Source organism: Symsagittifera roscoffensis, chromosome 2 (genome assembly GCF_963678635.1).
Source record: "Symsagittifera roscoffensis chromosome 2, txSymRosc1.1, whole genome shotgun sequence".
Classification (NCBI taxonomy): domain Eukaryota; kingdom Metazoa; phylum Xenacoelomorpha; order Acoela; family Convolutidae; genus Symsagittifera; species Symsagittifera roscoffensis.
In genome coordinates this window covers 19,901,048-20,045,226 of record NC_087063.1, presented here as the reverse complement: position 1 = coordinate 20,045,226, position 144,179 = coordinate 19,901,048, and the positions used below count along the sequence as shown (strand labels likewise).

At 38.0% G+C, this 144,179-nt stretch overlaps 3 protein-coding genes across 3 annotated transcripts; all 3 read left to right on the top strand.

Moving 5' to 3' along the window:
• The first annotated feature begins 34,561 nt into the window (after positions 1–34,561).
• On the top strand, positions 34,562–106,019 carry LOC134839094 (dynein axonemal heavy chain 3-like). The gene is made up of 66 exons (XM_063854522.1): positions 34,562–34,897; positions 41,626–41,857; positions 42,117–42,247; positions 42,470–42,603; positions 43,157–43,344; positions 43,617–43,938; positions 44,322–44,517; positions 44,935–45,082; positions 46,343–46,511; positions 48,082–48,366; positions 50,752–50,887; positions 51,217–51,456; positions 53,004–53,102; positions 54,251–54,383; positions 54,546–54,754; positions 54,883–54,974; positions 57,173–57,287; positions 60,845–61,015; positions 61,090–61,207; positions 61,622–61,766; positions 63,111–63,414; positions 63,654–63,873; positions 64,102–64,409; positions 64,737–64,913; positions 65,432–65,637; positions 65,871–65,980; positions 66,296–66,540; positions 68,908–69,042; positions 69,338–69,688; positions 70,509–70,626; positions 71,001–71,185; positions 71,627–71,788; positions 71,970–72,253; positions 72,361–72,478; positions 72,793–72,939; positions 73,144–73,329; positions 74,096–74,532; positions 75,048–75,175; positions 75,437–75,561; positions 75,868–76,053; positions 78,182–78,349; positions 81,507–81,640; positions 81,981–82,248; positions 82,578–82,700; positions 82,957–83,087; positions 83,310–83,667; positions 83,847–84,025; positions 86,195–86,276; positions 86,650–86,851; positions 88,083–88,199; positions 88,845–89,035; positions 89,371–89,556; positions 89,761–89,888; positions 89,967–90,081; positions 92,125–92,285; positions 92,977–93,289; positions 93,478–93,684; positions 94,187–94,394; positions 94,780–95,030; positions 95,473–95,636; positions 96,014–96,167; positions 99,550–99,678; positions 100,321–100,586; positions 100,976–101,201; positions 101,578–101,770; positions 105,716–106,019. Exons 1-66 carry the CDS (start codon positions 34,781–34,783, stop codon positions 105,817–105,819), a joined length of 12,270 nt encoding a protein of 4,089 aa, XP_063710592.1. The 5' UTR covers positions 34,562–34,780; the 3' UTR covers positions 105,820–106,019.
• Positions 102,326–105,384, top strand: LOC134839095 (transient-receptor-potential-like protein). The gene has a single exon (XM_063854523.1). The coding sequence runs from the start codon at positions 102,665–102,667 to the stop codon at positions 105,251–105,253; it is 2,589 nt and encodes an 862-aa protein (XP_063710593.1). The 5' UTR covers positions 102,326–102,664; the 3' UTR covers positions 105,254–105,384.
• A 3,808-nt stretch (positions 106,020–109,827) lies between the features above and the next one.
• On the top strand, positions 109,828–115,309 carry LOC134839132 (calphotin-like). The gene is made up of 2 exons (XM_063854575.1): positions 109,828–110,096; positions 111,058–115,309. The coding sequence occupies exons 1-2, from the start codon at positions 110,040–110,042 to the stop codon at positions 114,901–114,903; spliced, it is 3,903 nt and encodes a 1,300-aa protein (XP_063710645.1). The 5' UTR covers positions 109,828–110,039; the 3' UTR covers positions 114,904–115,309.
• Positions 115,310–144,179: the final 28,870 nt, after the last annotated feature.

Genomic DNA, 144,179 nt, shown 5'->3' with positions numbered 1-144,179 from the left:
CATGTAGATAAATGTCCTTTTTTGAACTGCTGACCACAGTTGCGGCATTTGTTATTTTCGACGATGTTTAAGGTTGGTTCATTCTTTATGTATTGTGGTCTCGGTACCGTATTATACGTTGGGAATTTTAGGTACTATTGATGGATTTTAGTGCCTTTCTCGTGAACTATCACATAGGATAGTACGTTTTCTGGGGTCAAGTATTTTATACATAGTTTCCTCTGGATTTCGACGTTTCTCATATTTGTGATGAAAATGTCTCTCATATTTGTGATGACTATTTCTGACTCGAGTTCCCCCAGTTTACAATTTTTTGCCAGTTCAGAAAGTGTTTCGTGGAATTTTTCTAAAAACTCGTGTTCTTTCTGTCTTCGACCAAAAAATTTAAATCTTTCGTATTTTAAGTTTGTAGTGATCGTAAAGGTAGTTTTTAGTAATTCCCAGAATTCTGCGAAATTAATATCCAGAATTTTTTTCCCAGGATTTTTATGTGAGAAATTTGCTTTAACTTCAGAATCAAAAATAAACGAAATCAAGAACAACAATAATCAAAGTTACGTAATCTTCAAGAGTTTTGTTTTTTCCAAAATAGCTCTTAAAAAGAGCAAACTAAGAAGCACAAAAAACTTGCAAGGAAAAAGAATTTTCAATATTTCATCGCAACGTAAAATTTTGCTGACTTGTCAAATAGGATTTTTGTTGAAAGTTAAAAATTTATATTTACTGTTTTTGTTCATATTCGGATTTCGAAAATATATTTTGGCGTCAACCTCCGTAAAGTATTAGCATTCAAGCACTTGGAATAACCAGCTCAATTTCTAATAAATAAATAAACAAATAAAATTTTTAATATGTCAATTTTTTTATCCGAAAATAATTCTCGGGTAAAATAACGGAGGGGTGTGTGAGTTGAAACAAATAGGAAGCTCGCTGGGGACCAGTGCTTGTCTTTGATAAAAATTTTACGATTGACGACCAGACTTAGGGAACTCTTATTCTATTGAGCATAAAATAGCGTCCCAAAAACAATCAAATAGGGTTAATTTTCCCCCAATACAATCGAAGTCTGGAACATTCTTGACAAGCCATCGAAGAATTTTTTGTTTCTTGAAAAAACTAGATGGAGAAAATCGAATCCAAATCGAATCCTTTTTGGTTGAGTAACTGACAGGAGACGGCTTATGTTGAGTTACCTTTCTTATGTCTTTATGCTTGAGTTTACATTTTCAGTTTGATGTAGATAATACTCCGCCCTTAAGCACGGAAGATTTGGAACATATTAAACGGGGCGATCATGCTTTACTCTTAGCTGCCCAACAAGGCTGATAATTGCACAATTTTTTTTCCGTAGTTAAAATTAACGATACGGGTGAGATGGTAAAATACTCGCATACAATTGGGCTTAATCTGTTAAAAAGTGAGGATAACACTCGTAGTTGATTAAGAGTGGGTAACTTAAACTAAGACTAGATTAAGACTAAGGTTGAATAAGATTCCTACAAGTAATTGTAGGCTTTTATCTACGACTAAATAAAAGACGGTGGTATCTATCTAAGGTAAATGAAGTTAAAAAGGTTGAATTAGTTTTCTGTTGATTTGTTGCATATCACAAAAGATAGTGAACAAATTCCAAATCTACCAAAAGCCGTTGCGCTTTTGGCAGGTGTATTTAAATTAATATGCTAGAGGTCATCGATCAGTATAGCTCAGAGGTTAAACGGTCAAACAGTAATAATACATTTTACATAATCACATAAATGTTATTGGCTCTTTATCTTTTATTATGATGGAATTAGTTGCCAGAAAGCCGCTCTTTTGTGTGATTGGCTGAGCAGAGCATGCAAAACTTTTTTTAAAATCTTTGCTGTCGTGGCGTCTCTCGACAGGCGAAAACGCCTTCGACGTTCTCCCAATTGTTTTTATTTTCAACATATACTTGAAAACTAGGCTCTTTTTCCTTCCCCCCCCCCCCCCCCCACCTCACTTGAGCATCAACTTTATGGTGTAACGTGTGGTTTTACAAAGTTGATTATGAAGACCAAATATGTTTGTCATGGCCTAATTAGTCTGCGTGTAAATTTTCATGACAATCGGATAAAATGAACTGTAACTTCAAATAAATAAATCTGCAGGTGGGGGGGGGGGGGGGGGGAGGAAAAAGAGCCGAAAACTAGTATATGTATTATTACTATATCGTAGAGACCCACTCTAAACACGACTCACGAGGCACTCTCAAGAACCATGCCGAACCACTCCACATCTTCGGGGGAACACAACAATGTAACATTCGCCCGGAAGATACATATCGACGGAGAACAAAACTAAGTCCTAAGACGACTGGCTAACGTCTAAACAGAGCTTTGCATGCTTTTCACCGTCTCTATCAAGCCAGTACTTTCGGTGGTCTTTCCAACATCGGGTCACGAAAAAAACGTTACTGCTTTTGGCTTCGGTCAAAACACTCAAATTAACTTAATTACTTGCAAAAATAGTGAGCTCATGGCTAGGTCTCAGTATCCCCAGAGCACGAGGTCACTCCTAAAAACAGGGCTACTACTACTTATTGAATTATTATTGTTTTTGTTCAGTAGATAAAAATCATCATCTCCATCGAAAATGGATCAACCCTTTCCCCCAACTCCTAGCTTCTCATCTTAGTAGAATGAATTCAGATGTTAATTAAATTCAAATCAGGGCATGACAGGGAAGCTAAAAGTTCATATAAAATGATAAAAGTTTCAGTCCCGAAACCCTTCCTGATTCTCGAATCCACTGAATCAAGCACGTTAAGCTTGATTTCTCTGTAACCCGGAAGGCTGGTTTCCACCCCTCACTGTTGTTAGCAACTGCCTTGCAACTATTATAGCGACACAATAGTTGCAACTTGGAGCGGTCTCTGCTACTTCTGCTTTTTTCTGATTCCGATTCTCAATTTTCTCGTTGTTGTCGTCGTCGCAACTATCGTTGTTGTGTTTTGTTTCGGTTTTTTCTCCAAAATGGCCGTTTTTGACGTTTCTTAGAATTGTTACGTAATCAATTCGAATTTTTAAAATTTAGGAATTCCCAAATCCTTCGGCCTTCCCGATTTGTGCAATCGTTCGAACAACACTCATATTCCTTCAAAATCGCCAATTCAGAAGGTTCACTGCTAAAATTTCGAATATGCTGAATCTGCATTTTGATCCATTCTGGTCGAATGTCACATACTCCCCAGACAGTCCGGTCAATGTCCTCATTGAATCTCGCAATGTTCGTAAAATAGGTACAGTGTCATCGAACAGAATTTATGAAATGCACGAAATTACTTTTATCCACGTCACATCGACTCACTGCAGAATACAAATGGCATCATACTAGATCATTATAGGATCACATTGAGGATATGACCTAAGCTAAAAACATCTTTTCTGACTTTCAATGTCAATGTCCTGATTAAAAACTTTTTCTCCTAGATTTAAAAGGTGTTGGTTTGCAGGACGGTCCTTCCAACCAACAAGCTAAAATTATCCTACTATGCTTCTTCCCTTCGGAAATCTTGCTTATTATTGTCCTGGATATTAAAACTAGGAAACTCTGTGGTTAGAAAGAACAATGAAACAATCTCCCTCTTCGAGAGATTACCCAAGCCTTTCATGTCACCACAAAGTGATCAGTTCTCCTAGCTGATTAAAAACAATCATACAGGCTGGAATATTTAAATATACTCTTTCACTCAAGCCCTTCTAAATAAATAGTAAGTAAGTGTCTCTAAAGCCACTTAACTAAAATCAAAATGCAAATTAATAAATGCAACAACTTCAAAACTCAACTAAATGTTTCAGTTTTCAATTACAACTTGGTTGCTTAGTTTCTCACTTGAGTTTTTTCACACACATAAAACAATTCTGAGTTTTAACTTTTTCTTCACCACACCTTTGTTTTCTTCTTTTTTCGTCGTTTAGAAGTTCTAAAACTTCTAAATTCCTCTTATTTCGTCTCTTTTTGCATCTCGTTTTTCGGCCATTCGTCAATGTTCCATTTCCTCCTCCTGTGACACTGACTCTGCACTCTCAGTTTCTGTATCCTGCAACACGTCATTAGCTATTCTGACGCTGTTGGAAGCAGTCCTCCAACACTTCTGCTCTTCTACCCTCTGTTTGCAACAAGGTAGGGGATCTACGTTAGATTCTCTGTTCCTGCAGAAGCTGTTGTGGAAACACAACGTCACATTTCTCTCCAAATCTTCCTTTAACATCTCTGCCATCTCCTTTCCACTACGTTCACTTGTCCTGGAAATCCTTTTCACAGCGGTGGGCACTGCTTTCCGATGAGTCACGAGAGCTCGCTTGAAAGCTCCTGCTCCAATGTCCAGCTGATATTCACTGTACACTCTGCCGTGCTTCGACATATGCTTCTTAGCATATTCGTACAACCATGCAGTCATGTTAGCTCTGAACCATGGCATCAATCGTTTTCTTGCCCATATCTTCTTCACCTCCATCGGAATGTTTAGAATTTTGCACATTGTCTCAAAAAGATCTAAATCTTTTAGACAATCCAATTTCCGCAACTGTTCTCTCGTTGGCGCTTCCTGTCTATTGTTCTCTCTTACATGAGCTTCCAGCCATCGTATCGCCATCATAACCCCCACTATCACTATCATTATGGGCTGTGATGAATCTGGTAAACCCATGGAGAGCAGCTCTCCAGAGTCCCAGATCAACACCAGATTACTACGCTTGGGATACCACCAGGTCTGCAGCAAGCAGTGGCAGGGAAACTCGTCATGTGTCAACATGATGCTCCTCCAATTACGTTTTCCCGAAGTTTCCAGTAATGGTTCCACTTCCATCATCACTCGGTGGACTTCATCATTCTCGTCTACTGTATTGTAAGCTGTGACAGTTGATCCTCTCTGTTTCTGTCTCTCAAAGTCACTGAAGTTCCCGCTCACGTATCCCATGAACTTTTTTCCTAGTATTGATTCCAACTCTTCCTTGGTTCTCTCTGGAACTGCTGAGAACATCTTACATAGCAACTCGTAAAATTTCTCGGACATTCTCGCCAGTCTCACACACTTCGGCACTGAGAAGGCTTGATCCACGATCGTTCTCGTACTCTTTACATCCACGGCTACGAAGTGTACCGGGTATCTGCTCTTGCACATTGGAACCAATGTCGAACCCACCAAATATCGTGCTCTTGATGGTTTACAATAAGTCTCACTGTATCTGATGTTCATTTCCGTCTCGATCGCTTCCCTCCATTTTCCTATGTACTTCTGCAGAACTCCTTGGAATACTTCTACACTGATGGCTGTGACCATCTCATGTCTCTGTTCTAGATTCAATAGTGACTCTCGAGAACCAAACATGCTGTGGAATCCCAGTGCAGTCACTAGATTCACCTCGGTTCCTACATGGCAATCTGCTATCAGTTCCGTTTCTGTTCTTGTTTTCATCACGACGTTCCCAAACAATACCGTCAATTGCTTGTGTTGTTTCTCTAGGGTCTTTACACAGTCCAGACCTCCACAAACGTGACCCTCCAGTCCACAGACTTCCGCCAGACAGCTGCTACCAGGTTTGACCCAGTCTTCTGGTCCCCAGCCAGGCAACTCCACTCTCTCTTCTCCGTTGCTCCTAGAGGCCGTTATCATCACGTTATATATGATGTTCAGGTCACGCAGGTTACAGTCTGCATTCAGCTTCCTCTGCACATCTTGTGTCGCCCCTAATATCGAGTCAGCATTGGGACTAGGACACCATGATGGCCTCATCAACTCCCACACTGCCATCAAGCTCGTTCTCAGTAATTCATCTGAGAATCCCAACCCAAACTCCACTCTTTTGTCGGATTTTGGTACGGAGGGTGCAGTCACCTCTTCTTCCAATACCAATCCCAATTTGGCCTGTGGATTGTAAACGCTCTTAATCGTTACAATTCTGGACGTCCAGAATCTTAGTAACACCGCCTGCTCGTAATCGAAGAAGCAATCGCGTATGTCTTCACTCAGGAAAGGGTTGTACGCTATCCCTATGATTCCGGATACGTAGCTATACGATTTCTTCTTGATCGGTCCACAGTATTCACTGGACTTCGGCAGTGCCCCCATAGATTCTTTAGTGAGTCTCAGCTCCTTGTTTGAGAATCTCCTGATTTCGTCTATCTTTCTCATGGGTTCTAACTCCTCTGGTTCTTTCATGTTCACCCTCATCGGTTTGCTTTGCTGCATATCTAGCAGTGCTAGCAAAAGTAAGGCTTTCGCTCGCTCATCGCCTTCCCTCAGCATCTTAACACAAGTGTTCAATGCAGGTACTGAAATGTGCTCTATCATGAATCGAATGAAACAGAGAGCGTCTCTCCGCTTCGCACACGCTTCTGCTGCTCCCTCTTGGACTATCAGATCCCTCAGGTTCGTCACAAGGAAAACCTTCTCTTTTTTTGACCTCTTCCTCTCTTCTGAATCATACTCTTCGCGAGTTAGTCCCATCATGCACCAGGCAAACCTCAGTTGTAACTCTGTTCTTATGTAAGGTACTGCCACGAGAGCGTGTATTCAAGGCGTAGTCCTCATCTCTTCTTCGAAATACCTTAATACCACTGCTTTCCATGGAAGGCTCACCAACTGCTCCATCGTTTCTGCCTGTATCTCAGACGATGCTAAAGTCCCGTACGCCTTCTGCTTGAGGGTGGTGCCCTGCAACATTGTCTCCAGATAACCCTCCATGGCATCCTTGTCTTCCAGAGCCATCACGTACCCTCTAGCCGAGTTTCGGTATTCCAACATTTCCATGTATCCACCGGCCGGTTCATCTATCGACACAGCCTCCGATACCGTCAGTCGGTTATACTCCACTGGTACTAGTTGTCCTGCGACATTTCCCTTTCCATGATTCATAGGAGATGGCTTAAAGTCTTTCATTTTGCTCTCTCCACATTGGCTGAGTATTTCCATTTCCAAGGTTGCTCCAGTCAGAGTGCGGTCACTCCTTTTGGATTTATAACCTGTTGACTTTATTCCCGCCATGAGAATGGGTGGCACCATCGCTATATCAGTCAACATTTTGTCGGTGCCAGGCAATTGATAATCACCTTGTCCCAAATCCATGACCTCTTCGACTCGTTTCCTTTTCGCTGAGTTAACAGCTTTCATCGATATCTCCGAATCCACCTTCGTTTTTCCGACTCTCCTCGGTATCACTCTGCTGCCTAACTTCATTTTCATCGCATTGATCTTATCAATCACCAATTTTGATCTCATCGTCCCTCTCCTGGTTCTTGACAGATACACCACCTCTCCTTTATCGTCCTGCGGTGTCATCTTGATGGGAGAATTCGCTTCACTTTCATCAGTGGCCGAGTCGATCAACAACTCACTCAGTCTCACTTCACACTCATCAAGCTTGTCAAGGACTTCCCTCATCAAGGGTTGATTGAGACCTGTCTTGAGGATGTACTGGGTCCCATAGCTCTGAACCACTGTCCAGACTTCTTCCATGAACGCCACTCTGTTCAATTTGCATCCCGTCCTACTCTCGTGGTCTCGATGATGTACTTCTCATTCTTCTTCGGGCAGCGTTCCCAAGAAAGGTACTCTGGCTGAGGCCTCTACCCTTCTCCTTTTAGGTGATTCCATGAGGATTCTTTGGTCGTTATTCCTTTAATTGCCAGGAGAGCTGCTCTCCGGCAAATTCCGTTTCATTTCCATAAAGGCTGACGGAGGCTCCAGTGTCGAGATGCCTCCATCCGCTGGCTCAGTCGTCTCCAACGTATCTGCGTTGTTCTCAAGATCACTGAAGATATTGAAATCCAGGCTGGATGCTCCTCCTGTCGATGCCCTGTCGTCTTCCCCACCAGCTTGACTTGCATCTTGTTGCATGGGTTCTTCAGTTTGACGGCTTCCTCCCTGTCCGTCATCTCCTTCTGACTTATCCTTCTTTGAGCTCGATGGTCCTTGCTTATCTTTGTCGGTTCCTTCCGGAAACTTCGGTATTATCAATATACCGGCTGATCTGTCTTCCTCTTCTCCATGGACCACTTTGATTTCCTCGCAGCCGAAGGGTGCTAGGAAGGTTCTCGCCTGCAGTGTTCCTCCCACTTTCAATTCCGGTTTCACACTAGTCAGGATCAAGGAGGCTTCAGGCAGTTCGGTCCTGCCTCTCATCTTCATCTTCCAGGCTTGGGAGTCGCGGCGTTGCTTATTCGCATTCTCGTCGCTTGATCCGTATATGTAAATCGTGGGTATTGTAACACGGCGGCATTTCTCCCTACAAAGTATGGATCCATCGTTCCCACGAAATTCTCTACTCTCCTTTCATTTGTTTCGAATGCTCTCAACCTAGGAGTTTGTACCACGGAGACTGCTCCGAGCAACATCCTCCTTATCAGAGGGAATTCAGGGATTGCCTCCGGCAGCTTCTCGTAATCACCCCAGTCCTTCGTCTCTTCTCTCACTTTATGATATGCTGCAGTGAGACGAGGCACTCTGGTTATTTCACCATTCGTTTTATCATAGGGTCTCAGATTCCAAAGCTTCGGAAACACTTCGATGTGTCCTCATTCTACTTCTCCCATGCGATCACGGAAGTGATCGTCAAAATTGATGACTGTCATCTCTGGCTCTGATATTTTCGTAAATACAGATCTTCACTCATGAGCTCCCGCAATGTAAGCTTTTCACACCAGTTCAGAGTACTACCGTCCACTGCTGATATGAGGTTCAGGTGTAGCACCGACCTCCTATATACATCCACCTTAACGTCAGGGAACGCAAACGTGACTGCTGGTCCATCGATCACTGTCACAAAATCCGTGACTCCTCTGATCAGCGCTAAGGGATCGGTTCTCATAGCCAAGCTCAGATCGGTTAGCAGGGGCATGCCTCCAACATGTCGCCTAACATCTTCCTCTCTTTCAATAGTCTCGTCTTCTCCCGTTCCAAAGCGATTTTGTTGTAAGAGATATTGGATAAGAGTGTGTCTCAGGTCTCTTATCTTATTCCACGAGTCAGTGGATTTCTTCATGTCTAAGTTCCTGCTCTGGACAACGTGTCAATTTTATCAGTCCTCCCAAGTTTCCGTGGGTAATCGCAATCAATGTCAGAAGTCCATCTAACCGCAGGTTCTGGATTCCTTCGGTGAGCAGCATCGCCGGTCCTTTCACGAAACTCTCTGCTCCAGATGTCACGAACAAGGCCATTAGTTCCACTATTGACACTTCCACTACTGCTTTGAGGAATTCTTTTATCAAGTAATGCGAGACTTTCGGGTAGACTTTTGCCAAGAAGGACGCGGTCCATCCGGCTCCCAACCCTTCCAGCATGCTGTCCGTCCGTTCAAAGCCCTCCTGTCCCTTCACTTCCTGGGTCCAGAAGGTTTCCAGAGTAATCAGACACATTCTGTTCACAAATTCAGCGGTTTTTCTCCGGCATTTTGCGCCAGGTTCACCTCCTTCAACAAGTAGGCATAGATCTTTGTGATCATCACAGGGCCTTGCTCAAAAGCATCTGCACCCAATGCCGCTACTCTAGGATTCAGGTGTAGCCACTGGTTGGCTTCCGGCTTGGTTCTCAAAACCAACGCTTCCAAATGAGCTCTCGTCTCATTTGAATTTTTCCTCCTCGTGTTTTCACCTGTGACTTCCATTGCTCGGAACCATAAGTCGTTGGAAATCGCCGCGATCACTCGATGGTCGTCGTCTATTCCCGGTTTCAGTTTGAGCTGTCGACTGAAAGTGGACAGTTACAACCCCAGCACCTCGTCCAACACTAACATGTGTAGCGCATGGTCCTTGAATCCTCTCATCGCGTTTGAGATATCTGACCACACTGCAGGTAGTTCAGCTTGAGTGGCCTCAGGTTCTCCATCTCTATCATGCGATTCGGGGCTGATATGATCACATCATATTTTTTTTCCGAAAGCAAGGTCACAATCGCATACACGAATTTTAGTCCATCCGGGAGATGTGCATACCCCGGAGACAACGCGAATACTATTCTCGGTGTCACTTTGGTGAACGACCCCTCCTTCGTCGCATCCACCACTTCACCCATCGACTCAAGGATATCTTTTATCGCTGGCCACACAGCGTTCTCTGCCGTTGTAGGATCTCTGAGTCTGCTCAGAAAACCTCTACCGTGTAGATGGTCATTGATGCCAGCAAACACGATCGTAATTGGGTTCATGTCCGTCTGTCTTTGTACCCCTATAGCCAGAGATATCGATTGCAGTAGGTCCAGATCGACCGCTGCCAACATTATGACGTCCGGCCAAAACAGAAACTTGGAGGTGTACACGAACTCTGAATTCGCTACTATCATAATCTTGGCCTTCCTCATTTCTGCTTTGTCATAGGCGGCGAAGATGGTCTCATCTTTCTTTATCGCTTTCAATCCGCCGTATCTTTGGACATCACCATCTTGATTCACTAGTTTTGGGTATATTCTCTCCTTCACATGACCAGGGGGTGAGCTTACTTGCCTGAACATCTTCACATGTGGTCCGATCGGCGCCCTTGTCGCTAGAAATCATCCAGGTATCTCTTCTCGCTTCCCTTCATCATGATTCAACCTCACCTCTTGCAATGGTCTCGCGTTCACTGGTCCCATTGTGTTGTTAGAGGGCAGTCCCTCTAGTTCAGCAAATCTCAAGGCCGTCGTGGAGCTGAAATTTATGCTAGCGGCTATCAACCAGTCTACGCCGGTTATCGAGTACAATCTGCTGACGGACAGCGTCGCTCCATTCAGCATCCTCCTTGCATCTTCGATGAAGCTTACCCTCTGGAGATCCAGCTTCATTGGCTCGTCTTTGTATACATGCCAGGGAGACGGTATGGGTCTTGACCACATCAACGAACCTCTGCCCGGGCGTCTCTCCTCTCGACTGGTACTTGTCGTCTCCGATCTCGTGTCCGATCTAGACGTGCCGGCTGCCTCTTCGATTGGGTTGACAGGTCCTATTCTTCTCCTAGGATGGATGGTCCTCCTCATCGGCGCTTCTTCCAATCGATCCTGTACGTCTGTCCTTCGACCTGGTTCGCTGGAGCTCTGTTGTTTGTAGTTCGTGACGGCCGGAACCGTCCCCAAGCGTGTTTCCAGGCTAGGAGGCACAAAGGTAGTAATCACAGCGTCACTCGCTGTTCCTTCTTCCTTCAGCACTCCTGTGTCAAAGATTTCCGCCTCTAGTTCGTCCAACCGCTCTTGGAAGACTCGATTCAACCAAGCTTGTCCTTCGATACTGTCGAAGTGGATGCCGTCCGTGGTCAGTCTGGCCTGATCCATAGCTCTCAACTCATGTTCGATGTCCATGAGGATCATTTTTCCGGCGTTCCGACTTGCGAGGTTCCTCAAGATGTTATTCCACCTGACGACTCCCTCGTTGTGCCTTCTTCCTGCTGCTGTCAAGCTTCTCGTGTTCATTGGCACAGTGAAAACGGTCAGTACCGCGCAATTGAATTTTTTCCAGAGGGTAGTAAACAAACACACCATCATTGACTCCCATAGTGCTTCCTGCTCATTTGAACCTCTGGAGATGTCATTCGTCCCAACCAAGATAATCAAATTGGGGATCCTCCCTGGATTCATCAGTTCCACCATTCGATATAACTGGGCTATCGTCGCGCCTCCAAAGGCCATCACCGTGGTGACCCACGAGGTCCTCGAATTCGATAGTACTCTGACCAAGCTGTCTCCCAGTATCAGATGAGATGTCCCCAGTGGTGGTTGCTGCAGGTTTACTGCAGGGCTCCAAGTCGCTCGATTGAAGCAAGCTCTCGGATCTGTCTCCGGAACTCCCGTGAAATTATATTTCAATTGATTGTTCTTTTGTATGTCTATTATGCGAGACACTTTCTTCGCTGGCATCTTCTGTATTCTTCTCTCCGGGGCATTCGAGCTCCCCATGAGTGGCGTGACGTCACTTATCCCCTGCCTGATCACGGTCTGGGAGAGTCGTACTCTGCCCGCGTCGTCGATCGTTCCATAGGGTGCAGTCACCCCGGAATCTGGCGCATTCTTGTTGGCGACCAGTTGTCCAGCTGTCTCTATCAGCTTCCTCACCGTTTGTTCCACGACGGGGTCACCCAAGGTGTCACTAGGGTCCGGGATCGTTACTCGATTTGTCTCTGTCGGGAGCCGTGTCTCCGTTGTTTGACTCATTTCTCGAGGCGTCAAGAGCTCCATCGGGGACTGCCCACGAGGAATATTCCTTGCCGGTATCACTTTCTCCACGGCCGTTGTCAACGCCATCTGTTCCGATTGCTCTTTGTAGTCCTGCCTCAAGCGCTCAATTTCTTGACCCTGCTTTTTGTTGCAGTCTTCGAACAATCTTCTCCACATGTCCCGATCGTCCTCCATCTTGAGCATGCTTTTGGTCATCTCGTCCAGCTCCTTCTTCGTACTTTCCAGTTCATCCTTCATCTCATCCAGATCTTGCATGGTTTGGTTCGTCTGAACCTTCTGTCCTACTTTCGCCCTCTTTGGTGGCACAGCTGCTCTCAGTGGTGAACCAGACGAGGCAGCCTCGCTGTTCATCTCCTGATGCATTCTCGTCAGCCCAGGTTTGGGCTTGGAGGGCATAAACTTCCCAATCCGGGCTCATTCGCCAAGTCACTCCCTGAGAGAGCCCCGTTTCTCCACCTCATCACTCTCATGTTCGGGCGGTCTAGTACTCCCCTCTCTCCATATGCTGCCATCAACAGGACTTCCGTGGGGTGGTCCCCACGGTTGTCATGCCCCAAGATGTTGATCAGGGCGGTCAGCAACATGACTACCTCTGGGTCCTTAAGAGCAAAGTCTCGATCGATCAGCCGACGATAGATCGCATCTATCATCGGTCCTACATATGCCTCTGCCAGGTCCATCAATTCATCCAAGTTGAAATTGTCCAGACTGTTCTTCAGATTTGATTTGATTCGATTCGATTCCAAGGTTTTGACTCAAGTGATTAATTAAATGATCAATCAGGATCTAAAAAAGAAGTCACAAATATCACACTTGTCAGTCTCACCTTAACATATATCGTTAAATTTTGCTTAAAAACAGTCTAGATAAAAAGATATTTATCCTAAAATTTATTAAAATCAATCGGTCTCTAAAATTTTGGAATTCGACCTAAGATTGGACAGTCCAAACTTTGGATCTATTCCTAAGATCGTCATTCAGTTGTTCATGGTCACTAACCCCTTCTTACCCACGATCTTAATAACATAACACATAACATAACATAGCACACATATCACACATTACATACAACTTAGTCTTTAGCCTAACACCCTCTCGCACGTCACTCAGCCTATACTTAAGTAATATTTCTTATGTAAATATATTTGTATATTAGTATCAGAGAATATCACGTGTACAAGCGCGTACAATTCCCGAGGATGCAGTCGTCCTCTGTTTGGATCGTACACTGTAAGCGAGAGTTCCTTCACGTCCATTTCCACGAGGAAATCCCTCAGCCTCGTCAACGACAAGACTAGGTTCTCTGGGTCCACGTGCTGCTTCTCCGTCGCCCTCGTTACCAAGAAGCATAGGTATTTTCCCGGTATCTGTGACGCCGCCAGAGGTAAGGCTGCTACGCCTCCTACTCCTGGTCGTTGCCTCCAAAGGAATTCTATGTTTTTATATTCTCTCTTAAAATCTGCCGCTAACGCTGTCCTAAAACTCATGTCTGCCGTGATTGCTATCGCACATGTTCTATTTGTGAGTATAAAATCACTGTCTGTTATCATTATGTTACTTGAGCATTCATTTGGTAAGTTAAAATATGACTCAAGTACCCTCCCTATGTCAGGTTTCTTAGGTTCTTCGCCTGTCTCTGCTTCTAAGTCTCCTGTTTCTCTTGCTACTCTTAATTTTTTTATTATCAAGTTTTCAGTGTGGGTAAGTCCTACCCCCACTCCCCGGACAAAAATATCCGTCGACGTCCCCGTCGATCGCATACCGGGTATCAAGTCAAGGTTAGAAGCTGGAATGAGTAGTTGTCCTTCCTGGGCAGCCCAGGAAGAATCATCTCGTTCGGTCTTGATGTATTTCATGCTTTCACGATCTACGTCTTGAATCGTGACGCTGGTCTCCTCAGGATCTGAGGTCATTTCGTTCAGCCACTCTAAGACACGCAGGTTCGTCAAGTCTTGTTCATATGACTGCTGTTGCTCGTCGTCGAATTCTACCTCGGGTTTCGACCGGTCTTCGACCCACTCATTGTCTTGTCAGTTATTTCTTCTAGACCCACTACTTCTTCCACTATCTTCTTCAGATCTATCCTATCCACTACAAAATCGTCACCGTAAGGATTATATTTCTTTCTTGGTCTTGTCCCGTCCTTCTGACGAGTCTGTTTCGTGAACGGAAGATCCGGTTCCAAGTTCTGGGGAACCTCTATCTGTTCGGGGTCCTGCCAATCCTCCTCTGCGTAGGGTAAGGTTTCATCGTCCGCTCCGATCACCTCGTTTGGATCCAGGTCCAGCGGTGTATCCGTTCCTTCCTCCACGACTTCGTTTCCATCGTTCTTCTCCCTGATGCCCTTTTCGTTGACCTCACAAGCAGGATCCATAATTAGATAATCCCCTTCTTCCATGTCTGCAGGTATACACCAGTCTTCTGTCGATGGATTGTGTGGCTTAATGTTCTCGTAGTGGGCGGCTCGGCCAGTGCTCAGTCTATAAAAGCGTCCCTCCTGATGCACTTCTGTAATCATGAAGGGTCCCCTCCACTTTTTTAGGAGCTTTTTCCTTCCTTTCGGTGGTATAACGTTCTGAAATACCCATACGTAATCTCCCACCTTGTAAGCTTTTGCACCAGCTGCTTTCTTGTCGAAATTTTTCCTCTGCCTTGCCTGTGCTTGCTGAGTATTTCGTCTGCATAAATCGTTCAACTCCTGTTGACGTCTGATCACATCCCTCACGTAGACTTGTGGAGACGTTTTCTTTCCCTCATATTCTGGGTAGAAAAAGGTTAAGGGTAAAGACTTCTCGTGACCAGTTAGCATCATATGTGGACTAACTCCAGTGGTGGAGTGTTGCGTGCTATTATAGGCTCCCATCACCCGTGGAAGGTATCTGTCCCAATCGGTCATGTACCTGGAACAATATACTCTCAGCATCGACACTAACGTCCTATTCTGCCTTTCCACTAAGCCATTCGTCTGGGGGTGGTATGTCGTGGAGTGAGCCTGATCAACCTGCGAGCGTCTCATAAGCTCTTTCGTAAGCTCTCCTACGAAAGCTGTTCCATTATCTGATTGAAACGTCATCGGACAACCATGTCTCGCTATCCACGTATTGATCAGGTGGTCGCATGTCTCCTCCGCCGAGGCAGTTATGCAGGGCACGGCCTCTGCATTCTTCGTGAAATGATCTATCATGACCAGGACTTGGTTATAACCGCTGTCTGTCATGCATATCTTTTGGTGATCTATCTGCACCACCTCGTTGAATTCAGACGACTCGATCGATTGTAAAGGAAATTGCAATTTCCTTGGATCCTTGACCTGTTGGCATGACAGGCACGCTGTCACCCACTTCTCATTCCAGGCCACTCGAAGCGCTTCAGGATCCTCTGATATACCTTGTCGATCCCCTGATGGCCCATCTGATCATGCGACCTGAATAGTAGTTCTGTCTGATAGAGTTGCGGCAACACTATCGCGTTATATTTGTATAGGACTTTGTCTTCTTCTCTTCTCTTGCATGCCACAATCCCGTCCTTGTTCAAATACAACCTCCCTTCCTTCTGCATGAAGTACTGTCTCAGGATACGATAACTGTCTTCCTCGAGGTCCCCTTTATCCGGAGCACCATTCTCGATCCACCTTTTCAGGTTGCTTGTCATGCGATCATTTCTCTGCGCCCTTAGAAGATCCGAGAGTCTGTATCTTGCCTTTAAGTACGTCTTCATGACCCTCATCTGACTATTCAGCTCGTTGGGCTGGTGTGTGTCATCTTCCATCTTAACGCACCAAATCTTCGCCAACGGCTGTGTTTCTTGTTTAAACGGCTGAAGGTCAGTCCTGACTACCTCTTTCTGCGGCAACAGACTTATCGAACGTTTCGATACCGCTATTGTCTCCAAATAACCCGCTGCGTTGTCAAAGACTCTTTCGCTTGGTATAAGGTAGCGATCGCTGTCAGGATCCTGGTGCACCTCTCTGTCCAGATCTCTTGCCCGAGTTTCCACTAGTAGTGTGTGGATCGCTAGTTCGGACAGTTCTGATCCCGAGCTCGAGTTCCTGTCTGAATAGGTGTTCATTCCTGAATTTCGGGAATTGTCATCCGTTGAAGAGGTTGTACTGGAGACTGCACGCTCCTCCAGATCATGTGTGTGCCTTCTTCGCATCCATTTGAACTCCCCGGACAAAACCCTGTTCTCTAGGTCCTTTTTCTCGTCAGGAATTTTCTCGTCTTTCTCAGACTCCCCGGACAAACTTTCTTGTCCCGGGTGTTGATCTTGTGATCGCTGGTTCTTCTCATCATTCGTCTCCCCGGACAAATAGTCTTGCAGCAGACTTTGTTCTACCTTTTCACCTTCCTTATCCTGGTCCACAAAGGTGACGGTTTTCTTTCGCTTGCTGCTCCCCTGCCCTTTCTGTCCGTAAGAATTACTGTTTAAAATCTCGTGGGGTATTGAGGATACTAGTTGCTGAACTATTGTCCTACAATCCCTCTCGTTCTCTGCGTGCTGTCGTCTGCACGGCATGATCTTCACCTTCTCACTGACTGTTAACGATGCCACTGCTGCTGTCCACTCGGGGTCATCTCTGGTCACTTCTTTTTCTAACAATCCACCCAGCATCCGCATCACTTGCGGTGTGACCTGCACCGTTTTATCCAATAATGAGAGGCTGTTTATGTTCATGCGAGAGAGTTCTTGTTGGACCAGATTCGAGGGCAGCAACAGATCCAAGGGGACCGGGTCCTCCTTGGATAGAAACTTTATCTCGGCTGCTTTCTCTACAGGTAACTCAGGATGCCCTGGATTTGGATGTTCAGACTTATCCAACCATCTCGTTAAGGGAAGCGCTTCATAAGTTTCTTTGTCCAGAAACGAGAATCCTTCCTTTATTTCCGCTTGATTGGCCTGCTTCTGCTCCAATCTTTCATAGAACTCAGTTTTCCTACTGAGGCTGTCAGCATTCTGGTGCTTGTCACGCATCCTGTGCTCGATTATCATGTGGTATCCATCCAATCTTACTATCCATCTACCAATGTAACTCTGATCCATCGAGTAGGTCTTCAACCAGGATAACGCTCTGTTGTCTACGCGTATTAAGTATGCGCGGTATTTTTCCACAAATGTGACTACTGCAAACATTTCTGCTTTTGGTGCGCCATATTTTATCTCAGTGTCACTCAAGACCTTGCTGCCGTATGCAATGGGACGGAGAACCGTTCTTCCGTTCCATTCTTGCTCTTGATGCAATATTCCTGAGATGGCTACTACCGATGCGTCTGTGTCGAGAACATACATGCCCTTTTCTGTAGGCATGCCTAGCACTGGCGCTTCGCACAGTTACCGCTTTATGTTCTCGAAGGCAAGTTCTGCTTCATCGTTCCATTCGAACTTTTTCCCTTTGTTGCGCATCAGCTTCTGCATCGGATACACCTTGTCCGCATATCCTTTAATGAACTCCCGGTAATAATTGTCAAACCCTAGGAAGCTCATTAGCTGTGTGTCCGTTCTCGGAGCCTTCCATGTCAACACAGCCTCTACTGCTTCCGGATCTGGCCTCACACCATGCCTGTCCACCATTCTTCCCAGGTACTTGATCGAATCCCTAAGGATTTCACATTTTGATGGTTTGCATTTCAAGCCTGCTCTTTTCATACATCCAAAGACCTCATCGAGCCGATCAATGTGGTCTTCCAGGGTCGGTGTCGCTATGACTACGTCATCCACGTAACACATCACGAGATTCCCGTACTTCTTGGTCACTCTGGTCAAAGCCTGAGCCATCAGTCTTTGAAAAGTGGCCGTTGCATTGCACAAGCCGAAGGACATCCTCTTCCACTGGTAAAATCCCAATTCGCACGCGAATCCGGTTTTCTCTCTATCCTTCTTCCGCAGAGGGAGCTGCCAGAAAGCAGAACCCAAGTTCAATGTGATGAAGAACTTGGCATCACCAAGCTTAGAGAGGCTCTCGTCTATCCGCGGTATCGGGTACGCATCTTTAATTGTTACCGCGTTCAAGTAACGAAAGTCGCAACAAAATCTAAGCCCCCCCTTTCTTTTTCGCCATTACCACCCCGCAAGCCCACGGCGATTTCGAGGGTTCTATCATGTCGTATTCAAGCAGCATTTCGATTTCCGCTCGGCACGCTTCCGACTTGTGTGGCGTCATCCGTCTCGCGCCTTCTCGGTGCGGAACGGCACCTTCCTCTAGTTCAATTTCGTGTTCGACGAAGTTACAGCAACCGATATCCGCCTTATGTTTTGAAAATACATCTGCGTTCCGATTTAAGAGGTCCCGCAATTTTTCGAAATCTCCCTCACCTATTTTCCCTTTTAAATGTTCTATCTCTGGCAAAACTGGTTTGTCAGATTCTAGTTCGTATGACGAGGGGCGTTCCGGAAAATTCGAGCAGCTCGATAAGCCGTCGTCCGTTTCGGATTTCATTGAAAACAATTTATGAATAGATTTTAATTCATTAATCCTCTTTAAAATTTTATCTTTATTTGCATGAAAAGGACAGTCTTTTACACTGTGTTCCTTCAAGTTTTGTGTCTCCTCATAGTCGGTCCTCATCGGCAAAGCGTAACCAAGCTTCTTTCCACGCTGAATGGAAACCGTGGTGTCCAGTGTGTTCAATATCACACTGACACACAGTCCGTTTCGCGTTACCGAGAAGCTCCGGCATAAAATCACCGAACTCTGACTATTTGGATTCGGTACTAAACAAACCTGTTTACTATCGCTTAACGAATTTAAATTTCTCATTCTAAAAATTGCCACCACAGCTTGTCCTGGCTGTAGCTTCATTTTCCTATCTAAATAAATTGGTACCTTGTTTTCGTCTGTTATTATCCTATTAATTGGTTTCTTAACATACTTCCGGTCCGGGTTTCTAATCCGTATCAGACCCTTGTTCAAGTCAATCATCACGTGAAAATTCCTGACAAAATCTCTGCCCAAGATGAATTGGTCGGCGTCGTCCAAGTTGTCTACCACCAGGAAGCTCATCCAAAGATCCCGTCCTCCCATGTGGAGGACCGTTATTGGTGTTCTTCCGGCTACGTAAATAGCTCCTCGATTGGCGGCGGCCAGTCGGAGATTCGTTGGAATTAGATCTTCCCTCGTAAAGCCCATTCTTTCCCAAGTTTTTATTGGCATCAAACTCACTACTGCTCCTGTGTCCAGAAGCCCTGTGACACCGATTTTTGTTCCGTTGGTGTCGAGCAGATGTGCAGTCACATCTGCTTCATACCCAATGTGTACTGCATCTTGTTCCATCATGGCGTCATGGCCTATCCTACGGACTTTGAGTTCCTCCTCACCCAAATAGATCTGCCCCATTTGGTCATCATCTGTTGTCACATAAGTCCTGGTGTAGATACTGATTCCATCCACGTTCAGCATCACTTGATACAGCCCATAGACCTCTAGGTAGCGTCCATGAAGTTTCTTCATGCGAGGGCCACCCGTTGTTAGTAGTGCTCGCACAGCTCTCGACTCAGTGCGTGGCTCCACCTGCCTCAGATAATCTGCATATGTGTCCAAATGCATCAAAGTGAACTCGGATGGTTCACTCAGATTTCTGATTACCTGGTGTCCAGCCACTGAAATTATCGACTGTATCTTGCTTCCTTGTGGCATCATGCTGAACCTCTGACCGGAGATCACATTAAGTTTCATGCTCAAACTGCTTGGTGCTTTAGTCTCTTCGACCTCCGTTGCTTCGAAGGTATTCAGTTGTTCCTGAAGTTTCTCATTCTCCAGTTCGAGTTTCACTTTTTGTTCGATCTCTTTCGTCACCAGTTCCTGCTGCACTCTATTTAGAGCATCCCTCGCGGCTGCCCTATAATCAATCTTGAAGTCATCGGCCGCAGTCACTGGTTCTGGTTCACATGTCTCTTCAGTTACCGCTTGCATTTTCTTCGTCGCCAGCTCTTGCGGTTTGTCTTTTCTGCGCGCCTCCGCTTCACTCAACAGGCGAGCCTTGCTGGCTTTCACTCCTGATAAAGCTTCCTCATGCCTTGGATGCTTGATGTCTGCAACTGCATCCCAGAATTGTGGACAATCTGATTTAAAATGACCTTCCAAGTTGCAAAAGAAACACCTCGGGCCGAATTTCGCAATTACTCCTCTCATGAAATCCTTCTGACGCATCTTCGTCTTCGAGGCTAAAACCTATTGCTTTCATGCCCTGTTTGTAAGTTGGGCATGCTGACACATGATGGTCCGTTGAACTGCAATTGGCACAAGAGCGTCTCTTGTCCATGTCATCCCTCGGTTTGTACCAGTTGTTCCCTTGGTTTGCTGGTCCGTTGTTAAAATTGCCATAATTGTTCTTATAACATCCAGATCTCGAAGGAAGTTTCAAGAAAAGATTTTCTTTTGACTTGAGCCTCAACTCCTCCGGTGTTGGCGCATTGGTTGATAGTGGTGTGTAATGCGTTGCTAGCGTTGTTCGAAGTTCATCATTCTTCACACCATCAATGAATTTCGAGGCTACTGCCAGGTTCATCCTTCTGTTTGACTCATCCAGTTGGCTGCGTCTTCTCATCATTTTCAAATCGTCTAGGAACCTGTATATCGTTTCATCTTCTCGTTGCCTCCGTTTCTTGATGCGCATCATTGCCTGGTGCCCCTGCACCCTTGATCCAAACCGGTTTAACAAGATTTCGAAGATTTTCTCGGCTGTGTCACGCTGATATTGCTTCTTGGCCATGACACAGTTCAGGGCTGTCCCTTCCAAGTTTTTGGTGAGCGCACTGCATTCCTGTCTCTCCGACAAGTCCTCTTCCTCGAAATGCAGTTTCATTACCTCTATCCAGGTATCAATACAGCCATCAGATTCGTCTTTATAGCATCTTGGTTTCTTAAAGACTCTTCTGGACTTCTCACTGCGTTCATTGGTTCTGGATAAACTTGTAAGGAATGTCTCCAAAGACCTGTTTAGAGGTTCAAAGGCTGTGGCCATTGCCGTAACATCTCTCGAGTGCCCCGCCTGAGTATCATCGCGCCTTGTTAATGTCTCTGTATTCTGTGCATTCCTGCAATCCGAATCGCCGTAAGAGTTTCCGCCTTGGCCCACATGACTCCTCCCTGGGCTCGCATGTCTCCTGTTACCGGAATCACTTCTCCCAGTCGCATGTGTGCCTTGCGTCGGTCGTTTGTTAGAGGTCTGTCTGTTCCCCGATGAACTTGCTCTACTGTTCGGGCCCCATGTTCTATTATCCCTTGTCGCATAGCCTGATGAACTGCCCCTGCCTCTAGTGGATCCATATGTCCTCCTCTTTTGATGTTCATTGAAGTTCACCTTCGGCTCCCTGCTGGGACCTCCCGAGTTCGGTTCCCCTTCTTTTGGTCGACTCTTGCTGCTTAGTAGCCCGTCCAACCTGTCCATGATAGCCTGAGTTCGCCTCTCCATCATCGCGTCTATCTTTGTGTCAAGAGTCCCAAAAGACTGCTCTTGCTGAATTCTCAACTGCTCCATGTCGTCTCTTAAGCTTAACTCTCTCTGTTCCGCTTCTCTTGTCATTCGCGACAATTTCCTTGCCATATGCTCGTCCGTTCTTTCTTTCAAGCGTTTTTCGCTCCTACCAACTTCTTGTCTATTGCGGTTTATTTCTTCCCGCAGACTTTCTCTTTCAATGTGAACTGCCCTTTCTAGTTCACTTATTCTTATGGATATCTGTTCATTTCGTTCTCCTAAACTGTCCACTCTGTTGTTTATGGCTTCTTCTAGTGCTGCCCCGTTATCCACGAGTGGCGTCACTAGTGGCGGTGTAACCCTGTCGGTCCCAGGTAGCTTCGTGCTGGTCGAGATCCGGGCCTTGACTCTCTGCCTCGACATCTTTTCATTATCCACCTCAGGATCGCCAATGCGTTGCCTAGCCCTCTGTTTCTACTCTCCCCAGTTTGTTGCTCTGAATTTGTCATAATCGCGAAGTCTCTTGACTGGCCAGGTGTGTTTACCTCTTTGCTTATCGTTCTCACTACACCAAATTTGTCCATGGCTCCAGTCTCTCTTCCAACGTATGCCTCATTCTCCTGGGTCGAACTATTGAGGCTGACTTGAGACCCAAAGTCCACTTGCTCTTCTTCGTCCTCCTCCTCCTGGGATTCACCTTCATTTCCTGCGCCTCCTCCCATGGTGAATGGAAAGATGTTTCCTAAGGTGTTCCTCATTCTTTCTGAGAACGATGATGACGTTGTTTGTTTCTCAGTTCCGCCTGCCATCATAGTGTTGTCTGTTGGAGATTTTCTAGTTGCCGCTATTTCAGTTGAGATGTCGGACAGTTCCGACATCTCCTCTCGATCCAATGTCCCGGTGGAAGTGGCAAAATCTTGGCCTTGTTTTACCGGAGTAGATTCACTCGCCAGCCTTCTGCCTCTCCCTTCCAGTCCATGTACTTCCTGGTTGTCGATCATGTCATGGTCCGTATTGACCTCCACTTCTAACAGTTCTTTTCGCTCTTCTGAGGTCTTCTGACTCCTTGTTTCAACCATTCTGCCTGAAACCGTCTCCCCTTTGTCGGTCCGGGCTCGTTTGATCCAATCCACAAAAGGATCGGTCATTGTTCTTCTTTGCTTTTTAGGTATGAATTTCCTAGAGCTATTACCTCGTTTAGGTATCCTTGACTTGTCTAGACTCATTCTCAATTTGTCACTTGTTAATGCCTATACACTTAATTCGATTGCTAGTGACCTTATAGTTTGACTACCAATAATAAAGACACAACACAATAAATTTCACAAGATTCTATTAAATGGTGACCACGAATCCCTGTATGTTATCAGAGTACAGTTTTGTATATAATTTATTCACGCTAACCAATTATCGGTCGTAAGATTTGAGAACTAGCACAATATGATGTTATCAGTCAATTTAAAAGATAGTGTACTCACTACCCAATCAAGCACAAATTATGTTGATTTAAAATCAAAAACAAAAAAATATATAATGACAGAATATGAATATCTCTATAAAAAACGTATGTGTATTGTACTTTTAGTCGGTCGCAGTACAATAGTCGAACTTATATTTTAAAGAAAAAGCTTTCCCTGCTTGGTGCTGCACCAAACAGACAAAACTTTGAAGGCAGTAATTTTCTCAAGTGGGCGTCTATTGCACCCACCAAGTACTGTGTTACCTATCTGTCTTCGGACTGCCCGAGCTAGACCTACTAAAATCCTCAGGGCATTCTCTTTTCAAAAAAACGTATTGGGTGTCAATCCACACCAATGAATTACGCTCTCTTTATGTTAGACTTAGCGTCGCGAATATCCGAGTTCGGACCTGTTTTGTTTTGGTCTGGTTTTTATTGAAAGGCGAGTTACCAGTGCAGTCACTGATTTCTAGCCTGTCTGCTAATAACCTAATACCTCTCACTTTAGTCTTTCTTCCGTTTATCTAGGTCCTTTAATAAAATAATACCCCTCCGGATTGGGAAAGAGAAAAAATATATATAGGACCCTTCCGGACTAACAAAATTTAGAGCCCTCCGGATTTGGACCCCTCTGAGTTAGTAGATATAAGACCCCTCCGGATTGGGACCCCTCCGAATTAGCAAATATAAGACCCCTCCGGATTGGGACCTCCTGTTTGTAATAGAAGCTTTTCGGAGATTTCCTTCTTTCAACCAATACCCCTCCGGATACGTTCTCCGATGCGATTTTGCTTTTTAATTTTACTAGGAAGGGTATGTGATCCTTTCCTAGACCCTTCCGGATTGAAGTTAAGCCCCTTATTTGACAATTCACGCTAACGGTGAAGGGTATTATCGCTAGCCTAACTTCGGCTCGATTAAGGTTTTCCTGTGCCTTTAGCCTTCCCTTTTTGTCTAGAACGGCCTAAAGTTACTCTATTCAACCGCTGTTACCTTTTGGGAGGGGTGTAAGGGCTTTCCTAAAAAAAATTTATAAAACGTGAAGGGTCTACCCCTCCCAAATTGGTGAATTTGCCAAAAACAATCTCAAAAACTTTTCACGCTTACTTTTTCAAAAAACTTTTGCCCTATCAGTAAGTTCAGCTATTTTCTGATCTATTGAAATCAAGATCAACTCAATATGCCCAGTAGTTCCAAAGTTATTAACCAAAACGACCTTTTTTCTGAAGTCAAAAAGTGTGTCTCTTAGAGGTTCCGCCTAACTTTTTCCGCAATTCTGTTCCTTTCGACCTAAAAATTATTGATCCGAGCTCAGAAGGTCTATACTCTTCTAGTTCAATGCAAAAGACCCGATCTAAAACGCTTTAGTTGAAAAAATTTGCGAAAAACTATGCTACCTGTACCCCTCCGGATTGATGAATCCACCAAATCAAACACGTTAAGTTCGATTTCTCTGCAACCCGGAAGGCTTTCGGGTAGCGGGTTTTAAAACTCGTAGATTCACTAGTGGAAGTTGTCCGAACAACTATTTTTACTGTTCTAACTCAAAAATTTCAAAAAATTTTCTGAATTTATAGTGTTTCGTTTTCTCAAAAATCACGAAAATTTGGTTTTTTGTTCCAAAATAGTTCCAACCACTTCCGAACTAAACTTAACCGTTTCTATCTATTATAGTAGTGCAGTTACGATGAAACACACTACTCTAGCGCTTTTTTCCGTTCAAAAAAATATCGATATCTCAAAAATCGCGATTTGTGGGGGAATCAAAATCTCGCTATTTTGACCCTAAAAACCGGTCTGCTTTCTGTGTTTTTCACTGAAAAACGGTATAGGAGTATTAATATAGGCTATATAAGTAATAATATTAGTTATACTATACCCCTCCGGGTTTGTTTAATATCCGAATTAAGTAGTAACTCGGATATTCGCAGTTCGGTGAAGGGTCACTACAGTGCAGCACTGTCGAGCCCCCCACAGATTACTATCTTACTTTTTGTACCAAAAGGGATACAAAACTTGTTAAGGATACCCAACAGTCGATTGTTGTTGTTCTTGAGCCCCTTCTTGTTGCTCCTTGTACTGCTTGCCGGATCAGTCTTCTCCCAAGACCCTTCCGAATTGAGCGCAAATCAGCTGACCCTTCCGGATTTGGCGCAATTTATCATTAACGTTCTTAAATGCTCGAATAACCCTACAGTACAAGCCTCACAAACGGGCTACAAAATTGATCGTAACAATCCTGATTGATATAAATGCCTGTAACAACAATACATCTATCAACAACAAACGGGAGGGTCGGATCACATCTTGTCTGGGGGGATGATTTCTAATGATTTTTTACTTTTTTACTGTTTTTGGTTTTTTTTCGGTTATTTTTTTATGTTTTTTGTTTTTCTTGGGTACTATACTACTTTTTGTTTGTATTTATATATATCTTTAAGTTTTTTTGGTCACGGACCATTCGGGAAATGACGGGACCGCGAATCCCCCCACCCTTCCTGGTTCGTGAATTTACGGTCTTAACTAGGTTAAAAAGCTAATCACGGTAATCCGGGGGGCTTCCGCGTTCCGAATTACCCTTCCGCCGCGGCGGTTTAGGCCTATTAAGGGCGTTAATGTGAGCATCCACTCGGCGCGGAGTGCTCGTTAACGGTTCTGCCGGTCATGATGTTAAAAAAGAATAACACCCACGAGCGCCATAAAAACATGTATGTAACATTCGCCCGGAAGATACATATCGACGGAGAACAAAACTAAGTCCTAAGACGACTGGCTAACGTCTAAACAGAGCTTTGCATGCTTTTCACCGTCTCTACCAAGCCAGTACTTTCGGTGGTCGACAAAACGTTACTGCTTTCGGCTTCGGTCAAAACACTCAAATTAACTTAATTACATGCAGAAATAGTGAGCTCATGGCTGGGTCTCAGTATCCCCAGACCACGAGGTCACTCCTAAAAACAGGGCTACTACTACTAATTGAATTATTATTGTTTTTGTTCAGTAGATAAAAATCATCATCTCCATCGAAGATGGATCAACCCTTTCCCCCAACTCCTAGCTTCTCATCTTAGTAGAATGAATTCAGATGTTAATTAAATTCAAATCAGGACATGACAGGGAAGCTAAAAGTTCATATAAAATGATAAAAGTTGCAGTCCTGAAACCCTTCCTGATTCTCGAATCCACTGAATCAAGCACGTTAAGCTTGATTTCTCTGTAACCCGGAAGGCTGGTTTCCACCCCTCACTATTGTTAGCAACTGCCTTGCAACTATTGTAGCGACACAATAGTTGCAACTTGGAGCGGTCTCTGCTACTTCTGCTTTTTTCTGATTCCGATTCTCAATTTTCTCGTTGTTGTCGTCGTCGCAACTATCGTTGTTGTGTTTTGTTTCGGTTTTTTCTCCAAAATGGCCGTTTTTGACGTTTCTTAGAATTGTTACGTCGTCAATTCGAATTTTTAAAATTTAGGAATTCCCAAATCCTTCGGCCTTCCCGATTTGTCCAATCGTTCGAACAACACTCTTATTCCTTCAAAATCGCCAATTCGGAAGGTTCACTGCTAAAATTTCGATTATGCTGAATCTGCATTTTGATCCATTCTGGTCGAATGTCACACAATAGGGTAATTGAAACTGATTGCGAATCGCATGTTATTCAAACTTCAATGAAAATTTGGAGTTTCGGAGTCAACAAACTAATTCATGGGAGAAAAGCGTCGATTCTTATTGGAGGCTTTGTATCCAACTTCAATCATTTTAACAACGAATGCGGCTGGCGGCCCGAATGGCTCAACTGGACCCGAGTACAGAAATACGAACCAGTCTTACTTAAGCTTTTAATAGTCAACGAAAGTATTTTTTAGCTCAACCATGATTGGGACAGTGTGATAAAGACGTAATAAACTCTTTTTTTAATAATCCAACTCATGAGAACGCAGTAAGCTTATGAGACCGCAGTAAATTCAACACAAAAGCCACAGTCGATTTCTCCAAATTGATTGCCTGAAAATTCAGCGACGAAAGTGGTTAACGCCTCCAAGCAATTTTTGACATCAGAAAAGGTGTCCTTTGAACCAGGGGCCAGATTTAGGATTTTCTCAAGGGGGCGGATTTTTTTTAAAAAAGGAGGATTTCGGCGTTTCAATGACCGACAAAAACAGGCGATTGATCATAAGATAGGACATATGAACTATGCAATCGGTCTGCTTTTAGGAAGCAGTTCCTCTATCAGTAAGTGTTTGCTTCAGCTGAAAGATAGATTCCGCTTTCATCGTTGCAACACCCGCTTTGCCGAATACACAACAAACGCTAAATTGTGTGCGTAGTCGTGAGTCGTTTATGCAAAACACCAACATTTTTGAAAACATCGTGTGACTATCATCGAACATTTGCAGCTCAACTTTATCAACAATTTCGGATAAATGTTCTATCAATTGTTCTATCAATGTTCTATCAATGTTCTATCAATGTTCTATCAATGTTCTTTCAATGTTCTATCAATGTTCTATCAATGTTCTAATGTTCTATCAATGTTCTATCAATGTTCTATCAATTTCTATCCCATTTTGGAACATTATTGTTTCGACTTTCAAAAAAACGAATTTTATGCTTTATGTGGTTTTTTTAATCAGTCAATTTTTGGCATTCAAAATGGTAAATTTACCCGGGTTGACCTCCATAGACCGAAAATGCTAATCATACAATTTCATACACTTAGTCTATGGAAAAATGCTAGTCATACAAATTTCATACATTTTTGCAAAATGAGTTTAATCGAATTTCAAAGGTATTTTATAGTTGTTTTGGTATCGAAATTGGTATCTCTTCATTAAAAAAAGGAAAAAAAATGGTATGAAAAAAAATGCTAACCATACAATTTCCATATATGGAAATTGTATGATTAGAATTTTTTTTTAAATTTTTTTTTGTGAAAAAAAGCTTAAAACAATCAATTCAACTGCTGGCAAACATTTAAGCGTTTTTTGGGCTGCTACGACTGAAAACTTTGACTTTTTTTTATTTTTGTTTTCTGAAAAAAAAACCACTAGTCATACAATTTCCATATATGGAAATTGTATGACTAGCATTTTTTTGATGGCGACGACAAAAATTTTTCTAAGTATTTTTGAAATTGCCCCCAAAAATTTTTTGTGTTTTTTTCAACCGCAAATTGATTTTCGTATTCAAACAAACATTTTTTGAAAAAAAAAAATGTGCATGCAAAATTTAATTTTTTGTGTGTATAACGTAGTCCTGGATATAATCATATTGGATTTTTTTTCCTTTTCTCTTCATAACTTTTTTCAAAAACGCTTAAAACTCCTCTTTCTTTTGTATGACATGTTTTTGTATGCCTTGATCAATGTCTGGTAAATTAAAAACTCAAATTTTGGAAATAATCATCTTTGAAAATTATTGCCAAAACTTAAAAGTTCATTACTTTCGTTATATTATTTGTCTGAGACAGAAGTAACACATATCAGGCTGTTTCCAATGCATTTTTAATGCGAGACGGCCAAACCGTTGGTTACTACGTTTGAGTAATCAAGGTTTATGTCATGTGTGTTCGGTTACGAACACAACCAAAAAGTTTTGAGAAATTAAAATGTAAAAAATCAATATTTTTGGTTTATGGAAAAATGCTAGTCATACAATTTCCATATATGAAAAAAATACTAATCATAGACCTTTCATGCAATTTTCTGTACGTATGGAATTGTATGGAAAGTGTATGACTAGCATTTTTCCATATATGGAAATTGTATGACTAGTATTTTTGGTCATCCCGGGTAAAAAAAGTAAAAAGATATTCTTACTTCCAATCATTTTTTGCACAGTTCTAGGAGTTTGGAAAATATGCCAATTTGGTCGTGCTTTGGACTAACTTATGCGCATTTTGAAGATTTTGTACATAATGCTGAAAGCGTAACGCGAGTTCCTTATGCGTGGTGAATTATCCAGCGCGACAAAATTGGTTCAAATTGATTTGATGCTACCAAATTGGTCGTAAAAATTTAGTACAAAAAGCGTCGAAGAATATTCAGATTTTGCTGACTGCTTTAGTCAGAGGAACGCGTCGAAATTTCACAGAAACTTTCTTACGATTCTATTTGAGGCACAGCTAAGGCTGGAGATATCTGTTTGGTTTATGAAAGACTATTTTTTGTACTGATGCGGAGTGAAGTGCGGAGTTTTCAAAATTCCACAGACCGGATAGATAATTTTGAAGGTTTTTAAACTAAAATATGGGATTAGTCATTATGTAGGGGAGATTTTAGTAACCTGTTCTTTCAATTTATCTCAATTTAACTTCGATTTGGCAGAGTAGTTTTTGAGAAACATGTTTTTTTTTTCAAAAAAAAAACAACAAAACTGCTTGTATATGAGTACACAGTACTAGTACTGAATGTGCCGGCTGCCCCTTAACCCGTGTCGAATAGTTTATGGGGAAACAATTGATAAACTACAATTGTTGGACAAAATCAAAGATCAAGTGTACAAGTTTGAGTCATGCAAAACAATACAACCAAATAGCTGGCCTCAGTTCAACTTGGAACGATTTTATTGTGCGGGATAGATCGCCTCGCATAAGCAGTTTGGGTTACGCATTCATATCATAAAAAAATCTTAAAAACTCGCACAAAGTAGTCCAGAGCATAGCCAAATCGGCAACTTTCAAACTCCCAGAACTTTGCAACTTTGTGCAGGTAAAATCTCTTTTTTTTAAAATTTCATTTCAGAAAGTCAATTTCAGAGTCAGAACAAAAACTAGTACTGATCCAGCTAAAACTGGAGTTGCCCATTTGATATGCTTTAGAATATGTTAGAATATGTTAAACTAATGCGGGATGAAGTGAAAATTTTTCAGAATTTCCAAAGTTGGCCTTTGGAAAAACTTAGTAAGTGTGCAGTTTTGTCGTAAGGTTATTTATTTTTATGCCATTCACCGTTCTCTCCTCGCATACTACAAAAGTACAATTTTGATATGGATATGGATATAATATGTTGAAAAGAAAAGGAATAACACTGAAAGAACTTGGCGTCAAAAAATCGAACTTACAGCAAGGAAAGCCTGTTACTGTGCAACTAGCACAGAATATTCAGACCATAGTCTAAAAACACAAAAAGAGTTTTTTCAAATTAATGTCATTTTTTCTGCTTGGTGTGATAAAAGGGTTTGATCGAAAGCTGGAATTTATGAAATCTCGAGATTCATAGTAAAGTTGGCAAATTGAACAATATATTTGTGAAAAAATTACTAAAAAAAAAACAAACAAAAAAAAGAATTCAAAAATCGAAAGAAAACTTTCCATTTTTTTACCGACACTTTTTAAGTTTTGAACTTTTCAATCCCAAATGGCACAAAAAAAGCAACTATTTTAGAGTAAAATCAAGTTTTCACGGCCTAAATTAAGCAAAAATAAGCTACTGTAAGCCTGTTCGTTTGCATTATTTGCTTGAATTTAGTTAAATTTTTAACTTGTTGTTCTCAAAATGGAGAGCTTTTTGGAAATCTTTATTGTCGTTCGAACCACGACTGAAAGGGCTTTAAAACGATAAATCACTCGATCCATTCTAACAATTATTTTTGATGCCTGATTTAGCGTGGAAAATTAAAAAAAAGGAAAAACAAGAAACCTAAAACACACCCGAATGCAAAATTTCTTTTCATGTTTCAAATAGTCGGAACAAAAAGCAATAATTTGTCGCAAGGACTTAGTCTCAGGAGTGTTTGCTTCGCAGCTCTCTGAAAAATTCTGTTATGAGACCGCAGATGTTAGGCATGGCTTTTAGTTTATGATTTTTCACATTCAATTAATTCGAGATAGGTATTCTTTTTTGTGGCATCGTGCACTGCCACACATTTCTCTCCCTGGGCATGTATTTTCAGTTTTGCTAGAAAAAATCATTTTCAAAATAAAAGTTTTATTTTTTACTGAAAAACCGATCAAAACAATCAGCTTCAATTTTGCCTTCATATGTGTAAGATAATAAAGTTAATATGGTCACCCGGCTCTTTTTCTTTTTATCCGTACCTTCACAGTTTTAGAACAAAATTTGCTGACTATTTTTGTACAAAATGTTAGAGCTTTTGTGCTCGGGGTGAGTTCTTCTCCACACAAACTTTTATTAGCAAATTTTGATGGAAGTTTTCATGGAACGGTATTGCTGTCCTCAGCTCGAATGTAAATAAATTATCTTCACCTATGATTATTTTTTTTCAAAAAATATGAGGGTTTAAAGATTACCCAGTTGGGCAAGTTGGGACCAATTAACTCGAGATACAGTGCTAATTTTAATTATCGTGACAAAACGCATTTATCTTGAAGTTTAAAACGCAGTTTAATCAAACTGAGCTGACGTTAGAAAAAAAGCGAAAAAAAACCTGCTAAGAGTTTCAGCACATTTAATATGGTGCAATTTGGTCTGCAAAAATCGGACTGAACTACCGGACCAAAGTTTGCCTGAACTACCGGACCTGCACTAATTTGCCTGAACTACCGGACCAATTGCTTTCAAAGTTTCATAAAAATGAGCTTCGTATGTACTTCAGCAAAGTTTAAGAAGAGTACGATTTTTCTATTTTTTTTGTAAATAAATTTAATTTTGTCTGATAGCTAAAACGTGTCGTTTTTACAATTGCTTTTTTATATTTGAAAGTTATTTTGAGACATTTTGCTCAATTTTTTGAATTTTATTGGACTACTATGTAAGAAGCTTATTTTGATGTATTCTTGACAGCAACTCATTCGGTAGTTCCGGCACAATTTTTCATTAATTAAAAAACTCAAAACTGATTACTTTTTAGATATTTTTGGTTGGCCCGATTTTTGCAAAACAAATTGCACCATTAAAATAGGGATAAAAGTAAAAAACAATTTTTTCCTCATTGGTTTTGCTTAGAGTCAACTCATTTTGAGAAAAACTAAATTAAACTTGAAGCCTTATTTGTTTTGCCCAATTTATTTAAATCAGCACTCCTTTTTCGTATTATTAACGCTTAAGCTGATGATTAATCTGTCTTAGAATTAGTTTCAAATTGAATTGAGGTGTGCTTTTAGGTCTGTTCCATACTTTCCTATATGCAAAAAATATCGTGTTGTACTTTACATAGCGTGTGACCGGATGATTCTCAATAAAAGCATCAACATTTTTTTTCATTTTTTTTTTCAATTTCATTATTTATTTCAATTTAAATGAACCGATAGAAAACAAACAGCTGTCGAAACATTCAAGACAAGAGCAAACTTGTTTCGGTTTATATTGTCTCGTTGTTGAAAAAACTCGCGTGTAGATCAATGAGGCTATTACATCTTCGGGCATAATTTTGTAAAAACCGTTAGTTACACCATGAACTATGATATTGAGCTTCTCATCGAAACACCACAAAAAATTCTGGATAAGAATGTTTCCTTGAATCATGTTCCGTGCTTTTCAAAATTAGCTATGACAGCAACTAACTGAACCAGAAAATTCTCATGTCCTATAAAAAAATTCTGCTCATACATCAAGGCGAAGCCCTGATTGTTCGGTATGCATTCACGGTTAATAAATTGTTTGATTCGTTTGGTTGAATAGTTGACAGAAAAACAGCAATTGTTGTGTATTCTTAATCCCCATATTCTATGTAAAATACAACGGGTGTGTTAAGCGTCTCGCATTGTGTTAATAGGAGGATTAAAATGCTGGCCTCAATTCAATGTGGAACGCATTCATTCGCTTCTTTCGCATTTGAAAAGAACGCAAAATATAGCAAATTAAATATTCAAAATTGGCCAAATTAGCATTTTTTCAATGCCCGTAACTGTACGGAAAATGATGAAAGTTAAAATATTCTTTTAAATTTAAGCTCAAGGAACCAATATCTTTCAAATGGTAAAAAAAATTGCACTTACTCAAATTTAAGCTCAAGGAACCAATATCTTTCATATGGTAAAAAAAATTGCACTTACTCGAATGTCAAATGGTAAAAAAAATTGCACTTAATCAACTTGGAAAGATATAATTTGCCGCTAACAAGTGTTAAAAGTTGCGCGTTTATTGCGCATTTATTAAGCGTTAAAAATTTCAAAATGGTCGAAGTATTATGTTTCAAACCTCAAAGTGCTATGTTTCAAAGTACTAGGTTTCAAATTTACAAAAAAAATACCAAATAATTTTTTTTCAGACTCAAGCTCAGGACAACAAAATCTTTCAGACGATGTAACCCGTGTCAAAAAGCTCTTTATATGTTTCAACCGTCTCGATTAAATTTTGGTCGAGGCGTTTCAAACCTCATACAAGGGCTGATATTCGTCAGAAAATTTTTAAATTAATTTTCATTAAATTTTATTATTCGTCAGACGATCGAGCTCGAGCTATGTTTCGAATGCCCTCGAGGTATATTTTGACCCTGCTCAAGATATGTTTCATCAAGCTCGACCTAATTCGATATGTTTCAATCATGCTCGAGGTTTTTTATGACCGTGCTCGACTAATTTTGATGTACTGATGTTTTGACTGTGCTCGAGTTTCGAGATATTTATTTAGATTTTGTAATTGACCCAAAAGCCTCTCTCAACTTTGCTTTTTTGATCGAAATCGGACATTTTGCTTGACTTTGAAGATCAAAACAAGGTGAGCCCCTCGACCCGGTAAAATTTGGTCGAAAACGTTTAGTTAAAAAGTCGCAATTTCAATGAATAAAAATCAGCCCAAAGCATAAACATCCCGTAATTTTCTTCAAAAGTCGAAACAATTATGGGTTTGAACTAAAGAGAAAATTGAGATGTCATTTCTTGTTCTAGATTTGAGCCAAAATCAAACAAGACTGCTCGTTTCAGGGCGAAGCTCTGAATGTTCCGACTGCCTTTTAAGGTTAATGGAGCAGCAGTAATAACATAAAAAAATTAAATGAAATAAAATAAAATGAAAATTTTTTATTCTAAAATTTGAAATTTTTTATGAAAATCATCACCCTTCACGCCATATAAAGTACAAAAAGAGAGATTTCGTTCCTTGTAACAAATCAATTATGGCAAATAAGCTTCATTCAACCAACTTGGAACGATTTATAGGACGGTTTAAATATCCGCTTACGCGTTAATAGCGCGAATTATATCGCGCGTTAATTGTCCCAAATTGGTCAAAATGGCCGAAATGGCAATCTTTCAACCCTCATAACTCTACGAAAAATGATCACAGGTGAAATATCTGTTCAAATTTAAGCTCAGGACAACAATACCTTTTGAATGATATAAAAAAAGTTCCGTCAAAAATGGCTAGATAAAAAGTCGAAATTTGTCTGAAGAAAAAAAACCCACCCCGATCACAAATATTCCGTTACTTTCGTATCGAAAGTCGGAACAAAAATGGACGACCACAGCTTACATACACTCTAAGAGTAGGTGAAAAGCGTGAAAGAATTAGTATTACTTTGCTCTCAAAATAAGCTGTTTATAACAAAAAAAAGCATTTTAAAACAGCGAAAAATATGTGAAAAGAAGTAAATACCATCAGATGTTTAAAGTTGTGTGAGCCAAAAACTCGTTCGTCCAAACACTTTGCATGGTTGTAGCTGGTTTTGGTTAATATTTGTAAATCTGGCTTCAATTTGATAACGTGCGCGTTTATGGCGTTCTAAAAAAAGTATTTTAATTTTTTCGTTGTTGCTATTAACTTTAATCTGGGATTTAATTTGCTGCTTTAAAAAGGATAACACACGCAGCAGCGATTAAACTGAGGTTTGATTGGCCATTATTGTTATCAAAATGGCGGCCGCCTCCAAAAATGCCAACAACAGGAACAAGCACACAGCCTCCTCAACTGATAGTTACAGTTTGGACGAGGACAGGAAAATGAGGAACTCCATTCTTCAGAGAAACACCGTAAGTAGTTTTAGTTCTCGGACTTTTTTTCGCTCTTTTCCAGTTTCCCACCCCCTCTCGTGAAATAACCTTTCACGCGTTTTTTTTCAGTTTCGGAAATTCTCAAAATAAGGAAAGGGGTGGAAAAGAGCCCTTTTTTCACCCCTGGTCCTCATTTAATTGGCTATCAATCTTTCAAAATTAAAAGAGTAAGGGATTTTGTCTTCCACCGGGCCAAAATAAAAATGACGGGCTCTTTTTCCTTTTTCCCCCCCACCTCACATAAGCGTCAATTTTACGGTGTAACGAGGGGTTTTACAAGGTTAATTATGAAAATCAAAAATGTCTGTCATGGCCTAATTAGCTCGCATGCCAATTTTTGTTGACGTTTTCAAAAGAGCTTGTTTTTATGGAAATTCAAGATTTTTGAAAAAGCAAGTCCGAGCGAACTTTGATCCAATCAAAAATAGTTGGCTCTTTTCCACTCCCCGGCTCACATAAGCATCTATTTTATGGTGTATCGAGAGATTCAACAGGGATAAGTATGAGATTTGAACATGTTTGTCAATGCCTAATTATTTCGCATGTCAATTTTCATGACAATCGGATAATGAGAACAATCACTTCAATTAAAACAAATTGCAGGATGGGGATACAGAAAAAAAACCCGGGCTCTTTTTCCTTTTCCCCCCCACCTCACGCCAGTTTCAACTTATATGTGTAACGAGTGGTTTTACGAGGTTGAGTATGAAGACAAAATATGTTTGCCGTGGCCCTATTAGTCTGTATGTAAAATTTCATAACAATCGGACAATGTGGTCAACAAATTTACATGTAAAAGTTTGCAGGTGGGGGGGGGAAGGAAAAAGAGCCAAAACCCGTCCCCCCACCTTTGAATTTCAATTTTATTAAGTTACTTTAAGGTTGACATAAAGCAAAGAAACTGGGCATGGTGCAGAAAGCTACAATTGAGAACAGATTTTTGTTCTTCATACCTTTACATCGAAGCGTTACGCTTTTTCGTATAATTACGCATAGCCACAATTACGCATAAACAACAATAAAACAGAAAATTGGACGAAGGGTGGGGGAAAGTCGAAAAGAGCAAAATATTTCATAAATAACAAATCAGTCATATTAAAAATTACAGCTCCATTCCTTTTCCCCACATCTTTCAAAATTTTTCTCCGAATTTCGGAGAAAGTTCGGATTAATAACGCTTTGGTTTTTTATTCAGTCAATTTTCGAATTTCAAATAATCATTTTATTTTTTTAAATCACTGAAAACGTTTTGTTGTCTTGATTTCACAATTTAAAAGATATTTCATCTGTGATTTTTTATGGGGGTTTAAAATTGCCATTTTGGCTAACTTGGTACCATCAACGCGCGATATAATTCGCGCTATTAACGCATACACAAAGATTTAATCCGTTTTAGAAATTGCTTCAAATTGGTTGAAGGAAACTTTTTTGCCACAACTGATTAGTTACTAGGGGCGAAATCTATTATTTTGTGGCGGTTTGTGGGATGATTCTTACGAAAATCTCAAATTAAAAAAAATTCATTTTGTCTTTTTACATTGAATTTTTTCTTGTTATTACTGCTCCATAGACCTTAAAAAGCAGTCGGAACATTCAGCGTATTGCCTTGGTGCGAGCGGTCTTGTTTTTTTTTCAAGATACATACGAAACGCTTAAAACATCCTCGTTTCCTTTGATTTTTTCTTGATTTTTCTAAATCAAATTTACAGCCACAAACTGTTGAATTGGCCTCGAAAATTAGTTAGAACGCGCTGTGCCTCGTACTTATATACAAGCAGTATTTTTTGTTATTAGATTTTTTTTACGTGTTACTATGGTGGAATGCGTGCTTTTACATTGTATAGTAGGAAGAACAAAGGTGTTAATAATTGTTGGTTTATTAAACATGCCTTTTCTTAACAAGCTGGTTTTTTGCCATGCATTGATTATGCTGTTTGCCTTATAAAAACCGTAAGGTAGTTTTTCAAAATAGGAGGAAAAAATTGGGAAGAAAATGGACAAGATTCAAACCAAGACAATTTATGACCGTAAAGCTGATAACTGATAACTGATTTTTGATAGCCTAATTTAGCTGGTGAAAACACCAACAATTGTCAACCGTTTATTTTCATATTTTTCCATACATCGTAAAATGACGCTTTAGCCATGATTAAAAATGAAAAAAAAAAGTTTAAAAGTTGCAATTAGAAAAGAGCCAGTTTTTGGTTTTCAGAATGAAAAAATGCAGGGTTGAAAAAAAAACAATTTGAGCGAGGAGGAAGTTAGAGCAGAAACTCCGAACGCGGAATAGTCTAACAGCAAAAAACTAAAACAACCCAACGAGAATGGTTATGATTATAAAAAAATATATAAAAAACTATTTTTGAAGCCTTTTGAATTGCATTTCATGCTATAACTTGACTAACTAATCGAACAAGTTTGCATTTCATTTTGAACTTTATCATGATTTTATAACCAATAAAATCGTTTTAGTGTTGTCATATCTAATTAATATTGCATGGCAAAAAAAGTAGTTCTGAAACATTGCTTTTCTGTAATTTATTTTTAAAAATGTCTCGCTATAGCATGCATAAGTATTGTGATAATGGAATTTTTACAAAATGGGGGAAATACAAAGAGCCGCACAAAAAACCACCGTCAACTTTTCATCCCTGAATTTTAGCGTCCTATATCCGTTAAAAAACTGCAAGAAGAATGTCTTTAAAAAGCTCAAGCACGGAAGGTATTGACGTAACTTTAATGCCCTTTACACATAGAGATATTACAATTTTTCGAAAAGCTAGTTTGTCATAATCAGGGCAGTCGAAACAGTTTAAGCTCCTCAAATACTTTTTCGGTTCCTTTTTTAGTCACTTCAAAACGTTCCAATTCTCTCAACTTTTTGCTTTTTTCAGCAACTATTACCATTGCACATTGATTCTCCTTGAAATTGATTCGTATTTTTACAAGGCACAGGATTCTAAACTTGATGGCTTCAGTTGCCAAAATTAGAATTTCACTCATTTTCTAATGTGAATTGCCATTTTGCCGCAATTTGTTTTCAGTTTGAGTCTCATACAAAAACATTCAGAACAACAAAAATTTGCTAAAGAGGTTGAAGTCGGGTTAAAAGCTCCGACTCAAATGCTTAAATCTTTGCAGTTGTTTTTGGTTCAAAAGTGATGAAGTTTTTGAAATAATTTTTTTTCTTTTGATCATTTTGTACCCACAACACAAGCTTTTATAAAAAAAATTTCAAGTAAAGTTTTATGAAACTAATTAGCTATTATTTTAAGTCTTACAAATGCTTATAAATGACCTAATCCAGGTGATAATTTGATGGAATTTGACATGTTGAAAAACTAGCAAAATGAACTTCATTCTTTAAATCGTAACATCACTAATTATAAGCCATAATACTACGTTGCCATAATACCGATTTTGAAATATGTCTGAAGCTGAATATTTTGCTGCGTACCCGTTAAAAAACGCAAATATTGTGCGTTGATTATATCAAATTGGAACACTTCAAATCCCGATGACTTTACAAAAAATGATCGCGACTGAAATTTTCTTAATTTTGAGCTTCGGAAAAGAAGCTGGTGGTTTTCTAGATGGTTTTTAAAAGTTCAGTCAAAAACGCGTAGTTAAAATTTGAAAAATGACTGAACTGAATGTTCCGACTGCCCCTTAATCTGTAGCGATTTTATATAGATTTTTGGGAAAAGAAAGTACTGGCAAACTTTGGTAAACATCAAAGATCAAGTGTGAAAATTTGAGTCGTAAACAAGTAAAACGATCGGCTAGTAAAAATTAATTCGTGTTTCCTTTTCATCATTATGGATGAAATCTTCAAAAGGTGCTTAAATTAGTCCAGAGCATGGCCAAATTAAGTTTTTTTAAACTTCCAGAACTTGGCAAAAAAATGACCGGAGGTAAAAGATGTTTTTAAATTTGATTTCAGGGGTATGTCTTTAATGGGGTATAAAATTATTTCGTTAAAAACTATTATTTCGATCGCCAAAGATTGACTGAATAATAAGAAAAACATAAAACATAAATATTCCGTTTTCTTTGAAAGTCGGATTAAAAACATAATCGCCCCAAGCATAAATATTCCGCACTTTCTTCGACTAATTGAACTCCCATATTTTTCCTAAAATGATTACAAATATGATAATTTTCATTGATCAAAAGAAATAATCGTGCTCGGTATGGTTGTTATATATATAGATTTTTGATTTTCAATTTGTTTTTAGAGAAATTTTTTGCACCGACTGAGACATATTTGTGCTTAAAGCTGGAACGTAAGTAGCAATGTAATATGAATTAGAAGTTGAACCAAGTTATTTGATGTATGCTAATTGTTTCTAATATTCCGTTAAAAAACGCAAAAGATATTAGTTGTGCTAAACCAATAGCAAACCGATAGCGAACCAATAGCAAACCGTTACGAACACAACCAAAAAATTTTGAAAAATTAAAATGTAAAAAATCAATATTTTTGGTTTATGGAAAAATGCTAGTCATACAATTTCCATATATGAAAACATACTAATCATAGAACTTTCATGCAATTTTCTGTACGTATGGAATTGTATGGAAAGTGTATGACTAGCATTTTTCCATATATGGAAATTGTATGACTAGTATTTTTGGTCATCCCGGGACAGTGTAGTTTTTAACAGTGTAGTGGGACCTTTTTTGAGATCGACCAAACTGATCTTCCGAGCCGTCGAAAAATATTTTTTTTTGGGTTGGTTGACCAAAAATGAATGACGTAAAATAGTGCCAAAGTAGTTCTTTTGGGCGGTGAGAGGATCAAATACCTGAAAAGAAAGGGGCCTAAGCTCAGCTTCGGTATGTTTTTCTCTCAAAGATTACATCAGACCTACTATAGGGCAATTGGTTAATAGTTTTGTCGACTTATTTTTTTTACGCGCGAAAATGAAAACCCACTTAACTGTTGATATTTTTGAAATGCATATTTTATACAGAAACTGTTGTCAAAAATAATACATGCATAGGGAGGGGGGGGGGGGGATAGTTAACAAGGTCGAAAAGGGGGGACTAGTAAACAAGGTCGAAAAGGGGGAATAGTTACCAAGATCCAAATTGGTTCTCCGAGCGCTCTTAGGTTACTACAAGAAAGCTAGTCAAATGGGCCATTTTTCGGCACTTTATGCAAGTTTTTTCACCAAGATAACGCCTTTTTGAGGCGCGCGTTCCCCTTTAAAAAAGGGAAGACCCTTTGGTTGGTGAAGGGGTCGAAACACTGAGATGGGAGGCGTTCAGCCCATAATCCGACCCTGCTTTTTTGGCTCAAAATCTTAAAGTTTGATAAGAAAACGTGCGTTAAAAACCATTAACTCAATTATGGAAAAAAATTGCCCATAAGTACTATGGTCAAAGTTCTAAACAATACCCCGAAAATTTTCAACAAAAAACTGAAAATACTTTAAGATTATCAAGCTCATGTACTGACATTTTTTGAGACCCTCATTGAAAACAATAATTTTTACAGATTCAAGTTATCTAACTCATTTAGAATTTTTTTTTAAAAAAGGATATAATTATACCTCGAAAATTGGAGGTTGTTAGGGGATCTTAAACTCCTAATGTTATTGTCTTTTTTATATCTCTGTGCTGACTGTTGAAAAGTTTTAAAATTTCCGCCCAAAAAATTTACAGAAAGGAAAAATAATTCTACACTGATTGAACCTAGTAACGAATTTCTCTCATTGAGGATTCTTAAAGACGAGGATTCTTGAAGACATTCCAAATTGGGCGGTTTGTTCATGAGTTCCGAATAGTCGCACCATTTTACTTTGCTATATAAACAAACTCAAATGAAGTCTTCTCTGGTGCTTTTTACGATTCCTTGTTTTTATTGTTTTGATGTTTTATTTTTGTCTGACCTTTTCTCTTACTAAGATAAATGAGCTGCAGTGATAGTTGTAAAAATCAATCATCCGTCCAGTCATACAACTGGTTCAAAAACACCATTTCAAAACCAATCCCCTAGATCGATCCAGTCTTAAGACATTGTGGAGTCTTCTGGACTCTCATTAATGTTTCATGTCATGCTTACAAAATCAGAGTCATAAACGCCGCATTTTGTCTATCGTATTTAGTCTGCTTTTATACAGTTTTGTCACTGATGAAAAGGATAGCTTCAAATTTTCAAGTGTTTCCATTTTTAAATTTTAGATTTCAATTTATTTTCATTGAATGCGAGTTTGAATACTACGATACTTTAATTTTGGTTATTAACTAAAAGCTAAATGGCGACATCTAAACGAAAGCTCAAACGCCCCTTCACTTCTGGCATAACCGCAAGCAGAAAGGTATTTGTTATTCGGAGATATTAAAGTAGGGATATAACTATTGCAAAGCATCTTTAAGCCTCAGGTCATCGCCACATTTTTTTGTAAAAATTATTTCAATTTAGCTTACTGCTATAAAAATAGATCGCCTAGATTTTTTGAAATTTGGGTCAATTTTTGTAATTTGTTTTACTTTAATTAATTTTTTTTAGATCTTTAATTAAGTATCTTTTTTTTAAATTTTAGATTACTCTATTAAAAACAATCAAACTATAGTTTATTTATTCTTTTATTATGTTATCTGTTAAAAGCTGTATTCCAGTTCCATCCTTCTTTGATATCTTTGAATTTTTTTTGAAAATATTGGTTGATTTAGCAGCATATTTTAGTCTGTCGTTTTAGTTCAACCAGTCGCCCTTCACCCAGACTAGCAGACCGAAGGGACTCCCGGGACTGCCCCCTCTGCCCCCGGATGAGAGCCGACAGCCGAGTGAGTTGTACGAGGCAGTTCTGAAGTACTCCGAACATCCCCCTCTCATGGACATGACGTCATGGACACTGGCATCTCCTTATAAAGAGATAGGCAAACACAGGGGACCCAGTGACGCCATTGCCAACAACTTCACCCCACAAGGTTCAAATAAGTTCACATTTTCAATGCCAGTTGTATAAAATTGGTCTATTTTTACAATGATGTCGTGGTACCAAAGAACTAGTTTTCGCTGTAATTGTTTTTAAAAAACTCAAAGCAATAATTAATACTTATTCGAAACTCATTTGCAACACTATGTCTATTTCGTTAAGAGTTTTTGTGTTGTAATTTTGAGGCTTCAATTGCAACTGGAGTTTCAATTGTCTATCAAATGTTAAGCAAAAATGTATGAGTGTTTTAGCATCGGACTTCCAACTGAAGCGAATGAGCAAAAGTGCTAAAATCGCCAAGAATGGAGGACTGAAACCACCCAATGGGAAAGCACAACTACCCCCCGTCCAGAAGAAGTCGCCCAGGGATACTAAAGTCGTGGTCAGTCGCATTACACACAAGCACTAAATCAAACGCGTTTAAAATTTACATGCTAAACAAAATATCAGTTCAATAAAAAAAATAAAAATATACCGCTGAAAAAATTATGCTGGAAACATTATGACTCAAAAAGTGATCAAATTTGGCTGTATCCCGTTTTAACAATAAAAAAGTGAAAACGGGTTTCAACGTTAATTAACAAATGACAGCAGTTGTTAACAGGACTACCCTCCGAGTTATGCGTTTCAAGAAGAGGACAGACCCCTGTCGCCAGTTGGACAGCTGGACCTGATACAAGAGAAGGAGGGGAGAGAGGACAAACTGCACCCTAAGCCACTAGCCCAGGACCTCCAGAGGTATAATAATCGCACTCAAAAGGAGAATTTGGACCAAATTACAATTCTCCTCACCCTGATTTCCAGAGCGATGTAAAAGGGGGGGGGGTGTGGATTGTTATGTTACCAGCAAAAGAGAAAGATCTAATCTTTAACTTTTAACCAAATAGAATCGAATATTTAACTCAAACTGCCATAATTAAACGCAGAAGATATTTTGGTTAATTTAGTAGGTCAGATTTCAACATTCTCCAAAAATTTCACTGATTGCTGAAGAACGTGGTTGAAATCTGTCAGTGGAAAGGACCTAGCTTTACTTGTTTGCATGTTAATTGAAGTGATGCTCTCTACTGTACATTGGATATCCATTGAAACTCTTTATAATTTTAGCTTGGTAGTTATCAATTTCAATAAAAAAAGGTAAATATCAATAAAAAAGTAAACTTCTTGTGCTGTGTTGTTTTATTACAATTATTAGGATTATGACGTAGCAACCACTTCAAACCTTTTTTTAAAGACTTTGCCTGTTCCGTTTTATTTTTCAGTTTTTTCAGTTCAACGTTTTTTTTTTCAGATACGAGTACTACGTGAAGAATGGTATCAGGTCGGACATGGTAGCCCCCCGAGCAGGAGGGGAGTGGGAGCAGATCGAGAGCCTCATCCCAGAGGCATTCCTTATAGCCCCCCATCTGCAGGACCTGAATGGGGAACTACATGACGAAGTGGACCACGACTACCAGATGAGCATCAGAACCGCCATTGGTCAGCATTATTTTTTGCTTTTTTTCTGTATTTATAACATCAACTATAGAATTAGTGTGCTCATGAAAAATTAGAAGCCTCTTGACACTTATATTTTCTTCGTTTTTGTCGTTTGAAAAAATGTTTTCGTCGTATGAAAAATTAATAATTAACCATTTCATTCCATGAGCTCTCTCAGAGCTTTCTGGATGGCTTTAAAACTGATGTGATAAAAATATAAGTTAAAACGTTTTATCCTAACTTTCGAACTTAAATGGCTTTTTTGATTTCAGTCGACTATATTTTGCTCGACCAATCAGAGCGGACCCGCCTCAACATCAAAGCCACCCAAAGACCCTTCCCAAAACGCACATACAGAGCTCCTGTTCCGTGGCACGATACCTTCGCATACCAGAAGGAATTCTGCGACGAACATGTTCATAGCATCAACGAAATGATGCTCATGGTTCAGAATCTCTGGGAAATGAAGTATAACAAAGTGAGGTTTGTCCGAGTGCCGGACATCAGAGCTGGTGGTTTGCCTATCGTGCCAGAGGAACTGGCAAATTTGATCCAGCAGCACTGCGATGATGCTCAGAATTTATTATCCAAACGGTGAATTATATTTTGTTGTTTAATCAAAAATTACCGGGAAATAACAAATTGAGTATTCAATCTAAAGTAAAAGTTTACTTTTGAATGAAATCTTCTACTTTGAATGTATATGAGCACCGCTTTTGGTAGTTATTTTTTTAGATTTGTTTTTCAAAATATCTTATTAGAGACAAAATGAAAAATATTTTTTTTGTCCAAAAAATCACCGAAAGTATTAAATCCTTGTTTACGTTGTCCCTCAATGTCGGTACTGTCCCACTATTGCGGGTCTCTTACCTATTAATTTGAGAGCTTTCTAACCCACAAAAAACTCACTTCGTTACCAGATCACCCCGATTTTCAACCAATATTAGTGGAATAACTTGTAACATCATGCTTTATAGGTGGCTACCGGAGCTAGCAGAGTTGTTTCTGAAGAACAAATCCAAGTGGGTCCACCTGGCTCCAGCTAGAGAGTCCGACTCACGACAACTCATCCGAGAGTTCTTCGACACAGTGGGAACTCTAATGAGTCGCCAGCTGCGTGAATGCGTCACCAACTCCCTTTCGGATTTCGTCCAGTTTATGGAAGAACACAAAGTACAGTTTGAATACTTAGTTTGAAGTACTTTCAAATTTTTTTATTTACAATTATAGCGCACAGTTTATACCTTTTTTCTTTAACCCCCCATATTTGCTTTTCAAATTAGAAAAGTTAGTTTAACATTGTCATAATGCAAGGAAATTAATCACGTAGAACAAATTAACTTATTAACTAATGTGGAATTATTCTTCATACTCAACATCTTCTCTGAAGACTTATTCTTCATACGTAACACCACGCATTTAGCCATAATAAAACACGTTAAACAAATATGATAACTATTAAAAATGAAATGTGGCAGAGGGATTGGAAAAAAGGCCATTCTATAATCTTGATAGAACCGTCTTATAATCTTGATCTTATTGGACCGAAGTTTTACAAGATTTAGGGACAAAATTATGATGGAATTTTAGGCTGGAAATCAGTACGAGGGCGAGTACCCTGAGCTGCGCTTCAATTTGATTCCCGTGATGAAGGTGAAATTGCTGATAGATGAGCCCAAAATAGTGATCGAGCCCACATTCAGAGACGTCAAAGAACTTATTCATCAGAGCATCATTGGTGCGTCAGGGGTTCCCTTTACTAGCCCTTTACTAAGCATTATCCAGCCGAAATCATTATGATTGCGTTATAAAACTGAAGTATAGGCGTTTTTCCGGAATTTTTATCAGAATTTATTTATATCGACGTGTGTTATGATAAACATCTTTTAAAGCAAAATTTGACACCACCGCAAATAATCATCAACTGGAGTCGATGATTAATCAAATTTAAATATTTTCAAGAATAATGCATTCAGAATGTAGAAGTTTCAAAAAATTGTCTAGAAAACAGAAAAGCCGAAATAAAATTTTAGTTTTTAGACGAAACATAGATGGAGGTCACTCTTCATATTGATTAATTTTTAAAGGTTGTTGAGATTTCTTATTATATTTTAATGCAGCAACTGGTAGTCTGTTCTGAGGCAGCTTTTAGTCCCTCCCAAAAAAGGTAAAAACAAAAAAAGTCAAAATTAGGCCACAGTTTTGATTAAAAAAGTGTACATTTTATCAGAAACCGTATGTGATTACTTACGTCATTCCATTGCTACATACAAAATACACGTAACATCATTCGAACAGCAAATCAACGGTAAAATAGTGACCGCTGCAGTCGCGCCAACGTGTTGCGAGCTTGCCGACAGAGGGTAGGACTCTTTATGAAAATTAGAGCCAGTTATCGCCGCGAAGCGGCGATATGTACGTAGCGCTCACCGGCGACCTTGAGACGACAAACGGATCTGTAGTGTTTAACCGCTTCTTATCAATTTCGTCTGGAAAATTAGGGGGATTTCTGCTAAAATATACACTTCTATTATCAAAATTTTCGCCTAAATTTAACACTTCTATTTTCGCCTAATATAATTTTCGCCTTGTGTATACAGCCCCATCAAAAAATAACTAGATAATGAAGTTCTGCTCATACGAATTGCGTGCTTGCTATTCTTGAGACCCGAACATTTTATGAGACCGCCGGGGTGCTATACCCGCCAACTTTGGGTGGTCAGGGGGTCGAATTCTTGGAGGAGATTAGGAGGGGGGCTAAATCCGCTTCTGCTCGATAATGCGAAACCGAATAGTTAACAATATCCATTTTCAAATTAACACAAAAACTGCGGGATCCCTGTCTCAAATTTAATGTTACAAGGGAACAACTATCACTTGCACTCTTCGAGAAACCGAGTTCTAACATCTTGCGCGTCGCGTTTCAAAGATCTATTTTTTTCAAGGTTGAATTTTATCGAGACTGTTTGCGTGTAGCATGAGGGGGGTGTTGTTTCAGAAATCCTACACAAGGGTGACTCCATTCCGCGGCTGGAGTGTGAGCTGTTTCCGGATGTGAAGGGAAAGCCGTTCTTCCTCCGTCCAGTCAGGCTAGAGGAGGCACTGGTGGGCGAGTATGTTGAGAGGGCATTTGAAGTACTCCGAATCAACACACCCGGACCACAGAGGTAATCACACAGCCACCAGAAAAAACTAAATCATACTCAAGGGGGACACCCTCACCGCTAATGTTAGGATTAGGGTCGGTCAATCGACAGTGGATGTAAAATAAAGCCAAAGGGGGACCAAGTTAACACCCCCCCCCCCCTAAATCCATTTAGGGGGGAGGATGTTAACTTGGTTCTGAGTTCAAATTTTCGGCCAATCAGAATAGAGCATTTTACATGCAGCGCTAGGTAGATTTAAATTAAAATGAACGCTGGGGTGGAGGATCTTAACTTGGTCTATTTGGGGGGAGGATGTTAACTTGATCCAATATTAGTTTTCAGGTAAAGGAGAGCCGAGGGCGCGTTGAAAAGGTGCTCTTTTATGACAATCCCACCTACAAGTGGCATTCAAAAAATTGTCACACAATATGCCGATAACTTCCGACTCTGCTAACCAATTTTTCTGCTCATTGCTTGTTCTGGTGAATTCCCATAGGTTCCAAGATTCATAGGTTCCAAAATAAAAAATCAGTCGCATAAGTTCCAAAATTTATCTTCTTGAATTCTGATTGGTTGAAATTTGAGCCAACGAATTTATGGATTGATTGTTTACTGTTCAACCAGCATAAACTCAAGCTGCACAATAGTGACCTCCGCAGCCGCGCCAACGTGTTGCGAGCTTGCCACCAAAGGGTAGGACTCTATACGAAATTTAGAGCCGGTTATCGCCGCAAAGCGGCGACGCGCGCCTAGCGCGCCCACCGGCGACCTTAAACCGAGACTCGGCTAATGTAGTTTTTTGACCAATTGGAAAGATTTGGAACTTATGCGACTGCTTTTTTATTTTGGAACCTATGGGACTGATTTTTCATTTTGGAACCTATGAATACGCACCGCTTGTTCTACATATTTGAGCCAATCAGAATAAAGCATTATCGTTTCATAGTCGAGATTTCATAGTCGAGATTTCGCACGCTAAGACGAAATAAAATATTTCGAACTAAATTTATTTTTGACTAATGAAAAGATCTTATGAAACTCCGAAAACTAGTTAAAATTACCGGGTGCCGGACATCAAGCCGACGGGACTTCAAGCCGAATGGTAAAATTAGGGACTTCAAGCCGAATAATTCCTTATGAAGTCGTGAAATATGAACAATTTGAAAACTTTTTTGAAGAATTTTTGAATTTCATGATCTTTCTTCACTAGTTATTGGCGTTTGCATATAATTTAAGCCTCCAAATGATGTTCCGGAAAGTTGAAAAGTAAAACATGGTTGAAGGCATTTTTCATTGTTATAATTTATGCATTTCAAAAACCGACTGATATTATTAACGGATGCGAATCACAAGTGGTGCATTGTCATGAATAACGCTTATTATGCATTAACTTGCCAAAATTTTAGAAAAGCAACATTTTGCAGATGATAAAAAAGCGTTTTGGGGTGCTTGTAAAGTTTTAATTTCGGCTTGAAGTCTCTTCGGCTTGAAGTCCCGTCGGCTTGTTGTCCTAGACCCAAAATTACCTTCTATATTGATTACAAGTTATACAGTAAACTAATTTTCATACAAGCCTATCTTTTATTTCAAGTTATCTGACCTGGTGCAAGAAGTATCAGGATCTGCTAAATGGAAAATCGGACAGCGAAGTAGTCAGCTTCTTGAAAACGAGACACGACATAGACGACTACGAGCGCAAATTGCGAGAGATACAGGCCCTCAAAGACGAAATAGCTCTTCTGAGGATCACAGCCGACTTCTCACTGTACCAGCTGGATCTGAAGCAGTTGAATCAGGACTTGCAGAACAGAGTGCAAGCCTTGAAGGACAAAATTGTCACGAATGAAGTGAAACACAACAGGAATTTGAACAGAGAGTGAGTTCATTCGTCTTTTGAATTAGATAGACGAGATTTTTTTGATGTCAAGAATCGTATTTTTTTCGAGCGACAACATATTTCGTTTTTGATGTCGATATCAAAAATCAGTTGTTTTAAACAGCAAAACAAACTTTTTTGATGCCATAATCATGTTTTAACTTAACAGCAAGACAAACACTTATTCTGATGTCTACAAGCGGATCTCTTTGACTATATCCCCCCTTTTGCAAAAGAGTGGATATTGGTTGCTAGGTACCAGAGGGGGATATAGCTAAAGAAATCCCTACAATCAGGGGCGGATCTAGTATTTTCTCGAGGGAGGGATTTTCAAAAATTGTTCGAAAAATTTGTCGACCTTTTTTTATATCGACCAAATTGATTTTTCGAGCTCTCCCCCAAAGCACTAAAAAGTCCCTGATTTGGCCGAACTTTTTGCACCGCAGGCAAAATTTTGTAAAAACATTTTAAAAAATGCGTTTTTGGCACTTTTTGGAAAGATTTGACCAAAAAATTGCGTTTTTTCGGCGCGAACACCCCCCTCAAAATTAGTATGTATTGGCGCCGAAGACGTCTGTAGAAAACTTTTAGGGTCCGTCACCAAAAATGGATATTTCAAAATATTACATAGTACAAAGGGGGATCCTTTGGGTCAGCAGTGGGTCGAATCCCTGAGGAGAAGATGGGGAAGGTCCACCCCCCCCCCCTAAATCCGCCCCTGCCTACAATCCTGTTTTATTTTTACGTAAAAGACAAAACAAACTATTTTTTATAAAGTTAAAAATCGTGCTTTTTACTTACACCCAAGGGCGGATCTAAGATTTTCTCGAGGGGGGGGGGGATTTTCAAAATTTTGCCGACCTTTTTTTTAGGTCGACCGAATTGATTTTCCGAGCTCTCCCAAAGTACTGTTTTGATCAAATTTTCTGCGCTGCAGGCAAAGTTTTGAAAAACAGGCCAATAAAGGCGTTTTTAGGCACTTTTAAGAAAATTTTGAACAAAAAAAATTGCGTTTTTTTGGCGCGAGCTCCCCGTTTAAAGTAAGTATATATTGGCGCCAAAGGCGCCTTTAGAAAACTTTTAGGATCCGTTACCAAATATGGATATCTCAAAATAGTATAAAGGGGGGACCCTTTGGGTCGGCAGGGCGTCGAATCCCTGAAACGGGAGCGTCCGCAACCCCCCCCCCTAAATCCGCCCCTGCTTACACCAAACAAAATTCATAATGGCTGTGAATCATGAATCATCAAGAATCATGCTTTTTTGATCTAGCGACAAAACAATTTTCATGGGTCTGCTCAACAATCTCCTCCGTTCTCCTCTCAAGAAAGGGGGAAGATTGTTAAGTAGATTGAGTTAGTCAAATTTTTGACCAATACAAAACTCTAGTGCCAATTAACTGTTTTTAATTATAGAGACGTAGACTGTTAACTAGATTCAATTTCTCTTTGTCCTCTCCGTGATTATTTGCCCATTGCGAAGGTTAGAATAGATTCAATACAGGGGCGCATTTCGGGGAGAGGGGGGGGGGGGAAGGCGTATGCACACCCCCCCCCCCCCTCAGGGATTCGACCCCATGCCGACCCACAGGGTCTCCGCTTTGTACTTTTTTGAAGCATCCAATTTTGGCTGACTGACCTTGAAATTTTTCTAAAGTCGTCTTCGGCGCCAATTATACTATTTTTAAAGTCAAAATTGAGTTTTTGGTCAACTTTTTCCAAAAAGTGCTTAAAAACACCTTCGGATCTCTTTAATTATATCCTTTTTTTTGCAAAAGGGGGATATCCGTTACTAGGTACCAGAGGGGGGATATAGCTAAAGAAATGCCCAGAATCATGTTTTAGTTTTACTTAAAAGACAACTTTAGAGACAACTTTAGTTTTACTTACTGAAAATCAAAAATCGTGCTTTTTTACTTACACCAAACAAAATTCATATTGGCTGTCAATTATGAATCATCTAGAATCATGCTTTATTAATTTAGCAACAACACAAATTTCATGGGTCTACTCAACAATATCCTCCCTCCACCTCTCAAGAAAGGGGGGGGGGGAGATTGTTAAGTAGATTAATTTAGTCAAATATTTGGCCAATACAAAGCTCTAGTGCCAAATAACTGTTATTTTTTTATTATAGAGAGGGAATCTGTTAAGTAGATCCAATTTCTCTTTGTCCTGTTCGTGATTGTTTGCACATTGCGAAAGTTAGAATAGATATAAAAACAGGGGTTGGTTTCGGAGGTGGGCGGGGGCATCTTTTATCTTTTCCGAATCTTTGTTCGAAAAAGATAAAAGTATGCAAATTGAGAAAAAAAATTGCGTTTAAATCTTGGAAAGAGAGTTGTTTAATGAGTTTTAATCAAGTGCTTTATGAATTCTTTTCCAGTCTTTGCCAGAGGTATGGGCAGATCCAGTCCAAGTTGAATGAGATCCCGGAGTCAGTTGAGCACTTGGTGGAGCTGACCACTTTCACTCTAGAGACCAACGACAAGACTGTGTTTGCACTCCTACGAGAAGTTCAAGTCAGTGCCTATTTTTATCAATGAAATTATTACCAGCTGGTTGAAATTTTAAGAGCTGAGGTCTCTAGTTAGGTTCTTTTAGAAAGCATCGACATTTAAACTCTTCAACCTTTTGTATGCGAAAAACAACTGTAGTATCTCTGGTTACAATTTATAAGAAATTTTTTATAATAAAAGATGTACCCTGCCAAAATAACCCTGTCATATACCTTAAAAAGCAGTTTTAAGACATTTGGTCGTTGTTCTTGGCTTTTGGTACATAGCATGAGTTTAATAAATCCATCAAATGTCAAGTTGGCGTGTTCGTTGTCAATGTGATTGTTGTATAGGACGCTCAAGACCGTCTCATGTTCCTGCTGGACTACGCCGCCTTCGCCCAGGAAGACCTGGACAAGAATGCAGAGGTGTTCAGCTGGCCGGCCAAGATCAACGATGACCTGAAGTTGAACCAGGAGAGGTTTGAGGAGTTGAGGGAGACAGGGGAGGATAAGTTGAGAAAGAGAAGGAGTAACTTCGAGAAGAGACTGGATAGTATTTACAAGGAGGTCGAGTTGTTCAAGAAGAAAGATGTAAGTTCACTTTCTTTTATGTCGACAAATCAAATTTGGGGACCGACCGGCCTATTAGCATATGCGTCGATTAGCATGCCCATATAAAAGAATGTAGTTTGAAGATTCGCCATTTCTCGTTATGCTTTTTCAAATTTGCAATTTTCAACAGCGTGAGCTTAGCCGAATGCACACATGCTAATCGCTACACCCCCATCAAATTTAAATTAATCAAACATCAAAGAGCTTTTTTTGGCTTCCCGCGCCAAATTTGTTCACACCAGTTTTGATTGTTCGCCGCGGTTTGATTTTTGATTTCTTTTTAGGTTCATTTCAAATTTATTTGCTAAAAGAAGGCAAATTACGCTTTCAATAGCGAAAACGGAAATGGCCGAAAAACGTGAACCTCTCGAAAATGGATTTCATTTTTTTTGAAATTTACCAGCAGATTAGAAGATTCAACTTTTGATCCTGTTTCTCAAATAATTTATCAAAGAAAAGTTTCATTTATATTTTGTTTGAAACTTAAGTAGCTTTAAGTTCATCTAATCTTTTGAAATTCGAAGAAGTTGAAGTTTCTTCAAAAAACATTCAATCATTTTTTCCCGGTTTTCGTGCGTTCATTGACACTTTTCCAAGTGTCTGTTGCTGTATTTCCTTTTTCAACGATTAATGGTAGCCAGAACGTCTGTGTTAACGCTTCTCTTATTGTTCAGACTGACTTTTCTTACAAAGTGAAGTAACAACTATCACTAGAGAGTAAAAGCGGAGAAAACTGTTGTCCATCTTTTTTCAAGTGTTCCTCTGATTATTGAATGTGGTTCTAACATTATGTGCTACTTGCACAACAACCGCCGGCTTTTCAAAATAATTAGTACCAGTTTGAAGACCTCTCGCTATCATTTGATGTCTGTTTTTTAAAAACAGCTGGTGTGTTCTAAATATTTTGGTTTAATTAATATTCAATTTAGGGAATGAGAAACGGGGTAAGATCACAAGTGTTATGCAGATATGTCTTCGCACTTTGTTCCTTACTTTGTTCACGCTCAATATATTGTCACAACGATGAATCTCTGTAACTGTTTCCCCCCATGGGGGCGAAAATTGTTAACTATCTTCCCCCGCCTACTGCAAAAGAGGAGAACTCGTTACCAGGTCCAACATTAGGATATGCTTAACCACTGAATTAGTCATTCATAGAGGTGGGGTGTTGGTTTCTAGTTTACCATCGGGGGAAACGTTATAGAGGTCCACACCGAGTAGTCACCCCATATTTGTGATATGTTGATACTAGTTTGCGATATTCTCTATTGTAGTTGACAAATTTTTGTCTCGCGTTCGGTGAGCTTAAACATTTTTTTTCAGAAAAAATTTGTCTGATAATTGTAGCAAAATTATGAATTGTGAAAGCAAATTGAATTTCGATTTTTCGATAATCAATTTTTAAGTGGTTTCAAGACCTCTGTTTTTGTAGGGTCGTATCGTGTAATGTTTGATAGTTTTAAGAATATATTGTTCACATTTTTGTGTTTTTCGTTCATTGACTGACATCTGACCCCATGTTTTAGATTCTGAGTCAGGACGAGATGGAGGTGAATGTAAGCAAACTGGGTGAGCTGGAGAAACAGATCGAGGCATGCAGAGACGAAGCAGAGCAGATTAACGATGCAAGTCACTTTTTTAATATTTCTTTTAAAGTCTCCTTTCAATTTTGGTGTTCCAATTTGCTTCACAGTTAGGGTCACATTGTTCGGTCGGGAAATGGTGGGTACATTTTAGTCTTGTTGTTCCGACTTTCGATACGAAAGTAACGGAATATTTGTGCTCGGGGTGGGTTTTTTTTTCTTCAGACAAAGTTCGACTTTTTAACTAGCCATTTTTGACGGAATTTTTTATATCATTCGAAAGGTATTGTTGTCCTGAGCTCAAATTTGAAAAGATATTTCACCTGTTATGGGGGTTTAAAGATTGCCATTTTGGCCAATTTGGGACAATTAACGCGCGATATACCTCGCGCTACTAACGCGTAAGCGGAGAGTTAATCCGTCTTAGAAATCGTTCCAAATTGGCTGAAAGAAGCTTATTTGCCATAATTGATTTGTTACAATGAGCGAAATCTATCCTTTTGTACTTTGTATGGCGTGTGGGGTGATGATTTTCATAAAAAATTTCAAATTTTAGAAAAAAATTTTTCATTTTATTTTTTGTTACATTTAATTTTTTAATGCTATTACTCTCCATAAACCTTAAAAGGCAGTCGGAACATTCAGGGCTTCGCCCTGATACGAACAGTCTTGTTATATTTAAGTCTTCTGCTTTTGATACTATTTGCTACTTCTTTGAGGCTATTTTTCTTCAAACGTTTTACGCGCGACTCCGAAATTTGATAGATGTTATAATTTTACTGAGCAACCTAAGAGCAGTTTAAGAAAAATTAAATGATTGTTCCGACTTTCGATACGAAAGTAACGGAATATTTGTGCTCGGGGTGGGTTTTTTTTTCTTCAGACAAATTTCGACTTTTTAACTATTTTTGACGGAATTTTTTTATACCATTCGAAAGCTATTGTTGTCCTGAGCTTGAATTTGAAAAAAATATTTCATCTGTGATCATTTTTCGTAAATTATGAGGGTTTAAAGATTGCCATTTTGGCCAATTTGGGACAATTAACGCAGTCTTGTTGGTTTTTATTACGTAAAACAATGCCCGGCTTTGTTTGGCTGGACAGCAAGTTAGTTTTTTGAATAAATAAACACATCATCCATGAATTCAAGAACAATACTCTAATTAATGAGTTGTCTTGTTTATTGATAGGAGGAGAAATTGTTCGAGTGGGAGACTACTGCGTTCCCGGTGATCAACGAGATCGTGGCTCTCAAAGATCCCTTCGAAAAACTATGGACAAACAGTCTCAACTTCCATAACTCACACGAGAAATGGATGAACGGTACCATATACTCTTATACTCTTTGTTCAATTTGAAAATCCGACTCCTCCTAAGAAAGTCATTACTGAGCCCAAAAGTGACATAGTGACGTTGCTGTGTAATGTGAAAAAACAGATTCCCTGGTCTTTTTCGATTGCGAATTCCAATGCCAAAGTGTTTCAGGAGCCTTCCTTGGTCTGGACTCGGAGGTGATCACTGAGGAAGTAGGGAACATGTGGAGGACTCTCTACAAACTGAGCAAGAGTCTCCAGGACCAGGGACCCCAGAGAGTGGCAGTGCAGCAGAAGACTAAAGTGGACAAGTTCAAACAGTACCTGCCCATCCTCACTGTCATCTGCAATCCAGGTCTCAGAGACAGACACTGGAAGGCCGTAAGTTGAATTAGTTTTTTGATCAGCCATTGTGCTAGCGATGTACAATGCTTGTAGTTTTTATAACAAACTTTCTGCAGAATCCAGTTTTGTTTTCTTCAGAATACTATAGCAGCTGCTTTTTTCAGATGAGTGACATCGTTGGCTACAACATCAAGCCAGAGTCCGACTCTACTTTGTACCAGATGATCGAAACTGGAATCGGAAAGTCAATTGAGAAGTGAGTGCATGTTTCAATTTTTAAGCTGCGTATCGAAGCTCGTAAATGTGCTTGGGTATCAGTAAGTTCTTAAAATGGGGCTCCAATTGTCAAAATCAGTGTGTAAAAGGAAACCGACATATGAATCAGTTGAAAATGAGCAAAGTAATTCTTGCTTAATAAAAACAGGAATTCTGAAAATGTATGGGGTTTGATTTTGTATTTTTTTCTAAAAGCTTTGGAAAACGTTTTCACTTTTCCAAAAATTTAAGTTTTCTCAGACTAATTTACCAATTTTTCAAAAAATTGGTCCCAAGAGACGGACCGCCTACTCACTTTTGCGCCTGCTTCCCTACTCTCTTTTCACCTTACCCCACTTTTTACAGCCTTCAAAAACTCATTGGTGGTATGTTTGAGCCATATTTTTGGATTTGTTTTTTCACTTTCTCACAAACTAAACAGAAAAGTGTGAATTTTTAGATTCAGTCGAAACAACGGGATGGGGGAATTTCTTCTGCATAAACGGCTAAGCCCAATTTTTTACAGAAATTTTAATGACTCCCGGAAAAGTCAAAGTTTTGTTTTTTACCGTTTTTTGAAACTTTTTTACTCTTCCCAAAAACTACCGTCACAAATCTCTGAGATTTTGGAATCAATCGAAGTAATTGGTTGAGTGAAGTTCCCCTGAATAAACTGCTATGCCCAAATTGTTTTTACACAAAAGGTTAAAGCTCTAAGAAAAGTCAATTATTGACTTTTGATCTTTTTTGAATTTTTTAAAAAACTATTTTTCTTGAAATTACCTCCCAAATCTTAAATTTTGGACTATATCGAAAGAATAAGCTGTGGAATTTTCCTCCGCATAAACAATTTATCCCAATTTTTCTACATAAAAAGTTATGGCCCTTTTGAAAAGTCAGTTTTTTTGATTTTTTGACCGTTTTTTGAGGTTCAATCGAGAAACTGTCTTGGGTATTCTAACGGTGTGAGAGAAGTTTGCCCGAATTTTTTTAGAAAAAAAAAGTTCTGTCATTCAAAAAATTCAAGTCCGTTTTTCGAAACTTTTTGACTTTTCTCGAAACCACCCTGCATTTCTTAAGTTATGTGTTCAATCGAGAAACTTCCTGTGAGAATTTTCTCGACATGAACGGGTGAGACTCAATTTTGTTGAGAAAAAATCAAAGTTTTTGGTAAGGTCAAATTTGTTGTTCTAGGAAAAACTCAGTAAACAAGCAAGCCTTATTGTTCCAACTTTCCAAGAAAGTTACAAATTTTTTGTGCTCGGAGTGGTTTCGACTATTTAACTAGCAAATTTTGACAGATTTTCAAAAACAACCGAAAATTACTGTTGTCTTGAGCTCAAATTTGCAATGATATTTCACCTGTGATCTTTTTTCGTAAAGTTATGGGGGCTTAAAGATTGCCAATTTGGGACGATTAACGTGCGATTTATTTCGTATTATTAACGCATAAGCGGAGATTTAATCCGTAATAGAAATAGTTCCGAATTGCGGCATGCGTTTTGGTCTAGTTAATACTTTGGATTATGCAAAATGTATTATTTTATACTTTACATAGCGTGTGGGAGGATGATTTTCAAAAAAAAAGATATCGAATCAAATTTTACATTTTTAAATCAAATTTCATCAATTATTTCATTTTGAATTTTCTCATAGAAATTACAACGCAGTCGAAACATTCAGGTTTTCGCCCTGATACGACTAGTTTTGTTAACTTTTGTGTCTGTTTTTTGGAAACTTTTTGACTTATCTCAAAAACTAATCCACGGAACATATTGCGAGTTTTTTTCCTGAAGAAGTGGCGACTTCTTTTTTTTGCAAACGGTCTAATCTTATATTTTAGTAGAGAAACAACTAAGCTTTAGGGTAAAATCCAATGTTTGAAATTTGAAAGCTACGCATTTTATCTCACATCATTACAAAATATTTATAAAAATATCAAGCATGTACGTCCGGCTTTAGCTGGACCCCTGGTTAAGCCATTCGAAAATGCTTCATTTTTATATAATTCTGCATTTTATTAGACAGAATGATTACATAAATCTTCTGGATAAATAATTGGCAACTTCTTACCTTTTTGGCTGGCTTATACACAAATTAGATGCACTCTAGATTGAAAAAAGCACTCATTTGCTGATAAAAGAAGCTAGTGTACCTTTTTTGAGTCGTGATATTGACTAAACGTATTGTATGTTATAGACTGGAGGAGATCAGTGGGGGTGCTTCGAAGGAGTACTCTCTAGAGAAGGCCCTGGAGAAGATGAAGAACGAGTGGAAGGAGATGCAGTTCGAAATGATACCTTACAGAGAGACTGTTAGTATAAATCACCCACGCCGTGGTTCCGAGAAAAGAGAGATGATAATCAGTTCATTTCCCAAATGCATTTTTATAGATAAAAAATTCCAAATTTTGTCACAAAATTGACTTTTAATGAGAGTAAAAAGAGAACACTTTTGATGCTATTCAACCTTGCGATAAGCAATGGGGCTCTTTTTCCTTTTACCCCACCTGCAAATTTTTATATGTAAAATTACTGTTTCCATGTATTAATTTTTTTTTCCGTAAAAAACTTTGATCACAAGATTTTACTTGTGAAAATTACACGTGTTTCAATTTAGTTCATAATAAAATCAAAATCAGTTTTTATCCAGTGCATCTGGCGCTGTACCTGTTTTTTCCAAACAAGGAGTTTTCTGCCTTTTCTGTTTATCATCCGTGTTTCTTTTTGTCGGCTTAGTTCCCGTAGCACGGACTATTTTTGAAGGTTCAGCAAATTTAAAAAAAAAAACTTTTAATAATATTAAATAAAATTTAAAAACATTTTTTTTTTGTTTGAACATAGTGATTGCTCTTATTTAAGTGATTTGTTTTTTTTAAAGGAAAAAGCCTAAAATTTTGTTTACTCTCTAATTTGATTTTTCGCGGCTTGACTAATTTTTATTTAAATTCAGTTCATTTCTTTTGTTAAGAGGAAGGCAAACTCCACTGAACAGCAAAAGTGTATGCTAACAAAAAACGTGATCGACTTCTCGACTTATTGCGTTTGTGAGTTTTATCTTTTAGATTTGCCCGGAGGAACAAAATAATTACCTAATCAACCAGTTTTCTCAAATTGTGTTAGTTTTAGTAATAGGTGAACCAGTTTTCCTAATGAACGAGTTTTGTCAAATTACCTATTGAACCAGTTTTTTCAACCAAGGTTAGTTTTAGTACAAGGTGTACTACAAACTTGTGTTCTCTTACTGACACTGTTGAATTTTTTTATGAGCTTTATACCAAACCCACGCGAGAACGTCAAGCTGGTTTTCTGTTCTGATGACCAAAAACTTTTACACTTGGTCCACATCTGATTGAATTACAGACACCAGTGCATTTTACCTCAAACAGCTAAGAATGACTTACAAATGGGCGTACATATCTCTCTTGTAAACCAATCAATAATGATTCGAACACACGGTCCACATCATTAAAATTACCCACTAATTCATTTTGCTTCAATGCATTAAATGAATAACTTAGGCACGCACAGCTCTTCCTTGAAGACCGATCTATACCAATTACTCCGTTGAAGTGAGTTTTCGAAAGTAAAGTCGGTATTGGAGTGTATCGACTTGACACATCGAAGAATACAAAAGATCTAAGTCTGACCTAAGACTACTTGTTCACGTTTGATACAAATACTTAAAAAAAGTTTGTGCACAAATTCAGATCAGAATTAACATCTCTAAACACATGAAAATACGAAATGTAGTTGCCAAAACAAAATACTACCCCTTCGCCATCAACCAACATTTGCGCGTTGAAATACAAATCATTGCCCCTATTGCTATAACTGGTCGTGTTAAATTTACCAATTTTGATCATTCACACGATGAATAGAAAGATAGCCGTTTTCAAGATAGTAAGGAAAAGTTAACTGAACCGTTTTAACCTGGAAGCTTTTTTCAGAAGGTCTGGCCACCTAGGAACAAAAAGCGTTCGAAATTTGAAATCAGCATTGAAATCCGATTACGAAAAAATTAGTCCAAACTTATGTCAGCCAGTTCAGTTTTGAACCTATATCAATTCCTAGGATTTTAAACCAGAGTGTTGTTGAATGTCCTCAAACACCTGTATAACTGCATAGTTTTGAGAAGTTACCCTTAAAGCCACCCCGGTATTTTTTTGGAATAACTAATCCTAGAATGAATATCGAAGAAGAGAAGAAGTCTCACTTGAGGCCAGTTTCTCACTCCCACAGATCCACTCCGGCTTTTCTCCCAAGCTGAATTATTTTTTAAACAAGATCGATCCAAAAGTGGGAATTACATGCGTTGTTATTTTTTGAATTTTTATGAGCTGTTGATTGGTCTCTGTTCATGGACTAAGCCCTTTAACTTAGCTCACATAGCATTTAGTGCGCGTGAATTTAGCTCCCTCTAAGATTTATTTAGCATAAAAGAAAATGCTTTGACCTCATAAAGGCATAAAGAGCGCAAGAACAATTTAGATAAAGCACAGCGTTAAAATGATATGTATGTACCCGAGATCAGTGGCTCACCTAACCGATCCCATCGGATGCCAATAATACTGAAATAAAACGTGACACACTGCAAAACTTATTCGATAATAAAATGAACAAATGGTCGTCAAGAGAGCCCATGAGGCTACAACAACATTGATAAGTGAGTCCGTATAATTTGTTAAGTTAGTATATATTAGCTATATAGAAGCGCTGAGAAAAAACTCAGAGCTCGTTGGCCTAGAATATATATATATATATATATATATATTCTAGGCCAACGAGCTCTGAGTTTTTTCTCAGCGCTTCTATATAGCTAATATATACTAACTATGGTGTTGTTTTACATTTTTAGAAAAACGCAGAAATCTAAGTTAATCAACTTAATAGAAAAAAGTTAACAAATTTTTTTCAAAGCCTTGCCAAAATCCTAGATCCACACTTGAATTTACTATCAGGATACAAAATCGGAAAAAAACAATGAGTTAATTGCTGTTCTCTTTTTAGACGAAAACAAATTATAAGGACTCACTTATCAATGTTGTTGTAGCCTCATGGGCTCTCTTGACGACCATTTGTTCATTTTATTATCGAATAAGTTTTGCAGTGTGTCACGTTTTATTTCAGTATATATATTTTATGAAATAAAACGTGACACACTGCAAATCTATATATATAGAAAAGTGAAAAAGGTACCCTTTGGACCACAATGGTGTCGAATGTCTGTCTCTCCCCCAATAATTGTTCCCTTGGAAATATCCATGTTTCAGCGTTGCTTTTACGCAGTTTCTTTGAAACGGATGTTAATACTTTGAGTCAAGCTGATTTTTCAAGTTTTTATTACGGTTGTTTCCAATACTATCATTAACCATTTATAAGAGTGCGACCTTCCTTCCCACTCCGTCTTTGCTATGTGCAACATTGGCGTAAGATTTTACTCTATATTAATTATTAAAGAAAGAAGAATGAAGAAATGAGAGTAAATTATTGATTCTGCGTGCCTTTGTACCTGCGTAGGTCATATACCTTTCTGTTTTTTGTTTATGCGACTTGGAAAGAAAAGATTGATTGGATACGCTCTGTTATTCCATGGTCTCCAAAAACTCTTCAAACTAAAATTGTATTCAAATCGCAGTTGCCATGATTGTAAAAGGAGATATTCTGTTTAGAAAATAAATGTTTCAGTCCAATTTAAGCTTAATTTTTTTTTCAAAATTGACCCATGTTTAAATTATCTTTTTCAACGTGAGAAAATTCACAACCCAAAACCAATTTCATGGAACAATGGAGCAAAAAAATGGATTTCTTTGCAAAAAATATTTGAGAAAACATCTCATTAAATTGAAAAATAAAAGCTAATTTTGATTAGGGCGTGTCCATTTTGTCTGCAATTGACGACATCCAGATGTTGCTGGACGACCATATAGTCAAGGCCCAGACTATGTGTGGATCTCCCTTCGTCAAGTTCATGGAGGACGAAATGAAGGCGTGGGCAGACAGATTAGTCCTCATACAGGACATCTTGGATCAGTGGCTGAAGGTGGGTCTGATTTGTAGTTTTTGTTATTGCTGGAAAACACTACATTTATGTCGGTTAATGTACAGTGGTTTCAGTGCCAGGCAACTTGGTTGTACCTGGAGCCTATCTTCTCCTCCGAAGACATCATCGCTCAAATGCCCGAAGAGGGACGCAAATTTGGAATCGTCGACACTTACTGGAAAGATATTCAAAGTAAAAATGACGTCATTGAGCATTACTCGGCACTTTATCACTTACATTTATCACTACCAACTTTTCCGAGTGGCCGTTGTCTATGTTTCCTCATTCAGTTTTCAACTTTAGTTTTCTTGAAATTTCTGAACATTTAGTTTTGTCAATCGGCACTTTTGATTAACCACATTGTATAATCGTCATAAATGTAAAAGAAAATTAACTGACAAAATTGTTTTTCATACCTTGCATCGTATTATCATTTATCATGCATTCAGTAATTTTGCACGTAAAACTATTTTAACTTTTTTTTTGGCCCGCGAAAATAGAAAGTTTTTGTGACAGGAGAAGTAAAAAAAAATAGTTCGTTAAATTCATTGTTTTGAGAACATTTTAGAATGATGAAAAATTAGTTTCGTCTTGTTTTGATTTTAGGCGAATCGGTGAAGGACACTCATGTGTTGGCGGCCACAAGTCAGTCTAACATGTTGGGCAGACTGACGGAAGCAAACAAACTGCTGGACGAGATCCAAAAAGGACTAAATGACTATCTGGAAAAGAAGCGACTATTCTTCCCGAGGTGAGCAATTCTGATCCGCACGCTTTCAATTTGAACCAATTTTTTTTTGTATAATCCACTCGGCTCCAAACATTTGAAATATGTTTCTAGCTCAAATTTGAAAAATATTCAACCCTGATTTTTGACCTGATGTATTTAGAACGATTTTTCATCAGTTTGAAGGTTGTCAATTTGGGATAAATTTAGGAAGATCAAATTTAGCCCAATTTTAGAAAGGTTTTTCATCAATTAAGAGTGTTTGAAGATTGTCAATTTGGGATAAGCTCGGGCAAAATTTATACTTTTTGAAAACCCTTGGGTGAGAATTAATCGACCTCAGAAATTTTAACTGATCACAATAATGCGTTGATAGATGCAACATTTATCGTTTTGAACTTCAGATTACGTGTGATATAATTTTCAGAAAACCATTCTTTGCCAAAACCATTCTTTGCCAAAACTAGATTATTAAAGTTAAATGGCAGTCGAAAAAATCAGGAGTTCCCCTGATAGCTGCGGTCTTTTTGTTTCGACTTTTCGCGCGAAGCGAAGGGAGTGTTTGTGCTCGATGTGTTTTTTCTTCTTGAAGTCTTTTGAACCTTTTTTTTTGGTTTTCTGCTCAGGTTTTTTGGTTTTGTTACTGCTCTGTAATTTTGTACTGTCTTGGCATATATTTTTTTTGCCTCAAACCAGTTTTTTTATATAGATCTAATTTTTTTTACTTTTTATCCATATTTAAATTTTTTTTTTCGATTTAGCGACTTTTTGTATTGTATCGCAAGTAGTGCGAAGCTCTGCTTTGCCTCAGTGTCGTGGCTCAGCTCAAATTTATAAAAGTATTTCTACTGATTTATTTGTTTTGGGAAGTTATGGTGGTTTGAAAAAAGCGAATTTGGGACAAATAACGCGATATATATCGTACTATTAAAGCGATAGATTTCGTACTAATAAAGTGTAAGCGGTGATTTGATTCGGCTCAAAAATTGTTCCAACTTGATTTGAGTTCAGCGATTTAAATTTATTCGTACATTGATAGACGCGAATAACATAACTTTGTACTTTGTTTTCAAAAACGGTGGGAAAATTTTCAAAAAAAAGTCCGCAATTTTTATATATTTAGTTTTGAAATTTCACCAATTTTTGAATTTCTCATAACAATGACTCCTTCCTTAGACCTTAATAGCTTGTTGGAACATTCAGGGCTTTGCCCCGATTCGTGCTGTCTTTTTTCTCCAAAATTCAAAAGTTGACAAATTATTTTGAAAAAATCGTCTTTTTTTTCTGCTTTCTTGAGTTCATTAGTTTTTCAAACAGCATTTCAGCTATGTTATAGAGCAGTAAAATTTTTCTTGTTTGTTGTTTCAGGTTCTTCTTCCTCTCAAACGATGAGCTCCTCGAGATTCTTTCCGAGACCAAAGACCCTCTTAGAGTGCAACCACATCTCAAAAAGTGCTTCGAAGGTATCGCCAAACTGGACTTCACTGACGACCAGGAGATCCTCGGAATGATCTCATCTGAGAAAGAAAACGTGCCCTTTGTCGGAACAATTGTTCCTGCTAAATCAAAAGGCATGGTTGAAAAGTGGCTGATTCAAGTTCAGGAAATGATGTTGAAAAGTATTAAAAAGATAATTGGTGATGCGATGGAAGCGTATGCCAACACTGCACGAGTAAGTGTCGGATAAACTTCATTTCGTTTATTTTTTATTGCTTCAAATTGTTGTCAATAGTTTTAAAATATGTCATCGTTTAAAGAGAGCCAAAACTTCAGTTGTTTAAATGAGCGGTAAATCTTTACCAAGGTGCACTCTATATATGCGTTTTGGCATGGATCCGATTAGCTTGATAGGTTGACCAAATATCAAAAATATAAAATTTTTCTGAGATCTCAGTTTGCAACTGTTTTTAGGTAGAGTGGGTTAAGCAATGGGCAGGTCAAGTTGTCCTCTGTGTGAGTCAAACTTACTGGACTATGGAAGTAGAAGAGGCTTTGAAGAAACCGAAGGGGCTGGAGGAATACTACGAGAAGTGCAACCAGCAGATCAATGACATTGTCAGACTGGTCAGGAGTCCCCTGGAACCCGGCACCAGGATATCACTGGGAGCACTGATCGTCATTGATGTACACGGTATGTTCTGACTCGAGCTAATTTTTGGTCAGAAGACATTCAGAAGTCATTTTTAGTTTATTGATGAAATTATCAACGATAAATGCATTGATTTAGTTATTTCTCAGAATGTTCAGCGTGAACTTATTTTAAAAATCCGATGAGACAATCGAACACATCTTGAGGTCTTTCAACTTGATTTTGCTTGAAAACCAATTGTAACTCTGAGGTAATGAAGTTTTTATTTAGCACGTGACGTGGTTGGCGAACTGGTCCAAGCCAAACTGTCTTCCCCCCTTGACTTCAAATGGATCTCACAGTTGCGTTACTTCTACCAAGGAGACGCACTTCACGTGTGCATGATAACGACTGACTTGTTCTACGGCTGCGAGTACCTCGGAAACTCAGCGCGTCTTGTCATCACACCATTGACAGACAGGTGTTATCGGACTCTGATGGGAGCGCTGAAGTTGAATCTAGGAGGCGCGCCCGAAGGACCCGCGGGTACTGGAAAGACGGAAACATCGAAAGATTTGGCCAAAGCGGTGGCAAAACAGGTAGCTAAAGATTCTGTTAAACCTAAAGGTTAATCCATTTTTGTGAAAATGTGAGTAGGTCTAGATTGTCTGTGGCGACCTCAAGAGACGAATTTATTGTGGTTTAATTTTTACTTTTATAACGTTAAGGTTTACCGATTTTTCATAAAATCAAAAATTTTTGAAACTAAGTTCAAGTTTTCTTGAAGGTAGGTGTGGTTAAACGTTGGAAACAAGGAGTGAATAAACGATTAAATTTAAAGGCGATTACTTGGCAATTTTCATATGGTTTTGAAAAAAAAATTACATATTTTTTGAAGGTCAAAACTAATGCTTTTTTGTGTCCAGTGCGTGGTGTTCAACTGTTCGGATGGTCTGGACTACAAGGCGATGGGAAAGTTCTTCAAGGGACTCGCTCAGGCAGGAGCATGGGCTTGTTTCGACGAGTTCAATAGAATTGAGCTGGAGGTGCTGTCAGTGGTGGCACAGCAGATCCTCACCATCCAGAGAGCAATCGCTAGCGGGGTAAAAACTTTTAAGCTTCTGTTTCGCCATGATAAAACTTTTAACCGCCAAGATTGCAGAATCTCATTCATTGATTGAAATTACTCAAAATTCAGCACAATCTGAAAAATTGATTTTTTTGTTTCGTTCAAAATAATATATTGACACAAAAAATACTGAAAAAGTACATATATTTGAGCTATTTTTATCAATCAATATCTTCTTGTATAGAGTTCTGCGCGGTTTCATTCGAGACAATCAAAAGTAAAGCTACTTTTTGAATAAATTTAGCGAGATTTGCCGCAAGATTTTATCTGTCATAAAGTTAACGTAGTGCGATAAACCCATTGGTTTATATATTCAGAATCTTGCTTCCTCTTAGGACCCCTATCAACCATTGATAATTCTTGCAACTCGTGTTCGGTGATGTGTTTAACATTTATCATTAATCTGAACAAACCTCAAAACGACCTAAATGAAATTGCTGGCGGGCACAAATTTCTAGGTCAAGAATAAAATTTGACCTCGTTTTTTGACAGGTGGAGCTATTTGAGTTCGAGGGTACTGAGTTGACCCTGGACCCTACTTGCACTATCTTCATCACTATGAACCCTGGCTACGCCGGTAGGAGTGAGTTGCCGGATAATCTGAAGGTGCTGTTCCGCACAGTGGCCATGATGGTGCCAGACTATGCCATGATTGGCGAAATATCTCTCTACTCTTTCGGCTTCATCGACTCAAAGAGGTACCTCAAGTTTTCAATTCTGACGACGTAACTTTTGACAAAACTTAACCACTCAGTTTAGTTGAGTTGTTTGTTTTGGGAATTAAAAAAGACAAGATTTGAAGATGTTAGTTAACATAATTGTTCAAGAACTAAGTGCTTTCAAAATTCGATTTAAAAATGAGGCCGATGAGACAACTCATGCATATTATTGATGTCCAATTTCCGCGAATGGTGAAAAATGTATGTTTCAGTTTGTCGAACAAGATCGTGGCGACGTACCGACTGTGTTCGGAACAGCTGTCCACTCAATCTCATTACGACTACGGAATGCGAGCAGTCAAATCTGTCCTCACAGCCGCAGGTGGGCCATTGATTGTCGAAACTCGTACAAGATCTTCTTGCGGAATGTTTTGAATTGCGTTTCTATACATTATTCAATTTAATTAGCAAATTTTGATCCTGTGTATTTTGGCCGATTTTTGGTCTCTACTTAACTTAACTGAAGTCTCAAGATTTTTGTTGAGTTAAAATCAAGCAACTTGATATGCTTATTTTGAGTTTTTTAATCAGAAATTACTCACAAAAATGTTAGAATATTATTAGCGAAGTATAAAGTCAACATTGAAATAAAATATATTTTATGAAACAAAACACTTCAGCAATTGTTTGCTTCCAGGAAACCTCAAGCTAAAAGATCCCGAAGGAGACGAAACCATAATGTTGCTGAGAGCCATCAAAGACGTCAACTTGGCCAAGTTCCTCTCCCAGGATGTCCCCCTGTTCAACGGAATCATCAGCGACTTGTTCCCTGGAGTGGAACTGCCCCTGCCAGACTACCAGTTGTTGCTGGATGCTCTCAAGGATAACATTGCTCAGATGGAGCTGCAGGCCACGCCCTGGTTCCTGGAGAAAATCATCCAGGTGAGAGATTTCCCAAATTTTCTAATCTTAGTTTTTACGAAATGAAATAACTGGCTGCTTGTTGTTCCAACCATTGGGTTTTTGTTTTGTTTTCCACGCAAAATCAGGCACCTCAAATAATCATCGAAATGAGTCGAGTGAAATACCATATTCAGTCTCTACAGTCGTTGCTTAAGCGACATAAAAAATTTCCAAAAAGATGTCCCAGTGTTGATAAAAGTCTGTTGCTTGGAAAATTTGATTTGCTTAAAATAAAACTTGTTTTAAGAGCTTCATTTACCTTTCTTTTGCAAAGATTGATTTTTTTTTGAATTTTTGTTCCATGTTTTCCTTATTTTTTTGTTCCGACTTTCGATACGAAAGTAACGGAATATTTGTGCTCGGGGAATATTTGTGCTTTTTTTCTTCAGACAAATTTCGACTTTTTAATTAACCATTTTTGACGGAATTTTTTAATGTCATTCGAAAGGTAGTGTTGTCCTGAGTATAAACTTGATAAGATATTTCACCTGTGATCAATTTTCACAAAGTTATGAGGGTTTAAAAATTGCCATTTTGGCCAATTTGGGACAATTAACCCGCCATATATTTCGCGCTATTCACGTGTAAGCGGAGATTTAATCCGTCTCAGTAATTGTTCCAAATTGGTTGAAAGAAGCTTATTTGCCGTAATTGATTTGTTACAAGGAGTGAAATCTATCCCTTTGTATTTTATATGGCGTGTGGGGGGATGATTTTCATAAAAAATTTTCAAATTTTAGAATTTTTTTTTATTTATTACATTTAATTTTTATAGGTTAATACTGCTCCATAGACCTTCAAAAGCAGTCGGAACATTCAGGGTTTCGCTCTGATTCGAGCAGGTTTGTTTGTTTTTAAAGACAACTGTTGTCGATTGATTTATTAATTTTAGACGCGTTCGTATAGTATAGTTTTTTTGTCGCACCACGCAACAAAACGATACTAATTGGAAAAAAATGTCTTGTTGTTTGAGTCAATAAACGTAGTTCAGACTCTTATATCGGTCGCGATGATTTTTTCCCCTTTTTTCAAGAAAAGTTTGAAAATTTGTTCAGGCTTAATTTCACTTTTTTGCAGTTTGAATTAAAATTTTTTGTGTAAGTTCAGTTTTTTTCTATGTTAAAATGAAGGCAAACTCCATTATTGAACAGCAAAATTTTATAGTTCACAAAAAACGTGATTGACTACTTGTTTGAAAATTGGATGCTAATTTTCAGATTTCCCAGCAAATTTAAAAAAATCACTATTGATCCAGTTTTTTTTTCAAAATGGAATATTTTATTGATAAAAGTTTCAAGCTTAAATTGTTCTAGAAATTAAAAAAGCTTTCAGAGTATCTAGATTTTTCTTTGAAATTCGAAAGTTTAGATTTTATCCAAAAATTAAGTCCGTATTTTTTTTCTGTTTCCTTTCCTTCATCGACTCTTTTCCAACTGTCTGTTGGCTATGTTTTATTAATGTTATCGGAACCTTCTTTGCTACTTCTGTGATAGATCAGCTTTCCTTGTTTTATTTTTCATAAGGTATTTTTTTTCAATTTGCGAAAAAAGAGGTTTTTTAATACTTTCAATTTTAGGGTCAAAAATTTTGTACAAAATGTCAACTTAGAATATGATTTGATTGAAAACTATAATGTCTATAAGTATATGTTATTGAAAAAGAAAATGATAATAGTTTTAATAATAACAAAGTTGCTCGGAATGTTCCGACTGCCCTCCAATGTGTCTCGAATAGTTTTTTTGTAAATAAAATGTTGAATCTAAACTATGAATCTTAGGCTGATAAAATCAAATTTTAACTGTCGAAATTTGAGACGTGCATCAAATGAACAAGAACAATTAGCTGTCTCAATATAATTAAGAACGAGTTTGTAGTGCGGGATAATTCGCCTCGTGTAAAGTATAGAACGAGCAGTTTAGACAAACTTGTGGCAGGTTACTAAGTGGTGTGCACACCCGGTTGGGCCCTTGCAAATCAGAGAATGGATCCTCCGAGGGAGCAAAGAGTTTTGTGAAATTGGTCTGATTAAAAAGAATCACGCCGAGCTTATATATTCCTAAGCGTAGACCGTTTCTCTTATAAAAAAAGGACGCGTTGTGGCGCATTCGGTATTGATGGTGCCGAGTAATAATGCAATTACGGATTCATGTCGCGTTTGCGCTGCTATTTGTAAGTTGAGCGGTTGCAAGATAGCCATAGCTTACGTTTAATTGAACTCTATTTCAACCTTAAATAATTAACCTACCGGTTTGGTCTTTGGCTGGTTGACTTAAAACAACAAAAAAATGGTATTTGCCGTTCTGTACAACCCAAACGCATGTATTGTATGTGTGTATTTGTATATAGATCTTCGAGATGATGTTGGTGCGTCATGGCTTCATGGTGGTGGGGGATGCTATGGGTGGGAAGACCAGTGCCATCATGTCCCTCAAGGCCGCCCTCACTGACCTCGCAAATGCCAGTCTCATGGATGCTACCAAGGTAATAGCAAACAGTAGCAATTGTTGTGTCAAAAACAAATCCACTGTGTCAAAAACAAATGTTTCGACGCATTGAAAGTAGATGCATAGCGTTCAATTGATTGATTTATTCCGACGGTTTTTTCAAACCTACAGCAAAACTATTGGAGGTTCTTTGAAATCTTAATTAAAAAAAACATTTTCAGCGACTTTTTTTTGCTGAAAAGTAGAAAATACATTGACTATTTTTTAAACGAGACAGAATTCCATCGCAGAATTCCAACCATACTACAGAATTACATCGCATAACATTGTAGGTCCAAACCAAAATCTTGAACCCGAAAGCGGTCACGATGGGTCAACTGTACGGACAATTCGACCCCGTATCACACGAGTGGACAGACGGAGTGTTGGCAGTCTCCTTCCGAGACTTCGCCTCCTCCCCCACCCCAGACAGGAAGTGGCTCATTTTCGATGGACCCATAGACGCCGTGTGGATTGAGAACATGAACACTGTGTTAGATGATAATAAGAAACTGTGTCTGATGAGTGGCGAGATTATCCAGATGAGTCCTCAGATGAGCATGATGTTTGAGCCGGCGGATCTGGAGCAGGCCAGTCCGGCTACCGTGTCCAGGTGTGGCATGATCTACATGGAACCCATGGAGGTCAGTATAGGGAAATTTTTCGTGTTAGTCACCCTCCTTTAAAAACCCGCAAAAAATATCATTTGGTATATACAAAACCCTAAACGAAACCAAATTTGTTTCAAAGGAAAGACAGCCTTTTCTACTTTTGTTTCCGGAGAGTGCGTGTAAAGCTTTAGAATATCAGAATTTTATAGCTCAAAATTTTTAGATTTCGCGTCGTTTGCAGGTTTTAATATGTTTGTGTTTCCCGCCGAAGGGGGAGGGGGTTGGAATAAAAAGGACGTCTGAAGGGCGTTTAAGGGCGTCTGAAGTTTTAGAAAATCAGAGTTTAATAGCTCAAAATTTTTTGTTTTTGGCTCAACGGAGGTTTACTCAATTTTTGTCGGCTTATTTGCCGCTCGGTTATTGTTTTTTGATACTTTTTAAAACCGGCGATTGTGTTGCTGAACATGCTTTCCTCAAATTGAGCATCTACGAGACAAGCACTTGGATTTTTTTATAGAAGTGGTTTTTTCGATATTGATTCAATGGATTTTGTTTCATTTTCTGTATGCTTTCTTGCAATGTGTCGCAAGTCGTGCGAAGCTCCGCGTCGAATCTGTGCTATAATTTTAATTAATTTGGTAATTTAAAAAAATGAAATTTCTTCAAGTTATTTTACTTTTTATACAAGCGCTTAAAGCAAATATGAGCCCTTCAAGAAGAGAAAAAGAAAAATTAACAATGAAATTTTCGGGAACGTCATGCACATTTGGTTAAGTTTTGTTTTTGCTTTTTGTTCGGACCCAAATATGATACTACTGAAGGAGCTTAATTATGTACCATTTTCTCTTTGCAGCTTGGTTGGCAACCAATCAAGAGGTCCTTCATGGAACATGATCTGCCACGAAACTTGACAGATGAGCACAAGAAGATGGTCGACGATCTGTTCGAGTGGCTCATTCCACCAACATTCGGTAATTTTCAAACTCATTGCAGCGTACTTCGGTGTAAAGTGCTTTCAATTTGTTCTCTTATTTTGCATGCCATCATTGATCATGTTTTGCTTCAGCGTTTCTTGCAATAAACAAATATTGGCCAAAAATCATAGATGGTCGCATGCAAAAATAGTATTCGATTCAGTAAAATTGGGTGTCGAACACTCTAAAATTCAAACCTCGTGCATAAATTGTGCAAGAACTACAGGTCAAAGCAGTTTGTTAAAACTTCGAATGCAATTTCTCAGGCTATGGCATTAAAAAGGTATTTTGCCCATTTCTGACCTCAAGTGACTGTTAATTATTACATTAGCTAGTTTTTAGTTATAAAGGGGTTTAAATTTTGTTTTCAGAATTTATTGATTCTAACTGCAAACTGTTCGTGAGTACTGGTCGAATCCACTTGTGCAGGACCATGCAGAAGTTGTACGTCTCTCTCATGGACGAGATCTTCGAGGCCGCAGAGGCAGCCGACAAAGAGGTGCTGGAGGATGAGTCATCAGGAACCACATCTGCCAAAAAGATGACAGAACAGCAGGTGGGTTCAAATAAAACTATGCAGATAAAGTTCATCTATTGGAATAAATTACACAGAGATGTTGGGTGCGACAGTTTTAACTTGAAAAGCTGTTTAGAAAAGATGCTTAAGAGTAGGCCAATGAAGTTCAAACAGTTGCACCCAATATGCCGGGGTTTTCTTATGCCTGGAAATTTTCTCTTGGCCACAGAGTCTCAGACAAAAAATGATTTTGATTTGGAGCAGAATATTTTTGGGCAGTCAAGTTTTACTCAATGGTTTTATTTTCATTTTTCATTTGCAGTTTTCAAAATAGTTATTTATCCGATACGTTATTTAAGAGAACATATCTTACTGACAGCAGTGTCTTTAAACCCCATTGGTCGTCTCATAAGTTCATAAATGAACGGAGCGGTATATTGAAAATGGTATCTGTCGATATAACTTCTAAAACTAATTTAGATCACAATGCACTTGCAAAACCTGTTCACGTTCTCTCTCGTCTGGACTCTGGGAGGAGCGATGACTGGGGATTCGAGGGCCAAATTTGACGCCTTCTTCCGAGAACTCACCAACGGAATGAATGACGACCACCCCAAACCAAAATCTGTCAAAATCAACAAAGTAACAATTACTTAATCCTTAGAGCGCAAATTCCTGAATGATTTATTTTTTTAAACCTATAAGTCCTTATACAATACGTTTCGCTTTAAACGCAATGCAGCATCAATACAGGTTTCAGTGCCTGCCGAAACTATAGAGTTATCAAAGAATCTGGGAAAAAATTGTCTTCTTTTCTTTTTAGAACAACAACTTCCCTGAGCGCTCCTCTGTATTCGAGTTTTACTTTCACAAAGGAGGATCTGGATCATGGGGCAACTGGATTGACTATTTGGATAAATCCAAGCTGCAATTGGCACCAGACGCCAAAGTATCTGACTTGACTATCCACACGAACGATACCGCCAGACAAATTTTTTTCCTGGATACTTACACTGGTCATAAGATCCCTCTGCTGTTTGTGGGACCTACAGGAACTGGAAAGTCTGTTATTGTGAATCAGTACCTGATAAAATTGCCGAAAGACAAGTGAGTCGAATTAAAATCAAATTTATAATTAATCTTGTCTTGTTCTATAGCTCAAATCATAAGATAAGAGCTGACATTTTAAAAACTAATCATTCAACCTTTCTTAGGTATCTGCCGAACATAGTAAACTTCTCGGCGCGCACTTCAGCCAATCAGACGCAAGACATCATCATGTCCAAGTTAGACAGGAGACGAAAGGGAGTCTATGGACCATCCATGAACAAGGTAACTTTTAACAGAAAGAAACTAATACTGGTTTCCTTGAAAAGAACTGATTGTATAACTTCAGAAAATAAAAAACCAGGTACAATTTCTCTTGGTGGCTTCTTTTCGTTCGATACATGAAAAATTGTCCCTAAGTTATATCGTGCATGGTTGTTTCAATCGAAGACGGCTCTTTCGAAAAATTATGAACTATTTTTTTTTAATCGAGGACAGTTCTCTTTCGAAAAAATGCGGCACTGACATAATTTAACTAATTTAGTTCGTGTTCTCAAAAAAATCTCAATCAATTTTTTTCACCGTTGAGTCGTTTGCAGGAGTGTGTGTTGTTTGTGGATGACCTGAACATGCCCATGTTGGAGAAGTATGGGGCACAGCCTCCTATTGAGTTACTGAGACAGTGGGTGGATCACGGAAACTGGTACGACCGGAAAGACACTTCCCGATTGGACATCGTCGACGTCGTGAGTATTGTTTTTAAATCATCACTAAATTTTGAGGCTTTGGTAAGGTAATTAAGTCAAGTCTTTTTTGAATACAAGTCTTTTGTCAAGTCTTTTTTGAATACAGTTTTTCAGGATTAATTATTTGAAGAAAAAGATTTTTTTCAGAAAGTACTCTGGCATGGAAACATTGAATTTTGTCTTAACGTGGCTTTAAATTTGCAGCTGTTGGTGTCTGCTATGGGACCCCCTGGTGGCGGTAGGAACAATATCACGGGGAGGATGATGCGCCACATGAACATAGTGGGAATAGACTCCTTCGACGACGACACTCTCCAGAAGATATTCACCACTATAGTCGACTGGCACTTCTCCAAGGGATTCGACGGATCATTCATGCGACTCGGAAAAGTCAGTTTTATTCCCTCGCAACACTTTTTGAGACACGATATTTGAATAGTTGAACAGATAAACAAGTGATAAAGCCTCGACCAAACTTTTGAAAGTTATATTCGATTGAAATTTGTTGCTCTAGGATTTTAAAAAAATTGCACTGTGCCTTTATTCTAGTTCAGGAAAGTTCATTTTTGTAAATCTCTGATACCTCAATTCTCGTAATTATAACGTATTTGGTATTGTGATCTTGTATTTCATTGAATCTTTGGTTTACTCAGCGCACCCTATGTTGTATATCTTGGCCAATTTTTATATTATTTTTCGATTTTTATCCATTCTCCATTCTTCGGACGAAAAAAGCAACGTTTATTTCAACAGAAGACAAGTAATAGTTTTCTTATTCCATCCCCGCTCAAAGTTCCACTGAAACAGGTTGTTTCAGAAAGACGTTTTGCGACCACATGCGACGTTTTTATGCTTCAAAACTTAGGTGCAAGAAAAACCCCAATACGAAAATCAAATCTTGTTAACAATCTCCCCCCCCCCCCCCCCCCCCAATAGGGATTGCAATAAGGGGGGGGGGGAATCGTTAACAAGGTACCAAATTCGTATATGCTTAACTGTTCAATTCTTTCTTTATAGGGGGAGATTCGTTACAAGGTACCTTAGGGGGGAAATATTTAACAAGATCCCACAGTTCTTCCAAACCTTTCCGATCGGAACAATTAATTAATATTTGCTTAAACTTCATCTTCAATTTAACGTTTGATATATGCTTCAGCTAATGGTGAACGCAACTAAAGTGGTCTACAAAGACGCCATTCATCACTTCCTCCCAACTCCTTCCAAATCCCACTACGTGTTCAACTTGCGAGACTTCGCTCGAGTAATCAAAGGTGTTCTCCTAGTCCCGGCATCCAACATGATCGAATCGGACAAACTGTACCGTCTGTGGATCCACGAAGTCTACAGAGTGTTCTACGATCGGCTAATTGACCAGGAGGACAGGGAGACCTTTTTCAGCATAGTGAGTGGAGCTATTAAGGACCACTTCAAGTCGAGTTTGGACAAGGTGTTGTCGCATTTGTCCAAGAGTGGCAAGGTCACGGATGAGGACATTCGATCGCTGTTCTTCGGAGACTACGTGTTCCCAGATGCAGTGCCTAAGATCTATGACGAGGTGCCAGATATGGATCAGCTGACGTCATTGATGGAACAGTAAGTTATTTAAAAACAAGAGTATTGGTTAATGTATAAGTAGAAAGTAGCAGCGAATGAGTCGGGTACAATAATCACTACAGAAAAGTATAACTGATCTATTACATTAAAAAAAACAAAGTATAGCATATAGATGTTTAAAAACAGTATCTTGATTCTAGATGAATTCTAGTGCTGAAACTTAGTCTGATGCACTCTTTTACGATTCGTTGAAATTCTCAAACTTTGAGGGTCTTTGATCATCTTGCAGAGTAAATGGTAAAATTATTTTTTAGCGAGTAAGTATCTTCATGCAATAGATCATGTTGATCATTTCATCAATTTGATAGTTGATTTTACATTTTTATGATATATTTCATGCTGAAAGTTTGTTCTGGGTTTCATTTCTCAAATTCCATCTGCAGAGAAAAGTTTATTTCTTTGCACATCATGTTTTTCTTCAATTGCATTATGGTGTATTTTTTGTGAATTTTTTGTTTCTCGGTTAAAAATTTGACACGTCTTTCATTTTTTAGTTACTTGGAAGAGTACAACACCATGACTAAGACACCGATGTCTCTTGTCATGTTCAAGTTCGCCATTGAGCACATCTCGAGGGTGTCTCGGGTTCTCAAACAAGACAACGGACACGCCCTTCTCATCGGTAAAAACAGTTCATCTTGTTAACATCTTTATTATTCTTCAACCTCTTAAATCACATAGTGATTTAAACGGGGAAAGGTAGGTTAAAATTGTAACATAGGCGTAGATTAAGGGAAACGTTTTGGCTTTGGCTGCCGTAAAATTTCTGTGAGGTTCCTTGACCAGTCTTTGACGATTCTTTCACCTTGAACGGGATCTATCAGGATTTGAACACCTGTTCCCAGAGCATTAGAATGCTATGAATTATATGTTCGCATTGCAGGAATCGGAGGTTCCGGGCGTCAATCGGCGACTAAGATGGCCTGCTTCATGGCTGACTACGAACTGTTCCAGATAGAAATCACCAAAAACTACGGAATACCGGAGTGGAGAGAAGACATAAAACGGGTCGGTTTAGTAATTGCTTCAGATCTTATGCCAATTGACTGTTAAATAAACACCAAAGAATAAAGAAATCGAATGCAAAGTGTAATTCGATAATTCAGTCCTTGGATTTTTCCGCATACATTTTCAACGTAAGATTGAATAATAGCAAAAAGGTTAAGACGTCGTTTTGTAATTTAGAAACGTACTATACTTTGTTTTGCACTGAAGTCTTCAATTCCAGTTCTGTATTTCGTGCTCAAAAACTGTGGACTGAATTTTAAAAATATCTTGTTGAAATAGCTGACTGGTTATGCGTTCTTTTTGTAGCTCATGATGAAGTCTGGTGGGGATGGGAAGCAGACGGTGTTTCTGTTCTCAGACAACCAGATCAAACAGGAGTCCTTCCTGGAAGATGTGAACATGATTCTGAACACGGCTGATGTGCCCAATCTGTTCGCGGCCGACGAGATGATCGAAATCATTGAGAAGATGCAGACTGCTGCCAGAAACGAGGTGTGATCAATTAATACATGTTTAATAGTGTGGGGGTAAACGGATATTTGTTGGAGTTGGCTGTTATTTGAAGGCTCTCAATCATCAATGCTCATTTAGCTGTTGATTCCAATTTGTGGGGAGAACGTTTCTGTAATGTTCCAGTTATTCTCAAAACATAAAACGAAATCCCAAACTGAGCTTTCGCAAAAATGAACTCTTCATCAGTTAACAATAATTTGGCCATTCGTTCAGATATTTACAAAACCAAACAAGGATAGCACAGAATGTTCCGACCATAGTCTTAAAAAACACAAAAATAGTTTTTTTTTCAAATTAGTGTCGTTTTTTTTCTGCGTGGTTTGATAAAAAGATCTGAACGAAAAAATAAAACATAGGCCTATTCGACAATTATAGTAAAATAGGCCAATTGGAAAACTTTTTTTTGTAGAAAAACGACTTAAAAAACAAGAAAAAAATTCAAAAAAAAATAAAAATTTGTTCAAATTTTTTGCAGAAATTTTTTGAGTTTTGAAGTTTTTGGTTCCCAAAATGGCGCTATAAAACTCCAAAAGTTAGCTTTATTTGGAGTTAAATTGAGTAAAATTTAGTTTTCATTGCTTAAATTAGACATAAAAAAAGTTATGGTAAGCCTGCACGCTAACTTTGTTAGCTTGAAATTAGACCAAAAAACAAAATTTTCAAAATGGGTTTTCTCGACACTGGTTTTTCATGATATTTTTAATGTCGTTTGAATCATGACTGAAATGGTTTAATATGATCTATCACTCGGTCCATTCCCTTGATTATTTGTGGCACCTGCTTCTGCGTGAAAAACAAAAAGAAAAAAACAAGGATAGCTGGTTACTGTGCAAGTAGCACATAATTTTCCAACCGCAGTCTTCAAAAAACAACAAAGTTTTTTTTTAAGTTTAGTGTTGTTTTTTTTCGGCATGGTGTGATAAAAAAATCTGATGTTAAAGTATAAGTTAGGCGTTTTTGGCACTCATGGTAAAAGATGTAAATTGGACTTGATTTTTCGCAGACAAATGACAACAAAAACAAAAAAATCCAAAAACAGTTTGAAAAAATTTCAAATTTAGTTTGCAGCAACGTTTTGAACTTTTTGGAAGATTTTGCTTCTCAAAAGGCGATTATAAACTCCAAAACTAGAATAATTTACTGAAAACTAAGCATAAATAAGCTGTTGTAAGCCTGCTGGCTCGCTTATTCGCTCGAAGTTGAAATAAAAATCGATACTGAGAAAACTTTTTAATATCGTTCGATTAACGGTTGAAAAGGTCTTCAATTTGATATATCACTCGACCCTTTCCGATATATATTTGTGGTATCTGATTTTGCGTGGAAAACAAAAAAGAAGAAAAAACTAAAAAACCCGAATACCAAGTTCCTCCCCATTTTCAATGTTCGGAACAACAAAAGTGTCTTTAAAACTTTCGTTGCTAAAAATTATACATTGAGTATTGCAGGAGAAATACACGGTGAGCATAATTGGCATTTTGTACCTGTGTTCAGATAGTTGGATGAGGTGTCTGAAAAAACTTGTTCCCTTTCTTGATTGATGTGATTGTCAGATACATGGTCATCCTTAGTTTCATGACTGTCCAAGATGAAACTACATTTTGTGAACAAAGTGGATTGGATGATCTCCTAGCGATCAACCGATAGTCAACCATAATCTAAACCCGAATCAAGTTCTAAACTCGAATCTTTTGTAATAAAAAAAAACAAAAATTCTGATTCTAGATTTTCAAAACCCATTAAGAATATATCGAAGATTGATGAGCACGTTGAGTAATGATGGCCTTTATTTGGAGTGAAAACTTTATTTATCAGAGTCTTTTTATAATGTTAGTGTGTTAAACAAAAAGATCTCTCAAACACATCCCGTTGATTTGACTTCTCACCACCCCATATCAGTATCACGGTAATTTAACACGTATAACATAACCAATCCAATGATATATTATTGTTCCTGTTGAACTTCATTTCTGTGATTCTTTGAACAAAAATGGATGAATCATGAGACCCTTTTTCAATCACAGCCCTTGTGTGAATAAGAAACCTGCCATGCTTCATCTTTTGGGTTGCCTTTTTCTTTCTTTTTAAACAATAAATTTCCTTTTAGGGCAAGAAGATAGACTCGACTCCACTGTCTATGTACAACTACTTCATAGACCGAGTGAAGGCCAATCTGCACATAGTGTTGGCCATGAGTCCAATCGGGGGTGCATTCAGAGAGAGGTTGAGGATGTTCCCAAGTCTCATCAACTGCTGTACCATCGACTGGTTCATGGTAAGTCACTCAACCCTCTCTACCATGCATTCCACCACATTCTTGGATTTTAGATGATCGGTCCCCACACCGAGCGCTCATATATCATAATCTATTATACTAACATTTTTAGTCAGTATCTATAAAAGAACAAACTTATCATTATAATCCAAAGAAAATGAATTATAATCCTATTATTTTTTATTTCATTATGAAACTTTATACTCGATTATAATGGGCGTTTTGAGAGGTTATTGATGACATTAGCAACTTTTCGCCATGTTAATAAATCGCCATTCGTCATCTTTTACTATCTCCATTCGTCCATGTTCAAGTAAGGGGGGTGGGGGATGTTTAATGGTTGAATGATATCAGCCGCACGTTATATTTCAAAAACAATTAAGTATAATGGATTATGTTGGCAAAAAGTAATCAATTTTAGTGCCAAAAATAATAGGTTATATTCGATTATCATGGATCATGAATATATATTTTTTGGAAAATTATCGATTTCAATGCCAATATAATTGATTGCGTTGTCTGATTTACACGTCAGTAATGGATTATAATGCATTTTTGTTTTGTCTCGGAAATCCATTATGATCTGTTAAAATCCATGAGCGCTCGCTGCGGTTTGTTTTAGCTGCAAAATTTAAGTTGAAATAATATCTTTATGATGTGTTTAAATAAGGAACGGAAAGCATTTCTTCTTCTTTAAAACGGAAAAATATTTTGGATTGGTTAGTTTACTATGTGTTCTTACCCTTGCGATTAGCAAGGGTATTGCAACCGGGTATTATACTTTTCCCCGTAAAGAACTTTGTTCACATACGTAAAACTTTACACGTGTTTCAAATTCATATTGTTCAAAATCAATCAACAAGCCTGATGGTAACACAAACTCTGCTTGATGCGACGAAAGCTTATTTTTTGAATGTTCTCGGGACCTGTTGCTTTTGGAAACTAGAATTTGTTTGCTTTATCGGACTATCTTCAAACTTTTTATTTTGTCGGATTAGTTCTCGTAGCACACTTTTAAAAAGTTCTGCTTTCGTCTAAGCTTCTGAATAACTTTTCTGAAGACATATTGGTGTAAGTAATTGTTTTACAAGTTTGTTTTTAGGAATTTCTTTTTTTTTGAAAAATTTGAAGATTTTTTTGAGCTACTGAAAGTTTTGTTCTGTCGATTGCAGTGCACGAATTTATTACATATGCAATTATTATGCTCGCAATTAGCCAGCCTGATCAAGTTGGAGCATAAATCTTTTCTTGTAAACAACTTGTCCATCAAAATCATATTATGTCCATCAAAATCATTTTATATTAAAAAATTGTTCTATTAAGAATCTGCTTACCTTTGCAAAAAGCAGGGGTATTGCAATCGGATACTAGATTTTTTTCCTGTAAATAACTTTGTTCACAGCAGGTAGTAAAAACCTTCATTTAGGTAGTAAAAAGATGTTTTCCGTTTCCGATTGTATTTTTTCCATTTAACTTAAAAATTTGTGGTTTTTGGCCAAGATTCCATCGAGTCATGTATCGTGTTTTTTTAATGGAGTTCATATTTTTGTTAGTTTTCTATCGGCTTATATCATGGATTTAAGTATGGATTTAATTTTGAGTATTACACTTGCAATAGCAAGTGTCGTGTTATCGCGAACTGGAAAATTTTCTCGTAAAGAATTTTTAACCTTGCAATAAGCAAGGGTATTGCAATCGGGTACTAGGCTATTTTTCCGGGGGCTGTTTTTGAACTTCATCCGATACAAATATGAAATTCTTTTTTTAGCTTTAACTTTCCAACTTTTGTCAAATTTTTTTTCAAGCTATTTTTTCTAACATAATTTTTCAGAATTGTTTTTACTTCTCTCCTTTTTTAATCACTATTTTGTAGCGCAGTGTTTTTGCATCGCAAGTGTTGCGAAGCTCCTCTTCGCCTCTGTGTACACGTCTCAAACTTGCTTTGTTATTGAATCTCAACAGCTTCAAGGTTCTCTCCCTCTTGGCCTAGAGGTAACGCCGCTGTCTTTGTATCCTATGGTCTGTAGTTTGATCGCGGCCGGGTTTTGATTTTTTCAGATTGTATGCAATTGAAATTTTTTTCCGGTAAAAACTGATAAGTCGGACTTTTGCTTATTTGCTTAAATTTTGTCTGTTAAGTTGCCACATCACGGTTTTTGCTTGTGCTGCAAGCAACTTTCATTGAAGTTGCAAGTGTCAGTGTTGTTTTTTGTAGTTTCTGGAGTGTGTTGAAACTTAAAAAAATAATGAAGCCATCTTTTTTCGTTTAAATTTGTCTGATCATAGATTGTCGGCTTTTTTTCCTCTTCGTAATCTTTGTTCTGTTACTATTTTAATGGTCAAATGTCTGGCAAGTTATCCCAGAATGAACTTCTATCGAGACATACGACTATTCAATTTTTGGTGAACTTACTTTTTCAACATTTTTTTTTCGATTTTTGTACGTTTTCTTTTTAAGGCTTGTGTTGTATAGCAAGTGGCGCGAAGCTTCGCGTCGCCTCTGTGTTTTAATTGTGGTTTTAAATTAACCAACTCCGGTGTAATATAATTTCCGTTCTCTCGCTCTTGTTTTTTTTTGTTTTGTTTATTATGCTTAAAACTTTCTCTGTTAATACCTAATTGGCTTCGGGGATGCGTTTGAGTTTTTTGAGGGGTGTTTAAAGTTTCTGAAAAGTTTTTTTTTTTATAAAAACAGTTTTTTTTTGCTCACTATAAGTCTGCTGAAAAATCATCGGTTCTTGTTTCTATTCAAGTTAAATTTTAATTCTCTAATTTGGCATGTTTTTTTTTCAAAATGAACTTTATTCAAGCCAAATTGAGTCAAAAAAGAACTTTTTGGTAGGTCTAGTTTTTCTCGACATTCTCAAAACGTGTTTTCGACTTAGCGGCTTTCGTCTTTTTTTCCGTCTGCTTGTTGTCATACTATGTTTGTGTTGTATCGCAAGTGGTGCAAAGCTCTGCTTCTCCTCTGTGTAAAATATTTTTATTATTATAACACATTTCCAAGCTGCAGAACCAAGCTACTTTTCAATCAAATGATGTTATATTGAAATCAAGGAAACTGTCTGGTAAATTGAAGAGAGTTTTTAGACTACAGTTTTTTGTACAGGAGGGTAAAAAGTACATAGCGACCGTGATGATGGTATGATGCGTTTAGCCGTGGCCGTCTGATGCACTGGAATTGGTTGCCAACCGGTTCCTGGAGTCCCTGGACATGGAAGACAGTGTGAAGGCGGCCACTGTGTGGATGTGCAAATACTTCCACGAGGACGTCCGACAAATGTCCATCAGGTCAGTCCTCATTTGTGATCACAGAAAATATATTCCGAAAAATAAACACTGAAATAAATTTGATAGATTTGAAATGTTATTCGGTCTAGGTCAAATTAGAAGAAAAATAATTTAAACAATAGCTTGATCCTTAAGCTATTTCAAAAAATAACCATATCAATAGCTATTTTTTGAAAATTGGTTTAAAAAATTGCACTTCAAGCTCAAAACTATCTACCTTTTTTTTAGCTCCTGGCTTCATAAGTACCCAATTTCAAAAAGATACTGTCTAACCAAGTCATATTTGAACTCGTAATGAAATTTAAAATGCTTCATTGTATCTCATGATGTATTTTTGCAGGTTCCTGGAACAACTGAAACGTCACAATTACGTAACTCCCACTTCGTACTTGGAGCTCATCAAAACGTACAAGAAACTCCTGACCCAGAAGCGAGAGGAGATCTCACAACTGAAGTTCCGATACGAGAACGGTCTGGAACAGCTGGCGTTTGCTTCTTCTCAAGTGTCGGTGATGCAGGCTGAGCTGGAGGCCCTGAAACCTGAATTGGAAAAAACTTCAGCCGAGACTGATAAGATTATGGTCAAAGTGGAGCAGGATTCCGTCGAGGTACCGTTATTTTCATTCAAATGGGCCTAAAAAGGAACAAAATGATTTTTTTAAATAGGTCAATAATGCTGCGATGTGAAGAGATAGACGATCAGTACATACATGAGTTATTAGCTTGTGGGTAAATAATCTTAGCAAAAATTGGCAAAATAGGGTTTGTTGTAACAGAGAAAAACAATTGTTGTCTTTTAAAAATGTTGAAATCATTTCGATACGTTTTCGAACACTGATACACTAAAACTAATAGATGGAATAATTTGTACCTCAATTTGTATCGTGATTTAGGCATAGTTTACGTCATCGAGACGTTATAATAATTTGAACTTCAGGTGGATGCGAAGAAGGAGATAGTGGCGGCGGATGAGGCAGTGGCCAATGAGGCTGCAGCTGCCGCGCAGGAGATCAAAGACGAGTGCGAGGCAGATCTGGCTGAGGCCATGCCCGCCCTAAATGTAACACAACCCTACAACTCAAACTCCCCATATCTCGACAAAATAAACGATATCAAATAATAGACAGCACTTAATTCTTGACAAAACTAACTGTGTCAAACAAAAGACTTGATTTATGTTTCAAATCTTTTTGTAAATAGGCTAAAAAACCGTTTGAGTGACCAAAACACGATGATGATTCTGTTAACTGGTTAATTTTTTTCCCTTAGGCTAGAGCGTTTTAATAATTATTACTAACAATGGTATAACTGTTTAGGCGGCTATGTCGGCGCTGAACACTCTGAAGCCCTCTGATATCACTATTGTGAAGGCCATGAAGAACCCACCCGAGGCTGTCAAGGTCGTCATGGAGGCTGTCTGTGTCATGAGACAACAGAAGGCCGAACGGTAAACTTCGATGTTTTTTTTGTGCTGCTTTTTTTTGAAAAATTTTCTTGCGGGTAAAATATGCTTTTTTAAAAATAAGCCAGACATACACAGACATTTTGGGTACAATAGTTTGAACCTAATTATATATTACATCCATTAATTAAGCAAAAATCGTTTATTAAAACATAAAAGCGTAAAAACAATCATGTCCAAACTTTTGCACCCAGTAAGTGTTTTTAGAAAACCGGACCCGTCTGGATCTGGAAAGATGGTCGAAGACTACTGGGGACCCTCTCTGAAACTCCTGGGAGACATGAAGTTTCTCGAGTACCTGCAGCAGTTCGACAAGGACAACATTCCGGGGCCTGTGATGAAGAAGATCCGAGACAAGTTTGTGGACCACCCCCTTTTCAAACCAGAAGTGGTGCGAAATGTGTCGACTGCGTGTGAGGGGCTGTGTAAGTGGGTCCTGGCGATGGAGGTGTATGAGCGAGTTGCAAAGGTTGTCGCCCCGAAGAAGATCAAGTTAGCCGAAGCACAGGGCGAGCTTGAGGTTCAGATGACAAAACTGAATGCGAAGAGAGCTGAATTGAAAGCCGTAAGTTGAATATGGAATCACGTTTGAAAATTTCCGATTTTGGAATCGGGTTCGACGTTTTGGCCGGAATTGCATTTGAACTATTTATTGAACTGATCTGTATGAACAAATCATATCATCAGAAGTGTGTTTTCATGGCCTTGTTAAATGTTAAACTATGGCTACTTTTTTGTTGGTAGATTGTGGACAAGTTGCAGACACTGCAGGATAAGTTAGACGAGATGACTAAGAAGAAGGAGGAGCTGGAGTTCAACATCGATCTCTGTGGTAAGAAACTGGACAGAGCCGAGAAACTTATCGGAGGTCTGGGAGGAGAGAAAGACCGGTGGTCCAAAAACGCAGAGGATCTCGGCTTCAAGTGAGTGCTGAGGAGCTGAGGATAAGGTTTCTCATCACGTCAATCAGTATAACTGAATTTGGTTTTCTTTACTTTGTTTCTCGAGTTTTCACGTTCAGTTTAAGTGTAAATGGACAAAGTGAAGACCCTTATTAGGGCTTAAGGTTTCATTTTTTGTGTTTTGTGTTTTTTTTAGGAAAATTTAAAAAATTGTTTCAGTTTAAGTGTCAATGGACGAAGTGAAGACACTTGTTTAGGGCTTAAGATTTCATTTTTTGTTTTTATTTTAGGAAAGTCTTAAAAATTGTTTTCGCTCAACTTTTTTCGATTCGACGTTTAAATGTTTCGACTTTTGAAGAAAAAGCGGAATACTTATGCTTGGGATGGTTTTTTATTCTATAAATTTTCGATTTTTAGCTAAGTTTTATTTAAGCAGAAACTTTTCGTACTATCTGAAAGATATTGTTGTGTGACGCTCAACTATTGAAAATATTTCTCTTGTGATCTTTTTTTTGTGTAAATTTGGGGGTTTGGCTAATTTGGGTTATTTAACGCGGGACATATTGCGTTCTTATAACACGCGTCAGTTACAGTTTAAGGAGTTGCAAATTGACTTGAGGCAGGTCATTTGGTTTTAGGATATGAGACGCTACTTTTTTTAGCTTATATTAGTGTGTTGGGAGAAAAATTGAAAAAAAAAACATGAAATAAAAACTTAATTTTATCAATGTTTCAATCACAATTTTTTTTTGAAATTCGCCTTCAAAGGCAAACAAAATAATCAATGTTTCGCCCTGATATACGAGCGTTCTTGTTTATTTCTAAGGTCACTTTAAATTAATTTGGTAAATGGAAGGCAAATTGAGCGCCTAATTAACAAAAGTACAAACGGCGTTAAAAACGAGACTGATTTTTTTCAAAGTAGTGTTCATTTTTTAGATTTCCCAGCGGAATAAAATCATACATATTGTTTCAATTAATCTGAATTGGGTTAATTGAATAAAAAAAGTAAGAAACAAACCGTATGGCATTTTTTTCTTTGAAAATTCTTCAAAAATAATTAGACTTCTTCCTGATTTTCTTCATACGAGTCTATTTGTCTGTTTTTCACGTTTTTCTCAAGGGAGACTCCTTACTTTGCTTGTCTTCACAGATGTCTTTTTGCTTTTTTTCTAGCTCAATGATACTTGATGAGTTTTTGTTCCAAGCATTGAAAATGGGGAAAAACTTTGTATTCGGGTGGGTTTTTCTTTTTTTTTGCTTTTTCTCGCAAAATCAAGTAGAAGAAATATTCATTGGAGTGAGTCAAAAGATATTTATATTCAAGTTTTTTGCATTCGCTGGTTTAACGGTGGAAATTTTGCAAAAAGTTTTTGGTCTAATTTCGAGCGAATAAAGTGAGCGAGCAGGATTAATTTGTTTTTAAACCAAAAACAATTACCACAAATAATCATCGGAATGATTCAAGTGGTACGACATGTTAAATCTCTTTCAGTCTTAATTCGAACGACAGAAAGAAACTTGCAAAAAGTTGTCCCAAAGTCGAGAAAAACTGGTTTAAAAGTTTCAGTTGAATTTCGAGCGAGTAAAGCAAGCGAGCAGGTTCATTATAAGCGAGCAGGCTTAAAGTGATTCAAGCAAGCGCTTAGGCTTTTTATACTTCAGTAAGTTTTCCTGAGATGCTTTTATCCAATCACGCACGAAAAACTTTTTCAAATCACGCACAAATAATTTGAAAAAGAAAGAAAAAACTTTTTTGTGTGTGTGTGTTTTTTAAAGAGTATAGTCGTAATATGCAGTACTAATTGTGCAGCAACCGGCTATCCTTGTTTGTAGTTTGTGTTTATTATTTCGGATGAAAGTTTTCTTCCTATCTTCTTTTATAAAAAAAATCTTCCCTTGAAGCCTGATAATCAACAAATAAATTTAGAAACAAGCCCATGAGTCGTCGATATTTTAAGTTGGTATGGGTTTTTTAGTCACTGTATCTTTACAATGGGGTTTTTGGTATGATATCTTGTGGCGTTTTTTAAAAATTTGATTTGAAACCAAAAATGTAATGAAACAGCTGAGCTACAATTTTCGGCCAAAATAGATGAGAAGCTCTGGAATCTAATGAGCGGGCAAAGAGACTTGTAAATGCCAATAGCATTCGACAAGCAAGCGAAACAATCTCTGGATCTGTTTTAGGTATATCAACATAACTGGAGATGTGTTGGTGTCTTCAGCTATTGTCGCTTATTTGGGAACATTCACAGTCGACTTCAGAACTGTAAGCATCTTATTAATTACAGATTAAAAGAAGTTGATTTTTTCATCATAGCGAGCGAATGTAATGGAAGAACTTTCAGTTTCGAAATTTTTCATTATCACAATTTTTTCGCTCAAAAATTGCTGCAATTTTGAGTCAGTTTAATTTTTTCTCGAGTTTGTCAAATAAGCGGCTGCGTTCTGCATTTAGCAATTTTAAGTCAGTTTAATTTTTTCGCGAGTTTGTCAAATAAGCGGCTGCGTTCTGCATTTTTTTTTGCGTTCTGCATTTAGCATTTACGAGTTGTTTTGATATTGGATGGATGTTCCTTCAATCATTTAAAATTCAGCAGTATTTTTTCTAAAATAAATTTGATATCTTTTTGTGTTTCCAGGAGGCGACTCACAAGTGGATGGAGAAGTGTCGTGAGAAGAAGATCCCCTGCTCTGAAGTTTTCTCCATGGCCAACACTCTCGGAGAACCAGTGAAGATCAGGGACTGGAACATAGCCGGACTGCCTGTGGACAGCTTCTCAGTGGACAACGGAATCATTGTGGACAACAGCCAGAGGTGGCCACTCATGATCGATCCTCAGAGTGAGTTTTAATTAGTCTGACGATTAATTAGTCTGTTTTACAATTTGAATTATAACTTTGATCGCGCTGTTGGATCAAATATCCCAGGATGAAATCCCCCAGAACCAAATCCCACCGTATAAAATCACCTAAGACAAAATCATCAAGTTTTTAGTTTGAAATCTTCGCATTCAAGTAAAGACTGAAAACTAAAAGGTCAAGTTGACAGCTATGGTTTTGAGGTAATCCAACTCTTGTAGTTAGCAGCAGAGCATACATTCTCTTTATTCTCCCAAAATTTTTCTCCTTTTTTGTTAATTGTTTTCCCATTTGAGAGAAGCTAAATAATTGCGGCGATTCGTGCCGCTGAATGGCTAATTAGTTTTCATATATCAGGAGTTGTTGACATTTGGAGCTTACGTTCAAAGCCACGGTTAATTCTTTCGAGGGCATTGCTTGCTCTTGGGAGGTCGTCAATGGTCCTGCATTAGACGTTCCATATATCCATGTCAAATCGCGACTTCCGTCTGCTCGAGTCTCGCATTTTTGCCTGCGAAGGTGTGCTCAAAATAGTTCCTGATGTCGTCGAGAATTTAGAAAATTTTGAGGATTTGTTTGTACCAGGCTTCTAATGTGAAGAAGTGCAAAATCAAGAGCAGCCGATTAACGTATAATAAGACCGAATTCTTTCATCTTTTGATACTGGCAACATGACCAAATTCGAGTATTTTTCTATAAATCGCTTGCAAAAAGGGAAAGAAACAAACCTTGATTTCTGTGTCCGGAAATTTGTCACCCTCAGAATTGACGCAAGCTATTCCAAAGTTTATCATGATTGAATTGGGAGACATGATGTTTGCTGTCGTTTATCGGGGAGTCGGGCATAGATACAGGGAAATGTTCTTCCATTTACGAAGCAGTGGACTGGGTATACTTGGAAGCCGTGGACTGTGTATACTTGGTAAATTTTGTCCTGGGGGACGTTATCCAGGGGCATTTTTTTTCCTGGAGAATTATATCCTGGATGATTTAGTCCTAGACCACTTGGGACGGTATATTGAGTGCAGTTTACATTAGAAATTAACTCCTAAGTTCGATTAATGCAAAACAAAAAAAAAACAATTTGCCCACAAACGCATTTCGTGGACTATATTTTATGAACATTTAAAGATGTGATTTCAGAATACATTTATGTTTGTAGGATCATTGATCTATTTTGTTTTTTATTCTGCTGTGTTTTGTTTTTGTGCAGCACAGGCGAACAAGTGGGTGAAGAATATGGAGAAGAAGAACAAGATGCAGGTTGTGAAGTTGAGTGACGCCAACTACGTCAGGACTCTCGAGAACTCCATCCAGTTCGGCACTCCAGGTAACACAGTCGTGTTTCCCCTCATTCTCCACGAAAATGAATTGTCTTATGTTCACCGCGTTCTTAGCATGGTTCTGTATCATGATTTTAAGATTTTAAACTTTTGAATTAAATTAATTGGTACACTTGTCGTGCTAAGTTTCGGTAGAACAACAATTCGGTACAGGCAACAATTCGTTACAGGCGACAATTTGTAACAAGCCATTGGCAAGTAGAATACGCTTGCTCCGCTGCGCTTACATCCGCTATGAGAGGAATATTGCGCGTTATCAGTGTTCCCCCGCTTAATCTACTGATACGAATCGTCGCTTGTTACGAATTATCGCCTGTTACGAATTTTCGCCTCACTTTAAGTTTCATAACAATAAAAAACTTAAGTAGCAAAACAGTTTTTTTGAGGTATTCTGTCATATGGTGCTCAATGGAAAAGGTCTCACAAAAAAACAGGATTGTCAGGCATTTGTGTTTGAGTTTGAAGAATGAATGGAATTTTCATGAAACTTAGTTCGTTTTGGGCCATCTTGCCATGCACATCCCCATATTTTCCTTTAAGTTGGAATTGCAAAAGGGGGAAAGAAACACATTTATTTAGTCTGAAACTGAGTGATTCTTAACAATTCAATCGCGGCTTGATTTGATTTGCAGTGCTGATGGAAAATGTGGGCGAGGAGTTGGATGCGATTTTGGAGCCGGTTCTTCTGAAGCAGACGTACAAGCAGCAGGGGGTGGAGTATCTGCGACTGGGGGAGAACGTAATCGAGTACTCGCATGACTTCCGCTTCTACATGACCACCAGAATGAGGAATCCACACTACTTGCCAGAAGTGGCTGTCAAGGTACTAAACAATACGGGTAATTCTGGAACGATTAAAGAATGTAAAAAAAACAGTTAATGAAAAAGAGTCAATTAAGCGGTCTCAACAAAAGGGTGGGAGTTCACAGAAAAAAGTTCTAAATTGCTTGTCTTGACAAAAAACATGAATTAAAACAATATCGTCAATCAAATAGGCGCGTGATTCTTTTTATACAAAATGAACTTTTGACTGTTATGAGAAACTTGAGATTTTGAAAGGGAAGTTGATAGTATTCGGAATTTTTTTTCAAATTACTTGTCGGCAAGAAAATTTGACATTGTAATCGGTTTTGCACATGTAGTACCATGATGTTTCAGGTGACGCTGTTGAACTTCATGATTACTCCTCTGGGTCTGCAAGACCAGCTGTTGAGTATTGTGGCGGCCAAGGAGAAGCCAGAGTTGGAGGAGAAGAAGAACGAGTTGATTCTAGAGTCGGCTGCCAACAAGCGACAGCTCAAGGAGATCGAGGACCAGATCCTTGAAGTTCTAACCACCTCTTCCGTAAGTGGACGACTAGCGCGATGGTTAAATTCTCCGAAAGAGAAAAAAACGACAATAGTTTCTTATGGCAGTTTGATCTGTGGTTTCATTCATTCATTGCTTAATAACTCCATGCAGTAGGTCCTAGACCTGGCTCTGAAATCGTTGCCACAAGATGCCAATTTATTTGGTCCTCAAATTACTGGCAGCTTTTCGTGAATTTAGGGAAATATTCTGGAAGACGAGAAAGCCATCAAAATCTTGTCATCGTCAAAAGTTCTGTCAGAGGACATCTCTGCCAAGCAAGCGGTTGCTGAAAAAACTCAAATCGAGATCGACGAGACTAGAAGCGGGTTCGAATCCCATTGGGAGCTTTTTTCTTTGTTCATTTTCGCTATAGATTTTTTATTATTTGAGTGACATTGTTATAGATACACACCAGTGGCGAAGCATGCTTCTATCTTGTTCTTCTGCATTTCGGACATGGCTAACATTGAGCCCATGTACCAATACAGTCTCGCTTGGTTCATCAATTTGTACCTGAATGTGAGTCATATATCAAATGATCCATACTTTATTCACACGGCACAATTTTTATATTTTGTCAAAAAACTATGGCATAATCAAAAATGAAACCTCTCTATTGTAACGAAATATAATTTCTTTGTGAAAAAATTCCTAAAAATCAAGTGTTTTCCGAGCATATTCTTGTTGTTTCGACTATTTGAAAAATGTGGAGGAACTTTGTATTCGGGTGTGTTTTAGGTTTTTCTTTTTGTTTTCCTTGCAAAATCAGGTGTCGCAAAAAATTACCGGATTGATTCGAGTGATAAATCGTGTTAAAGCCCTTTCAGTCGTGATTCGAACGACATTAAAATTTGAGAATTTTTGATTTTTGCTCTAATTTTAAGCTAATAAGGAGAGCGTGCAGGTTACAATCGCTTATTTATGCTTAATTTAAGCCGTGAATACTTATTGTTACTCGAGTAAAGTTAGTTTTTCGAGTTTTTTGGCTTCACTTTGTTAATCAAAAACTTGAAAATTCACAAAAATTCTGCAAAAAACTCGAAAACATTTTTAGAAAATTTTTTGAATTTTTATACGATTTTTTCGTTTTTCTAGTCATTTTTCTACAAAAACTGTTCTCCAATTGGCCTATTTTACGATGACTGTCGAATATGCTTAAGTTAATTTTTTTTCTGATCTTTTTATCACACCACGCAGAAATAACGACACTAATTCGAAAAAAAAAACTATTTTTGTATTTTTTAAGACTATGGTCGGAACATTCTGTGCTACTTGCACAGTAACTGGCTATCCTTGTTTCGTTTTTATCATTTGCTTTTTTTTTCAAATTAAAGCGAGACAGTCTTTCATAAACGTCACGATCAATTTCATTTCTTGTTTGATAAAAACAGCTATATGAAAATGTATGTGATTTTTTCTAGGTTATTTGGTTGTTTTGAGACATTGTCGCAAAAATTTATTTTTTCTCAAAAGCTCTCCTGGTTTTCAAAAAGTGGTACTACTGGAAACACTGGCTACTACTCTGTGCGCCTGCAAATTCTGCTATTTTTTTTCAATTTATTCTTTTTTCTACGGCTTTCGAAAGTTTCAATGGGGGGATTGTTTGACCCATTTCTTAGGTTTTCTCAAAAAACAACCCTGCCAATTCAGAGATTCAGGGTTCAATTGAAAGAATAGGTTGCGGCATCCTTATCTGCATTAGGTGCTATTCCCTTGCTTTAGTAGAAAAACGTTTATGGATTGCGGAGAAGTCAATTTTTGAAAATTACCCATTTTCTCCCGCATCATTTTTTCTTGAAACATATCAACCAGGTACCTCAATCAAGATTAAGCTGGGCCACTAATATTGCATTACTCTCTGGAGTCTTATTTCTGGGGGATGGATCAAAATTATTGCAGATCAGTCCAAAAAAATCATGAAAACGAACGAAAAAAAACAGTCCGATACAAAACAGTCCAAAATACTGTTAAGCGGTCAAAGACTTCGAAGCCGAATGTCGGCTGAAGGCCGATGGTTTTCTAACAAACATGACGAAATCAATTATCGTCCTGGGGTTTTGTAAATTTTGTACAAAACCAAGTATCAGAGGCCCCCCGAAAATTAGGCACATAAGAATAGGCAAACAATTTGATATCTATGTTGACTCTGTTTCAACGCTTTGAGTTGGGACGGATGGTCTAACTCATAGAGTAATTTCAGATTGGGTACACGGTCTGCTCGTCACGCTATCTTATTTTCGGCCGGATAGATTCGTGCAACTTCTTAGTCTAATACCGATCTTAATCTTACTCTTATATCTCTTAGTCTCAATAGATCTAGAGTATACTGGTTTGTTACGAGTCGGTCTCTTGGAGAAAGCAACTAGGTTTTAAGTTAAATTCAGAATGCTCTGGTGCTGAAATTACAAGTAATTTCAGCACTTACAAATAAGTGGGTTGTTAGTTAGATGGAGTGTGATTGGTCAGTCTTTAATATTTTATAGGGATAAAATATCTAATTTATAACCAATAATAACATATAGTTTGGATCAGGTTCCAGCTTTATGATTGCAAACATTTCAGTCGATCCAAAACTCAGCCAAGTCTGAGGTGTTGGAGGAGCGAATTGAGAGTCTGAATGAGCACTTCACTGAGAGCATCTACAGGAATGTGTGCAGGAGTCTCTTCGAGAAAGACAAACTCCTCTTCTCCCTCATCCTCACCATCGGAATCATGAAAGGAAGGTTTGTATTGTACAATTGATTGAAATACGACTGAAAAACTCTTCGTCGACTGAAATGAATTTCGAACAAGGCATTGTAATTAAATTCGAATTGAATTCAGAGTTTGATCAGTTGAATTAAGTTTTTGAATGATGAACAGTTACCAGTTATCTGGCCAGGAAAATTGTAAAACATTAAAAAATATTTAACGGAAAAATTTAAAAAGAGCAAGCTTGCAAAAAAGCGTTTGTATTTTTGAGAAAGAGCGAGTTATGATGTTTCAAATAGTTTCCTTTAACGTTTTGTTTTTTATAAATGTCGGTTGATTTGATTGATTCCAGATATGGACGGTAATTGTTTCTTACTTTTCTATCTTTATGTCAATATTGCTTCAGATTGCGAGTTTGCGTTTTTCAATAAGCGTAGTGTAGTGAAAGTTTTTGCTGGTTGCATGCATTAGTTTTGCCAATGAATATTAGTACATGACCCATGTTGATGATTGTAGCTAAAAAGAGGGGTATGCTATGGGAAACTTTCAGAAGGACTGGTTGAAACCGAACCATGTTAGACTGCCTGAAATCAGTGTTTACAAATCTGATTCAAAACGTGATGATCTAAACCATGTTTGGACAATGTAAAGGCTTTCGATTTGTTTAAAACTTTCTGGCATTCGATTCTTCCGCCATGATACTAGTCCCTAGTTCTGTTCCAGTGACAGAGTCGACGATGACGTCTGGCGATTCTTGCTGACAGGAGGCGTGGCCCTTGACAACCCCCATCCGAACCCATCGCCTCAGTGGCTCTCAGATAAATCATGGGGTGAGATTGTTCGTGCATCCAATCTACCCAACCTTAATGGTCTGATGGAAGATGTCCAGAATGAGCCGGATGCCTGGCAGAAGTTCTACGATGACGTCACGCCTCACGAGGCTCCCTACCCTGGAAAATGGAACTCTTTGAGAGGTCTGGACAGAATGGTTGTGCTGAGATGTTTCAGACCAGATAAAGTCGTGCCCGCCGTACAGGTCAGTTTGTAGCAATAATTCTTAAATAGATTTAAGACTATTTTTGTTATGGTAGTTTTGATGTTTTTTTTAAGAATACTTTTTTAAACTTTAACATGCAAGTATTTTTCAAAAAGAATCAAAAATCAAGTGTTTCAACTAGAATGGTATCATTTAAATTTTGACATGAAATCCAATGTATGTTTCAGGAATTCATCTCCGAGTACCAAGGCAAACAGTTCATTGAGCCACCGACATTTGACTTGGCAGGTACTTTCATGGACTCCAACTGCTGTTCGCCCCTGATCTTTGTCCTGTCCCCGGGCGCGGACCCCATGAACTCCCTGCTGAAGTTCGCGGCTGACAAGGGACTGACTGGAGACGCTGTACAGACAGTGTCACTCGGACAGGGACAGGCAAGTAGTAATTATGGATTTTTTTTCAACCAATTGGAGAGAAAAACGACTGATACAAATGAAAAATGATGTTTTTAATCAACTTAAGTGTACAAACGTCAATTTGTTTCGCAACTACTCGTTTCAAGGAGTGAATGGAGTCCAAATAAATGAATAAATTAAGATTGGGAGTTTTAACGTGATCTGGTTTGTTTTAAGATCCCGTGGCCGTTTTAGTGTACAAACATCACTTTCTAGTGTAACAACACTTGTTTAAAGGTTTTAACAAGTGCATGTATAGCCTAAACAAATGAGACTAGGAACAAAAAACGTCTTGTTGTAGTTAATGCCAAATTGTTGGCAATATAGGTGACCTTGAGCAACTTAATTGGTCAAAAACGCTTCTCTTGAGGTTAATTAAATTTTGACATTGTTTATCGTAATGTTTAGGTTCATTGACCGAAAAGTTTATTGCCAACAAATTTGCATTTAATGTAATATACTTATAAATGCCATGTTTCAGGGTCCTGTGGCTACTCGGTACATAGACAAAGCATTGAAAGACGGAACGTGGGTGGTTCTGCAGAACTGCCACTTGGCCACTTCCTGGATGTCCACTCTGGAGAAGATCACAGAGGAGACCATCATTCCAGAGAACACCCACACAGACTTCAGACTGTGGCTGACGTCATACCCCACCGACCAGTTCCCAGTGTCCATCCTGCAGAACGGTAACTAGGAATAACAAAAATTAGTCGGTTGAAGTGCAAGTACTACAGAAATATCCGACAACTGTTATCATTGTTAAAAAAAAAGAAAAATAAACGTAAAGAAAATTCGATTTTTTTCAGAATTTTACATTTGTGCATGGGTAGGGGGCTATCAAAAACTTTTTAATTACAGCCCTAGTAACGTATTTACTTTTTAATCCCCTTTTGGGTGATTTCTCACTGCGGTGTAAAGTGAATTCGTCAAATTTTGATCAAAAATATTCAAACCTTTTTTTGAAACTTAAATTACCTTTCGTAGTTTTTTAAAACTGCTCGAACCATGACTAAAAAAAATTTACTATGATATATCGCTCAACATTTTACGTGTATATGATTTTTGTTACAGGTGTGAAAATGACCAATGAGCCTCCTAAAGGACTGCGTGCCAACTTGATCCGATCCTACAAGAATGACCCGATCTCAGACTCTGAATTTTTCGACGGGTGCAACAAGCCAGAGTACTGGCACAAGATCCTGTTCGGACTGTGCTTCTTCCACGCAATCGTGCAGGAGAGGAGGAAATTTGGACCTCTTGGGTGGAATATTCCCTACGAGTTCAACGAGTCCGATCTCAGAATCAGCATGCGACAGTTGCAGGTATCCATGATGAATCTATGTAACTTGATTGAATAAAAACTACTTGATCATCTTACGAACGTTTTTTCCTACTTCTAGCTATTGTTTTTCAGAAAAATTGCTTTAAAGAGAATGTGAACTTTTCATGACAGATCGTTATATTAGCCAATCAGTTTTCACTAATAAAAATGGGTGAAAAAAATAAATAAAAATTAGATCCGATTTTTGAACAGTTGAAATTTTTTTTGATTTTATGGCATTTATCTACCAATCGGTGTTTCTGCCATAAGAATGGACCAGGAAGTTTCTTCAAGTTGTTATTTTGGATGATCTCAGGGAAAACATGAATGTTGATAAAAACATTTGCATCAAAAAGTCATCATCCATCAGTACAAGCTAGAAACAATGGAATGAATAAAAATTTTTCACAATTATGGGCACAATTAACACGAGTGGTGTTTAGATGTTTTTGAATGACTATGAAGAGCCCCAATGGGAGGCCATCTCCTACCTGACAGGGGAGTGCAACTACGGAGGGAGAGTGACAGACGACAAAGACAGACGACTCCTCATGTCTCTATTGATCATCTGCTACAATCCAGACATCATCAAACAGCAAAACTTCAGGTGAGAGTTGACTATTAATGGTAGATTACAGCAGTTAGAAAATGTTGGAAAGTGAAAACTCAATTCTGAAAAAAAAATTTAATTTTTTTACCTTTCTTTATATGGACCAAATTGATTATATATCTCCGTTAACTATTTAAAACCCAGCTTAGCCCACATTTTATGCAGTTTGGTCACATTTTTTGCCATTTTTACTCTTTTTAAAATTTGAACCAAAGATTGCATTTTTGATGCGCGCTTGTTTCCCGCAAAATGATTAATACTGAAAAAGAACTGGTTTGCTAAAAGGTTGGATCCCCCGCTATTGAAAATGTCGTTTTGCTATATGCTTTTCGATTGTTAAATTTTTGCAATGTCCTTTTTGCGATTGATTGTAGCTTCTCACAGTCTGGCGTGTACTATTGTCCGGATGACAATGGACACCAGTCGTTCGTAGACTATGTCACAGAACTGCCGATCATCCCCAATCCAGAAGTGTTCGGACTGCATGACAACGCCGACATCACCAAAGACAACCAAGAGACACAACAGGTAAACATTTTTATGCGTTTTGAAGTAGTCTAATTAAAAAAAAAATTATTGGCCGAATTGGCAAATTTTGAAACCTCATAGTATGACCAAAATTGGTTGCAGATAAAAAAAATATGCTTTTGAGTTTCAAATTAGGTCATTGATAGACACTTTTTTCCTAAAAATTATAGAAGATCTTTCAAAGGCTGCTCAGCCTGTCTAAGAATATTTATTTTCTACAGACTTTCCAGACTGAGTTAGTTTGTTCAGCTTTTTTCGGCCGTTATTTTTGCGTCGAGAAAATTTGAGTGGTAGCACAGTTGCAGCAGAAATTAGCCAAGTTGTGCTAAACCTGATGATGGCAGTCAACGAGCGGTCATGGCCGAGTGAGTAAGACTCGCGGTCGTTAACACTATGGTTGTGGGTTTGAATCCCGCTTCGGTAACGGTTAGAGGGGTCCAAGTGTCATCCGCCTCTTCAAAGAGGGATCGGCTGCGGTTCACGGAATGAAAAGTCTAATAAGGTGGAAAGGTGAGAGCTGGGCCGGGGTTAAATAAAAAAAAAGTCAAGGTAACGCTCGTATGGACAAAATATCAATGTCATGGCAGGCAATCTCAGGACATATGTTTCACATTTTGACGATATCATTAAAGAATGCAAAAAAACGTCCGTCAATTAGTGCTTTAGAGTCATTTTTTGTTTCAGGAAACAACACAGAGCTTGCAAAATTAGTTATTTTCTTAAACTAAAAAAAAAGAAACAAGAAAAATTAGTCCCAAACGTTTCTAAGTTTCTTTGATATGCCTGAAATTGATCTCAAGAAACGAATTGATTTTTTTAGCTCGGTGTTTTTTTTACACAAGCATAGCTTGTGTTATAGTATGAACTAACTTTTTTTCCAACCTAAGTCGCGCAAATATTGTTGCGATAAAATGTGCTCATTTTGATCAATAACCAGCTATTAAGTACAGGCAATGCTAAGGATATTAACACCGACTATTTTTGTTCCGAATTTCGTAGCGAAAGTAACGGAATATTTGTGCTCGGGTGGTTTTTTTTTTCTTTTGCTCAATTTCGACTTTTTCACTAACGGATTTTTTTGACGGATTTTTTTTTCATATCATTCGAAAGGTTTTGTTGTCCTGAGCTTAAATTTGGAAAAATATTTCAATTGTGTTCACTTTTCGTAATTTTTTTTGGGGGGGGGGGTTAAAAATTGCCATTTTGGTCAATTTAGGAAAGTTAATGCGCGATATATTTTGGGCTATTAACGCGTAAGCGGAGATTTAATCCGTCTTAGAAATCGTTCCAAATTGGTTGAAGGAAGCTTATTTGACATAATTTATTTGTTACTAGAAGCGAAATCTATCACTTTGTATTTTATATGGCGTGTGGGGGGATGATTTCAGAAAAATTTTCAAATTTTAGAATTTTTTAAAAGTTATTTATTACATTTAATTTTTATAGGTTATTACTGATCCATAAACCTTAAAAAGCAGTCGGAACATTCAGGGTTTTGCCCTAATACGAGGAGTCTTGTTGAAGTTTGTTTAAAAGATAACCTTACATCCAAGAGTGGATATAAAAAATGAATTATCAACTCAACGTAAAATTGTCTGGTTAACGGAAATTTAAAGATTTTTTTCTTGACACTTCAAGCTGACACAATGTTTGACCAACGATAGCTTTTAAGATGATTAAAATTGCGCAAATGAAGGTCATAACTCCTTCACATTATCGTGGAAGCAAGTTTTTTCTCTAGCGTCATTTGGAGTTTTGAAAACATTATCAACAGAAGGTATTCAATGGTATATGGCGTGTGGGGGGATGATTTTCATAAAAATTTCAATTTAAAAAAAATTGTTAATTTTATTTTAGTTAACATTTAATTTTTTCATGTTATTACTGCTCCATAGATCTTAAAAGGCAGTCAGAACATTCAGGGCTTCGCCCTGATACTAGCAGTTTTGTATTACAAATAGTTCTTTAGCTTCAAGGTATCATGGATCTGTAGCGTAGAAGTAGGGAGGAGACCCGCAACAAAATATTAGGGTCGAACCTGGGCAGGGTCGGATGTTTTTAAAGAACTTTTTCGTATACTAGCTAAAATGTTTCCGCTCTATAAATTGAGGCATGTGCAATTGGTAATTTTTTTTTCAAACTGACTGGTACTGCTAATGCGTCGTAATTGGCTTGCGTCCCTTAAGAAATTTTGTAGACCCAAAGTTTTACTCATTCAGTTTTTCCCAGCAGCGTTATCGGTCATTCTTTTTTTGCCTGTGTATGCAAAGGGCACTTCAACTCTGTGTATAATAGAAAATCTAGAAAATTTTCTTAGTTTGGTGTTTTTTATAATAGAAAATCTAGTGCTGATTTAAGTTACCTGGAGAAAACGAATAAAACAGGAAAATTAAAACAAATTTTTGGCAAATTGGGTCAATAATAGATTTAAAAAATGCGAGCACTAGTTCCTTCGACTGTTACCAAAACTAATGCGGTGCAATTTGTTCTGCGATTTTGGGATATGAAAATTTAACTCAAAATCTCAAAAATATGTCTTTTTTAGCTCCTTTCAGTCAATCAAAAATTGTGACAAAATCACCGGAACAATTTTTGAGCAATTTATATCAAAGGCAGCCTCCAAAGTTGGAGGCTTAAATTCTTCGAACAATTGGTATTTTATACGGTGAAATTGACACTTTTCAGCAACCATATACAAATTTTCTTGTTAGTCAAAATTTAGAATTTTAAATTTTCTTTAAGTTTGTTCTTGAGGGCTATATTTGATTACTTCAATCATTTTTGCTCATCAATTGTCTTAGTCGTGTAAGCTTGATTTTTGATGGAGTAAGTTTTCAAGTCTGAATTTTGCAAAAAATGCACTATACTGATTTTGATTAAATTCTGAGCAAATTGTGTTCTCATTATTTCTGTCTAAAATCAACTTAATTTGAGAAAAACTCGTTTGAAGTTTGGTACTTTATTCGTTTTGTCTGAATGTTGAAATAGCTGAAAAAAAATTTTTGAAAAGCTCTCATTGTTTTCAGTAGAAAAGGAAACTTTTTTAACGAGCTGGGCTAATTTTATAAAGAAATTTTTAAATATGAACTTATAAGTTTTCAATAATCTTTGAGAGGAAATTTTTAGAAATGTCATAGACATCGAAAGTGAAATCATTTTTTGACATATTTAGACTTCATATTTTTTCATTTTTGTACTATGATTCGGTAATTCGTGATACAATTTTGACGACGATAAACACCCATGACTCTTGGTGCTCTGCTTTGATGTATTTGAAATCGCTTCAGAAATTAAAACGAACCCTGCATTTTCGTCCCTTCTTCCGAGCAAATAGTTGTTGAAGAAGTTAATATTTTGGGACTCGAACCTTGCTTGGTTTCAGTTGTTCGACGGAGTGTTGCTGACTCTGCCGCGACAAACAGGCGGGAAAGGCAAGTCTCCCCAAGAACAAATCCAGGACTTGGCCAACGACATCCTCACCAAAATGCCTCCCAACTTCGACATGGCTGCGGTTGGTATCTTTTGCATTGGTTGTTCAAAAATCAAATCCTTACCACGAATGTTTAAAATGAAAATGATTATAAAAACTTCCTTCCAAGTCTGAATTTTTGAACACGTTTTTGGAAAACTTTCAATTTGTACTACCAGCTTAGTTCCAATCAACATATTTTGAATTTTTACAGCATTATAGAGTGAGTTATGTCATTCTATTAATCATGTCAATTTACTTCATGTTTTGTACTTTTTTTTCCTTAAGCAGAATTTATTGTTTAGTTGATTTCATTCCTAAAGTTCCAAACTTTTGCACAACTTTCAATTTGTACTCCCAAATGAAGTTTCAATCAACACATTTTCAAAGTTTTTATAGCGTGACAAAGTGAGTTATGTCCCTCCATGATATCGTGTCATTTTATTCACTTTTTCTACATTTTATTCCTTGTAGCAAAACTTATAAGTTAGTCGATTTAGCGCTTCATCAATTCACCCTATTTTTTTATTTTCAGTTTCAAGTAAAAATTTCCAAACCAGTGACAAATAATTTAGCGATGGACGTCAAAAATGGGCTATTTCACAGTATGCGACGTCTTATTTGGACTCTTTCCCAGGATTCCTCTTGAAGTGGGAAAAGAGCTGAAAGTTGATTTTTTTACAGGTGATGAAAGCTTACCCTGTAGACTATCACGAGAGTATGAACACAGTGCTGAGACAGGAACTGATCCGATTCAACAGACTCACCTCCGTAATCAGATCCACCTTGCAGAACCTCCAGAGAGCCATCAAGGGTTTGGTGGTCATGTCAGCTGAGCTGGATGACGTGTTCAACTCAATGCTGATTGGAAAAGTACCCGCCAGTTGGGCATCGAAGAGCTACCCCTCGCTGAAGCCTCTGGGAAGCTACGTTGCTGATTTGCTCACCAGGTATCTTGTCTTTGATGCAACAATTTAACACTGAAGTTTACGTGACAGAAATTGAAAACGACTCATTGAATACGAATTGGTCAGGTAGCAGACTTTAATAACGACACAAAACTTACAAAAATAAAAATCATCATCATCATCGTAAAAAGTTATTTAGAGCCCAATATTTTATTCAAAAGATTTAAACGGTTTTTGCTAAGGAGCTGCTGGAGCTTGAAGTTTTTTCATCATTAACATTCAATAGATGATTTAACATTTTAAAGTCTATCATATCTTTCACTTGTGAAAGTGGCAAATATTAATTGTTCCATTCGTTTCGTCAATTCCTAGAAGCTTTAGATCCATGTGTTTTTAGTAAAAAGCTAGCAACTGTTATTTTTTTTTCGTAGATTGAAGTTCTTCCAGACGTGGATTGAGAAAGCGGCTCCGGACTGTTTCTGGCTTTCTGGCTTCTACTTTACCCAGTCGTTCCTGACGGGAGTCAGTCAGAACTACGCGAGGAAGTACACCATACCCATCGACATCCTCGCCTTCGAGTTCGAGGAGTTCGAGGTCACAGACATGGAGACGGAGGCAGAGGTCAAGCAGAAGGCAGAGGACGGGGCATACGTTAGGGTAAGATTATGAGGAAAAAAATACCGACGTTTTTTTTGATCTCAGATGTACAGCAATTCAGCTGGCATTATCTCATAAAGAGAAAAGAAAAAGAAAATAAAAATGACTATTTTCAATCATCGATGTTGTAGTCGTTTGTCGATCTTTTAAATTATAACTTTTGTTTGCCATATGTTTGTTTAATAAAAATCCGAATGATGCTGTTTTTTCTCAAAACTTTTTTCTGAACCATCATAAGGAGCTACTGTATTGAGATTCTTCCTTGCTGCGAATTCTAAGCTTTCCAAATTAGTTATCGAATTTGTGAAAAGCGTACATGCGTGTTGTCGTCTTTTTAGAATTATCGCCTTAAGGATTGTTTCTTTTTTTTTATCAGGGCCTGTACATAGAGGGTGCTCGGTGGGACAGAAAGGAACACAGTCTGAATGAGTCACTGCCCAAGGTACTATTTGACACCATCCCTGTCATCTGGTTGAAGCCAGTGAAAAAAGACGACATCCAGATGGGCCAGATGTACACCTGTCCAATCTACAAAACATCTGCCAGGAGGGGTGTACTATCAACTACAGGTGAGTCATCTATTTATCAAGACTATTTATCCACAGGGAAAAGGACCAACGTACGAGCTGTTCATCTAATCGCGGAAAACCGCTGTTGTGCCTCTGCTTATGAACTGCATTTTTTTGGTATTTTTCTATGTACGTTCTATAGAGATTGAACATCTATAGTGAACAATGTGCTAGAGATAGAACCAGTTAGATTCTTTTGTAACGGTATAACCATGTTCATAACCAAGACGTCAGTAGCTTATCAGGACTGTCAGCCGAATTACGTAGAATATGCTCCAATACCATGTTCAATGCTTCATACCAATCCAGAGCAAGAGTTACTTCTCTGAGAGAATGTGTTAAGCTGTTTACAAATTTAGTTTTCACTTTTAGTTACAATTTTCGTTTTTTTTTGTCCAAAATTTGTCATAATTTGTTTTGTCCTCAATCTTTAACAGTGTTGAATTGGTTAAATGAAAGGCGAAAAGGATCAAGGGCTGAACTAAGGACCATTTGTGTATATTTGAAAAAAAAAAACAGTTTTGTAAAGCTTAAACTTGAAAATATAATGCGCATAAACATCAAATACTTTAGAAGTCAAACGTAATCTTGGCAGAGCTGAGTGAATAAAAATCATGCATCTGTTTATTACGAAAATATGAGCGTGGTGGCCCCTTTTTTATTATACATTTTAAGCTTTGACTTGCCAATTTTTTATACGACCAAAATCGCTCAAATTAAAAATGAACATTTTAAGCTACTTAAAAACAAATGTAAAACCAACGTACTCGAGTTCTCGCCATTTTAACGCTAGTATTGAACGTGCATGGTAAAAACTTTGAAGCTACTTTTGTTTTATAACCACTATTACTCCAACTTGTTATTATCGGTTACCCGAACTGTAATATAATAAGCATGGAAAACCAGGATGAAACTGCAGAAAGCGAGAAACTCGCCAATCTGAGAGCTGAGTTCTTCAAATCCGTTGAGAGTGGCGATGTTAACCTAGTCACAGATCACCTCAAAACGATTGAAAACGTGGAGACCGTGATAAATGCTGAAGATGACTTCGGGTACACGCCTCTTGCCCTGTCAATCAAATTGCAAAGCGAAGAACTCATGAAACTCATGATGTCGAACGGAGCTGATCCAGGAGACGCCATGTTAATTGCGGTTGATGTCGGCTTCCGAACTGGAATCAAGATACTCTACAATTCCGAAAGAACTTTGGTCAACCTCGCCGTCTTGTCGAAACATTTTCAGTTCGGAACCACGCCTCTGATGGTTGCTTGTCACAATAACAGTTACGAGCTGATCGAGTATTTGTTCAGCCTTGGGGCGTTCCCAATTGACGAAGACTCCTCAAATTTCGGCCAAGATGGTCTTCAAAGGTCGCTGTACCGAATGTCGATCTACAAGGCAATTTGCAGCCCCTCATACATAATGATTACTCATCAAGACCCGTTGCACCAGGCGTTCAAAATGAGAACTGAGACCCACAGGTTGAGTATTGTAGACGAGGAGCTCTCAGAAGAGTACCGAATACTGACCACAAAATGTGAAAAATTTAGCGAAGAGTATCTTTCATGTGTGGCGACGGACAAGGAGTTGGAATGTTTGTTAAGCATGAACAACCCGAACGTCGACGGAGAAGTCACGCCTCCCGGAGGTCCCGTGACTCGGATCCTCTACGCGATAAACACGAATCAAAAGAAGTTTGTTGCTCATAGGTTCTGCCAGCAGGCTATTGACGAATCGTTTACTGGAAGCATCCCTTGGCGAGGTCAGAATTTGTTCGTAAAAATTGGAATCTCAATCATTGGTGTCCTTATTCTTCCATTTTATTGGATCTTCAACATCTTCGCTCCTCCCAATATCTCTTGGCTTCAGTGGTTCGAAGTGCCATTGCTGAAGTTTGCCTCCGCATTTGTGGGTTACTTGATACTAGCCGTTATGACGGCAATAAATTGTATAAACATCACCAGTTGGGTTCCAGAAAACAATGAAGTACCAAGCGACTACAGAAACGGCGCCATATCTGATTTTGGAGCATGGGTGTGTAACGTTTACGTCTTTGCTTGGCTGGTTGGGAGGTTCCTTGAGTTTCTGCTCCAAGCTTTGAAACTTGGGTTCAGTTCGGTTTGGGGAGATACTTGGAGCCGTTACGACCTCCTCACAATGATGCTGTTCTTCGTGAGTACATTAATGTACTGGTCGGGAGCTTCCAACGGAGTTGAATACGCAAGTTTACACGACACAGCAACGCAAAGCTACGAAATCTGTTTCTCTCTCGGAACTTTGTTGGTCCTTAACAGGTCCATTTATTGGGTTGGTGTCACTGAAAGTCTGGGTAAACTGAACATCCTTTTGGGTTTTGCTCTCGGAATAATCGTCCGATTTTTCCTCATCTTCTTTATATTCCAGTTTTCGTTCGCGGTCGCTATTAATTCGCTTATGTGGAAAGAAAATATAATATATGCTCTAGAGTGTATCACTGAAGAACCAGTACAAATTATTGAGCCAAAAGTTTGCGTTTTGGATCGCACTCTTATGAAGAATTATTTTTGCTTCGTCAATGAAACTACAATTCCTGACTCGAGTTGTATTGCGAATAGTTCCTACAGCAGCCACCAATGTCTTAATGTTGCCGACCAGCTTGTAAGATTTGACCTATGTGTTACTTCGGATGAGCTGACAGATGAACCGTGTATGCAGAAATATACCCAACTGCCGCAGCGAAATCTATGTTTTGAGAGCCCAGCAGTAAATTTAACGTTAGGCGAATGCTGTGAAATTGTTGAGGCGTTTGATAATATTACAGATATCGGATGCCTGACTCAAGTTATATACGACTTCAATGAATGTTACTATGACATTTGGGACTCAAACGTAAAGCAATTCACAGATGTCGTGGGATCTCTTTGGGTCACTTTTTGGGCTCTTTCTGGAAGTGTGGATTACCAACTAATAAATAAACTCTACTCGGATAACTACAACGTGCCCATTCTGGTTGGTCTTCTTTTGTGGATCATTTACTGCATCTTAGGCGTCCTCATTTTCCTGAACATTCTGATCGGTCTGATGTTTAAAACGATGGAAACTCTGGAAGGAAACGTTGACATTGATTACAAATGTGACAAAGCGCAGATGCTGATTCCCTTCATTGCCGGAGGAATAAACCCGGTCCCCCCTCCGTTCAACATAGTTCCCAGAGTTGCTTACGTCATACTTATTGTCGACACAATTCGAGCCCGAATTTTGAAGTCGAAAAAGAGCGGAAGCGAAACTACGAATTCAAAAATCACGCTTTCAGATGTGAAGGAAATGCTGGAAAATGTGAAAACTCGCTGGCGTCGAAATATGAATGCAAGCGGAAGTAACGACAATGCGACGGGGGAGCACGTGAAGGAAATCGAGAGTTGGGTCCGCAAGAAGATGGGAGACCTAGATGTCAATGTGGAAAATTGTGAACACTTCCTGGACACTGCTTACAAGCGGCAGTAAAGAAAGACACTTGGTGTCATCTAACATGTACATAAGATTCGTCTAAATGAAACTGAAAAGCGCAAGTTTCCAGTTTGAATCGATTAAATAATAACAATAATAAATAAACCCATGCAGGGGCGTATGCACAGGAATTATACGACGGGGAGTTGAAAAGTTTAACCGATCTCGTTTTTTTCCAGTAAGTCAGCAAAAATTTGAGCTCTGCTGAATTCTTAGAACAACCTATTTTGCTTTATGTAAACTACTCGCGATTTCGTGAAAAGTTTGCTGACTGAATAAAATTTCTCTTGTAAAAATTAGATTTATGGTAAAAACGTAACAATTAATTTCATTTCTTATACACCCTGATTAGACCGAATGAAAGGGAAAGAATTGACGTCCACTTCCCCTTGGCTCATAATAAAAACCCTGCGCAAAAAATTTGGACTGTTTTCTAAGACTCGTTATGATCTGTTTTAGGCCACTCGACTAATTTCGTCATGTACATGCAACTTCCTTCTAAACAGCCGGAGTTTCACTGGGTCAATAGAGGAGTCGCCCTCTTGTGTCAACTGGACGATTAAGAAATATGACATGCTCACAAACTTACTCGCACTTACGAAAATTTTAAATTTAAAATATCGACTTATTTCGGAAACTAAAATGATAACTTCGTTCCAATATTTGGAGCGCTATATTTTTGAATATAAAATGTATATATTGTACATAGTTTGTTCTGTTATATAGAATTTCTTTCAAGCTTAAAAAATCTGCTGATTTACAATTATTTTTGAAGAGTCAACACAAATCTTTAAATCCTGCGAAATGCTTTATTGTCCAAAAAGTAGGAGAAGACTGCTCGTAGCTGGGCGACAAAGCCCTGAATGTCCCGGCTGCCAATTAAAAAACTGTTTATGTCAAAAATTGATAAAAAATTATCTGAAAAAAAATCAAAAATTTTGTTTTTTTTTTCTCAATTTTTTCTTGATTTTACCCCCCCCCATCACGCTATGTATGGTGAAAAGTGATATATTTTGAGTCTAGTAACGTTTTCAATAAGAGCAAATTGCTTGCCTCAATTCAAATTGGCACAATTTAGTTCGCCGCTTACGCTCAAATAGCACGAAACAGCGTTAATTATAGCAAATCTTATCCCACGAAAAAAGATCAGGTAAAAAAAATTTTTTTTTTAAAAATTTGAACTCAGGACATCGGTACTTTTCAGATGAATAAAATAATGAAAGTCACGTCAAAAATGGCTACTTACAAATGAAAATTGACCAAAGTTGATCATATCCCCCTTTCAGTGATTGGAGAAAAATCATGAAAAAATTATCACAGCCTTTTTCTATCAAAAACGTGTCATTGAAAAAAAACTATGGCGTAGGGTTTTTTCGTTTCTCCTGATTTTTCTACCTCAAGGAAAGATCGCAGAACGGTCAGTTAAGGAGTGGCTCAGATGATCACGATGATCATGATTTGGAATCCCAATCATGACCATTTTTTGGAATCTCAATCATGACCATTTTTTAGAATATCAATCAGTACCGTTTTTGGAATCCCAATCATGGCCATTTTTTGGAACCCCAATAATGACCAACAGGGTTTTATCATGTAATCACCAACAGGTATAATGACCAACAGTATTAAAACCCTGTTGGTCATTTTTGGGATTCCAAAAAATGGTCATGATTGGGATTCCCAATAAATGTCAAGATTGAGATTCCAAAAATGGTCATCATTGGGATTCGAAAAAATGTTCATAATTCGGATTCGATATCATGATCATCTGAATCTCGCCACTCCTTAACTGACCGCTCTGCGAGCTTTCATTGAAGTAGAAAAATCAGGAGAAACGAAAACAGCCTACGCCATAATTTTTTTCATTAACATATTTTTGGTTGTGTTTGTCCATCACTAGGATTTCGGAAACACCGTTTTCAGTGTTGAGAAAAATAAGTATGGATTTTTTCATTTCTTTTCAGACTACATGACAGGAAAATTACGAATCACAATATGGAAATGTTTAGAGAATGTTTGATTGCAAATTTTGCTTTTTCACTTTTCAGCATTTGATTTTTGTTCCATTTTGTGAAATCGAGTTATCACTGCCATTTTTTCAAATCTTGCGTTTTAATTAAAATAAGTGTGAAAACTAGAAACTAGATCATTTTTCAAAAAATTAAAATTGAAACTGAAAAAAATGTCTTAGATAACGAAAAGCGATAATCCTACGCATTTTGTTGAATATCTATTTCATTGCTTATGAAAGTTTGTTGTTAGAAAGTATTATCGGAACAAGGTACTTAGAAAAGAAACTTTTTAGTGATCTTATTTAAAATAAAATCATTTTTTAACTGAATTAGCAAGCAAAATACAAACACAAATTTGTTTTAGTGGAAAATGTATGAAAAAGCAACTAGCGTAAGTTTAGTAGACAAGAACAAATCAAAGTAGAGCTAAAATTTTATTGAGGTTTCGGTGCGAAAGTTGGAAATGACGAGTTTGGTGTTCAAAAGTTCGAAAAAGTGAGAAATATATATGCTCGGGGTGGTTTTTTAAGACCTATTTCCAAAAGAATTTGTGCTCACTCGGAAGAGGGACTTCTGGATCTACGAGAGGGCCTCACCGTGTGCGCACACCGCTCTATGAACCTGGCACGAGGCTATCCAAATTGCTCGTTTTATTCTTTGATGCTGGAATAAAAAGCGCATTGCTTACGCGTGCAATCTATTGCGGGCTATTAAATCGTTCCGAACTGAATTGAGGCAAGCGCATTGGTCTGATTTTTCCCCATAAACAAGTCAAGTTTAGGCACTTACCCAAATATTCATAGGTAGTCAGTTTTTAATTATCAAAAACTATTCGAGAGCAGTTAAAGGCAGTGGGAACATTATGGGCTCTGTCCTGATACGAGCAGTTTTGTTTGATTTTACATGGAATTCGGAAAACTTTTTTTTACTAATTAGGAATCAATATAACCCCAATAAATTTTGACTTTTGAAGATAGTGAGGAATATTTAGGTTTCGGATAAATTTTTGTTCATTCAATATTCGACTTTTAACAATGTTTTTTTTGACATTTTATTTGTCAGTTAAAAATTTCATTGTATGGAGCTCAAATGTAAAATAAGTTTACCTCCAGTTACTTTTTGTAAATTTGTGGGGATTTGAAAATTATCATTTAATTTGGCCAATTTGGTATAATTAACGCGCGATTTATTGGGTTATTATAGCACGAGTGAGCGGCGGATTAAATCGTTACTAATTGATTTTAGGCAAATAACTTGGTATCAATATAAGGATTAGCTAAGCCATCTCTTCGTGTTTTACTTAGCGAGTGGGGAGATAAAATGAAAAAAAAAAATGTAGTCACAGCATTCTGGCTTGAAAATGTAGTCACAGCATCTTGTTTCTGTTTCGATTTAAACTTAACAAAAAAATAATATTTGAAAAAAAAATGAGAAAAAATTTAAATCCTGAAGTTCTATAACCTTTTGAAGTTTTGGAGATTGCATTTTTAGTGCGTAATTGTTCCGAATTTTGTAGAAAACGAAAAGTCATGCTTCGTGTGTTTTTAGTCATTTTTTTTGCAATCGAAATAATAGTTTTCAACAAAAATTTTTATGCCCCATTGAAGATTTAGACTCAAAGTCAAAAAGAAATCCGAAATTCGAAAAGATGCTATAGACCAATTTATGCGCGCTTTGTAAATTTTATACTTAATCCTGAAAACGTAATTTTTTAATTTTTAATAGAAACCTGGCTCATGACTTAATAGCATTCAAAATATTTTCAAGTGGTTGGAAAAGGATCTATTGAGCTATCTTATCTCCGCACCCACCCCCCCCCACGTTAGAATTAGAAAAGATACGATAAGGGGAGATTATCAAGTAGATCCTAGAAACCTTTAGGCAGTCTGCACTGTCGTCGATAGATCCTCTGCGATAAGCACAAACCATATTATTTTCTAGTGTAATATTTCGAGATACTACAATGATTCTTTTTTTTCAGAAACAATTTTTGCTGAATCGGGGTATGCATATGAGATTACCTCTAAGTTCCGCTGAAGATTGTTCTTGCCGACTTTCGAAGACGAGTCAACAGAAAAAACTAACGAGCAACTAGCAGTCAGGTTTACAGTTGTTGCAAGGATATTAATTTAAGTTAGTGAATGCGAAAATTAGAATTACAAATTAGTCCACTGCTTAGAATCATCTTGACCAAATAACTACAGGTGCTTTATCTGTTAAAAAGAATTCCAAAAATATCGGCAAAAAAAATTATCAATTATCGATCAACCTGACCAATTATTTGAAAAAAAAAATACAGAGTTAGTCTGAATAAAGAGCAGATTTTTGCGTTGACATTTGAAAATGTTGGCTTAGGAAAATCGAAAATATTGAAATGTAATTGTCCAAATATTCAACAAAAAATGCTCGACTGAGTTTTTATCCGTGCGTGATCAAAAAAGAACGGGATAAAAAGTCGTTCTTAGTTTCAAGCACCATTTTGTACCAAAATTCTTAAATTCCTCTAAAAAACTTTAAAAATCATCAACATCTGGATATTTTTGTCACATGTGTGATTTCCCTGCTTCACTGATCCCATAAAATGCCAGTTTTTTAACAAACAACAAAGCAAAATTCTTAATTGGAACACAAGTTTTTCATTCCACTAATTTATATCGTTATCGGGATTTTTTTCCGCAGAACAAACATCAGATAGCGTGGTCAAATTTGTTGTCAGGATATCTTTCCGCTCGTTTTTCGAGTTAATTTTATTTTAATTTTTCTTCGAAACGATGAAACAGACCCTTATTTTCCTTATTATCACGGCACTTCTAAGTGCTCTTAATCAGGTAAATATATTGATGATTTAAAGGAGAACTTTCAAGGAGAAATTGTAATTCAAATAGTCAGAAAGCGAACAGAAAGTTCAAAAACAAAATTTTTAAATTCGTTGTCTGAAAAAAAGCATTATTTTTAGGTTTTCAAAAAGGATATAGTTTTCCTCAATTTGAAACTTGAAACAAAGCGTAAAATGAGTTTTATTGGGAGCCGAAAAAAATTATCTTACTGTTTTGTTTTCAAATAAGATTGAATATGATTAACATACTTTTACAAAATATTGAACAAGTAACAAACACCCTTCTGCTTAAAATAAATACGTTAATTCAACGTAATTGACGTCGATTCACGTCGCTTCATGATTCAATTTTTGAATAATATACCTACTAACGACGTCTGACCCTCATTTTTGGGACCTGATGTTCAGTGAACAGAAACATACCCGCACAGTAGCGGATTGGTTGGGGAGGGGGGGGGGAGTTGGACTCCTTACACCTTTAAAGCAATCGATCCTCTGGCCGCCCAAAGGGTCCCCCCTTTTGGACGTTTTTTTTACAACGACATCCAACTTTGGTCGTTGACCAATTCTAAAAGTTTTCTCAAAAAACGCCTTCGGTATCGATATTCACTATATTTTATGGGGGACCACGCGATGGAAAAACACAACATTTTGGTCAAAACTTTCACTTTTCAAATGTTTTTGCAACCTGTTTTGCTGTCATGCTGCACAGAAACTTTTGGAACATTGGAGTCTAGAGGGGGTTTGATTATTAAATTTGGTCACTTTCAGTTAAAAAGCTCGATAAAATTGTGTTTGGGATTTTCCTGACAAAAAAATCCTAGGTTAGTGCTTGTGTCCGAATCGTGTAAGTCCCTTTAAATTCTGATGATTGATACAATTATCACAAAGCTTTGTTTACATTGCATCTTCAGTTGTTATATTCTGGTTTTACCTGATATATAATTTTACAGGCGTCCCCTATCAATTTTGGATCAGGCATTGACCGCGATGAAGTAATCCCGAGTGGGGATGGATTTGAACCCGACGAAGACGTTGGTCTATTTGAGGACGAGGTTGAGGAAAACGTGACCTTGAGTGGCGATGTCAAAAAGATCATGAATGAGCAAGATGACGTCATGATGAGCGGAGATCTGGAAGATGACGTCATATTCAGCGGAGACTTAGATGATGACATCATGATTAGTGGGGATCCGATAGAAGAGGCCATGCTCAGCGGAGACATGGAAAACGACTTCATGATCAATCTAGACCTCGAGGATGATGACATGATGATTGGCGAACTAGACGATGACACCATGAGTGGAATGTTTGAAGATGACGCAGTTTTTAGCGGAGATATTGAGGAAGATCTTTTGCTTAGTGGTATAGAAGATGAAGACATTTTTATCAGCGGTGAAATCCCTGAAAGCTCTGGTGACCTTTACAAAGACGATGATGCAATCCTCGGTTTTGGTGAGGAGGGGGAAGACGACGTGTTAGAACCTCTTGTCGAGATATCAAATGGTCCAGATGTTGCTCCAATAATCCAGGATGTCATTACAACGGAAGCCGTTCCTCCGCCTTACTTACAAGATATCGTAGTACCAGGTGAAACTCCAGTTGTTCAAAACGACTCTCCAGAAGTTCCACTTATGGTTCAAGGCAACAATGATGCAACACCTCTGATTCAGGATGAATTGCAGGATTCAGACCCTGTGGTTCTGGATAACATACAGGAAGCTCCTGTTATTCAAAACGACATTCCAGATCCAATGCTTATGATTCAGGAAGACATGACGCCAGAGGCAGTGCCTATGGCTCAGGATAACCTGATGCCAGATCCATCTCCTATGATTCAAAACGACATGCTGGATACAATGCCTATGGTTCAAGAAAACATGATACCAGATGCAGTGCCTATGATTCAAAATGACATGCCGGATGCGATGCCTGTGAGCCAAGAGAACACTCCAGAAGTAGCGCCTGCAATGCAGTATAGTACCCCCGACGAGAATCCGCTAAGCCAAGACAACAACCCAGTTGAATCTATTATAGACCCAATAGAATCACTAAGTGAAGAACTGCCGAACAATCTTAATAGTGAACTCCCTGAAACTGGTTACGCTGGAACAACCACGATTCTAACAACTTCAGAAAAAGTATTCATCAATCCAACGACAAAATTTTCGGAACCTTCAGTGCTTTATGAACCTGATTCCACAGCTGATTCCATAGTTTTGCCAGAAGACTCGGCAACAGAGCCAGCTGGTTTTATGTCTGAAGCAGCAGATATAATGAACAGTGCCGAAGAAGTCATTGACGATGCCATAAAAATCCTGCAATATCCCGCAACGCCGACAACTGAAAAATCATGGATGAGTTCTATAATGACAACACAAAATCTTTCCATGAGAACTGACGAGGAAGCCATGCCAGGTGAACTAGCAGGCATTGCTCCTTCAATGATAACTGACATTCCTCTGATGACAACAGAAAAACCGGCCACAACAACTGCTATGGAATCTAGGCTAAGTGAAGTGTCAGCCATGGCACCTTCAACCATGATGATTGTCATGCCTCCCATGACAAGCAAAGAACCAGCTACAGCTACTGACTTGAAATCCTTGCCCGGAGAAGTGCAAACCACGGCTCCTTCTATCATTATGGCTGACATGTCTCTGATGACAACTGAAGAACAAGGCATGGCAACTGACTGGAAATCTTTAACTGGCGAAGCACCAGCAATGGCTCCTTCTGCAATGATGGCTGAACTGCTTTCTTTGACAACCGAAGAGCCAGCTATGGTAACTGTTATGAAATCTATGTCTGGCGAAGCACCAGCCACGTCTCCTTCTATGAAGATGCCTGATATGGCTCCGATGACAACTGAAGAACCAGACATGGCGACGGACATGAATTTCATGCCTGGCGAAGCTTCAGCCATGGCACCTTCTATGATGATCGCTGACATTCCTCCGATGACAACTGAAGAACCAGCCATGACAACTGAAATAAGTTCTATGTCTGGCGAAGCACAAGCCATGTCTCATTCTATGTTAATGGCTGACCCGCGTCCGATGACAACTGTAGACCCAGTCATGGCATCTGACATGAAATCCTTGTCTGGCGAAGTACCAGCCATGTCTCCTCCTATAAAAATGGCTGGCCCGAGTCCGATGACAACTCAAGGCCCAATCATGGCCACTGACATGAAATCCTTGTCTGGCGAAGTACCAGCCATGACTCCATCTATGGAGATGGCTGATATTGCTCCGATGACACCTGAAAAACCAGACATGGCGACGGACATGAATTTCATGCCTGGCGAAGCTTCAGCCATGGCACCTTCTATGATAATGGCTGACATTCCTCCGATGACAACTGAAGAACCAGCCATGGCAAGTGACATAAGTTCTATGTCTGGCGAAGCACCAGCCATGGTACCTTCTATGATGATCGCTGACATTCCTCCGATGACAACTGAAGAACCAGCCATCGCAACTGACATGAATTTCATGCCTGGCGAAGCACCAGCCATGGCACCTTCTATGATAATGGCTGACATTCCTCCGATGACAACTGAAGAACCAGCCATGGCAAGTGACATAAGTTCTATGTCTGGCGAAGCACCAGCCATGGTACCTTCTATGATAATGGCAGATATTCCTCCGATAACAACTGAAGAACCAGCCATGGCAACTGACATGAATTTCATGTCTGGCGAAGCACCAGCCATGGCACCTGCTATGATAATGGCTGACATTCCTCCGATGACGACTGAAGAACCAGCCATGACAACTGAAATAAGTTCTATGTCTGGCGAAGCACCAGCCATGGCACCTTCTATGATAATGGCTGACATTCCTCCGATGACAACTGAAGAACCAGTCATGGCAAGTGACATAAGTTCCATGTCTGGCGAAGCACCAGCCATGGCACCTTCTATGATAAAGGCTGACATTCCTCCGATGACAACTGAAGAACCAGCCATCGCAACTGACATGAATTTCATGTCTGGCGAAGCACCAGCCATGGCACCTGCTATGATAATGGCTGACATTCCTCCGATGACGACTGAAGAACCAGCCATGACAACTGAAATAAGCTCTATGTCTGGCGAAGCACCAGCCATAGTACCTTCTATGATAATGGCAGATATTCCTCCGATAACAACTGAAGAACCAGCCATGGCAACTGACATGAATTTCATGTCTGGCGAAGCACCAGCCATGGCACCTTCTATGATAATGGCTGACATTCCTCCGATGACGACTGAAGAACCAGCCATGACAACTGAAATAAGTTCTATGTCTGGCGAAGCACCAGCCATGGCACCTTCTATGATAATGGCTGACTTTCCTCCGATGACAACTGAAGAACCGACCATGGCAACAGACATGAATTTAATGCCTGGTGAAATACCACCCATGGCACCTTCTATGATAATGGCTGACTTTCCTCCGATGACAACTAAAGAGCCAGCCATGGCAACTGAAATAAATTCCATGTCTGGCAAAGAACCACCAGCCATGGCACCTTCTATGATAATGGCTGACTCTCCTCCGATGACAACTGAAGAACCAGCCATCGCAACTGAAATAAATTCCATGTCTGGCAAAGAACCACCAGCCATGTCTCCTTCTATGATAATGGCTGACTTGGTTCCAACCGGTATTCTAGACCTGGGAAAGTCAACCGAGTATAGACATAGTACTCTTGAGGAATCATCTCAGACTATGGACGAAATAATCAAAGCAGAGCCCGTTAAATTAGTTCATGTAGACGCTACTATCAATATCCTGCCATCACGAAAATAGACAGTTAACGCAAAGCTCTCAAAGTTTATATCGATTTTTTGTTAGTCTGTGGTCTGGCTCGTTTCCAGGTATCGCTTGTGATTTCTTCTAAAATGCAATATATCAGTTTAAAATGACTTTTTTTAATTATAAACTGCATTAAAATTGTCAGCGTGAACAGATAAACAAATTTCTACAACAATTTTCGAACAGTTTTGACTTATATTAAAGCCGGGTAGGAAACTGGAAAAGAGCCTGCGATCTTTATCTTTGCTCAATCGATTCAACAACTATCATAACGGCAATTTCATAAGGGAATGAATGATTTATGTGATATAAATGTAAAATTATATCGAAAATAATAACAGTGATTAACGAATTTAAAGTGGTGATGTTGCAATAGATGATAATTTATTCTTTAAAACTCCTTATTTGCCGAACTGAATTGCGATTAAGAATTAAATGAACGCAGGCTGAGGTTTTTGACACATAATTTGACAAAAACGGTCAAATTATGTCCGAATTTCGTCGTAAATTAGGACGGTTCTATTAATTCACGGTATCAAGAAAAATTTTCCGATGAAGTCGAATAAAGTGGAACTAAATCGAACAGTATCCGGTAAAGTCGAACAAAGTCCGGTAAAGTCAAACAGATTCAAACAATGTCCGGTATAGTCAAGCAAAGTCGAATAAAGTAAAAAATGTCCGGTAGAGACTAACAAAAAGTCGCAATCGGACATCATTCGACTGAAAAAGTCAAAAACGGACAATCGTGAGTCGAATACCTCAGCCCGGGCGCTATAGAAAAAAATGTATGAAACAATTGAAAGTTTTAAGCGTTTTGAACACCCTGGGTGTATTTAGATTGGCTATGGCACTAATTTTATGCTTTTTCATTTCGTTTCCGTGCAAAAAAAATATACTTCGATTTCAAAAGTTAAAACTAAAAATTTAATGTGAATTGACTAATGATTTAAGAATGTGAATCCGTACTCAACGGAGGCTGTTTTTCGAGATAGAGTTTTTATATAGTATGTCTTGCCAAATTTTCGCTTGTTTTCTGTGCAAAAATAATCTATTACTTTTCTAGTTTAGAAAGAAAAAGTTTCATGGAAAGAATTAATCAGAAATCAGTTCATTGCTCAACGGCAACGAGATAAACACACATGATTCGAGTATACACAATAACAGTTGCAATACACTGCAAATTAACACTTGTTATAACAAGTGTTACTTTGCATTAGATTGGTAAGACTATTAGTTTTCATTAAGACTTTCTGATCACAAATAAGATGGGAAATTAGGATTTTTAAAAAAATTCTGCTTTATTCAAACATTTCAAAAAAAATTCTGACCAGGAATTTAGATTAGATATAAAGCATTTCAGGTCACAAGTAAAAAAAATTTCTCGGTACTGATTCTTTTTCTACAGTATAAAAAGGAATGTGCCCGGACTACGTTATAAGCAAAAATTCGAAAAATTGTTTTAGCTACTAAAATGGGAACTAAAATGGGAATTTTCTTCAGTTTTTCAGTTTTTTTCATAGAAAAATGAGTTTCATACAGTTTTTATACACGAAGTTGCATTGTTCAATAACCATTTGCTGTTCAAAAAGTTGAGATTTTGATGATTATTATGTTCTTGTTCAATTGAAATCCGATCTGAGCTCATTTAATTTTACCTAAAAACCTTTTTGGAAGGATTTCTAAAAAAAGTTAAGAAAAATGCTTATCATACAACATGAAAAACATTTTTTTTCTATAGAACTTATTCAAGGAATTGTATGATAAGCTTTTTTGTATGGAATTTGGTGATAAACGTTTCTGTTGTATGGATTTCAATCAGGTCAGTTACCCGAACAACATTCACGTTTTACTTCGACAGAAGAAGAGAAAATGACAATCAGGCTTTGAAGTACTTACCTCTTAGACTAGATTGGCTAGCCATGAAATTACACAGCCTGTACAATGAAGTGTTGCGGAAAATAATTGTGAGACGATCAAGAAGGAACTTTCAGCCATGTATTGGGAATCTCCTGTTAAAGTCGTAAGTTTAGAAAATCAAAAAGGTTGTTAATAATTTGTATTGTAGACAAACTGTTAGGCATCAAATCGAAATCTTACTGAGCTCTTTTATTTCAGATCCCATCGGACATTAGAGATCGCAAGGTCAAGACAGCAGGTCCCCAGACAGAAAGAAGAATTGATAGCACTTACATAAACTCAAACTGGTGTCTATCTAGAACAATTGATAGCACTTACATAAACTCAAAACTGGTCCCTATCTCATTCGGGCAACCACAAATAAATTTTAGAGCGTAGATAAAATTTATCAACTTTTTGTTACTATTTGGTATTGTATAAATGTACTAGTTAAGTTTTAGTTTACTTTGAGTTTTCTCACCCGCCGAACCTCTCTTAAGGTTTATTTTTCTCTTTTCTTGTCAGTTTCCTCATTTGTGTTCTATTCGGTGGATCATAACCCCCCCCCATTTTGTCAACTCCGTGTCTCTGTCGTGTTGATTTCCTCGCCGCTGTTTCACAATGGTTTTCATTTCGTTTTCCACCGACGGGTCGTGGTGAATTCTCCCTAACCGACGGTACATCCTTTCCTTCGTCCGCCGCACCTATAATTGGTTCACTTCACTCGATTTTCCACTCACTATCTTCGTCGTCGTCGTGCTCGCTCTCGTCCGCACTGTATTCCACTATCCGTTGTTTCGTCGATCTTCTTGCATTTTCCATTGCGGTTCGTTCCTTCTCGGCTTTTCGCTTATACTTGTTGGATTCGCTTGAGAAAGGGGGACTATGTACATTTCTACTCGGTCCTGGGGTGCACTCTTCGCGTCTACTCTCAATTAGGCTTTCTTCAGCCGCCGATCTAAAAGACACACCACTCCGCCTTAGTAACGACCCTTTTTCCATTTGCACCGTATGCTTAGTCAATTTTTCAATTTTTAATGGCAAACATTTATACCTTCTTGGGTCCTTCGGATCCGTCTTCCCAGTCCTCTGATATACGGTCGTGGAATTTGTTTGTGCTTTTTAAGCCATGTTGGAGTTTTGGGTGGACTTAATTCCTTGGGGTCAACAACTTCCGGAGCCTTGGGATCCGCTACCACATCATCATCCAAAATGATCGGAGCTTTCCTATTTTGAGGGGCGTACACTAAATCACTTCTCTTCTCCCAATCTAGGGTGAGTTCAACTTCCGGGAGGTTTCCCCCCTTGTCTAAACAAGATAACTTTTGGTTAACAACATTGTTCCAATTTAAGTTTCTCAATGACGGCTTTATCGTTAAATTTCGCAATGCCGTATTTGCTTCTCGGCCATGGTATGCTTCGAAAGGCGTTAATTTAGTTTTAGAATGTGGCACAAAACGTAATGCACTAAGCGCACGGGATATCATTGCTCCAAACTTAGTAGTTTTTATTTTCCTGAAGATAAGTTAACACGTAATTTTTTATCGACCCAATAGTCCGTTCAACCATTCCTGTCGCGCGATGATCCCTAACCGGAAATTTAATAAGTTCGATACATTCGTAGTTACAGAAATTTTGAATTTCATTAGAGAAAAACCCCGTGGCTTGATCCATGTGCAACTTGCTTGGGTGTCCATGAGTATTTATGTACTTCCTTAGGAACTTCAATACATTTTTTGATTTATTGCTTGAACAAACATACGCCGACGGCCAATGCGAGAAGGTATCTACTGCTACAAGTACATACTTTTACCGACCCCTTACATAATTTACTGGACCCCAGAAATCTAATTGGACTAAATCATTTGGTTCCTTAGGAACATACGTTTCCCCCATGTCACTTTTCGGAATGTCCGGTTTAAGGTTTTTACCTGCCTCTAAGCAACTTTTGCAGTATTTTGCTGTGGCCGCGATATTTCGACGCATCAGGGGAATCCACACGTCCTTTGCGGCAGCGAACATTTTGTCCCGCCCATGATGGTTGTAATGTAGGCGGTTCAAATTTGCTGATGATAGATCCTTCGGTATTGCTAACTGGCCGTCCATCTACAGGCAATTCTCACGTACTGCGAAATCGTTGTAATGCTGGGCGTAGTATTTTCCTAATCTTGTAATAATCTCCTTTGCTCGTGGGTTTTTGTCTCTGATGTTATCTCTGATGGTTTTCATAATTGGGTCTTTTTCAATGTTTGCTTCAATCAATTTTAAATTCAAAACTTCCGGGTGTTCAATTTTCTTCACTATTTTACTATAGAGTAGATCCATTTTTCATTTTGAACGAGTGGGTAAGACAAACCAGGGAACTGGTGTGGAAAAGATATAATTGTTTTTAGTTTTTTAGAATTAGTCTGTTTATTATCAAGTTTTTCGGGTGGTATCATTTTGATATCGGAATCCGAACTAACGCTAGGAGGTTGATTTAGGCGGTTCAGTACAACGTTTAGATTCACATTTCCCAAATTAGTTGATGTGTTGACTATGGCCGAAGTTGGAGGATCATTTTTCTCAGGCGAATTGCTCATATTTTTATAGATTGGGTTACTCCAGTTATTCCGAATTAGGGTTTTGCTACTGTAATTTTTTAAATTAAATGGCTTTTCACTGTAATCTTTGCTATTGGAATTCTTCAAAGTAAGTGGCTCTTCACTGTAATCTTGTACGATGGGTGGTTTGCAACTGTAAATTTTCAACGTAGAAGGCTTGCTGTTGTAATTAGTTGAACTGGAAGGGTTTCGATAGTATTTGATCAATTTTTTATGCTTGCAACTGTAATTTAAGCAATAAGAACAAAGTCTGAATCTCGTTCTTTGGTATTTGCATATTTCTGCCGGTATGCAAATATCTCGACGCTGATTGGTTAACCGCCGGTTGCATGTAAACACGCCCTCTATTGAGCGTTCGTGCTCACGGTGAATATTTGCATATTCGTCTTTTCTTTCATTCTCATTGGATGAAACTGATTTCGCTGTGTCGAAGCATGACTTTTCGCCCCCTACCGTCGGTTTTGGCTTAATGTTAACCGTTGGTTTTCGTGCTTTGAATATCCGTTGCGCCTCGTCTCCGATACAAAGATATAGATTAGACTTTAACTTCTTTTCCGAATCGAGACGGTTTTTTCCATTGACTTCTTCAGGCAACGCCGTTATAGCCGCCGTATTTAGAGTACTCGCAAAGTAGAAATCATCGGGATCAATGTCGTATTTTGCTATCATCCCCCAGTGAAACTTAATTATCCACTCCTCCCAATAGACTGGAGGTTCCGGCGTTCGTGTTTCCCAAAATGCTACTATGTTTAGTGGATTTTCCCCCTCCTTTTTTCTCTGCTGGCTGTGCCACGTTAAATTCATAAGTTTAGAAAATCAAAAAGGTTGTTAATAAGTTGTATTGTAGACAAACTGTTAGGCATCAAATCGAAATCTTACTGAACTCTATTATTTCAGATCCCATCGGACATTAGAGATTGCAAGGCCAAGACAGCAGGTCCCCAGACAGAAAGAAGAATTGATAGCACTTGTATAAACTCAAGCTGGTGTCTATCTAGAACAATTGATAGCACTTACATAAACTCAAAACTGGTCCCTATCTCACTCCATACTCTAACATTTCTTCTACTAATTAGGAAGCTGTGCTCATCTTGACTCGGACTTCAAACTATAACACGGGCTGTTTTAATCTACCTCAAATATCCGTTAAACTAAACCAATGTAGAAAAAGGGATTTTTTTTTTCGTGCGCTTGATTTGATGCGGGAAAAATGGTGCCAAATAAACCAACCAAAGTACAAACCAGCTACCAGCCTGATACAAAATAGTTATGTAACTTTTTGGTAAAAACTTCAAAATACTTGGAAATGTCATTAAATTGAATAAACTTTCGGTTGTGATACATTTTTTTGCTTTTTCGGCTGATTAAAAATTCAGCTTGTTTACTCAAGCTCGGGAAAACAGACTCCTGGAATCAAATGTTCTTGCCATTTTTTTCATCTGCATTTCTTTGTAGATATGCTTGTCGTTTTATGTATAGATTTTAAAGTATTTATATGTATAAGTTTATGTAGGCAATAAAGATATGCTAAACGCGCAAATAATATTTGTTTTCGCAGTGGTTTTTTTCTCCTGACAATATTCGGATTCTTAACTAGCCAATAATGACGGCATTTTTTTATCATCCGAAAAATAATGTTGTCATGAGTCTAATTTGATAATGATATTATACCTGTTTTAACTTTGGTAAAGTAATGAGTGTTTAAATATTGCCATTGTGAGCAATTGGGGCAGTCAACGATATTTATAGTTTATTTTCAATTTGATTTATTTTTTCATTTTTTTTTGAATTAAAAAAACAATCGCTTGTCTATATATAGTAGTAGTAAAATTAGTAGTAGTAGTAGTAGTAGTAGTAATAGTAGTAGTAGTAGTAGTAGTAGTAGTAGGAGGAGGATAGGCACGGGTGTGACCCCTCACTGATCGGTTTAAATGAGTTTTCCAGCTGGATTGCATTGTCGGCAGAGGCAGAGAATGCGCCAAGTGCACGGGACTAGTTCGTTGTACTGCGTTTCCACGAAATTCCAATATACTCATGTTCGATTTTGTCTCAGATTTGTTGCGTTGCTAAATTCAACTTTTTTTGAAAAAAATGATGTATAGCAAAGCTGCTATTTTCCAGAAATTTTCATCACTTTTGCATAATCGATATTTTGGGACTTCGAATTCGTTGTTATTTCCTTGTCGGGTTGTTTGATTCGTGTTCCAACTTACTTATTGAGTCACTGCTATATCAAGATTACAGCAGTTAATTTTCGTAATTACCGCAGCAATTCCATATATATGGACACTGGCGGTAAATTAGCTGTTTTCAATTTTGTGACATATGAAGAAATGTAACCATATATCCAGGACATTGCTCTTGATTGCACTTTTTCAATGACTTTCAACTCTGACTTGATATAATATACCGCTTCTGAGCCACAAGTCAGAATGGGAACTAGATACCCAGTGTTACAATTGATTTTACTCTGATGCTTGTTTTGGATGAAACATTTCTTTTCATCAACAATAGGGATTTTGTCGCCATCGTTACTCGTCTTTTTGTATTTTCCAGCCGAGACAATTTCTGGGTGACAATTGTTCCTAGATCTTTCTGATTTTTTTAAGATTTCACTTCTTTTCCTCAAATTTCCGTTTTCTGATTGCCTTTAAAGTTCAACATATTACACTTATCAGCATCAAGAGACATATGATTTTGTTCGCACCAAATTCGAACATGACTGATGTCATCCTGAAACAATTCATTGTTAGTGCTAAAAAATTTGTAATCATCTTCATATGCTAGGGCAAATGAGTTAACGTTTTCAGTTATGTCATTAATATATATGATGAATATGAGTGGTCCCAATAGCGAACCCTGAGGTACACCACTGTTTACGTCAAGCATTATTGATTTTGATTGCTCAATTTTAACATACTGCTTTTGGTCATTTCAGTAGCTTTCCAATATGGCCAAAAAAATTCCCTCAATACTCATATTTTGCACTTTTTCAACAAAATTTTATCTTACACTTGGTCAAACGCCTTCTCGAAGTCTAAAAAAAGCACATAGTTCATGGGAGTCATTGGTAACCTTGGCATTATACATTCCGTTAAAGAAAATAATCATTTGTAGAATTGTTGAGCGATGCGGTCGAAATCCGAAATGGGCTTGAATTAATTTATCTTGTACAATTGAGTACAGTTTGTTGAAAATAATTTTCTCAAAATCTTTTGAAATGTTGCATAACAGATTTATGGGTCGATATTTCTCAATATTTCCTTTATCACCTTCTTTAAAGATCGGCGCTATTTGTCCCTTTTTCCAAACTGACGGAAAAATTCTTTTGTTTAGGCTCGTTTAAAATATTAAAAACACAGATTACACTAAAGAAGAGCTGAGGTTTAGGAGTAATTCGTTTCCTATTTTGTCAGGACCACATGCTTTTTTTTGGGATGAAGCGACGTTTGTAATATGAAATTTGGATCTCAGTTAACTCAATTTTGTAATTAGTGCAAGAGGTTTTGTTTGTATTTCGGTCTAACGTATCATGGACTTCGTGAAGATCACACTTTGGAAAAATTGTTTGAAAAATTCAGCCTTTTCGATTTCAGATTCAGCAATTTTATCTCCAAAACTCATTCGATCCGGTAAAAAATCAGATTTCTTAAACTCCTGAAATATTTGTTTAATTCGCTGAATTTCCGACTGGCAGAAACATTTTCTTCGAAACTTGTTAAATCAATTTCAGCTGAAGTTTTGTATTCCGACTCGAGCATTTCAAAATTCTCGCGTTTTCGGCATGTTCGCTTTTTCGCAGTATTGAGTTTTTTCAAAATATGCGAAGTTGGTGGCGTGATCCATGGTGGTAACTGGGTTCGATGTTCTGATACACGTGGAAAATTTGTTTCCTTAAAAGAACTTAACCAATCGTACCACTGTTCTACAATTTTGTCAATGTTACTGTAGCAATATGTATTGAAAGGCTCTGCATTTAATTTTTGAATCCTTTCTTTCCAGTTAATTTTGTTGAAAGCGTAATAAATTGTCGGCTTTTGCATTTCATTGTTAAAACAGCTATTCAATTTCGTTCTAAATGGCAGATGGTCTGAAAAAAAAATTCCCTATGTTGATTAATTTATCTTGCAATGATATATCCACACGGCTAAAAACTATCTTTGGGGGATCATTTGTAAGCATAACATCCAATTTAATTTTGTTTTCTGACTCCATTATCTGTTCAAAACTATTTTTCAAATGACAGACCAAGTATGGTAGATTGATACTTATCTTCAGAGTGCATTGTTTTCCAGTCTGTGTTTGAAAAATGTATGTTGCGAGTTGTCATTGTAAAGCAGTCTAACGGAAAAATCACCAAATCGGAAAAAACACCAGCCTTGGGTGTTTTTTCCGATTCCGTTTTTATTTCAGAAATCTTAGTTTTTACATTTCCTAGTTCAGAAGAAATAAAATTCAACTTATCGCTTTGTTGTGTCGCTGTTTCCATCATTGCTGCAATCATTTATTCTCGTTGATTGTTTTTGACACATTCGTTGCACAAAAGCATCAAATTTGAGCTGATCTCCTCTATTGCTTCTATGACATTCCAGTGCAAGCTTTCGTGAGATGCATCACGTCTCCACACCCCACACACTCATACACATTATCGTTGTTTGTGCTGGCTCGGCATGTTTTGCTTTTTATTCCAGTCCCAGCATTCTGCTCACTTTACTCCTCGCGCGCGCATTGAGCGTTTCATGGTGATTACTCATTTTTTTTGAAAAGACACTATTTAATAAGTTTATCACAACAATTAGGCTAAGTTTATCACAACCATTGTATTAACCTGACAAAGTTTATCACAACAATATAACTTAAAAGGTTGTCCGAACAATGAAGGCCTCACTCTGATTCGAGCAGTCTGGCTAATTGAATGAATGAAAAAAAATACAACAAAAACTTGGCTGTTTTACACGTTTCTTTATTCACTTGTCAGTTTGTGGAAAAACTATTCTTTTGTTTAGGCTCGTTTAAAATATTAAAAACACAGATTACACTATAGCAGAGTTGAGGTTTAGGAGTAATTCGTTTCCTATTTTTTCAGGACCACATGCTTTTTTTTGGGATGGAGTGACGTTTGTAATTTGAAATTTGGATCTCAGTTAATTCAATTTTGTAATTAGTGCAAGAAGTTTCGTTTATATTTCGGTCTGGCGTATCGTGGACTTCGTGTGGATCACACTTTGGAAAAATTTATTGAAAAATTCAATCTTTTCGATTTCAGATTCAGCTATTTTATCTCCAAAACACCTTCGCTCCGGTAAATACTCAGATTTCCTTAAACTCCTGAAATATTTGTTTATTTCACTGAATTTCCGACTGGCAGAAACATTTTCTTCGAAACTTGTTAAATCAATTTTGTAGTCCGACTCGAGCATTTCAATTTTCTCGCGTTTTCGGGAAGTTTTGTTTTTGGCTGTATTGAGTTTTTTCAAAAAATGCGAAGTTGGTGGCGTGATCCATGGTGGTAATTGGGTTCGATGTTCTGATACACGTGGAAAATTTGTTTCCATAAAAGAATTTAACCAATCGTACCACTTTTCTACAATTTTTGTCAACGTTACTGTAGCAATATGTATTGAAAGGCTCTGCTTTTAATTTTTTGAATCATTTCTTTCCAGTAAATTTTGTTGAAAGCGTAATAAATTATCGGCTTTTGCATTTCATTGCTAAAACAGCTATTCAATCTGGTTCTAAATGGCAGATGGTCGGAAAAAAATTCCCATTTTTGATTAATTTATCTTGCAATGATAAATCCACACGGCTAAAAACTATCTTTGGGGGATCATTTGTAAGCATAACATCCAATTTAATTTTATTATCTGACTCCATTATCTGTTCAAAACTATTTTCAAATAACAGACCAAGTATGGTAGATTGATACTTATCTTCAGAGTGCATTGTTTTCCAGTCTGTGTTTGAAAAATTTATGTCGCTAGTTGTCATTGTAAAGTGCCATTGTTGGTCTTTTTGCTATGTTTGTAGATAAGGACATAGTTTCTGAAAACATAATTTTGACCATCGACATTTACTTTCTTTTGGCGGGTTATAAAAGCAACACAAAATAAAACTGAAGTTTTTTGTTTCGATTTTAAAGGTTACGCGTTCGTCTTGTTTGCTGTCGATCACCAAAAAATAAATCCATTTTTTCTTATTCCGATCGAAACACCTCCGTGTTTTGTTTTTTCTTTTATTGATTTTCTGTCCGAGTGTATTATTTCGTATCTGTCAAAAACAAGGCGTCATCTGGAACTTCGTCAACTAGCCATGTCTGAGAGAGACAGAGAATGTCGTAATTACTATTAACTAAGCAGTCTGCAAATGAAAAACGTCGCTTGAAGTCCAAAAGACTTCTTACGCTGTTGGTTTAATTTTCTATTTCATTCTGCATTTTGGCAGTCATTCTGAATTAACTTTCACCCAATCAGATCTTTCGCGACGCTGCAATTCCAGGTTATTTATTCTAATATAATTTTTACTTAAATCGCCCATTTCCAACAGATTTTTTCTAGCTTTCAACAGTTGTTTTTCAATTTGCCATTCATGGGGTGCTAGTTGCTTACTTAGATAGACTGGTTTGTCGTAATATCTTAGGTTATATAGAAAAAGCAAAATCATTCCCCTATCACAGATGTTTGCAAGTCAAACAAGTGGAACTCTGTCTCGACCCTCTTTGTATTCACCACGACGGTATGCAATTTTTATTTCCGATTGAACCACAAGAAAATCATAAACTTTTACTGCTTCAAGTTTGTCTTCTTCGGCTCTTTCCCTTTGGAAAGTTTCTTTGGATTTTTTGATACCCTGATTCTAATTCCATCGTAAATTTTGTCTTATTTCTTGTTATCAAAAATTCTATTTATTCCTTCTACAGCCTTGGGTGTTTTTTCCAATCCGTTTTCATTTCAGGAATCATAGTTTTTACATTTCCTAGCTCAGAAGAAATAAAATTCAACTTATCGCTTTGTTGTGTCGCTGTTTCCATCATTGCTGCAATCATTTATTCTCGTTGATTGTTTTTGACACATTCGTTGCACAAAAGCATCAAATTTGAGCTGATCTCCTCTATTGCTTCTATGACTCCCACTGACATTCCAGTGCAGGCTTTCGTGAGATGCATCTTGTCCCCACACCCCACACACTCATAAACCTTATCTTTGTTTGTGCTGGCCCAGCATGTTCTACATTTTGCTCCAGTCCCAGCATTCTGCTCACTTTCACTCTTCGCGAGCGCATTGCGCGTGCCATGATGATTACTCATTTTTTTTAAAAAAGACTATTTAATAAGTTTATCACAACAATTAGGCTAAGTTTATCACAACCATTGTATTAACCTGACAAAGTTTTTCACAACATATTTTTACAACTTAAAAGGTTGTCCGAACAATGAAGGCCTCACTGTGATTCGAGCCGACTGGCTATTTGAATGAATGAAAAAAAAATACAACAAAAACTTTGTAAAATTGATTTTTTTTACCTTTCAATGGCTGTTTTACACGTTTCCTTATTCACTTGTCAGTTTGTGGAAAAACAATATTTGACAGTGAGGAATCTACGCTCGGATAGTGTTTTATTCAGACCAATTTCCAAATTCCAGTATTTGCTATCTCGGCGAAGCGATCCCTGGAAATTCCCAGGTCCAGCCGTGTGCGCACCCAATTGTATTAACCTGACAAAATTTAACTTAGATGACCCGATTTTTTATTTGATGGTTAACATGTAACACTAATCAAGTTGAGCATATTCGAAATTGTGCTTATTGTTCCGACTTTCGTAACGAAAGTAAAAGCTTATTTGTGCCCGGGGTGGTTTTTTTTCTGCAGAAAAATTTCCACTTTTTAACTAGCCATTTTTGACGGAAATTTTTTTTAATCATTCAATAGGTTTTGTTGCCTTGAGCTGGAATTTAAAACGATATTTCACCTGTTATCATTTTTTGTGAAGTTATGCGGGTTTACATATTGGCCAATTTAAAACAATTAACGCGCCATATATTTCGCGCTTTTAACACATAAGCGGAGATTTGATACATCGTTCGGAGTCTTATACAAAGCGGAGTCTTATATTTAATACAAGGCGGAGTCTTATACATCGTTCCAAATTGGTTCAAGGAAGCTTATTTGCCATAATTGATTTGTTTCTAAGAGCAAAATCTATCACTTTGTACTTTATATGGCGTGTGGTGGGATGATGTTCACAAAAAATCTCACTTTTTAAATATATTTTGTACATATGAATGCTTCATGATATTAGTGCTCCATAGAACTGAAAATGCAGTTGGAACATTTAGGGCTTCGCCCTGATACTAGCATTCTTGTTATATTAGAATATTATGTTTTGACTACATCTGTTGCGCTGTGGGTCTTCGGCAATGACGGTGCAGTCGAGCAATCATTTTATATCGCACGAGCGCCGCAATTAGTGAGGTGAAATCTTGCAAGAGAATCCTAGTTTAGTTAAATTCAGCTAAATAATCTTCAAGTTGGGTACCGGCTGTCTTAACAGAAATAACAGAAAATTTGCCCAGTGGAATCTGTATCTGTATATTGCCTGATTTTGTCTCGATTGAAGCATACTGGTGATTAGAAAAATCTTCAGCTTATACGTTTCTTTTTAATTTAAATGTTTTCGACGTTTGTAATTGTTCCGACTTTCGATACGAAAGTAACGGAATATTTGTGCTCGGGTTGGGTTTTTTTTCTTCAGACAAATTTCGACTTTTTAACTAGCCATTTTTGACGGAATTTTTTTATATCATTCGAAAAGTATTGTTGTCCTGAGCTCAAATTTGAAAAGATATTTCATCTGTGATCATTTTTCGTAACGCTATGGGGGTTTAAAGATTGCCATTTTGGCCAATTTGGGACAATTAACGCGCAATATATTTCGCGCTATTAACGCGTAAGCGGAGAGTTAATCCGTCTTAGAAATCGTTCCAAATTAATTTAACGAAGCGTATTTGCCATAATTGATTTGTTACAAGTAGCGAAATCATTTTTTTGTACTTTTTATGGCGTGTGGGGAGATGATTTTTATGAAAAACTTCAAATTTTTGAAAAAAAAATTCATTTGTTTTATTACTTTTAATTTTTTAACAATATTACTGCTCCATAAACTTTAATGGGCAGTCGGAACATTCGGGGCTTCGCCGTGATACGAGCAGTCTTGTTGTTCCGACTTTCGATACGAAAGTAACGGAATATTTGTGCTCGGGGTGGGTTTTTTTCTTCAGACAAATTTCGACTTTTTACTAGCCATTTTTGACGGATTTTTTTTATATCATTCAAAAGGTATTGTTGTCCTGAGCTTAAATTTGAAAAGTTATTTCACCTATGATCATTTTTCGTAAAGTTATGAGGGTTTAAAGATTGGCATTTTGGCTATTTTGACCAATTTGGGACAATTAACGCGCAATATAATTCGCGCTATTAACGCGTAAGCGAAATTTAATCCGTCTTATAAATCGGTCCAAATTGGTTGAACGAAGCTTATTTACCATAATTGATTTGTTACAAGGAACGAAATCTATCTTTTTGTATTTTATATGGCGTGTGGGTGGATGATTTTTATAAAAATTTTCAAATTAAAAAAAAATTTCATTTTATTTTATTTCATTTTTTTAAAATGTATACTGCTTCTCAATAAACTTTAAAAGGCAGTCGGAACATTCAGGGCTTCGTCCTGATACGAGCAGTCTTGTTGTTCCGACTTTCGATACAAAAGTGACGGAATATTTGTGCTCAGGGTGGGGTTTTTTTTTCTTCAGACAAATTTCGACTTTTTAACTGGCCTTTTTTGACGGAATTTTTTTATATCATTCGAAAGATGTTGTTGTCCTGAGCTCAAATTTGAAAAGATATTTCACCTGTGATCATTTTTCGTAAAGTTATGAGGGTTTAATGATTGCCATTTTGGCCAATTTGGGACAATTATCGCGCGATATATTTCGCGCTATTAACGCGTAAGCGGAGAGTTAATCCGTCTTAGAAATCGTTCCAAATTAGTTAAAAGAAACTTATTTGCCATAATTCATTTGTTACAAGGTGCGAAACTTATCCTTTTGTACTTTATATGGGGTGTGGGGGGATAATTTTTATTAAAAAATTTCAAATTAAAAAAAAATTCCCTTTAATTTTATTTCATTTAATAATGTTATTACTGCTCCATAAACTTTAAATGGCAGTCGGAACATTCAGGGTTTCGCCTTGATACGAGCAGTCTTGTTTTATTTGTAGAGGATTTCATTTGTAGATCACTTCGATCTGGTTATTCCGATTGAAAGAAACCACCAGGGATTAATTGTTCTCCACAGACTGATCTGACCTCCCCTATCTCAATTTTTTACTTGAAAAAAGGGACTTCATCATCTTTACAAATATCTCCATAAAAATGTTCTGTGCTGCAAAGAGAAGACTTTTGTTGGTACATGTTTAAGCTATAGACATTAACAATAATTTGAAATTTTTCTTCTGGTATCTCTGTAGAAACGACATTATACCAAATGCTAATATTTGCAAAGCTGTTATTGGAGAAATTGAAACCGTATCTTGAATAATTTCTGAGAGTTAGAAAAACGTAAAAGAACATTTAATTAGACACTGTTTTTAGCTTCCTAGAAAATAGAATACCTAGAAAACAGAATATTAATTTGCTAAAACATACAAAATAATAAAACTGCGAGGCAATAAGAAAATATCCGTGATGCATTTTGAATCTAGTTTTTTTTTGTCTAGTTTTCTTGTTCTTTTTAGTTTGATTTCTATTTCAATTTATGTTAATTCGGTTCCAAATCATCATTTAAGTATAAAATTGTCAAGCCAAGTTGAAGATCAGCTGTGAAAGATCAGAGTTCTGTCCTGCACATACAAATCACTTGGTTACATTACGTTGATACGATTTTCATTGATACAACCCACAGAAGCTAATCAAAACTCTATGCTGTTTTCAATGGTTAAAATTATTCTGGTGTTATTTTTTCCCAAAAATCCAAACTCTCGGTATAAAAGTAAACTATCTGTATAAAAGTAATAGACAAAATTTCTAACATCAATTGTTGAGCTCAAAGCTAAAAACTGATTCCGCTGCAATTGTTATTTTGTAATTTAAGAAGAGTTTCAACATGGTTCAAAACGCGAAATTACAAGTACAGCCCTTAGTTTACCTTAGAAACGATTTCAAAATAAACGGAGGCAAGCAAACTGATTTATTACAAATTATGTAGACTCTAAACATATTACTTTGAATTTTGTATGGCGTTTTTCAAAAAAAAAAAAATCATACGAGTTAGGGAGTCGGCTTCAGAGCAGTCTTCTTTTCCGACGTTTTCACTAGCCAGACTCAACGGTTTTTACATCCTCTGAAAACATTGATTCATTCATCTCACTATAAAAAAGATTTTTGTAAAAAAAATTTTAAATTCTAATGACTATGAAAATCACCCAAATTTGTGCGAAGCTATTGGAGCATGAAACTTCGCGCTATTGGAGCAAGAAATTTCGCGCTTTTAGCCTTAATGTTTTGTAATACACTTATTAAATAGTTTCATATATGTGAATGTGACACCTGCGCGAGATGCAGCAACAGCGACCAACGGTCACTGAAGATGAAGTAGATCAGACTCACTGCAGCGTGTGTTCAAAGCATCTACGGGGCGGATGAGTCTGGTGTAGCATATGCGGCTTTGTTCACCTCAAGCGCACTCCCCTACCGAGTTCTAAACACTGGAAGCCAGGCTTGATCTGCAACCGATGCCTACCGGATTCAGTTGTCTTGGCTGATGATATCCCTCCACAGGACTTGACTCATACTGGTAGCGCGCACGAGCACCAGTCTAGTGGCCTTTCTCAACTAATGGGAGATCTCACAATAGAGAACGTCCCTCCCGATTCCGAAGCTTCCACCTATCTCCGCAAGCTGTTCTCCGCTAGAGTCTCCATACTCAAACGTGTCCCGAAAGGAGCAAGAGTTAACTTAGCCTGTCTCTATAGCGAAGTTATCATCGACATCTCCAAACACCCTGACGAAGTTTCCAATTGGCTGAAGCTTATGAGTATCCCCGCCCACTGTCTGAAGGCGACTGACAGAGGAGGGAAAAAACACCGAACAAACCTCACCAGTTCAGTCAACTCAGCTATAAGATCTTTTTCCGGCACAGCTGATATTCCGGAGCAGCCGAAAAAATGGGCGAAGTCGAAAAAGGAAACAGAGAGTCTCAGGAAAAGGGTCCAAGAGAAAATAAATGATAGCAAAATCCTAGGTGCCATAGGGATAGCTTCGCCCAATTACACGATGCCTGAAATTACACCCGAAACTGTAAATGAGATGGAAGAAAAACACCCCCGGCACAAGTTCGCCTATGCTGTTCAGGGAAACAAAGAACAAGAATGTATCACTACTGTGGGTTCTACGGTTCACTCTTGTATAAATTCTTTCCCGAACGGCTCAGCCGGTGAGCTTGATAAATTGAGGCCTCAAATTATCAAAGAAATGGTTGGAATGTGTAACGAAATATCAAACAAACTGATTGAAGACCTGACCGGCCTCACAACTATCATCTTGAGCGGTGGTGTACCAATTGAAATCAGACCTTTCTATTTCGGGGCAAACTTGTTCGCACTCAAAAAACCTTCTTCCGGCGTTCGGCCCATAGCAGTCGGCAACACACGTCGCAGATTGGCAGCGAAATATGCCGGCAAAGATCACGAACTATTAGAACAAAGAAAATGTTCATATGGATCTACTCAACTGGGCTTCGGCACCAAAAATGGATGTGAGGCGGCAGTCCATGCCATCCGCAAATTCCTATCTTCTCCAGGCATCAGCGATGAACACGTTCTAGTCAAAACTTTTTTCGAAAATGCATCCAACTCAATCTCAAGGCAACACATGGTGGAGAACATTAGCGAAAAGTACCCTCGCCTGAAAAGTTTAGCGTTCTCAGCCTATAGTCAACCCTCCTATCTGTTCTTTGGATCTCATATTCTAAACTCAGATGAAGGAGCTCAACAAGGAGACCCGGAGGGGCCGCCCATGTTCTGTGACACGATTAACGACATGATTCATTCGCTGACTTCTGCTCTTAACTCCTGGTATCTGGATGATGGGAATATTGCTGACAAGTTTCGGGTAGTTTTCGAGGACTTGAAACTGGTGATAGAGCGCGCTCCTTTGCTTGGCCTGAAAGTTAAGCCTTCGAAATGTGAGCTAACTTTCCCAGGTTCACCGAGTGAAGAGCTCAGACTCGAAATACTGCAACTACTCAACACGTTCTGCCCTGCTATACAAGAGACTCCATTGGACGACCTATGCATCCTTGGTGCAAGCATGGGTGCTGATTGTGTCCTTGACAAATTGACCGAACGTTCTAAAGATCTTGATTTACTGAGCGAACGCCTGGTCGAAATCGAGGCACTCGGCGCTTTTTCTTTTGAAAAACTCGTTCCGTATACCGAAACTGACATTTCTACTCCGCACGTCACCGTGCTTCATGCACCCCGACATACTCTCCAACTATGATTCCATTCTGACCTCAACACTGGAAAAAATCACCAATGTTCAACTTACAGATTCTTCTCGCATTCAAGCCTGTCAGCCTGTTAAAATGGGTGGCCTGGGTCTGCCATCTGCGTCATTGCTTGCGACTTCCTGTTTTCTATCCTCCGCGAGCTCTTGCGCTGCTTTGTCAGACCAAATCTCCACTTGTACCGGACCAACAGGCAACGAAGAAACTGCTCTGGAACTCTTTGGTGATACTGTACGAGCACTTCCACCAACTAATGGAAGCACCCAAAAGAATTGGACTTGGACAATATTCGAGAACCTAAAAACCTCGATGCTTGAGAACTGTTCATTGACAGACCACAATAGAATAGAAGCTTACTCTGGAAAGATGGCGGGAAGCTGGCTGCAGGCTCCGCCATCATCCAACTTGGGCTTGAAACTCACAGATATCCAACTCCGCATCAGTGTGGCACTGCTTTTGGGCGGCAAAGTGTGCGAACCCCACCAATGCCGATGCGGTAAAGAAGTCTCTGAAGATGGCCACCATGGTTTGGCTTGCAAAATGTTCGCCAGCCGTCATACTCGCCACTCGTGGTTGAATGACATAGTGAAGAGGGGTCTTGCCAGCGCCAACATACACTCAGTATACACTGAAATCATCAACAGAGGCTACTTGTTTCAGCCTGTCGCATTCGAAATACAATGAGGCGCAGGACCAGACACCAAACGTTTTCTTTCAAAGCTCGGCAAGCTGATTCAAGATTCCACCAACGAAGCCCATGCTTCTGCCTTCCTTAGACAAAGAATATCAGTTTGCATACAGATGTCTAACGCAGCATGTGTCATTGGAACTCTACGCCCTCAAGCTTCTCTCGATGAATTTTTTATGATCCTCTAATTCTATGTCACCTTGTATCTCACTTTCTGCAAATTTCTTATCTTGCCATTGCCAACATCCGGCCTTTTTATCTGATAGATTTCCCATATGGTGCTCTCTTTCACTCCCGGTGCTACCTTGGTTTCATGCTTCAGCTGTTGTTTTGCTATTTGAAATATATATTATTTAAAATTTCGTGATGATAATTTCGTGCTGTTAACACGTTTGCCCGAAATAATCGTTTTAGAAATTTTCCAAAACTAAATTGAGGCAAATAAAGTTATTTGGAGTTATTTCCAAAACTAAATTGAGGCAAGGCAAGTTATTTGCAAGTTATTTGGACGCAAATTATATCGCCTTATACTAGACATAGCGTGTTGTGGGAGTTTATTTCTTCATTTTTTATACCAATTTAAAAAAAGTTTTCATCACAAACTGTTCCATGGACCTTAAGGACAGTCAAAACACGCTACGATCACTTCGAAGGGAGGCCAGCTAGTAAGTTCGATTAATTCCCAACTAGATGAAAAACCTGTCACTCGCATTTCGATATTGGCAGTAGAGATCTGAGAATTTAGATGAAAGAAAGCAAGACAATACCATTAATTGGACTAAAATTAAGATACCAGCAAAAATTAGGATAAAAAAGATGAGCGAAAGTTTCAGGGCCTTGAATGTTCCGTTTGTCCCTTAATTTATATCGAATAGTTTTTGGGAACTTTTGGACAAAATCAAAGTCTGAAAACTTGAGTCGTACGAAATGAATACGACCGATTAGCTAGCCTCAATTCATTTTGGAACCATTTTGTTGTGCGTGATAACTCGCCATGCATAAATAAATCGCGTTATGCTCTTAGCATTATGAAGAAACTCTTTGAAGCGCGCATAATTTAAATCAGAACATGGCCGATATGGCAATTTTCAAACCAACGAAACTTTACAAAAAATAATTGGATATCAAAAAAATCTTTTTAAATTTGAACTCAAAAAGTTGATATCTTTAATGGGGTATTAAAAATTTTGTTGAAAATAATGATTTCGATTGGCGGAACAAAAGGAAATTGAGCTAACAGCCAGCATTTCCGCATTCTTCTAAGTTTAGAGTTTTACTGGTTAAAGTTGCTTTAAAAGCAGATACAAATAACTACCATAAAATGTAAGCTATTATAAATGGCAGTCCTCATAGCAATCTTGGAAACGATTTGAAATTATATTGACTGGTAAAACTGCTATATAACCCGAAAACCAACTGCCATTAAACATAAATTACCATAAATTTCATGCCTTGTTTAGATTTATAAGAAACGACTTATCTGAGTCTTTCACAGTCATTTTTACAAAAAGCTAATGAATTAAAAACTAACCGTTTTGATTACTTCTGCTATTAATCTTGATTAATTTGCAAATTTTGCATTTATATACATTTATTTGGTCTGTTTTCACTTTGATTTTAATTTTTTTTAGCTGAGCGTTGCTCATTTATGGTATTTGTGCGTGGAAATAGCTGAAGCTTAGTATCAATATCAAAGTGGCTACCATTTTGTGTAAATTTACAAACTTGATATTCTATTAGATAGCAAAATTTTGTAAAATCTCTGTTTCTCCTTTTCTTTGGACAACGTTTTTCTTTAATGGAAAGCGTTATAGATTGGGCACAGAACGGTGCACTACATGGTGTCAACCATTTCGCTGCAGTTTCAGAAAGAAGTTTCACCTTTCGAAAATTGTGGGCCTTTATTTTTGCCTGTTTTGTATTACTTTTCTGCTATTTGCAAATGAAGCTAATGATGGATATTTTTGTCACCAAACCAACTTCTGTTGAAATTATTTACGAGCGCGCAAAGTCTGCAAATTTCCCTAACATTATGTTATGCGATTTGAACCAAGAAAATGACAAGGGCAAAGAATTTGCGGACAGGGTGTTTGGCAACAGTTCGCTGATGCATATTCTTACACTTGAACTTGCTATGGGAGATCTATTCGAGGCTGTCCGAAGAGATTTCAGAAAAAATTTATCCTCTGTTTCCAAATATCCCGAGTTACAAAAACTATACAATTTGTCATACGAATATGCAACACCGCAGTACAAAAACAGAAGTAAATGGATAGTTTCATGTTAAATTTTTTTAAAAAAACGTTTTTTGATGGTTGTAAATTTGTTCTAACGCTAAATTCGAACTTCGAGTTCACTAAATGATTCAACTTAGGTTTATATGTAATATGGTTGTCAAAATTTAACGAATTGCATTAAAATACGTTCTAAGTCAAAGTTAGTACTTATGGTCAGGTTTCAGAAAAAAATTGTTTAGTGTTTAAACAGAAAGAAAGCTTAGTGTTTTTTGTTGAAAAAAGAGGTGTAAGAAAAAATTTAAAGAAAACTTTTTGCTGCCAAATGTCACCAAAAAACCGACTCTTGAACTATTTTACAAGTTATTTTAGTTTGAGAGGGACATGCGCTAGAAAACGTGGTTTTTGATCAAAAAATGTTCAAAAACCTTTTTTTTAAATCTTGCGGCCCTCGAAAATTGTAAAGTGGCTCACCAAAAAACTGAAAGTCACCAAACACCAGAAAATTAATTGTGATTGAACACTTTTAAGTGTCTCATGAGTTTTCCACTTGTGAAAGCTCAAAAAAGTGTCTCATGAGTGTGAAACATTTAAGTGTCTCATGAGTTTTCCACTTGTGAAAGCTCAAAAAAAAACTGTCAGTGTTTGGGCAAGTTTCTAATTAATTTGTTGAAAATATGATTGCTGACTAAAAACGTCATTATTTCTAGTGCTCTTTAACTGCAAGTACTTTTCCAGGAGACTTCGTTCAACCGACACTGAAGGAAAGATTTGCTCTGTTCCAAAACAAAAGCCACGTTGACAGACAAATGGAGGGCATTGATTGGGCTACGCTTATGCGAGTGTTTGGCTCAGACCTAGATGAGCTGGTTAAAATGTGCCAGTGGAAGGGTGAAAATTGTCTGGATAATGATCTCTGGACTGTGCAAGTGACAAGAATAGGAGAGTGTTGGGAACTGGATGTTCCCAAGAGGGAAGTTGCTCTTTCGACCGAATCACTCCGACTCGTTCTAGGTTAGAGAGAACGTTTCGGTACAGGTGAAGAGATCCAAGCGTTTTATTTATCTTCTGGCTTCCTAAATGATTAATAAAATGAGAATTGCCGCTATTTAAACATTTAATCTCCGAATGTAAAAAATTTTTACTCAACATTAAATGAGAAAATAAGCCTAAATTTCAAAAAACTCATTTCGGCTTTAATTAAACACTTGTCATATGAAGAGGTAGTCGTGAATGTCCCAACTGCTCGTTAATTTGATTCAAGTGTTCGATTTTACGATACTTATGTTTTACTATTTGATTGTCAAGTATTTAGCTTTTTATTCGTGGAATCCAATCAGCAAAGAAAATCAAAGAAAAGTACTAAAATTGCCTAATCCGCGACAAATTTGATAATGCTTTGTTGCGGAATCCGTTTCCAATTAATAAAATACCCAATTTGGCCTCGTAATGTTTTGTTTTGTTATCTTTTGCCGTGAAGATATATAATCGTCTGCTCACCTTAAAGTGAATTGGAGCAAACACTGAGTAAAATCAAATCTATTCAGTCCTTTTCTGATAATTGCATGAAAACTGAAAAAAAAACGATCAAAAATAAGTCATGAAGGTGGTGAAATCAGAAAATATAACCCACACACCCACACGCACACACACACATACACACACTGACTAAAGAGTGCAGCAGCCAGCAAACGTTTAAGAGCAGAAACAATCCAAGGTATTAAAACAGGAACTTATTGCACTTTATTTACAAATCGTAGAAAAAAAATAATAAAAATTTACGGAATTTTTGAGGGTTTTTTCGTTTCGTTCCATAAGTATTTTTGTCGTATCTTCGAACTTAAAAGGACATTTCTTTTTTCCTGCGATCATTTTTCCGTAAAATTAGGGGATTTAAGGATTGCCGATGTGACCAGTTAAGTATAAATTATTGTGCCAAAAACGCGTAAGCGGAGATTTAACTCGGCTTAAAAATTGTTCGTCTCGAATTGCGGCACGCTATTTGGTTTATTTGAAATCGCGAGAGATTTTCTTGGTCGCGCCGTCTCAACGTTGAACGCTAAAAACTGCGCCATAACCAACTCGGTCGCCGAAGCCTCGAGACGTTTTTTGGTCGCTCCGTCTCGACGTTAACTTCAAAATGCGCGCCGTAGCCAACTGAGTCTGGAAAGTTGCGCTATCTCTGCCCTGGTCTGAAAGTCCTACCATCTCTCCCTTGATCGGGAAAGTCTTGATGTCTCTATCCTGGTAGTTTTGGCACCGTAGCTTAACTGCTGGCGACAGTAAATCACTTTTTCAACTTGTGCTCTACTTTACCGTGAAAACAAAGGAATTTGAAAAACTCTTGAGGCTGGTGCCAATTTCGGCCAAAATTTTAGCTAATAATAAATTTGTCTATGAAATAAAAAAAAAGAAATTGGAGAGTAGTTGGACTAATGAATACATAGAATATGAACATTGAAGACTTAGAGCGTTTCAAACATGGAAAAAAATCGGTGTTCAAATTTGGCAAGAAACGCTAATTTGTGTTTCTCGAGAGGGGAGGAAATTCCAGAGAATTTTTTTTCGAAATAGTTTAAAACTAATTTAAGGTGCAATTTTACGAGAAAAAAATTGACAATGTGGGCGAAGCTACTTTTGCTGACTAAGAAAACGTTTTCGGTTACTCATTTGACTTTGAATCTTTATCAGTTTATGAAAAGTTGGAGAAAAGAATTCACTAATGTTCCAACTAAATATCAAAGTACAAAAACTTTCCCGTTGTCTATTTGATTCTCTACAGCAGAAAAATGGTTGACTCTAAAGGGTATCTGCATAGTTATGTTTTTTCCATTGGCTTGAAATTCAGCTGGTTGAAAAGTCGATGGAAAAGAAAACACGAAATTGCGATCACGACTGGTAACATCAATCAACTTAGAATTAATTCACGAAAAGAATACGTCTATGAAACAAACTTATGCAGCAGCCAGCAAACGTTTAAGAGCAGAAACAATCCAAGGTATTAAAACAGGAACTTTTTGCACTTTATTGACAAATCGTAGAAAAAAAATAATAAAAATTTACGGAATTTTTGAGGGTTTTTTCGTTTCGTTCCATAAGTATTTTTGTCGTATCTTCGAACTTATAAGGACATTTCTTTTTTCCTGCGATAATTTTTCCGTAAAATTAGGGGATTTATGGATTGCCGATATGACCAGTTAAGTATAATTTATTGTGCCAAAAACGCGTAAGCGGAGATTCAACTCGGCTTAAAAATTGTTCGTCTCGAATTGCGGCACGCTATTTGGTTTATTTAAAATCGCGAGAGATTTTCTAGGTCGCGCCGTCTCAACGTTGAACGCTAAAAACTGCGCCATAATCAAATCGGTCGCCGAAACCTCGAGACATTTTTTGGTCGCTCCGTCTCGACGTTAACTTCAAAAGTCGCGCCGTAGCCAACTGAGTCTGGAAAGTTGCGCTATCTCCGCCCTGGTTTGAAAGTCTTACCATCTCTCCCTTGATCAGGAAAGTCTTGATGTCTCTATCCTGGTAATTTTGGCACCGTAGCTTAACTGCTGGCGACAGTAAATCACTTCTTCAACTTGTGCTCTACTTTACCGTGAAAACAAAGGAATTTGAAAAACTCTTGAGGCTGGCGCCAATTTTGGCCAAAATTTTAGTTTATCTTAAATTTGTCTATGAAATAGGAAAAAAGAAATTGGAGAGTAGTTGGACTAATGAATACATAGAATATGAACATTGAAGACTTAGAGCGTTTTCAAACATGGAAAAAGTTCGGTGTTCAAATTTGGCAAGAAACGCTACTTTGTGTTTCTCGAGAGGGGAGGAAATTCCAGAGAAACTTTTTTTCGAAATAGTTTAAAACTAATTTAAGGTGCAATTTTACGAGAAAAAAATTGACAATGTGGGCGAAGCTACTTTTGCTGACTAAGAAAACGTTTTCGGTTACTCATTTGACTTTGAATCTTTATCAGTTTATGAAAAATTGGAGAAAAAAAATCACTAATGATCCCACAAAATATCAAAGTACAAAAACTTTCCCGTTGTCTATTTGATTCCTTACAGCAGAAAAATGGTTGACTCTAAAGGGTATCTGCATAGTTATGTTTTTTCCATTGGCTTGAGATTCAGCTGGTTGAAAAGTCGATGGAAAAGAAAACACGAAATTGCGATCACGACTGGTAACATCAATCAATTTAGAATTAATTCACGAAAAGAATACGTCTGTGAAACACACTTATGCTGAGAGTTTTAAGAGACGAAACTAAGTTCTAGCTGCTGCTTTTTGTTATTTCAATTTTTTTAGTCAAGAACATTTGAATTAAAAAGAAGCCTTTTTGTGGCCTGAGTGGTTTGGTAATTCTTCAGTGGACAAATTTGTAAAAAAATCCATGATTTTATGAAAGTAGTCTTTTTTGCACAATAAGGACGGTTTCATAACGGAGGTTTATCAAGAGAGCACCACGTCGTCTTACTGTTACATGTTGCCCTGGACTTTGTAACAACAACTTGTTGGGTCATTTGAGAAAAAAATTTTTCTGCCTTCTCATTAAATTGAAAAATTTGAAATGTCTGTCATTTACTAGTACTAGAATCTAAAGCAAGAGATCAAATGTTGTTCAAATGGATGTACTTCTATTACCAGAAAAACGTCTTTGTGGTTGGAAAACTCGCAATGACAGTTTCAGACTTCAGTGACGAAAGTAGTAGAGGTTGGAACTAATTTGGGGGGGGGGGGAGGTAGCTGACCCCCATGTTTTAAGATACGTTATAGATTTCCGGTCAGCCAGCTATGTATTAAAGATGACCCAACAAGTTGTTAAGATACGTTATAGATTTCCGGTCAGCCAGCTATGTATTAGAATTAGGTATAGAGTCTACAATGTATTAAGATAGGGAAAACCAATGGTAAGGTTTTATGCTTTGTGTGATGGTAAGATAATGGTAATAAAAACGTGTTTTTTTTTGGATTTTGTGTGCAAATGCCTAGTTTTTTTGCAAAAATCTCGGCGCGCGTTATCTAACTGTTAATTATCACTGGTTGATTACGTTTAGATTGTGGAATGAAGGTTTTTTAGTTAGTTTTTTGGTACATGGTAAGATCATGGTAAGAGTTTTTGTTCACAAAAAATTAAAAACACGATAAAGTTTGTTAAAATTCGACCTATTAACTAATTTATTAAATATTTTTATTTTTTGAAACATTTACTTGAAACAATGCTAAAACCTACTGAAACTTCGAAAAAAATCAATTTTTTGAGAGAAAAAAATTAAATTACAAAAAAGTATATGAATCTCTGCATCGTATAATGAAATCTTTACCATAAATTACACTTACAAATAAAAAACACACAAATACAAAAAATTACCTATAAAATTCAAAAAATGCACATCATGAAAATTATTCAAGTTTCTCTGGTACAATTTAAAAAGAAGAAATGCTGAATAAATTGCGTAATTACTACACAAATTATCAGTTTTTTGTAGTTTTCTGGTAGCCATTTGCCAATACTTTTTGTTAGGAAGGAATAAGTTGTTCTTTTTCGACCTAAAGAATCTGCTAAGTAGTAAGTTTTGTCCAATTGAACTATCATGATCCAGTGTTCCTCTCCATTTTTGCTTGGAGCTGAGTTAACAATCCCAAAAGGGTATTTTGTTAGTCGAGGTAATTTATCAGAGGGGTAAGATCTCATGTAGATGAACCTGAGTTCAGGGATTTTTTCAATAATTTGCAGAAGTGAAAAATTATCCATCTTTGCAATTGTTAGCTGATTAAAAATCAAAGAAATAGATAGCTTGATAGTGTAATTTAAGGTAAAAAAATTAAAGTCAATGATTTACGCGCATTTAAGTAATGAATCAATTAAGTCTCATACACAAAACCTGTGAACTGGACAAAGGTTATTGAACACTGATTTGCAGTCTCGGTTGAAAAAATTTCTTGGGTTTTGAATTAAACAGCATTCAATATCTGCTTTTTCTGGAGATTTTAGGTCTGAAGAAAAACAAAATAGATAGTACAGAGGCAATAACAATGAACAACCCAAAAAAAATCACAACATTTTTATAGGAACCTGAAAACTAAAAGAAATTAAACATTTTTAGCGACTGTTCTCAGTTTTTCAGTTTGAACATTTGATAGTTTTCGCGCAAGACTATCTGTTGCGTTACTTGCTCCAAAGGAAACTGGAAAAAAATTTCCAATCTCAAGCTTTCTCCACTAAGTTCTAGATAATGCAACTGTTCAGCTGCATCCTGTAGTGAAGTGAAGTCAAAAACTAGATAATAGTGATTTTGAAAATCTTTCATAGGAAGATTTCGGAAATCTTCGTTAAACTGCATTGCTTTCATTGTTGCAACATGAGGATGACAAGGAGAAGTTGTATCTAATGAAACAATTACTCTTCCATCCCGAATAGTTCTAAGCTCTCTCAAATGAAATCGCTGATAGCTGAAAGGATTTTCTTGAAAAGATCCTGCACAAGCTGAATTCGTATTCCTTGCAACAACTCTTTTTCTTATTGGAGCGTTATTGAATATATTTTTTTGTATGAATTGGTTTTGACGAGATGGGAGGATAAAATTTCTTGCTATAGTTTCTATATAATTGTATTGAGCAGGTTTATTTTCCAGATTCCATTGCAAGTTTTGATGATTAGGTACAGCAACTAAAAATCTTCTAGTGAACAGAGAACAATCAACAATTTTCAGACTGACATTTGGATTATCAGATAACATGTAAAAACTAGGTCTAGCTCGAATTAGTTTAATTCGAATTTTGGGATTTGGTAGCAGCAATTTTTTGCAAGTAAACAAATCAATGGCAAGCCTCCCATATAGTAAAAAAGTTATCTCTGTTCCTAAGCAATTTGCTCTATCAGTGAACGGATGCATATCGAATGCATCAGGAAGTTCTTCAAAACTGTATTCATGACAAGCAAGTATTCCTTTATTACTCACTGGTTCAATATTTGTGCCTTATGAGGATATAATCCATTGGCGTTTTAAACCATTGTATTGTTAAAATAATCTTCACAATTGGAGAATAGTGAATGAAGTAGGTTGTTCACATAAGTTAAGTAAGATTCTGGTTCCTCATCTGAATCATCCTCGGATTTTGCTTTATGCTCTCCTTTTTCTTTTTGAAAGCATCAGACAATCTTCCTTTGAAGAACTTAAGCTTTGAACTGAGATGGGTATCACGCATATCCAAGTAGAGATTACGACCTGTTTTAAATTCAAACTAAACCCTGTTTTCATCCAGAGAAGTACTGGGGAATAAATCTTGTGTGTAAGATGACATAATTGTTTTAAAACTGGGACTTTATCAAAAATCGCCAATGAAGAATTTGTAAAAGCCTCGTACCGAAAATGACTTTGTTTTACATTCATTTTCTATTTTCAAAAAAGTCTTTGCGAGAGCGAATGTTTTTCGATCTACTTTTTCGGAGAAATGGATCTGATTCTACCAGTTCTACGCTTAGATTTCTTTTTTCACCTCCCAATTGTTTCCGAACTGCTTTTGTTCCTACATGTTTTCCAAATGTTTCAAGTTACATACGTCCACTAACAACTTCTTCAATCTCTGGAACAGCGATTTCAAACAAATCTGCTTCAATGTTTTTCGCAGCTGGGACTAAATAATTTTTTAATAAAGGGGATTGCAGTTCTCCCAGGAGTTTGTGCAAGAGCTCCAAAACCTCTTCCACGTTGTTTTGCATGTCCTCAAAAAATAGCGAAATCAGCTGATTTTTGAGCAACCATTTCATATGAAGTTTAATCAAAAATGAAAATTCGAAATCTTGCGGAACAAGAGAACAACCCGAGTTGAGGAACGTTTTTGCCGGATCTATCTCTTAGTTATATCTTGATACTATGGAAAAAAATTTTTCAATAGTTATTTAAAGTTAAATTTTTTAAAGGACTGATAACTCGTGTACTGTCCTGTAGAAACTAACTCTCCACTTTTTACTTTGGAGATGAATGGAATACAACGCAATAAGGGAGTTTTTGCATCATCGACTATGTTATATTCTATAAAATCACTATATATCATCAAGGAATGAATTCTTATAATGTCGTAACAATACTGAGGATAATGTGGACCTATTCCTTCCATTATAACCCCTGTTTGATTTTGTTCTAAATCACAATCAAAAATGTGACTCAAGTCAGAACTCTGAGTATTAAACACTGATTGATTTTCAGGTAAATGAACGGCAACCTTTTGTGTAATTTTATCTACTGCTACATAGATTGCATTATATTCAAAAACTTGAGCACCT

What these genes read in the sequence shown, in the direction of transcription:
- LOC134839094 (XM_063854522.1), top strand. Translation starts at nt 34,781, where the DNA reads ATGGCGGCCGCCTCCAAAAATGCCAACAACAGGAACAAGCACACAGCC. An exon ending in GAGCATCAGAACCGCCATTG is followed by an intron (nt 43,345 to 43,616) that starts GTCAGCATTATT and finishes TTTTGATTTCAG; the next exon opens with TCGACTATATTTTGCTCGAC. An exon ending in ATCGACGAGACTAGAAGCGG is followed by an intron (nt 89,889 to 89,966) that starts GTTCGAATCCCA and finishes ACATTGTTATAG; the next exon opens with ATACACACCAGTGGCGAAGC.
- LOC134839095 (XM_063854523.1), top strand. Translation starts at nt 102,665, where the DNA reads ATGGAAAACCAGGATGAAACTGCAGAAAGCGAGAAACTCGCCAATCTG.
- LOC134839132 (XM_063854575.1), top strand. Translation starts at nt 110,040, where the DNA reads ATGAAACAGACCCTTATTTTCCTTATTATCACGGCACTTCTAAGTGCT. An exon ending in TTCTAAGTGCTCTTAATCAG is followed by an intron (nt 110,097 to 111,057) that starts GTAAATATATTG and finishes ATAATTTTACAG; the next exon opens with GCGTCCCCTATCAATTTTGG.